This window comes from Meles meles, chromosome 5 (assembly GCF_922984935.1).
Source record: "Meles meles chromosome 5, mMelMel3.1 paternal haplotype, whole genome shotgun sequence".
Taxonomy (NCBI): domain Eukaryota; kingdom Metazoa; phylum Chordata; class Mammalia; order Carnivora; family Mustelidae; genus Meles; species Meles meles.
Window position 1 is genome coordinate 32,528,024 of NC_060070.1, and position 144,179 is coordinate 32,672,202.

At 43.8% G+C, this 144,179-nt stretch overlaps 1 protein-coding gene and 2 pseudogenes across 3 annotated transcripts; 1 reads left to right on the forward strand and 2 right to left on the reverse strand.

Moving 5' to 3' along the window:
* The first annotated feature begins 421 nt into the window (after positions 1–421).
* On the forward strand, positions 422–76,826 carry FAXC (failed axon connections homolog, metaxin like GST domain containing). 3 transcript variants are annotated; one of them, XM_046005451.1, is made up of 7 exons: positions 422–431; positions 1,230–1,351; positions 6,687–6,822; positions 17,940–18,136; positions 27,621–27,844; positions 59,622–59,738; positions 68,282–76,826. In XM_046005451.1, exons 2-7 carry the CDS (start codon positions 1,245–1,247, stop codon positions 68,569–68,571), a joined length of 1,071 nt encoding a protein of 356 aa, XP_045861407.1. In that variant the 5' UTR covers positions 422–431; positions 1,230–1,244; the 3' UTR covers positions 68,572–76,826. The 3 variants fall into 3 exon arrangements, with proteins under 3 accessions (XP_045861407.1, XP_045861406.1, XP_045861405.1); XM_046005450.1 differs by lacking the exon at positions 422–431 and adding an exon at positions 609–729; XM_046005449.1 differs by lacking the exon at positions 422–431 and having other exon boundaries at positions 1,072–1,351.
* A 3,659-nt stretch (positions 76,827–80,485) lies between these two features.
* Positions 80,486–80,583, reverse strand: LOC123942887 (annotated as a pseudogene).
* Positions 80,584–97,148: 16,565 nt separating this feature from the next.
* Positions 97,149–97,308, reverse strand: LOC123942821 (annotated as a pseudogene).
* Positions 97,309–144,179: the final 46,871 nt, after the last annotated feature.

A 144,179-nucleotide genomic window follows, 5' to 3' on the forward strand; every position in this document is an offset into this window, starting at 1 on the left:
AATGAAATTAACAAAATGAAGTTAAAGGGAAAAAATTGAACACACACAGGCGCGCGCGCGCACACACACAGACACACACACGTTTGCCAGATTTTTTGCATCGAAAAGAAAAGGAAAACAAACCCCAACACCCCATATCTACGAGTTCCCCGATAATGATTTCAAACGGGAAAGACTCGAGCTGGTCTGTCAGAGGGGAACTCTCTCTAGAGCACATTTTTGTTGTTATTCGTCAAACCAGACATCTCCCCGTGAGCACACGGCCAAGACCCAGGTAACTGTGTACTGTAACAAGAGTGTTTTTATAAATTATGCAAATCCACAGCGCTTTCCCGCTGGCCAGAACTATCTAATTGCCGACCTTAATCCGGGCTCTGGTTCCCAGCCCCCGCCGGGCGGCGTTTCCAGCCTGCCACTCGCCGCGGCCTCAGGTGAGCTCCGCGCGCTCCGCGCTCCCAGGCCTGCGGGAGGGGCTGGAGCGACAGCAGAGGGCGGGCCGGGGCTCGGGGCGGGGTGGCGGGGGAGAAGGAGATCCGGGCCCTGACTGCGGCTTCCTCCCGGTGGAGCCGCATTTCCAGGCACCTCCGCAGCCCTAGCCCTAGCGCGCCGAGCCGTTCCCGGCCGTGCCGCCTGGAGGCGCGGAGCCCGCGGGGCGCAAGCAGCCTCGCAGCTCCGGCCCGGGCGGAGGCCGCCGGACCGCGGAGATGCGGGGCGGGGGCAGGGCGCGGGGTAGGTGACTTTATCCCGCCTCTGTTTCCCTGCCCCGGGGAGCAATGACATCACGCGGCCTTCTCCAGGCGCCGACACAAAGAGCGGCGCGGAGAGGCCGCCGCGGGGGGAGACGGCGGCCGCCGCTGCCGCCGCCCCGGGCCCTGGGGCCCCGCCGGCCAGGCCCACCGCCCGCGGCCCGCGCCCTTCCTGCTCCTCCTCCGCTGCCGCCGCCGCCGCCACCGCCTCCTCGGTCGCCGCCACCCGCGCCGCCCGCGTTCGCGGCGCGCCGTTGAGCCCGCGCCGGGCCCCTCCGGCCCCCTTCCCATGCGGGCGGCGCGGGCCCTGGGAGGGGCGCCCGCAGCCAGCCGCGCAGCATGCACTGGGGGGTTGGCTTTGCCTCGTCCAGGCCGTGCGTGGTGGATCTGAGCTGGAACCAGAGCGTCTCCTTCTTCGGCTGGTGGGCCGGGTCCGAGGAGCCCTTCTCCTTTTATGGGGACATCATCGCTTTCCCTTTGCAGGATTACGGTGGGATCATGGCAGGGCTGGGCTCCGATCCCTGGTGGAAGAAAACACTTTACTTGACCGGGGGAGCTTTGCTGGCCGCAGCTGCGTATCTGCTCCACGAACTCCTGGTCATTAGGTGAGCCGGAGAGAGGGCCCCGAGCAGGGGCGCCGAGTGGGGCACCTGGCCAGGGCAGGGCTGGCGCGAGGGGGGACCCTGCCAGCCTCTCGGTCACGCCGCACAAATGCCCAAGAATCCTGTCCTTACCTTTCCCTAGAGGCAGTCCGTGGTCACCCGGCCTGAGGGGCAGTTTCGAGTTGACAGGAGAATTAAACTGGTTGTGGGAGGGGAAAACATTTATCTCGCAGTCCTTTGGTGCTAAAAAGCAAAAATTCTCTGGGATGTTGTGGAGCAAAATGGTCTATTAGGAAATGCCCTTAGTAAGATCCAAGTGCAATGTTTGCAACAATAGAATGAGGCCTGGTGGAGATACTAAGTTACACTTTTAGGGAATGCTTTATTTGTTTATAGGTAATAATGATGCTGGAATATTAACCACTAACCTTACCTTTTACTTAAAGGTTAGTTCTCCACTATCCCTCCCCAAATTTCAACATCATTAAAAAGCTGGAATTGCAAAAGCTCCAGAGCCCTTTGGGTCCCTGTTAAGGGGCATGGCCAAGTAGAGGGGTGTGCGTTTTGGTGCAGCCCTTAACCTGGTTATGGGCTGCTCAGGTATTTCAAGCTAAGCACCATCGCGGGGGATTTCGATGTCATTGTTGTGTGAGCAGTAGGAGATCCGAGGACAGGACTAGCACATGGGCGTGTTTGACAAGAACACGGGAGTCACCCAGTGCCGTAAACAGTTGCATAGCCTGCCTGCCGCAGAATGTTTACAGGACTGATTTGGAAATGCCAGAAAATGGAGGCCCCTACTGTTGGTACATCCAGAAGGACAGGAGATCTTTGTCTGAGTAGGACAATACCAAAGGCTCCTGGGGTGGTCCTTTGGCTCATTGACAACATCAATGTATGGTTAAAATCTCCATGCGTTGGAGTCCTCTGTCCCTGGGAGATGACCAGAAGCGGGCAGTTTTCAATAGCTCAGAATATCCCTGTTGACCAGTATTTTTAAAGTAGTGACAAATGTGTTCACACTGCCTTTTTCCAGGGGGAAATCTTACACAATAGCTTGTAAACAAAGACCCTGATCGGTGACCTTTAACAGGTCTACAGGGATTCCAGGAGATTGTGACAGGCTAACTTAGATATTTTGAATATTTCTAATCTCGGAGAGGGTGGGAAATCATTTAGGTCTGAGGAAATGTACTGGCTTTCACTATTATTTAGCCATAATTGAGAAGTTTTATTTTAACCTTATTATGTACTGTGAATTCTCTCACTTAGCAGGTGCCTTGAATCATCTAGTTGAACCAAGTAAAGATTTTTGAAGTGAGTTTCAGGTGCATTTCCCTAGATTATTTCCTGTTTTTGCTAGTTTTAGAACTCGATTTCGAGTTAGATTTCAAGCTGTATGAAAATACCCAAAACATTTGTGCAGTACGTTAAATGGTAACCCAGCTGTTTCTCAATTATATTCCAGTCCAGAACCTTTTCAGGATCCAGAACCTTGTGGCTTCTCACCGGTTTAACACTTTGTGGAGGGAGTGAAGGCACGCAGCTTCATAGGACCAACTCTAAACCTTGCTTAAATGACCTTGCAGAAATAGCAAGGAGCCCAGAGCTCATCCTGGGAACAGGCCACACCCTGGCAGGTGTGGTCTTTAGACACAGAAGAGCCTTCTGCTCACAGATGTGTCCTTCACTCTTAGCAGATTACTTGGATAAGTAATCTTGGATTACGTGGACTGAGACTTTTTAATCTTTGTTATATTCACTTTTCGTTTCTTGGCAGATGTCTAAAGCCTGGGTAGGAAATGTGTTATAGTGGAAATGTGTTATAGTGGAGGAGAAAGTCCTGTTATAATGCAAATAATAAAAATGGCCACCCATTTTTGATCCCTTAATAGGGACTTTACTTGGATTTATCCCTCTCAGCTGTGGCTGGATGCTTGGTTGCCAATTCATAGTTAAGGCAATTACAGCGGAGGGAGAGAGAGAGGTAAAACCACTTGCCCAAGATCACACAGCAGGAGTAGTAGGATCCAGACTTGGGAATGTGTGTGTGTGGAGTCTGCACTTTGTCCCGCCGCCTCCTAGAAAGTACCAAAGACGACATAAGCCCAGCTGGGGAGAGAAGAAGAAAAACGTAAAGAATTGAGGTATGGCCCAAGGAAGACATACCCAAAGAATTGGGGTATGGCCTGTGGTAGGGACTGGAGTTTTTGACAGCATCTAGGGGCACAGAAAGACAGGGGGGAAAGACTGAGCAAGGTCTGGGACTGCCAGTCAGAGGTGACATGACAGAATTCCACTTAGGGCAAAATCTCACTGTCAGTTGTCTCCATAGTTTAGGCAAGACAAAACAGTCCAGAATCTGCAGGTTGGAAGACACATCTTGAAATGAACACAGTGTCTGAGGTCACGGACAATGGTAAAGTCGTTACCACTCGACTTGGATTTTCTGCCGGAGAGACTTAACCTGAGTGTGTGGCCGTGTGTCTAGCGTGTAAAGTTGACTGGTGAGAAGTACTTAGGAAGTTGCATTAAGGAGTATAACCCAAGGAAGTATTTTGGATTCTATGCCTGCTTTTCCCACGGCAGTATTTTTAACCAAATACTGTCTCGGCCCTCTACTTTACCTCCCCTGAATGGCGACAGCGTAGCAGCTATCTTAAAGTCAATCCATTTGAGAATGTGTTGTTTGTAAACTGAACCACTAAATAATGATTGTGTTGTTGGTACCTCTTTTGCACTTTCGGCTGTAGGGCTCAGCCTGTCCTAGAGAACTTAGGGAATGAGAGCAGCCCCCAGGTCAACCAACATCTGACCTCCATAGACTAACAGCTCGTCAGTGGCACACAGAGGCACAGTTCCCCCAAGATATCCTTCAAGATGGGAGGAGGGGCCAGTCTTGCGGCTCCGTACATGTTCTCTTCTGTAACCCTCATTATAAAGCGACTTTGGGAGGTACAGCTGTCCAGGTATTTAAAAAAATAACCTGCTCCTCTGATCCTAAGTCAGGAAGTAGTTTCTGATGTGAACCCAGAGGGGGTTCACATTCACTTCACTTTTAACCAGGTAACCTTGGAGTTGAGAATAAACTTCTTGGCTCCTTGGTTTTCTCATCTGTAAAATGGGTTAATAATAGCAGCCTGCCTTACGGAGTTGATTGAGTTAGCACGTGTGAACTGCTTAGAACAATTTGACATGTAAGTGAGCATTTAATAGAAGTTGGCCATCATTGGCTATTAAAACTTCCGTAGGAAAGTTCCAGGCTTGAGTGACCCAAGTCAAACCGGCTGTTTTGATAGAATTAATTGGGAAATTGCCCATTTCAGTGTCATTGAAGGGCTTAAGAGCTTGGGATCTGGAGCTGCTCATGGCCAGATGTTAGAGTGATGTTCTTTGGACAGATTATTGAGCCTCTCTGAGCTTCAGTTTCCTTATCTGCTGTGTAATATAATATACACTAAATTTAAACTATAACAAATCCACTCTATGGTATTACTTCAGAGTGAAATAAGTTAGTATGCATCATGTATGCAAAGTCATTGGCCCATGCTTGTCACATCCGTTCTTATTATGATATGACGGCCAAGTTAACCATTAGAACGAGATGTTTCTGGCCAGTGGAGCAGAAGATTTTATATTTATCTCCTCACTTTCCAGTTCTTAAATTTTTGCCTAGCAGAAAATACCACTCTGTGACTTGAATTATTTGACTGGACAAATCAGTTAATTGTCAAATGTAGTTTGTGCTCTTTGGGAACAGTTTAAGAGGCTTCTTGATTTTAATATCTGACCTCCCCAACATTTCATCTAAATGAAAGTCTTCATTTTATATAGCACATTTTGCCAGAAAACAGCAAATATTTTATTCTTTTGACTTGAGCAGTGTTTTCCAAGTGAGTCATTCTGAGCTCTTTGAGTGGAATGGGCACTCTGGTCGTGAACTTCTCTGGAAAAGTTGGTTTTACTGAAGGCAGATGCTGCAGGGGGTGAGCTCTGGGGGCTGACAATGCAAAGAGCTTGCCCTTGCTTGGGGGGAAGTCGGTACGGGATTAAACTGGGAGTGATGTGAGGAGCCAGAGGCTCAGGAAAGGTGGGGAAGAGTGAGGTCTATGTGACCCAGAAGTGGTTGGGCCAAGCGAAAGGTGGGGAGTTGTAGATGGTTCCTGAGGGTGGGGTAGGAGCGAAGCTGTGGGGGATGGTGAGATAGTGTCTTTTAAGGGGATAAGACCGTATCTCTGTGCATGAGGATGGATTCTACCACTCTTACAGGATGCTTGGGAGCTCCACAGATGTTTACAGATTTTTAAAATTTAATCATGCTCCCTGATGCATAATTGGTAGTGCCCTCACTTTCTGTGGGTAAGAAGAAGAGAGGCCTACGGTAACATGGCCAGTAGGAAGCAGGGCTTGGATTTGACCCGTGTCCACACTTAGAATCTAGCATTTTTCTCTATTTTCTCTATTATACAGTGCCCATTGCAAAGCCGTACCAGGGAAATCCTCCCACCCAAAAATGTAGCCAAGGGAAAGCTAGGTGTGTGTCTGAGACAGAAGAAAGGGAAGAGGCAGGGATATGAAGTTATGTACTGTGTGCTGGGAAGCTAGAGAAGATGAGAGAGAGCCCAGAAACTGGCTTTCTTGGTATTACACAGGTGAAAGGCCAGGCGAGGGCACACATAGTTTGGAAGGGGGGCCAGATTCAGGGTCTCAGATTCCCCGCAGACTGGGTTCCTGGCAGAGTAAACTTGTGCTGCTATTCCTGGGTTTTAGGGACAGTTTCATGGTACAGTCCAGGGGTCAAGAACATAGACTCTGCTTGCCTCAATCAGTCCCCGGTCTGCCGTTTACTAGCAAAGGGACCTTGGGCAGGGTAATCCTCTGTGCCTCAGTTTCTTCATCTATCACACATGGATAACAGTCATGGCTCCCTCAAAGTTATTATGAAGATTCAATGAAATGATACCTGTGAATCCCTTAGAACAATGCCTGATGCCCAGGAGGCACACACTGTCATGTTTATCCCCTCAGTTTGTGCCCAGCGGCTAAGCATAGCCCACAGAGAAGAGGTGGGCACTCTTCCTGCCCCGTGGGCTGTAGTTAGCCGAAGGAGGTTGATACGCAACTACTCTCTAAGCCCTTGGGGTCGCCGTGATCGCTTGTAAGTTTCTCTCGTGTTTTGGCCAAGCTTCCACTCTGCTTCTTGGTGAGGTGAGCCCTGGTGACAAACAGATCTACGTGTTCATGGAGGAACCACAATCCACCGGGTGCCTCCAGGGAACTCAGGGCATTGAATGTACAACACGTGGTTTGTTCTTTATTTCTGTTTTGGTTTTGGCAGGAAACAGCAAGAGATTGACTCCAAAGATGCTATTATTTTGCATCAGTTTGCAAGACCTAACAATGGTGTCCCCAGTTTGTCTCCTTTCTGTTTGAAAATGGAAACTTACTTAAGGATGGCTGACTTACCCTACCAGGTACTTGTGTATGAACGGGTCTCACAGTCACGACAGGAACATCAGAGGGGTGGTCCTCATCTCACATGGTGGGAAGGGCTTGCTCTCGGTGCCGGAGGGGTGGGTATGAAATTAGCACTGCCTGCTTCTTAGCAGCTGCTTCCGAGAGACTGGGTTATAAGGTCTGTTGATGTTCACACCCGGGTTAATGGGGGATCCAAAGGGTTTGGATTTCTGTAGATTTCAGGGTCATGGTATTTTTTTTCCTGACGTGCAATAGGCCTTGGTTAAGCTTGGTAAGGCCTCCTGGGCAGTGGTTAATTAAGGTGGGTGTACCATTGCTGTACATGTTTTTTCCTTGAGATTTCTGTTTGACAGCATTATATTTTGTCTCTCGTGAGTCCTGGGGGGGCAGAGCACCTGGCAGGCCACCAGGGAGATAATGAGATAGCTGTAGATTTTGGGAGAGCATGTCCACAGTGCTCCACCTTCCGTTTGGGTGACTTTCAGGGAAACATTTGCTCATTTCAGCATCAGAGAATGAACATGGGAATGTATTTAATGGTATCCATTTCTCTGTGAGTTGTGTCTCACAAATTTGGCAAGTTGTGTTTTCATTGTTACTCAGTTCTAAGTATTTTTACAAAAAATTTTCCCATCTCTTTTTCTTTTTCATGTAATATCCAGCTATACGCATGTTTTTTAAGCTTTGAATTTTGTCATTTTTTTTAAAGATTTTATTTATTTATTTGACAGACAGAGATCACAAGCAGGCAGAGAGGCAGGCAGAGAGAGAGAGGAGAAAGCAGGCTTCCCTCGGAGCAGAGAGCCGGATGTGGGGCTCGATCCCAGGACCCTGGGATCATGACCTGAGCTGAAGGCAGAGGCTTTAACCCACTGAGTCACCCAGGTGCCCTGTCATTGTTTTTTAATTATGTGATCAGAACAGATAGTCTCTCTGATTCCTTGAAATTTACAGAGGCTTCGCCTAGTGTGGCTAGTTTTTATGAATGTGGAAGATCATCCCATGTTCTCCGTTTAGGCGAAGAGCTCTCTAGATTTACTTACTTGAGTATTTGTTCAGTGGATTATTTAGATCTTGGACATCTCTGCATATTTTCTGTTTGCCTGTTCTAGTATTTCTTAAAGGAGTGGATTAAAATATCTACCGGTATTTATTGATTTCTCTTTTCTTCCTGCCATCGTCTGGGTTCTTGCTTTGTGTAAGAGATCATATGGTTAGGTACAAGCAATGTGAAAGATCACATTAGTATGCTTTTGCTACTCTTCCCAGTATATGCGGAACCTGGCTATGTCTCCTGCTTCTTTTTTTACCTCTTGAATTTTATATCATCAAATATTGAGACTGGTTCTCCAGCTCTCTTCTGGTTCGTATTTGCTTGGGATGCCCTTCTCCATCCTCTTTCTCTATTTTTTTTTGAATTTGTCTTTCATAGACAGTGTATTACTTGTAGCCGATCTAAGAGTCCTTGATTGGTGCATTTTATTCATTTATACTTGTAGTTATTGTTTAACTATGAGATATCTCTAACATCTTTCTCCCTCCCTCCCTCTTTCCTTTCCCTCCCTCCCTCCCTCTTTCTTTGTTCCTTCCTTCCTTCCTTTCTGACGTCTTACTTAGTGTTTTTTTCCTTTTATACTTGGCTTTTTAAATTTTTTTCTTGTTTTTTGCATTCTAGTGGGTAGATAAGAAGAAACTTTCTTATCACTTAGAACAAATTCTATTTTTGTTCTCGTGGCAGTTGCGCCTAAGATCCAAATTTGAGTTTATTTATCCCTATTATCGTTTCTCAAGTGCAGGTTGGTCCTCTGATGATACAAGGATCGTACAGTTCATGTGAACTTTGTGTTTCTCTTTTCCAAGCCCTGATCCCAAGCGTGTTGTTGTTGTCTAATGTTTTAATTCTGGAATTTTGGAAATCCTTTCCTTTTTTCCTGGTTCTTTCCTAGGCAACAGGGCTTACTAAGTCTGACTAGCCTTATTTCCCATGTATCTTCTCCTCTGGGATTATTTATACTCTTATTTGAGCACTTGGTGCGTGTTTTCAGATTGAGCCTTTGTGCAGCAAACCGCCAGTGGCTTTGCACGCTTGATGATGCCTGTATTTCTCCCTCACGTTTGAAATGTCTACGTTCCAAGTTCTTTGCCTTCAGGGCTTTAAAAATATTGCTCCCTTGTCTTTCTGCATTGGTATTGCTACTGAAAGACCTGATGTTTTTCTCTCTTTCTCTCTGGAAGCTTTTAGAATTTGAACTTAATCTCAGTAACTTACATTTCACTAATATGTGCCTTGGTGTGGGTTTATATATATCTTGTTCGGTCCTTTCTAAACTTGTTGTATAAAGTCTCGAATCTTTTTTCAATTCTGGGGAATTATTGATTTTCTTCAAATACTTCCTTTTCTTTTTGATTTGTTTTAGCCTTCTTCTTTCTTGTCCCCTATTATCCGGATACCGAAATCTCTGCTTTTATTTTCTCTATCTCTGAATATATTCCTTTATCTTTTCTTCTTTCTTCTGGATGGCTTTCTCTTCCTGATATTCCATTGCCTCTCTCTGTTCTCTTCTTGCGTCTATCGTACTGCTTATCTGTTGTGCTCAACGTCTTATTTTTCTCCTTCATATTTCCCCTGGTTTGTATTACAGTTTCTTCTTTTATACTTTAGAGGATTTCTGTTATGCTAATTAAAATCGGTCTGATCCTGAGATCCTGCTTCACGGTGCAGAATGTCCGATGCTCTTCTGTGACAGCAGTTGTGTGTGTTCTTTGTCGGCTTTGGTTTGAGATTCCCTTTTTGCCAGAGATGTCCGCTCTCCTGCCTGGGGATTTGTGTGGGGCAAGGGCCAGAGCTCAGGCTACAGGTTGTGTGCCTCTGAGGGGATGTAAGAAAAGTAAGAGGTGAGCCCCAGGCACCCCCAAAGCACTTTGGTCCTGCTGGTTTTCTGCCTTTCCTACAGGGAAGGTGGCTCACCCGTAAGCTCCGACAAAGTGGCAGCACTGGGAGGAGGGGTCTCCGTTGCAGGTAACAGAGCAGCTGGGCCAAGCTCTTGGCTGCTGGGATAATGTTAGCTCGGCAGCTCCCAATGCCCCCACCGACGCCCCCAAACCTAAGCTTTCTGAGCCAGTTTCTCTGCAGAGGAGGGTCGGGGTGGCAGGGACCCTCTTAAGGCAGTGCTGGGATGAGATAAGTGGCAGCTCCTTGGCTCAGCAAGTGCCATTACGGAGGCCCCACTGGGGAAGCAATGGAGAGACACCTAACTGGACTGCTGGACTGTGCGTGCAGTGCTCTGGGAGGGCACAGTCTGTCAGGGGACTGGAAGGAGGTTGCTTAAGACTGGGACCTGGAAGGCAAGGGCTGAGTCTAGAGAGAGGAACAGAGATCATTCAGGACTTTGTAAGCCAGGAGTAGAGCAGAAATCAGCACTGAGGACAGACAAAACTTGAAGCCTCTAGATGCAGTGGGTCAGATTTGAAAGATTGCTGTTGAGCTTGGCATTGGCAGCCAGCACAGGAACACACGTGTCACAGAGGGGCTCTGGTTGAAGGAAGAGGCCGGCTGTGCTATCCTTTCCCCTCTTGCCTTCAAGCCTGCAAGTGCTGATGGTTGTAACCCTGCCTGGACCAGCAGCCGGACTGCCTCCACCCCTGTTGCAGAGCAGCTGCTTTTAGTGAGTGTGACGGGGGCAGCAGGACACACGTCTCACCAGGAAGCCTGAAGCTAGTGCCGAGGCCGTCGAGGAGGTGGCCACCTACCCCTTGCAAAATTATTATTTCTTGTTAAGTATATATGTGTGTACTTTAAAAGAAAGGTGTAGGCGTGTTTTTCCTTCTGCGAGGTCTCTGTGGAAAATAAATGGAGGGGCAGAAATTTAGGGCAGAGAGCTCAGGGCAGAGATTTAGGCAAGAGAAAATGGTTCTGTGGTTTAGAAGGCTGTTCTGTGCCTGCCGTGGGTGCCTTGGGACCTGTGTGCCCTCAGTGAGGGGCGGGGTTGATGCAGGCGGTGCCTGGGAAGTGCTTGGTGGGGGTGGGGGAGGTGGGGGTATTAGGGGGGTGGGGGGTTGGGGGGACATCCCCTGTGCTCATTGGTACAGAGGCATTTTGTCAGAGATCCAGGGAGCTCTACACTCTGCCCCTTCTTTGCTCTGTGCCTTGAAAAAGAAAAGATTAAAATGTCATATTCCTAAGAGCACGACTTTATATTTGAAGCTTTTTTTTTTAATGTTTTAACCACAGAGAGACTGAAATAAATATTTAATGACCATTAGTAGAAACTCAAATGCTTTTTTTTTTTTAAACCTTGATCAATTGGTCACAGTTACTTATCTTTCCATCTTTTAAAAATCAGATTACACATATTGCTAGGTCAATTTCAAAAACTTTTCATTGTATAATAATTATAGATTTGTAGGAAGATACAGAAAAGGTACAAGGAAGTCCTGCAGATATGGTTAATTTTTTTTTCCAAAATGAAAATAGCTTTACCTTTTTTTTCCCGATTACATAGAGATGACATATGGTCCTTATAAGAATTTCAAGCAGTACAAGAGTGTGAATGAAAATCACCTCTCATCTTACTAGCTGGAGATCACCATCACTAAAACTTTTGGCCACCCTTCCATACATTTCTACAGACACACACACAAAGATGCCTACAGTGTTTGCCGTGACTGATTGTATAAGAAGCCTGTATTTCACACAGTAACTTTTTCTAATACGAGAAAGAAAAAGAAAGAAACTGACTCCTTTGGAACTCTTTGCTCTGGCTTTCAGCCCTAACTTTTTTTTTTTTTTAAAGATTTTATTTATTTATTTATGAGAGCAAGAGCAAGTATGAATGGGGGGCAGAGGAAGAGGGAGAGGCAGGCTTTCTGGTGAGCAGGGATCCCGATGTAGGGCTCGATCCCAGGACCCCAGGATCATGACTTGGACTGAAGGCAGACGCCTAACACACTGAGCCACCCAGGCACCCCTAGCCTTAACTTTTGATTGTTCTATTTATTTGCTGATCTTGTCTGTACCCACCCTCCTTCTATCTTTTTTGCGTTGAAATTTTGTGTCTGTAAGCTACATACAAGTTAAAAGCCTAGCACTCTGAATACCTGTAAGCCTTTCACCTAGATTTACCAATTACTGCCTTTTTTGCTTTGTTTCTCTTTGTGTAAACCTTTGTGAACAACTTTTTATGAACCATTTGAAAGTAAGCTGCAGAAATCATGACACTTTACCCCTTAATACTTCAGTACGCATCTCCAAAAAATAAGGACATTTTTAAACTACAAAACTACAATACATAGTTGTAAAGGGAAGTACTCCGTTTTTTCCTTTCTATGAGGGAGAAAACCCAGTTTTCCTTACTGTGTGTTTCTTTCCTCTGAGTTTCCTTTCCTACTAACGTAAAGCACTTCACTGCTGACACTTCTGGTCACCAAATGTGTGGATGTCCCCCCCCCCCCCCCACACTGCCCCACACGCACACCAGGCAACTCTCTGTGACATGATCTGGGTGTCCTATAATTTAATTCAATTCTGACACTCTCTACCCAGAGACAGTGTCATAACCCACAGGTTAAGGGCTCAGTCCCACAGACTGTATCCTTCCCCCTCTACAGAATTCAGGGAAATACCCATGTTTACTAGTTTATTAAAAACATACGTTAAAAATACAAATGAGCAGCCAGATGCAGCAGTATGTAGGGTGAGGTCTGGGAGGCTCTGAGTGCGGAACTTCTGTTCTGTGGGGTTGGGGCCTGTCCCCCTCCCCATATGGATACATCTGCCCATCTGGAAGCTCTCTGAACCCCACACTTTTGGGATTTTATGGAGACTTCCTCACATCGGCGTGATCAAGTATTCAGTCCATTTCTAGCCCCTCTCCTCTCTCTGGAGGATGGGGTCGGGGGAAGGGCTGAACATTCCTGGCTGCTAATCCAGGTTTGATCTTTCTGGTGACCAGCCATCCAAGGAGCCCACCCAGAGTCACCTCATTAAGACAAAAGAAGCTCCCAGTGCTCTTATCACTTAGGAATTTTTATAAGGCTTTGAGGGGCTCTGTGTGGGGAACTGGAGGCAGAGACCAACATATGCATTTCTTCTTATTTCATAACAGGGGATGCCTGGATTTTTGGCTAATGTGTTATAATCCACAAAAGTTGCTCAAATGATCTCAAATGTAGTCATTGGAAGGTAGAACTTTCAAGATGGCTCCAGGGCCGCAGTGAATGTAACGGATGTATATTTAGTTGAAAAGTGAGGGACCATGAAGAGTGTAGCGAGTCAATGTCCCAAGACTTTGGGATTTCTTTTAAGGTCTCCATTTCAGAGTGATGATGACGATATTAATACTCATGATGAAGGCACTTGTCAGACATTCCATGTGCATTTTCTCACTTAATCCTACAACTATCGTTATCCCCATTCTGTAGACGAGGAAATTGAGGCCCAGGAAAGAGTAAGGGAGACCCAGGGAGGACCAGGATCACGCTGAATAAATGATGGAATAAGATTTTAAAACTCAAAGCCTATAGCTTTCTCGGCTACGCTGATAATATAGTGTAAGTGTAAATTATTCTCTCCTAGGGCAGACTTGCTGGGGGAAACTTCAGCTCAGAAAAAATAAAGAGGATTTTTCTTCTCACGAATTACTTCAGAAAACTACCCTCAGTGGGCCAGTCAGACTCGAACTGCTTAAATAAAACAGGCCAGGAGTTGTTGAATATATTTAAGGAAGTTAAGGAAAATTAAATATTATTTTTAAAAGATATGTTTTTATTTTAACAGTCATATAACCAGTTCTAAAAAATTGAAGTCATGGAAAGCTCATCTGCCCCTCATAGTCTTGCCAATTACTTTCAACATTTTTGTGCTTCTCTTTTAAATATTTTTTGAATTCATCTAATTTTTAATGATATATAATCATAGTTTCTCTAAAATGTTGTCTTCTACTTTTTTGTCCAGGAAGCAAAATACATTTTTTTCAGTTGATATTTTTTTATTTTTATTTTTATTGGAGTATAGTTGATAGACAATGTTATATTAGTTTCAGGTACACAACAATGATTTGACAGTTATATACATTACAAAGTATTCACCACAATAAGTGTAGCTATCATCTGTCCCCACACAAAATTACTACAACATTATTGACTGTATTCCCCATGCTGTACTTTTCATCCCTGTGATTCATTTATTTCATAACTGGAAGTTTGTACGTCTGAATCCCCTTCACCTATTTCGCCTAACCCCTACATCCCTTCCCTCTGGCAGGCACCAGTTTATTTTCTGTATTAATGAATCTGTTTCTGTTTCTTTGGTTGGTTTTTTAGATTCCACATATAATATTCCACATATAAATGATAAGGTATTTGTTGTTTCTGTCTATTTCACTTAGCATAATATACTCTAGCTCTCTCCATATTGTTGCAAATGGCAAAATTTCATGCTTTTTTATGGCTGAGTAATATTCCATTCTATCTATCCATCCTGTATCTTATTTATGCATTTGCCTATTGATGGACACTTGGGTTGCTTGCATAGCTTGGCTATTGTAAAGAATGCTGCAGTAAGCATAGGGGTGCATATATCTTTTCAAATTAGTGTTTTATTTTCTTTGAGTAAATACGTAGTAGTGGAATCACTGGATTGTATGGTGTTTCTGCTTTTAATTTTTTAAAAAGATTTATTTATTATTTATTTGAGAGAGGGTGCATGAACACATGGGGGGAGGACAGAGGGAGAGAAAAACTCAAGCAGACTCTGCACAGAGCGTGGAGCTTGATGTGGGGCTCGATCTCACAACTCTGAGATCACTACTGAGCTGAAACCAGGAGTCAGACATAACTGACCGTGCTGCCGGGTGCCCCTGTTTTTAATTTGTACTGTTTTAATTCATACTGTTTTCCATCATGGTTGCACCAATTAACATTCCCACCAACAGAACATGAGGGTTTCCTTTTTCCTACACTCTTGCCAACATTTGTTTCTTGACTTTTTGATACTATTCTGGCTGGTGTAAAGTAATATCTCATTGTGGTTTTGATTTGCATCTCCCTGATGATTAGTGATGTTGAGCATCTTTCCATGCATCTTTTGGCTATCTATATGTCTTTTTTGGAAAAATGCCTGTGCTCGTCCTCTGATCTTGTAAAAACCAGACGATGATGATGATTATTATTTTAGTGTTGAGTTGTAGGAGTTCTTTATATATTTTGGACATACTCCTTATTGGATATATCACTTGCAAATATTTTTTTCCATTTGGCAGGGAGCCCTTTTGTTTTATTGGTGGTTTCCTTTGTTGTGCAAAAGCCTTTCAGTTTGATGTAGTCCCAGTTGTGTTTTTTGTTTTGTTTTGTTTTGTTTTGCTTTTGTTTCCCTTGCCTGAGGAAACAGATCCAGAAAAATATTGTTAATGCCGATGTCTAAGAGACTACTGTGTATGTTTTCTTTTAGAAGTTTTATGGTCTCAGGTCTTACATTTAGGTACGTAATCTATTTTGAGTTTGTTTTTGTGTGTAGTATAAGTAAGTTGTCCAGTTTCATTCTTTTGCATGTAATTCTCTAGGTTTCCCAACACCATTTACTGAAGAGACTGTTTTTTTTTCCGTTGTATATTCTTGCCTCCTTTCTCGCAGATTAATTGACCATAAAAGCATGGGTTTATTTCTGGTCTCTATTCTGTTCCCTTGATCAATGTGTCTATTTTTATGCCGGTATCCATACCGTTTTGATTACTGTAACCAGGGAGAATGATACATCAGCTTCCTTCTTCTTTCTCAAGATGGCTTTGGCTATTCAGGGTCTTTTATAGTTCTTTACAAATTAGGATTATTCATTCTAGTTCTTTGAAAAATAATAGGATTTTGGTAGGGATTGAATTGAATCTGTAGATTGCTATGGGTAGTATTGACATTTAAATAATTTTAGTGCTTCCAATCCATGAGCATGGTATATTTTTCTATTGTGTTGTCTTCAGTTTCTTTCATCAGTGTGTTACAGTTTTTAGAGTTTCAGTCTTTAATCTCCTTGGTTACAGTTATTCCTAGGTATTTTTTTCTCTTCCAATGCAATTGTAAGTGGGATTATTTTCTTAAGATCTCTTTCTGCTAGTTCATTATTAATGTATAGAAATGCAACAGATTTCTGTATATTAATGTTTTATTCTGCAAATTTACTGAATTAATTTGTTCTAATAAACTTTTGGTGGAGACGTCAGGGTTTTCTATATATAGTAACATGTCATCTACTAATAACGAAAGTTACTTCTTTTTGCCAATTTGGAAGAATTTTATTCTTTTCCTTGTTTGATTGCTGTGGCTTGGACTTCTAGTACTATGTTGAATAAAAGTGGCAAGAGTGGATTTCCTTATCTTGTTCCTGATCTTAGAAGAAAAGCTTTCAGCTTTTCACCGTTGAGTATGAAGTTAGCTGTGGGTTTTTTTACTTAATGACCTTTAATCTCTTGAGGTATGTGCCCTCTCTACCCATTTTGTTGAGAGTTTTCATCATGAATGGATGTTGAATTTTGTCAAATACTTTTTCTGAATTTAAAAAATAAAATTTTTGTTGACAAAAACCTACTAGGACTTTCATTTCCATAAGAATCAATTATTAATTTTTGTTACTTCAGTTTTTAAAAGGGGTCTGGATAAAAATGTACCAAATACTCAGGGAGGGGGTGTTCTAGGGGAAAAGGCAGAGGTACACCAGTAATAAGAACAGGGGAATATACACTGTACAGTGGAAGCAGAGAGGAATGGAGGTTATGGTTGTACTTTGGGAAAATAGTTCACTGACCAGGTGAACTAAATATTTAAATTTTGATTAATTTGAACTAAATATTTTAGGATGGATATGACTTGGCAGAAGTTGGGGAAAAGGATTCTTATAAAAGGTAAAGTGTGTACAAAGTCAGAGAGGTGGCAAAGACCTTGATGTGTTTGGGTGTGGGCAATTGGAATTCAGAAGCCTGGAGGACTTGATAGCAAGGAGGCTGGGCAGGTGGGCAGCGGCTAGATGGTACAGGCCTAGACTGCTATGTGGAAGGGATTAGAATAGGCCCGTTAAAAACCACTGGATAATTTTGAGCAGCAGAGGTCTTGAATCTCATTTGCATTGCACACAGTTTCTTCTGATGTCAGTGTGCAGGGTAGAATCTGCCTGCAAATGACAGGAGTCCTGAAGGGGTTGTGTTAGAATGATATGGGCGGTATCAAGAATTCACCTGAAGCAGGTGCTATGGTCTATGGTAAATTTACATCCTTAGTGTACAAATTACAAGAATGTCTGATGTACCAGCAGCTTTTAGAGGTATGTGACATTTCTCTTGGTCAACATCAGGGGGAACATCTAGTGCCTGGCCAAGGAGAGGGGGCAGTCAATGCCACTCTAACTCCCAGTGTTCATAAAGTATGTGACTCCCTCACCCCTACTCCGCTCCATCTGGGACCATGTCTTCTGAGACGCTGTAAGATTCTAGTATGGTTGTGAGTCAAAGGGAAACTTATCACAGATACAGAGCTCTGGGCACCATTCCCAGGATTCTGATGCAGAGGTCTGGGCTGGGGCCCAGGAATCTACATTTTAACCGGCCCTGGAGTGGAGTCTGTTGGATGCACTTTCTTACTCTTAAGTGTTATAATTTCTGGGGCCACTCGTTTGCAGTGTAGTGGTATTAAGCATTATTCAGGCATAAGCTGCTGGGTTGCAGATGAGGTCTCTGGTTAGTAGCCTGGCCAGTGCAAGCCTTATTATGGTTTATTTTCACTGTTCTGTGTCTGTGGCTTGTTCTTACATTGTAACTAGACCAGCTGTTGCCAGGATCATTTCGACACTACCTCTCCTCTCTGGTCTTTTTTTTTTTTTTTTGTAACAATATACCAGAGCTCAAGATGAAATCTATGGGAATAAAGTAATGTCTTCATCTGAGGTAAATCCTTTTTTTTTTCTTTTCTTCCAAGAGTAGCTATTTGTTGTCTTAAAGAGTTTATGTGCTGAGTACATTCACTTGCACAGTACAGTCGCTATCAAATATAGGGTTGGAATGTTTGTTTCTTTTACCCATCCGGTGAAATTTAAATAAAACATTGCTTTTCTCTTTTTAAAATTTACTCTGCTTAGAATTATTTTGGTGGAAAACTTTCTGCTCAAGGGAAAATGCCTTGGATCGAATATAATCATGAAAAAGTTTCTGGCACCGAATTCATAATTGACTTTCTGGAAGAGAAACTTGGAGTGAATTTAAACAAAAACCTTGGCCCGCATGAAAGAGCCATTTCCAGAGCAGTGACCAAGATGGTGGAGGAGCACTTCTACTGGTGAGTCCCGCGGGCGCGCTGGGTGAGTGCCCAGGGCCTTTCCGGGCCTTTGGAATAAGCCCAAGTCCGGTTTCACTTCTCAGACTCTCCCCAACCTTTTTAAAGTTTTCTACGTTCTGACCGACCTCGGGATTGAAGTTATGACCGTGAATTTCCAGGTGTCTAGCTAGACCAAGGGTAGACAGACATTTTCTGTAGAGGCCCGGCTAGCACATATTTCAGGTTCTGTGGGCCATGGCTCTGTTGCCCCTCCTTAAACTTGGCCATGGTCGTGCCGAAGCAGCCATGGATGACCTGGGAATGATGAGCAGGACTCAGTTTCAATGAACCGATAAAAACACTGACATTTGAATTTCATTGCATACAAAATATCATTCTTCTGAGTTTTTCCCCCAACCACTTAAAAATGTATTTTTTTGTTAAAAATGTATTTTTAAAAGTTTTTTTACCTTTTTAATTTTTGATTGATTATTTATTTATTTTTGAGAAAGAGAGAGAGAGAGAGTGAGCGGGCATGAGAGCAAGGGGAGAGGCAGAGGGAGAGGGAGAGAGAGAGAGAATCCTGAGCAGACTCCACTCCAAGCTCAGAGCCCAACCTGAGGCTCTAACTCATGACCTTGAGATCATGACCTGAGCCGAAATCAAGAGTTGGACACTTAACTGACTGGACCACCCCGGTGCCCCCCCCCCCCCCCCCCCCCGCCAACCATTTAGCAATGTGGAAACTTCTTAGCCTTCGGGCTGTGTTTCGCTGACTCCTGATCTAGACTGTAGCTCACTGAGGTGAGGAAGGTATTTCAACTGACTCTACTCTTTACCAGTAGAAACTGCTGAAGTAAAATACTATTACATCAGACCCCCAGAGGAGGGAATGGAGACCAAATCAGGATAGAAGTCTCACGTGAAAGGAATTATTCAGGCTTTGTAAAATTATCGTCAGTTTTCCTTAGACAACAAGAGCTTCTCCGTGTTCCAGAAGTCAGGTGTCCTAATGCTCTCCGAGCGTCTTTGCCCCTGCCTGGCTGACTCCTGGGTTATGTCCCTTGTCTGAACCGTCACGCACTGTGTGGGAAGTTGCCTGAGGTCTGCGAGTGGCCTGGTACTGGCTAGGACCTCTGAGTTAACAGGCACATGTCTTCTTGGTTTACAAACTCATTGTCATGTGGGTTTTTTTCTTTGCCTTTCATCTGTTTTCTGGAGTTTTAGTGCCTTTCTGGACACCCCAGTAGATAAGAGAAATTTTCTCCCTGATGTCTCTAAACTTATCTTGTTCCAAAGCTTTAATTAAGAGTCATGAAACCACTGTTCTGGCATTCAGTGTCACTCCTGGGCCAAGTGCTCGCCGGTAGCTTTCACCTCCCCCACTGAGAGATGCCCACTTAGTGTAGACGGTTCTTCCCCGCCACCTTCCCATCTCATCAGTTCGGCTCTCTTTCTCCATGGAAACTTGCTTGTTCTTTCTAAGGAAAATTGCTGTTCCCTCTCTTGGGTCTTAAGGGACTCTCTATTTCTCTTTTCCTCTTTCTGCCTGCGGTTCTTGCCCAGTTTATTCCAGGGCAGACCTGAAGCGCTGTTTCCTCTTCCCCCTTCCACCGTAGGGGTTGAGGGGGTGGGAGCGAGGAGGAACCTGGCAGAGAGTGGCGGCAGGGGTGCAGATGAGCCCGGAAGTCATCATAGACTCCGTGTACCTGGAATGAACCCAGGTCTCTTCTTGAGGACACCCGCGGAGAACGGTCGTGACCCCCATCTTCTGGAGTGCAGGGCTTCGCTGTGGACGACTGCACATGATGTGCTGAGCCTCAGGGAAAAGCCCACGGGACAGAGCCCATCTCACCTCTTGCCACGTTCGGGTCCCCACTTTGCAGCAATTGAGCGAAATGCAGAACCAGCACAGGGCCACCCTGACCCTCTGTGCCTTCTTTGGATGCAGTCCTCCAAAGAGCTACCTTATTTGATGGGCCCATTAATGCCGAGAGCTCTTGCTTTGTGAGCTGCCTGAAAAGAAGCCGAAAGTCACCATACATTTCCCTTAGTACTTGTGTTCCAGCTTCTTGATTTTTGTAGTGGTTCATAAAATGTATATTCCAGTCAGGAAGACTTTGATCGACCAAGACTCCCAAGTACGACCTGTCCTTGCTTTTGGCTCTGCATGTGCAGACTTTCTATATGTTTACTTGCTTATAGAAGTTCATCTGCTCTTTCCCTCCCCTTCTCTCCCGGTACCAGCCCCAGCTAGTACTTGAAGGGAGGCAGCTCTTGGTGGGGGAGGGTGGGCGGGGGGTGAGTGGGAGAGGTTAGTTGGGAGGTGGTATTCTGGTGGGGAAGAATCTCGATTCTATGGACCATAAGAACCCCCGTGCTTGGGGGAGTTGCTTAGGTCACACATAGACTCTTCTAAGGATAATTTTGTTTCTCTAATCTTCTTATTGATTATAAAATACATTTCTGGGGGTGGAGGTTAGCTACTATTTCTCATGTGTGTCTCCTCAAAGGTTAATTTGAGAAAGAAATAGTGAAGGTGGGAGGTCAGGTCTTGATAGAGATACAAATATCCAGTGAACTTCCAAAGAAAAATTCCCCAATTCCTTCAATTGCCTTTGGTCCCTAGCAGCAGAAGGGAAAACAAGCCTTCCTCTGTTTCATAAGGCTCCCTAACCTTTAGTCATGTTGTTGCTTTGGGGAGACCTTGAACAGGTTTTCCCCAGAGCTCTAAATCCCAAAGGAGTAAAGAGCCCTGTCCCTCCAGTAAGAAAATGCCCAAGACAGAGAGTCTGTGGTCACTCTCCATCAGGTTCCTCTCCTGCTCCCCCCTTTCTTTTCTCAGAGGCCACACACAACATGTGCAAGCATGGAAACAGTGGCCAGCATGAGGAATGGACCACTGTCTGTAGGAAAATATTATAAGGATGAGCTTTTCATGAGAGCTTGTTAAATTCCGACAATGTGTGAGCTCCAAGGTTGGGTCTGTGTTCACAGCGGTGGAGGAGATGAAATCAGTTGTTTGGCTCAATGGAGTCGAATCATCTGGAGTTTTCAGATATGTTTATTTGATCTGAAACTGTAAAAACACTCCAGGTACATTTTCTAAAAAGCAAAGACAATGGAAAGTTGGCATTGTTATGTAAATACCATCCCATCATCCCAAGGCTCTGATTCTGGTTTGTTCAAATAACTACACTGAGTAGAAAGAGGTTTTTCTTGAACTTAAAATCCATACCAGCATGTCCCACTTGCATAACTATTATTAAACATGAAGAAGACAAGTTTTTATCCTTTTCGTTCCACTGAGTGCTTAAGTTAGATCCAATGCAGGCAAGTTGGTATGAAGGGCAGTATGAGAGACATGGGGTCATATTAGTGGAACGAAATTGCTTTGGGAACAGACACTACGATTTCTGTATGACTGGCTAGTGTAGTAAGAGTCCTGTAGCCCTTGGGGCACCTGGGTGGCTCAGTGGGTTAAAGCCTCTGCCTTTGGCTCAGGTCATGATCCCAGGGTCCTGGGATCGAGCCCCACATCACACTTCAGGTTCTCTGCTCAGCAGGGAGCCTGCTTCTCCCCTCTCTCTGCCAGCCTCTCTCCCTACTTGTGATCTCTAGCTCTCTGTCAAATAAATAAATAAAATCTTAAAAAAAAAAAAAAAGAGTCTTGTAGCCCCACAGGGAAGCGTGAGGGCACCATGGGTGAGCTGTCTGGTCATACCACTTTGACCCATTAAAATATAGGCATTAGAACAGGGAATTCAAACTTGCTTTTAGGTTGGCCATGATTTTTAAATTTTGAGTTGGGCTTTTGGTGTAGTTTCACTGAAAAGGGAGGTAGGATCCTTACTAAAATGACTTACCCAAGATCTTGTCTAAAAGCCAGCAGTCTCTCTCTCTCCTTGATTACAACTGGGTTAATGTGTGCCCCTCTTCCCTGCTGCCCCTGCCCCCAATTTCAGATGTAGTGAGAGGTTCTCTTTGGAGGGGCTGTTCCGGGGCCTGTGCAATTCGGGGAAATCACAGAAGCTTATCATACACTCTTGCATCGTTAGAAGACAAGCATACGATGACAAGGATGGAGCAGGACATGGAGAAAGGCGTCCATGGTCAGGAAGGTCTCATGCTAAGGCTCACTCATCAAACAGTGGATTGCCATGGTCTGCACTTTCCCACATGTTACTGTCATCTCTGCTGTGCACCAGGCCTCCCGTTAGGTTATAACGAGAGAGATCTTCATTGAAACATCAGGGGTCGGCTCTTTTTTCCTGTCCTCTTGATCTCCTTTAAAAATGTTGAACAGTATTTATGCTTCTGTTCTAAGGTAATCAATCTTGAAGAGAGGCCTTGACCCCATTTTGCAGAACAGATCAGAAACATCAGTTGTTTAAAGGAAATGAGTATCAACTTTCTGAAGGAGGTTCTCAGAATGATGACTGAATTGTTCAACCTCATCTAGCTTCCAGATTGGCCCTCCCGGCCCTTGCCAGATCATGATTCACAACTCCTTGCGCAGTGGGTCTGTTCCCAGTAGAGAGTGACGTGGATCTCAGAAGTGAATGGGCAGCCTCTTCTTCATTCTCCAGAGGCATTTGTCTTTCTCCTTCATTCTATTTGAATATTGTCAGCCTTCAGAAACACTATTTAGCCATAACTGGCTCAGAAGTGAAGCTTTTCTATGTTTCAATAAATAATTCATTCTTTCAGTAAACTTAATGCGTGACTGACGCCTAGTGGCCAGGCTCCATGCTGGATGGGGGGGGAAGCCAGGTGATAAGGTGCTGTCTCCGTCCTCTGGTGACTCACAGGCCGAGGGAGATGTCAAGCCATCATAATGGTGGGTGCTGGGGGAGATTTGAAGAACTGAGGAAACGCAGCCAGCACCTGCTGGAGTGATGAGGGAAAGGCGTTCCCAGAGGAGATGGTATCACACCCAAAGCGAGGGACTGTCAGTTGTGGGTGAAGGGGCACCTGGGGAAGATTAGGGTATCCAGGCAGAGGGAGCAGCATATGCAAGAGTTCTGAGGCAAGACAGAGGAGCCTGGGCAGGCACATGGAATTCTGCGGCAGGTGCACAGGAGGCAGTGTGGGGGATGGGGCTGGAGAATGGCCAGCCGTGTGTGGGTCAGATTGTAGGGAGCAGGGCCGCGCACTGAGCTCAGCAGCTGGGGGGCGGGGGGGGGGGCGGTTCGTGAATGACTCCGAGAAACAGGCTGATGGGACTAGATTTACGTTTTAGGAGCTCTTTGTAGCTGCCTTGGGACAACTGGATTTCTGAAGGGCCTTGAGGGGATGTCAGGAGACCTGCTAGCTTCCTACTGAGCTCAGGGTTGAGAAATGATGAAGGGCTGAGCTACCTGCTGATTGAATTGGAGAATTCAATCATTTTGATTTGATTGAATTGGAGAAAAGGGCAAATTCACAGGGTGACTGGCTGTCAGGAGTGAGGGGTAGAGAGCAGTGAAGAATGGGTCCCGAGATTCTTTCTGGCTTGGGTGGGGAGAAGCAGATCTGAATGGAAGGAAGATCATGAGTGCAAGTTTGGAAATACGGGTTTATAGTTCCTGAGGACCCCTCATATGGATCCCTGGGTGTCACGACAAAGTTCTGGGCTGGGTATGGGTTTAGGAGTCATCCGTTTGAAGTAGTGGGTGTGAATTAGATCACATCATAAGTGTGGAGTGAGAGGTAGGAAGAATAGCAATGAAAATCTTGGGAACCTGCTGGGGGGGGCGGGGCGGGGCGGGAAAAGCAGTAGAGATATAAGCTAAGGGAGACCTCTTCTACGAAAGACATGGACAGTGTCACATGTTGCAGACAGTTCAAGAAAGAGAAAAATATGCAAAGAATGTTTAGGGGTGCCTGGGTGGTTCATTCAGTTAAGCATCTGACTCTTGATCTCAGTTCAGGTCTTGATCTCGGGGTCGTGAGTTCAAGTCCCGTGTTGGGCTCCATGCCCAGCATAAAGCCTACTTTAAAAAAAAAAAAGAAGAAGAAAAGGAGAAGGAATGTTTATTGGATTTTGCAACAAGGAGGTATCGTTGATTTGGATGAGAGTAATTTCTGTCAAGTGTTAATAGTTTGCCGGAAGCTTGGTTATGGAAGGAGGTGGATTCTTGGTTGTAAGGATTTAGAAGCATGTGTAAATGAGGTTTGCTGCCTGTAGTGATTGAGTTAGGAGCCCATGAATTACCCATTTTCTTTGGTATTTAAAGTTTGTACCCACTTCATAGGGATTGACCCTTAACAGAGCCTAGCTGGCCCTCTTTTGCTTCTCTTCACTGACACTGGGCGGCAGTATTAGGCTCAGGGAGGGAAGGAGGAAAGAAATCAAGAGCAGGGTGGGAAAGAGAAGAGAGGAAGACCAGACAGTTTTACCCCTAGATGACTAAATTCCAGATCAACCCAGTATCCCTCCTTCTGTGCCCTCCGTTCAACCTGTTAATGGAGATGGAGAACCTGATGCCATTGCATTGGTGGGGTTTCCTCCAGCTTAGCTGTATGACCCAGAACAGCTGCCTCTTCCATTCCCATCTGCTACTTGATCCCATTAGCGCTCTGTCCGTCACTGCAACCTCATCCTGGGCACATGCCCCCACTTCCTGCTCTCCGGAGGAAACGGAAGTCACTAGGCAGGAGCTCTGAACCCCTCACCTCTTGCGACACTCTCCTCCTCTCTATCTCAGAGCAAGTGGTGTCTTTGCTTCTCTCTAAGCTGGCCCTTCCAGCCTGGCCTTCTCACCTTCTAACTGGCCCTTGACCTGTGGACTTCGTAATACCACTCCTTACCCTAGAAACTTCTTTAGGTGACCCTTCTCCTCTGACAGCTTTAGCATTCTTGCTGACATGCCCTCAGCTACAAGTCCTCTATCTTGAGTCTAAAAGTATCTCCGGAGTTCTCAGCCTTCTGCACATTCTCACTTGGGGGCTTCATGGGATCTTCAAATGCAACAGCTTGATGTGTCTTTCATTATCTAAACCTGTGGTACCTGGTGTGTGCCCACCCGTATTTGTTAATGGCACTATCATCCACTCAAGTCATTGGCCTGAGAGAGAAGACTTAATCTCTCCTTATACCTAATCCATCAGTCAATATTTCTCATACCCCAGAGTTTCTCCTCTGCGTTCCCTGTACACCCTCCCTCCCATTGCCCTAGCCCTTAGGTCTTGCCAGAGTCTTCTAGCCAACCTTCCTACTGGTGGTTTCTCCCTTTCCAACCCTTCCTTCACATTGCCACAAACCTGATTATGTCTCTTGTCTGCTTAAAACCTTTCAGTGGTTCAACTTTGCTTCCAAAATAGAGTTCAGCACCCTTCATCTCAGGCCCATCCAGATCTGGTCCTGGCCCACTCTTCGGGTCTCTGCGCAGGCATCCCATGCCTCCTAACTGGTATTCTTCACGCACACCCTTCCCCCTCTGCGCTGCCTGGTGAGCAGCTGAGGGGTGAGCTTCTGCCCATCCCTCAGGATTACTTATGCTTATGGTGAAACCTGTGTCATTTGTCTACAAAGAATGTCTCTTTTTTCACATCAACCTGTCAGTTTAGAGCCACCACATTCCTCATTTTTACTCTTTAGACACTTCCTGGATGCTCTTATGACCTGGTCATGCTTATTTGGGGAGAATTTAGTTTTATTCTCGGTTCATGGACTTGCAAAATAATCAAGGATGGTCTAGCTCTTCTACTGTGCCTTTCAATCCAGTACAATTCAAATCAAAGTCCTAAATTATTCTAATGGAATGTGAAAACGGATACCTTAATTAATGCAGGTATAAAAAGAAGAGCAAATAGGAAACTATTTCGTTTGCATGTTTATAAAGAATTTACTAGAGTAAATATGAGATCTTTTATGTCAAAGGATCGATTGACTTCTCTGACTGTATGTAGTAGTTACATTGCAATGTACTTTTCCCTATTTTCAGCAAAATCCATTTCTTGACTCAATATTTTGAGAGATTTAGAAAGAAGCACACAAAGCTTTCTAATGAGATTTGTAGGCATTATTTTAAAAAGGTTATAAAGAAGAGTTATGGGTATAGTGCAGAGAGTTGTGTTGAAATTGGTTGTAGGACTTTTCAGTAAAAGTCAGGAATGCCTAAAAAATTCAGAGAAATCTTTTGTTTCTTCTTTTCTTCTCCTCCTCCTCCTCCTCCTCCTTCTTCTTCTTCTTCTTCTTCTTCTTCTTCTTCTTCTTCTTCTTCTTCTTCTTCTTCTTCTTCTTCTTCTTCTTCTTTTCTTCTTTATAGAAGAAAGAACAGAGGAGAGAGTAGAACCATATAAAATGATCAACATTTCAGAGACTTTTTTTTCTTTAAAGAATTGAGGTGGAAAATAGCTATAATTTATTATAATTCCTTGTGTTTTCTCTGTAAAAATATTTTTCACTCTTCTGATTTTTTTTGAAGTGGCCATTTTGCTCTATGAACTAACACTAGGAGGCGAGACGACTGCCAGTACATCTTTTATTGCTCGTTATGGGGAAAAACTAAAATATCTTCTGTAGGCACTCCCACAGCTACATTTTTCTCAGCCTTCAGTAGGACACAGTTTTAATTTCTGTCCACCAACACTATCAGCCATAGAAACATAGGAACATTCCTGCAATTGCATAGATTCCAAGCCCCAAATTGGCCAAGGCCTGAGGGTAGTGGCTGGCAGCCCACATGTACCGGGTCACTGCTCAGCTTCTCTGCGAGTCCCATGGCAACGTCTGGACCAGAGGGGTGGCCACAAGCATCGCCCAGATGGGAAGAGTGACTCAATGGAGTTCCTTCCGTCTTTGTATTCACTTCAGAGTCCTGGAGCACAAACTGAAACCATTCTCCAGCCTTTCTGGAGAGCAAATCAAATATATTTGTAATTTATATGGTTTATACTAACCTTGGACAGGTATATCTACTCCATAATCCTCTGTCAAACAGGCAAATGTTTTCTTTTTTAAACAACTCTTTGATATGGTAAAATCTAAAATGCATACACAAATTGTACAACCCCCCCCCAAAAGGTACAGTTTAATTAATGAACACAGAGTGTATCCCTGTATAACCATTCCTCAGATCAAGCAAGATAATGAAGCCAGCCCTGCAGTCACTGTGCCTTCTTCCTGGTGTCCCCACAGACATGCACGGTCCTGCCTCAGAACCTCTGGAAGGTTTTCTGTGGGGTTGTTTTGTGTGGGGTTGCCTAAGAGGATCCAGAAGCCAGCCTTGGGAGGTGGGGGGCAGTGTGGATCTGAGGGCGGGGGCCAGGAGAGGTTTGGTTTGGTGGAATTGTGGCATGGCATCGGTATCTGGATTTGTTCTAGTTTCTCTTACAGACCCGGAGTCTAGGCATTGGCCAGAAGCTGTTGTGACATCTGCCATGCAGAGTCTGCTCTTTGTAAAAGCCGCTCTTGCTCATTTCCTCCCGTGTGCGCAGTTCGGTCGCACTCTCTGGAAATGGACTCAGGAGCTGATGTGTACCTAATGCCCAGTAGTAACCTGTTTCCACACAATTCCAGGACGTTAGCTTATTGCCAGTGGGTGGACAATCTCAATGAGACCCGGAAGATGCTCTCTCTTAGTGGTGGCGGTCCCTTCAGTAACCTGCTGAGGTGGGTCGTGTGCCACATAACGAAAGGAATTGTGAAGCGCGAGATGCACGGCCACGGCATTGGCCGCTTCTCAGAGGAGGAGATTTACATGCTGATGGAGAAGGACATGCGGTCCTTGGCAGGGCTTTTGGGTAACGTACCACACCTTCTATTCTCTATTTTCTGTCCGCACCTTTTTTTTGCATGATCCTTAAAGCGCTCTTAGTTGGCTGATTTGAAGTCTTACTTTGGTTGGTTTCTTTGCTTCCACGTGTAGGTGGCAGCCCCACCATTTAACCCGACCCCCTAACTTCCCGGAGCAAGCGTCTGTGTCCTCTGTCACTAGCGCCAGCCCGGCCCGTGTGGCGAGGCGGCGCGGAGAGGACGCGGGCGGGCTGCGGGCTCACCGCCTGCGGGCAGCGCTGCCGGCCGCTAGGGAGGCGGTGTGAGCCGCGGGTGGTTCTTAGCCGGGAAGCTCTTCTGATTTTGACAGGCCTGGGTGGAAGGGCTGCTTGCGAACACCTCTGCTGGAGGAGTCCTGGGGTCTCCGTTGCCATCAGGCTGCCGCGCCGCTTCTGACCCGCTCCGCGGGCACCTGCCGCGTGTCATTTCTCACGCCTGTTCCCGTTCGTGATCTCCGTGCTCTCCTTCCGAGCGTGTTGTGATGCTTCTGATTTTGCATTTACGGCACACGGTGGGTTTCGCTGTGCCTGGAAGCCCCTCGAGGTGGAGGAGGAGGAGCCCGGAGCGGCGTATGTGTGGCGGGTGAGCGGAGTTCGGTGTCCTTGCTCCCCTAGTTGGCTGGGCTGATGTGACTCTGTGCCGGGCAGAGCGCGAGTCTCAACTATGTCAGTTCATAAACACATCGTTTGAATTCAGGAGCTTCGGTGTGGGAAATGATGGTTTCTCCTGGGGACATCTAAGGTCTAGGGAGCCAAGCTGTGTGACCCGGTCCCTTGGGACCGCGTATTTTGGGGTTTCACTAACTTTCCTTTGGCATTCTCATCTCCATTCTAGGGCACATCACGTTCCTTACCTTCTCCAGGAGGGGGGTTTGGGGGTTTGTTTTGTTGAAACCCACGGGGCCTCCAGGAACTGTGGGCTTGCTAGGTAGACCTTGCCCCTTCTCCTCCAGGGTGACTTGCTCTGACTGGCTCTTTCCCTTTTCTGCACTCCAGGTGCTTCCTGGACCTGGAGTAACACCCCCCCCTCCACGCCACCCCCCACCCCCGCCCTGCCGGAGGAGAGCCCAACAGTGTATCCAGCTCTCTGCCGGCTTTGTTTGGGGGAGGGGGTTGATGCAGTCCAGACCGTCTGGTGCTTTCTAGGCCCTGCCTGACATAGATATGGAATTAGCCTTAAGTTCGCCTCATTCCCGTGGAAACAGCCCTGGACTTGCAGCCTCTTGGAGCAGGCCTGCCATGGGCCATTTTCTTCTTCGTAACTGCTCTACCTGCTCGCAGCTTCCTTTCCAGCTCATGCTGTGGGGAGTCACAGCAAGCCAGGCACTGAGCCCTCAAAGTTAAGCCAGAGATTATGCAGTAAAGTGCTGCCCTTCTCCAAAAAGTTCACAGTGTTGTTTCCTTAACCAGGAGTGGGTAAGCCTCACTTTTCTGGAGCACTTCCGGTCGGGAGAACCAGGGAGCACAGGGTAGCGATTCTCTGATACTTAATGACTTAGCGAAGTGCTTCTTCCCCAGTTGTGGGGAGATGGGAGGTAGAGCTATTGTTGGCAGCTGGGTTAGACACCTGGCAAGTATTCCAAATACCATCAAGTCTAGATCATTTCCTGAGATGAGAAATTGATTCGGCTATTTGAAAAGCGGGAGTCCACTGGAGTTCTCTTCCATGCGGGAGCTCAGGGAACAGTCTAGGCTCTCATGAGAAGCACTTTTGCTGCCTTTGGGGAGGGAGAGGCTCTTCAGCTAAACATCAGAGGTTTTCTTACTAAATGAGATAAAAGCATTACCTCCCCCCTCACCTGGAGATGTAGCTTAACTTTTAAGGCCCAGATGCCTGAGAGACTCAAAAGGCATAATGACTTTTTGTTAAGTATTTCAAGATTTGGGGAAATTGTCTAGGGACGTATTTGAGTCATCAGGGTAAATTAATCATTGCTGTTTCAGTTCAATTAACTTCAACGATTGAAGACCTTCTTTGGGGCCAGAGCTGGGGAATACAAAAGTGAATAAGAGATGATCCCCGCTCTCAGGCAGCTTCCTCTCCAGTGGGAGAGACAAATTTATAAACCAGGAACAGGCGAACTGTGGCCCATAGCCAGTGGCCTGTTTTTCTGTTTTTTTTTTTTGTTTTGTTGTTGTTGTTTTAATGGCCTATGAGCTAATCGTTTTTACATTATTAAAATGTAGGGAAAAAAGCAACAGAGATGAAATATGGCCCAGAAAGCCTAAAATATTTACTATCTGAAGCTCCATAGAACTTTGCAGACCTCTGTTCTAAACGAGTACCGATGTTCAAGTTGGGCTGTGATGGGTGTCATGACGGAGGTCTATGCTTGGTGCCCTGGAGACGGCAGGGTAGGGGTGAAATGGCAGGGAGAGCTTGGGAGGGCCAGAGAAGAGGCAGCAGGCATTTTGGCCCCAGAAAATAACCAGTTGTCCCAAGGAAGAAAATAGGGAAGAACCATCTGGGCAAGTCATGAGAAAAATGGTCACAAGTGAGGGACATTTTGGAATCACTGTTGAAATGAAGGTTAAAAGGTAGTTTGGGACCATATTATAAAAGGTAATAATAACGCTGAGATACTTCATCGTACAGAAAATATGGAGAAGATGCAGACTTTTGGTATTAGAAAGAGGCATGTTTGTGATTTAGAAAAGTGGCTCTGCTGGTGTCATAGTGGGTGACTTGGGCCTGAAGGGGTGGGTGGTAAAGAGAGACTGAAGATAGGCAGCCCATATCTTTGGATGTAGTTTAAAAACATTGTGATGAAATTCAAATCAAAAAACTAAATTTAAACAAAATAAAAATTAGTTGAGAAAGATGATACCTTCATGTTGGAAAGGAGGAGACAAAGTTATTATTTATAGAAATTAAGAGATTATGTAGCTAAAATAGGGACACCTTGGTGGCTCAGTCAGTTAAGCGTCTGCCTTTGGCACAGGTCATGATCCCAGGGTCCTGGGGTCGAGCCCCTGTGATGGGCTCAGCAGGGAGCCTGCTTCTCCCTCTCCCTCTGCCTGCTTCTTCCCGTGCTTGTGCTCTCTCTTTCTGTCAAATAAACAAATAAAATCTCAAAAAAAAAGAGATTATGTAGCTAAAATAATAGAGAATTAAAATTACGGTTAATGAGGGAGTTCAGTAATTTTACAAAGTTACAGACGTCCAGATGGCCAACAAACACATGAAAAGATGCTCAACATCACTCATCGTCAGGGAATGCAAATCAAAACCACGATGAGATATCATCTCACACCTGCCAGAAGGCTAAAATTAACAACACAGGAAACGGCAGATGTTGATGAGGATGTGGAGAAAGAGAAACCCTCTTGTACTGTTGGTGGGAATACAAATTGGTGTAGCAACTGTGGAAATCTGTATGGAGACTCCTCAAAAAATTAAAAATAGAACTTAAAAAAAAAGATTATTTATTTGAGAGAAAGAGAGAATGAGCGGTGGAGAGGGGCGGAGGAAGAGAAAGAGAGAGAAGCAGACTTCCTGCTAAGCAGGAAGACCGATGCGGGACTTGATCCTAGCACCCCAGGATCATGACCTGAGCCAAAGACAGACACTTAACCAACTGAGCCACCCACACACCCCAAAATAGAACTACCCTAGGATCTAGGAATTGCACTACTGGGTATTTACACAAAAAATACAAAAACACGAATTCGAGGGGATACATGGACCCTTATGTTTATTGTAGCATTATTATAATAGCCAAACTATGAAAGCAGCCCCAGGATGAATGGATAAAGAAGATAAATATATTATAATTAGTGGAATATTATTCAGCCATAAAGAATGAAATCTTGCCATTTGCAACCCATCAATAAGAGCTAGAGAGTATTATGGTAAGTGAAATAAGTTAGTCAGAGAAAGACAAATACCATAGGATCTCACTCACATGTGGAATTTAAGAAACAAAACAAACAAGCAAAGGAAATCAAAGAGAGAGAAAGACAAACCAAGAAACAGACTCTTAACTATAGGGAACAAACTCATGTTACCAGAGGGAAGGTGGCGGGGGGGTGGGGGGGGATAGAGATCATAGGGGATGGGGATTAAGGATAAATTCATCCTGATGAAATAAACCAAAATAAAATGGCAAGAAGTTTACAAAGTTACAAACATGTAAATCTTGATATCTCAAATAACTGATTAGGAAATATTAAAAATTTCCATTTATAATAATAAAAAATCAAAATATTAGAAATATGTATGAGAAATATTCAGGTCTTACAGAAGTAAAAGTGGATAGTTCTAATAAGAGATAGAAGGTTTTTTAGAAAATGGGGCGTATACCCTTGTTTACCCATTGGAGAGTGATTCGAAAGAATACCCTTGTTTATTCATTCGAGAACAAGAGGTCAAACCTAGCTCCATCACTTCCTAGCTCTGCGATCTTGGGCAAGTTTCTGAACTTCTCTAGGCCTTAGTTTCCTTATGTGTAAATGGAGACAATAATGGTGAACAGAAAAGTAGCACATGTAAAATGCTCAGAATAGTGCCCGGCAGGTAGTAAGCAATCAAGTAACAGGCAAGTGTAAAACACAGCGGTGATGAGGGCAGGAGGCAGAGGTTCATGGTGCTGTGGGGCTGATAACGCAGGGAGGTTTGCCCAGTGGTCAGTGTTAGCCTCTCTTCGGTTCAGCATGTTTCCTCGTCCCATTGGGGTATGTGTATATGTTGGAAGCAGAAGTAACGAGCTGTAGTGGATGCCTGACTTTCACCTCGTGCAAGAAGTGTGTGGACTATTTCTATCCCCTCCCAACAAGGTGAGAATCAGAAAAGCATGGAAAAAAGAAAAAAGAAAAAAAGAAAAGCATGATGTAAAAATTCAGTACAGAAAGGCCAGGTTTTGGGGAGGCAGTGTGGCTGGAGAGGCCGTGTGAGGGAAGGATTTCACATCTTGGGCTCCACTGTTTAAGTTATCCCAACTTATGTTGTTAGGATAACCACAGTTGCCCTTTTGGTACACATCTTTCTAATATTTTTATGTGTAATTTTAAATCATGTAGATGTATTTGTATAAATATACACATACACATAATTTCCAACCTGTCTTTTCCTTACTTAATAGATTGCAAATTTTTTTTTCTATACCATATGTTGCCCTGTGCCTGGTCTCACACTTGAGGCCATAAAAACTGACATAAAACTCATCAGCCTTCTGCCTCTTTTGTATTTCTGTGCTACCATTAATCCTGAGTCTACAGGTTTGTACTTGAAGGGAAGGGAAATAAGACAGAATGAATATAAGAAGATAAGAATGTTGCTGTGTCCCGCCTTAGCACAGAGATTCCCTGCTGTGACCGTGTGATGGGAGATTAAAGTAAGAAAGAAGATGGAATCTGGTACCCGGTCAGAGTAACACCACCCATTTGGCAGATGAGGAAACTGAGGCACAGAAAGGTTGAGTGACTTGCCCACAGTTACACAAACAGTAGAAAGAGATGTTGGTAAGCAAGTAGGGCATAGGCCTGAGCTGCTTTGGCTGCCGCCTGATGGAGATACTGTTGCAAACGTTTATAAAATGGCAAGACTTGTGAGAATTACCACCCAGAGAAGTACTAGGTGCAATGAGGGCCCTTTTGCGCCAGAGACTAATGTGGTCACAGGGGTTATGCAGGACTTCTTTGAGGACATGACACTTCCGGACTCTGAAAGATAAGTGGAGTTGGGCAGACGTGTGTGTGAGGAGGAAGTGGGGGGAGTGAGACCAGCATGGAACATAGAAGGGACATCACATGTGAGGCTCTGACATGAAAGGCAGCTGGAAGCCTTCAAGGAATGAAATGACGGCTAGTGTGTGAGTAACTTTGTGCGAACCGAAGTGCGGCATGAGGTAGAGGTAGGCAGGGGCTAGATCACACAAGTCTTCTGTATCACTTAAATAATCTTGGCCTTTCTTCTAACAACAACGGAATCTGTCAGTTTGAAGTTAGGGAAGCGACATGACTTTATTTATATATAATGCGCTCGAGGGGCCGCGGGTGGGTTTGGGGGCCCTGTGAGGAGGCTGTTGAAAGGTAAGATGGCGTTGTGGATTACAGTCCTGGTGATAGAGTTGGACCTACCATGATGGTTTAGAGCTGTATTCTAGAGACAGAATTGCCTGCTGTTTGGTGACTTGGTATGTGTGCGGGGTGGGGGGGAGAGGCAGTGATGGAGAAGGCAGGGGTAAAGAATAACCAAGTTCTTGACATGAACAATGAATAAACAAAGTAGCCATTCATAGTTGGAGAATGCTGGAGTAGAGGGGAACATCATGAATTTCAGGTGTGCGTCTGCTGAGTCTCAGATCCCTATGAGACAGACACGAGTGGAGACAAAGTGTATGATAAGGGCACCCTTTTTTTTCTTAACTCATTACATTTTTTTGGAAAGATTTTATTTGAGAGAGAGAGAGAGCGCAAGAGCATGTGCGGAGGGAGGAGCAGAAGGAGGAGGAGAAGCAGGCTTTCTGCTTAGCAGGGAGCCCAGGTGCAGGGCTCAATCCCAGGACACGGGTATCAGGACCTGAGCCAAAGGCAGATGCTTAATTGACGGAGCCACCCAGGTGCACCATTAAACAAAAAATTTTTTGAAGATTTTATTTATTTGAGAGAGAGAGAGAGCATGAGTGAGGGGAGGAAAGGTGCTCTTTTGAACCGGTATAGAAAAGGCAAATTAATTTAGTAAATGGTGTTGGGACACTTGACTAACCATTTGGAACAAAATATGTACAGCCCTCCTGACTATGTCATACATCTGAATAAATTCCAAGTGGATTAAGCATTTAAATGTAAAATATAAAACCATAAAGGTGTCAGGATAAAATATAGGAAAACTTTTTTATATAATCTTGAACTTGGTAAAGTTTTTCTAACTATGGTACCAAAGGGAGAAGTGACAAAAGAAAAGTTGAATTGCTAGATTTCTTGAGACAAAACCACCTGGATGTCAATGATCACCATAAATAAGGTTACAATTGAAATGGAAAGCTGGAAAAATGTTTGCAATCTGTGACAAAAGAATTAATGTTACTATTTGAAGAATTATAAAAATCTAACAAAGCGAATGCTTGGAAAAAACTGGACAAAAGACATAAAAAAGGGAATTTGCAAAAATGACACACATTGTGAGTAAATATATGAAAAATGTTCAACCTCTTTAGTAATCAGAGCAGTGCAAGTTAACAAATGAGGCACTACTCTGTCAATCAGATGGGCAAAGTTTTTTTTGTTGTTGTTTGTTTTTTTGTTGTTTTTAATGTGATGTATTGGTGGGGTTATGGAGGAGGCATTGGCATTCTCTACTGATGGGAATAAAAACTAGGACATACTTTCTGGATTTGAGTCCCACAGTTCTAAAAGTTATAACATTTTACATATTTACTTATTAAATAATTTAAAAAATCAGGAATCAAAGCTTTGAACCTTAACAAGAAGAAGTAGGGAGAAATGTCAAGGTCTATACTTAGGTTCCCCCAACTGAATTGCACAAATACAGGGAGGGGGAGGGGCATGTGAAAAAGAGACTTCAGGATTTTAGTGGTTTTCAGTCTCTGAATGTCACCAAGTGTGATAAGCTGTCAAAGAAGCTAATCAAAACCTAACCTGTTTAACGCAGCGTCCTATCTATAGATTTATCTGTAAGAAGGATTATAATACTGAAACATTGCAATCTTAGCTATTATGAATAGTATGGGTTTTCTAACTGGAGTCGCTCGTTTTTGTTTACGATGATAATGGAAAACCAGAGTTATTTTAGGCACTTGCTGCTCTCTTTCCCACCCTTTTCTCTCCACTTCTGTTGTTAACTTTCACTTCTTTCATCTTTCATCACTTCTTTCCCACCCTTTTCTCTCCACTTCTGTTGTTAACTTTCACTTCTTTCATCTGGTGGGGGCGGTCTGAAGGTTTAACCAAGGCAGAATACATATAAATTAGTATATTTTTAGGTGCCCACTTGCGGATTGTCTGTGAGTAATTTGCATTCTCTAGAATGGTATTTCATCAGTTCTCTTTGGTACAGACATACCTAAAGAAATTATTATTACTTCAAAGGATGTTCTAAAGGGCTAAGCTGTGAGCTCTGGTGTCAAGAGTCGATAGTCCAGTGGACTAAGATTCCCAGTTTGTACAAAGCTTGGGACAAAGAAAGGGCTTTAAAAGGCAAAAGTTAAATGACAGCAAGGAGAAGGTCAAAACACTCGACTCAGAGTTTGCTTCTAAATAGGTAAGAATTGAAATCTAAACGAGATGAGAAGGTCTCAAGAGAGCACTACAGTATTTTCAGACAACTAAAAGACTAACAAGCAAACTAATTATTTGAGCGCGATTTTTGTATTAGTTACACACAAAGTGTAATGTTAGGGTCTTGGGAACCAAAGATGAGTAAGAATGGTGTCTACCTTGAAGAACCTTATAAACCAGTAGCACTCAGGTCTCTAGGTCCAAACAGTGTTCTAGGACATGAGAAATTTTCCATGTGATCTTGGAATTCTGAGTGTAATCCTTCAGAAAGGGGAAGAATGGGAATGTGTCAGAAGATAGAGATAGGAAATTGTCCCTATTTCCAAAAGGGGAGGGAATGGTAGTTTCCAATAATGAAATAAAAGACTAGAATGAATTATTAAATAGATGGTTACTTTCACCAAGAATTATCTTTGTTTATTGTGAATAAATCATACCAAAAAGTGACTACTTTGTCTTCTTGAGTTGTTGGACTTACTAATTGGATAGACCATGTCTTAATTTATTCAAACCATTGGATACCATCTCTCAGGATATTTTTGTGGGCAAGATGGCAGGTTTTCAGAGGGGGCTTCCACGGGAGCATATGGTGGCACCAGGGTTAGTTGAGTGCTCTGTTGGGGAGGAGAGGAAGCCTTAGCAGGTTGGACTCTCTTCACCCCTGTTTTACCTAGAACAGCTCCCTTGTTATCTGTTTATATATTGGAAACCCGTTACATTTTAGTTCGATAGAGAACTTTCCCTACCGAAGAAAAAAAATTAAAAGCCCCCAGATTAGCTAGTGGATTTGTAGCTGATTGAGTGACTCTATCTTTACAGTGCTGATCGAGGTCACTTAAAGAGAGTTCTCCAGGGACTCTGCTCTTGACTTTTCTCAATGACCAGTTGACAGCTTCAAAGACATGCTTAATGGTTTTTGAATGACTCTAGGTGGAAGGATAACTAAACACCTGGTTGGGAAAATCAGGAATCAAAGCTCTGAACCTTAACAGGAAGAAACCTAATAGGGAGAAATGTCAAATTCTGCACCTAGCCTGTTTAATGCAGTATAGCATTTCAGTTGAAAAGTTGGTTCCTTAAGGAAACCTTTCTGGACCTTTCTCCCGGTGCGTCAGTCAAACCTGTTCCTTGCCCCCAGGCACTTGGTGCTTTCTTCTCCCCCCCCTCCCCCCACCCCAGCACTTCTTGCGCCTTCTTTTAATGGTTTGGTTTGACTGTCTCCTTAGCAGGACTGTGCCAGGCCTGGTGCATTCATTTCCATCTCTAGGGCGTGATAGAGTGCCCGGCACACCTTAGGCACCCAGCAAGTGTTTGTGGAACAAAGGAGTTCAATGTTAAGTTCTGGGATCCATTTTCTCAAGGAACTTGATCAAACTAGGGTGTATCCAGAGAGCAGTGGTTAGGAAGGTGGTTCGTCTCAAAATAGTTTCATGCAAGGAAGCTGAGGATCCCGGGGTAGGGTAGTCTGCAGAAGTGAATCTGTATGGGTCATATACCCGTGTTTTTCAAATACTGTGTGGGTACTGACTTAGGTGTGGAGGCAGCTGATGGACATATTTGGGGAAGGGGGAGGGGAACAGAGGAGAGGGTGGGGTGTATATGTGGAGGAATGACAATGGGTTACAACTCAGGGTAATGCAGCACTTTAAAACAGACCAGTCCTAAATGGGAAGGACTTGTCTTGTGATGTGGTAGGAATAGCTGTTCTTTGGAATTACTCCAAGGTGAGGTTCATGACCACCACCAGCCATCATCAACCATCATCACAGGTGGTGAGATCTTTAGCTAGAGATGGTCAGTCTCTGGGGAGGGGAGGTTCTTCCATTTCTGATGGTTTCATGATTTTATATTCATTCTCTAGAGAGGAGAGCAGAGATGTTTCCAAGTTACGAAACAAGGCAGAGGCCAAAGTAGAGATCATTCGAGTTCTGGTTGGTCTCTTGGATTGTGGTTTGTATTTGGCTGCCGCTCCTGCCTTCTGCAGCCCCCGTGCTTTAAATGATCTCTGTTTACATCTCCTGTTATCGAATCTACTTTCTGAACAATGGTTGGTTCCCAATAAACCTCTCTTTGAATTTCCACTTTTTTTTTTTTTTTGAAGTTGTTTTGACTCAAAGGCTCTTGGACAGGAGATTTGTTTTGTTTTGTTTTGAAGCAAGCTTGGGAATAGGCTATTTTTAATAGCTGTTCTTCCTACCCTGTTTAATTATGTTCTGCAAACAGCCCGGCAGCACCGTAGGTGTTGAGGCCTAGGCTGGGAGCCCACTGGGCCAGACACAGCAGCCACACACCTCGCTTCCCAGTGAAAGGGACAGGGTGGGGCAGGCAAGTCTTCAGGACTAGATGCTGGAAAACAGTGGGAAGCGTCAGGTTTTATCTACCACGGAAGAGCAAGTTCAGCATATGTTGAGCAACTGAACAGAGGGCAGAGGAATAAAGACAGAGAAGTAATTTTGCCTGTCAATCTAGCTAGAAAGATAAACGCGCAGATAAAAGATGAAAATAACAGACACTGAAAAGGGAATGTTTTTGGAACCTCAAAGCAGTGTTTCCTAATGGGGGTTCTACGCCCTTTCCAAATGACTGGCACTGCCTAGCATGATGGTGGTTCTCAGCCCTGATTGCTCATTAGAGCGCCTCAGGGGCCGATAAAACACCGCTGCACAGGCCCTATGCCAGGCCAAATAATTCACATCTTTGGGAGAGGGATCTGGGGAAAGATGTTTTTAAAACTGAACAGGTGATTCAATTGTGTCTGTAATCTGATATATAGGGCAGCTGGGGAGGTGAGAAGGGCTGGCCTGGGTGCTGGAGGTGCTGGGAAGAGGACTGGGGAGAGGGGAAGACTATGGAAGGGCCTCAAGAGGGCACTGGGCCTTGGTCTGGGCAAGTATCAAAAGGGAGAAAATCCAGAGCAAGTCAAGCCTACTGGATTTTTTTCTCGAAGGTAACCCTGATTGGGTCCGTGGGCATAGACTTTCCTTCTCTCCATGCCAAAAACCTAGTAGGTTGATTTTTCGTAGGGATACATACATTTCAGACATTTAGATACATTTAAAATGTTTAACAGCATCCTTGAGACATTGTATTTGCAACACCCCTGAGGTGTAGTTATTTCACAGCTGAGAAAGCCCTGCCAGGGTCAGAGAGGTGAGGGGGTGGATCTCGGGTCTCTCAGCTAACGGGACACTCTTCTTTGGCTCTAGTACGACTTCTGTATGTTTGCATTGGTGACTTGTTAAGATCATACGTAGGGAGAGTAATAATTTGACTTGGAAACCATAAATTCGATTTTTACCTGCACTGATTAGATTCCAAGGAGTGTCTAAGCTTTTTACACATTCCTCCTGGAGTCCTATACTGACCTCCTGAAGGGAAAGTGATTTCCTCTATACGTATTATCCAATAACTCTTGGATAACTTGCAGCCCACTATTGGGCATCGACTCTTCTTTTCAGGCATCTCTCCAGTCTAGATTTCCAGGATGAGGGCGGAGGAGTGGCTAGCCAGAGGCTGGTGGGGCCAGACCCTGCTCATATGGGTTGCGCCCTCACAGATCTAGGCAGTTGGGATCCAGATTGTGGCTTATTCCTTTTCCATTCTCATCGTGGCTATCTCAGTGGGTATAAATATGTTGGTTATTCATGAAAACAACAAAAAAAGGACTTTTAGCACAATACAATTAAATGCTAATGAGTACCAAGTGTTTAGAAATCTTTGTGACTTATTTCGCAGCACAGATTGGTTGGTATAAATCTGACGGAAGCAACCTGATCTCTATCCTGGGGGGATTCTGTCTGTTTCTTCCTCTGAGAGAGGTCTTTGACTTTGTGTTTAAAATGTCAGGGTTCCAGTTCCTGAATGATTAGAATAAAAGAATGAAAAATTCGCAAGATAGCACCCTATGGATAACAGGCTTTTAAAATCTTCACCAGTACACGTCCTTTCCTCGTGTTGCCAGATACGGAAGACTTTCCGTGTTGTGTTCTGTTTGGGCTGATTTTTGCCTGGATAAAATTCACTGAGTAGACTGCCTAACTCAGGGAGGAATTATAGAACAATGACGGCCTGATGTATTGTAAAAACTAAGTCCTTGGTGAATCCAACCACAATTTTATTTAAAATTTTCAATTACTATGAAAAAGGCTAATCAGCATTTAAAACATTAGGAAAAAATGTAGATATCTTTCATCATTCTGTCATCTAACTCAGTAACGGTTTTCTATTTCCCTGTACCTTCTATATGCATATTTTTAGAAAATATCATTTCTGATGGATACATATCTTTGTATTTTTCTCATTCTTTTAAAGCAAATGCTAAAATGGGCTTTACTTTTGAGGAATTATTTACTTTAAATAGACTCACAGGAGTGAAATTACTGGGTGAAAGATTATGAACATGGTTAGGTTTGTTTCTAGGCATTGCCATGGTGTTTTCCAAAAGAGAAGCACAGGGTTACAAAGTGACCAGTAAAAGTCTGAGCTACCAGTTTCACTGAAGGCTTACCAGTAACCATTCTGATTCCTAAAGAAAAAAAAAAATCATTTACCACTTCATTCATTATAAACTGTTATCTTCAGTTTAGTCTGTATTCTGATTCTTTAATCACCTGTAAGAAATATTTTTTTCTTTTTCCTAATTGTTTCTTATGTGAATTAGCTGTTCCAATTTTTGTCCATTTTTCTACTGAATTTGAGGTTTCCCTTAAAATTAATTGATCTATTTATATCTCACTGAGTTCTACTCTCAGTGATGTCTGAGGCAAATATTTTCTCAATCTCACTTGGAATCTTAAAGATGTATGCATGTGGACAGTCTGACTCATGGTTACCCTCGGCCATCCTGACCCCACTGTAGGCATCCGTGGTGCTTGTGTGGGTGCTTGTCCAACTCCTCCCAGTCCCAAACCCAACCCTGCAGGGACCTCTGCTCCTTCCACTGAGCTGCCTGCCTTCTCCTCAAGGCCGGCTCCAGACCTGGGGCTGTTGATTCCGACCAGGACCCCAGAGTCTGCCGGAGCACTCTGCGTAGCCCACCTCCCTCCCACACTTGATTACTGCCTGCCTCTCAACCTCAGGCTCCTTTCTTCTTCACCTTCTCCTCACCTCGCCATTTTGTTAGCCCCCACTTCCCCATTTACTTCCCTTCCACTCAGCCTAACCTGTGATCCGTCATGGAAGCTACTCTCAACCCTAGTGTCCCTCATTGGCTCACCTTCCCCAGCTAGCAGTGCTCCAGGTGGCCTGGTCATCCTCGCTCCGTGTAGTCCTGCCCCCTCCCTTCCTCCTTCAGGAGTTTGAGTTCAAATTATTTCTTTCCTCTCTTCAACCTTTATTTCTTTACAGATTCCTCCTACTTACCATGTAAGTCTCTCCCTCCCTTAAAAACACCACTCCAGTTCTGTCCTGTCTCTTGCCTTCCCTTCCCAATTTATCTGAAAAGCCACAAGTCACACATACTCCCCATTCATTCCTAGCCCCTGCCCCACAGGTGCTCTTGAAAGAGTCAAGAACAACCTGCCTGTTCACCAGATCTGCTTAAGAGCCTTATTTTTATGTCCATTTTTATTTTGACCTTTTGGAAGTGGGAAATGTCAGCATGAGGGAGAGACTGAGAAGGCTCTCTCCCCTGCTATAGGCTAAGGGAAAGAAGTTTTTTAGGTGTGTTGAAGAACAGAGGATTGGGGCGTCTGGGTGCTGCAGTTGGTTAGGCAACCCACTCCTGGTCTTGGCTTAGGTCATGATCTCCGGGTCCTGGGATCCAGCCCCCGCCTTGGGCTCCCCTCAGCCTGCTGGGGTTTCTCTCTTCCTCATCCTCTCCCTCCCCCTTTACTCTTCCCCGTGAGTGCATTTGTGCACACCTGAACTCCCGCTCTGGCTCAAGTAAGTAAGTAAATAAATAAATAAAATCTTTTAAAGGGGCGCCTGGGTGGCTCAGTGGATTAAGCCGCTGCCTTCGGCTCAGGTCATGATCTCAGGGTCCTGGGATCGAGCCCCGCATCGGGCTCTCTGCTCCGCGGGGAGCCTGCTTCCTCCTCTCTCTGCCTGCCTCTCTGCCTACTTGTGATCTCTCTCTCTGTCAAATAAATAAATAAAAATCTTTAAAAAAAAATCTTTTAAAAAAGAACAAAGGATTCAGGCTTTTTCTTTCTCTGGAGGTTTCATCCTCCATTTTCATATCCTCAGATTCCCAGGCACCCCTGAGGAGGCATTAGTCTCCTGCTGTTTCAGCTGGTACTCCTGTTCTTGGCTGTTCTTGGCTGTAACCTGCCAACACTTGCGGGCACTTCATTTTTATTAACTCATTAGTGCTCACGGTGACCTTTTTTCCATGGAGAAATTTAGGCACAAGGAGGCAACTTCCCAAGGAACAGCCAGCTAGCAAATGGTGGAGCTTAGATTGGACCTGAGTGGTCTGGGAGAAGCCCGAAGTCCTTGCTGAACACTTTTTTTTTTTTTTAAGATTTTATTTATTTATTTGACAGAGAGAGAGAGAGATCACAAGTAGGCAGAGAGGCAGGCAGAGAGAGAGGGGGAAGTAGGCTCCCTGCTGAGCAGAGAGCCCCATGCGGGGCTCGATCCCAGGACCCTGAGATCATGACCTGAGCTGAAGGCAGAGGCTTAACCCACTGAGCCACCCAGGTGCCCCTGCTGAACACTTTTTTAGCCTTTATCTTACTTATCCGATCTGTCTGACCCTTTTTTCCTGCCTTTCCTTTGCAGGTTCCTTAAATACCGATGGTGGAGGGAATGAGAAATTCTTTTCTATTCTTTAAGGGTCCTCTAGCTGGACTAAAAATTAAATTTACTAAGAAAGAGTAACACGAGGAAATAAAAGTTTTATTACATGTGCAGAGAGGCCCAATAATGAAATTAAAAGTGAAAGAAATGACCAAGACAGGCAGTTTTTTAATTTTTTAGACAAAGAGATAATAAATCTGTGAGGAACTGAGAGGAAAAAAAACCCTTTGGGAGCTTCAGTTAGGAAGGAATTCTGACCAGAATTTAGGCTGGGATAGTAAATTAGTAAAAAGTAACACGGGTTGTTTACATAGCCTTCTTGGCTCTAAATTTCCCATCTCCAGTGGTAAGATTGTCTCTTTAGCTCCTGGAAGACAGGGACGACATCTTCCACGTGGGAGATTTATTTCCTGTTTTCAGGGGGATGGGAGGGGCCGAGTGCACTTGCACCAGCTGTCTCTAGGTCACTTTTATACAAAATAATCAATACGTCAAAGTGGCATGTTTTGGGGCAGCTTGCCCTTAGCCCCTGCAAGCGTTCCTAGGATTCCATCCCCCGCCCTCCTGCGTCCAGCTCTTTCCTCATCTTCACTTAGAGGTCCCACCGCCGCCTAAATTCAGCACATCCTGAAAGAACTCACCCTCCCACCAGCCCAAAACGTCTTTCCGTGACCTCTCTGTGAATGGCATTGTCATCCATTCAGTTATTCAGGTTGGATGCTAAAAAGCCATTCTAGATTTCTCCTTTTCCAGGAGATCCTCAACCTGGCTTCCAAAGTCCTATACTGCTGGGGCCCTGCCTTCTTTCCAACGTCTTTTCTTTCCTTTTTTTTTTTTTTTTTTAAAGACGAGAGAGAGAAAGGGTGGGGAGGGGCAGAGGGAGAGAGAGAATCTTCTTTATTTTATTTTATTATTTTTTAGAGATGCGGGGGAGAGGGAGAGAATCTTAAGCAGGCTCCATGCCCAGCACAGAGCCAGAGCCCTATGTAGGGCTCAATCTCATGACCCTGAGATTGACCTGAGTCGAAATCCAGAGTGAGACGCTTAACTGACTGAGCCAGCCAGGTACCCATCCAGTCTCATTTCTTAAGCTTCACCCCTTGCCCATTAAATGCCAGCCACACCAGTCTTCCTTCTGCTTCGCAAACCCACTGAACTTATTCTGACTTTAGGGCATTTGTCTTAGCCATTCCTTGTGCCTAACATTCTCATCCTCAAGATCTTTGCATTGCTAGATCTCCCTGACATTTGTATCGCTGGATAAAAAATCACCTCCACAGAGAGGCCTTCCCTGACTGACATAGCTATTTAACGTAGCTGCCAGGCACCCGCTAGCATGGCACTTGACTTTAATTCTCTGCACGGCGCTTATCACTTATTGATTGATTGGTTTATCATCGCTCCATGTGATGTAAACTCCACGAGAGCAGTGACCTTGTCTGTTCTGTTAGTCCCTGTATTCCAAGCATCCAGAGCTGTCTTGCACATCATCAAAATAATATTGACAAGAGCTGGACATATATGGAGCACTGCCAATGTGCTTAAGCAAATAGTATATATTATATATTATATTATATATTATACCCTCATATGGTAATCCTTACTTTCATAATATGCATAATATATAGTCCACATTGATTATATAATTTAACATTACACATATATGATATAGAATATCTAAGATATATATGATATGTACATATATGTGTATGTGTATGTGTGTGTGTCCCAACAGTAATGTAATAACAATACCTATGCTTTGATGATTTGATGGGAATTAAATGAGGCAGGAACTATTCTCATTAATTCTCACCAAATGTAGATGAGGATAGGTATATTGTGATTAACTTCAGTAGTAGTATGTCTGGTTTGTCAGTGAGGAAACTGAGAGGCGTAGTGGTTAACTAACTGACCTAAGGCCGCAGAGCTAACAAGCAGTGGGGTCAGGCTTGGACCTCGGTGTCGGGCTCTAGAGCTGAAGGGTTGGGTATACCTCATCACCGGGGTGCTCCCCAAGCCCCGTCATCCCCTGTTCTTTCTGCCCCACAGCTGGAGGAGGGGCACCCCATGTCTCTCACCTAGATTTTGCCACAGCTTCTTAGCTGGTGTCCCAACCTCTGGGTTTGCTTTTTTAATTTTACTAGTGTTTAATCTAAAATGCAAATCAGAACTGGAGGCTCCCGGTCTTGTAGACTAAAATCCAAACTCCTTTTCTTTACAACCTGAATTCTGCTCATGTGTCTGCCCTCATTTCCCGCGTCTCCCTCTCACACGCATTTATTTCCCCCCAGGATTGCTGAAGCACACGCTGCTATTTTGCAGTTTTGTGCCTTCGCGTAGCCTTTTCCCTTGCCTTGCTTCATCCCACAGTCTCAAGTTTTCTTTCTACTTAGAAACTTCCCTAATGTTCTCAACCTCCTCCAGCCCCATGAGGCTACTTACATTGAGTGTTTCTCTTCTCTCCTGTTTCATTTTGTGCAGACTTCCATCATGGAAATATTATATTGAACTTATCTAGGCTCCTCCTGGGCTCCCTCCCCCCATCCTGACCTGAGCTTTCCCCCATTCTTGCCTAGGAACATTATTATTTTGAAGGAATTGGCTGACTGACTTCCCTCTGACTGTGGTACCTAACAGAAGGCCTGGTAAAATAGTAGGCATTCCATAACTGTTTGCTGAATGAATACTAACTTCCAAAAGGCAGTTGAAGCAATCCACAGATCAGAGAGGGCATATTCAACCATAATATAAAACTTTCAGAAACCAATGGAAAAAATCACTTTCTTGGAATGAGTTTATTCCTGGAGTTGGGCACAATTGACTGCTGAGATAGAAAGGGAAACTTGAACTCAGGACCCTGAGATCAAGCATTGCATGCTCTACAGACTGAGCCTGCCAGGTGTCCCTTTATAGACAGTGTTTTCGAATGTAAACATTTGTAAGTTTTCCTTGATAAAAGTTCAAGATTTAGTACTGAATTGCTGTTCCGAAGGCATTTTTCTGGGGACTACTTTAATGTAGTTCCTCTATATATTTTTTCCTGATATAAATTATTATAGGGGTTGAGCTTGGAGCGCCTAGAGGTTTTGATAACTTAACCAACAACCATAGCACAGGCACCTCATAGACCCACCTTTCAGTGTAGGTTAGTTCTAGGGGGAGAAGTTGAGGGCAAACTTCAGCTAGTTCTGAGTCAGCTGTTTTACATTGAACTCTGGGGTGACGTAGCTCTTCCATATTGGTTAAAGAGGGTTCTCCCTGCATTAGGAACCCGGTGGTCTAGCCTTGGATGATCTTTTATGAGAACTTATGGATCTGACTTGTTGGGCTGTTATGAGGCCCTCTTGCTTCCATGGAGCAGTGAGATGTAGCTGTCTGGGACAGGGCCAAAATAGCTTAAATACCTATATAATACCTTGGTTGAGCCCCAGAGTTCTATATCCTAGAGTTCTATGCCATCAAATATGGAAGGGGTGACTCTGGTCCAAAAGATTTAAGGGCAAAGTATTATAAAATAGTTGCCATTCACTGAAAAATATATTTACTGTGTACCTACTGTATACAGGGCAAGGGGCTGGGTATTGGGGGTACTGTGTTAACATTTGAGTAGGGCTCATTGTCTAATATGATTTTGTTCTTCACTGAGTTCACAATCTAGACAAAGTCACAAGGAACCATTCCAATGATACTGGCAGGACCCCTATGTATCAAATAACCCCCAAGTAGCTGAGTTCAATTAGCTGTTAGATTGGGGTGGGGGAGTGATTAGTGTTGTGCATTTAAACATTGAGGGACATCTGCCAAATGTTATAATTTACCATAATATAGGATTTTGCCTTGTTGATGCAGTTTTTCCCCTTGATCCTTTGTTAATGCAAAAGATCAGGTAATTTTGATTTTTTTATTAGGAAAATTTTCAAACACACAGAAAAGTACAATAGTAGTACAATGAATAACTTTTTATAATCATCACCTTGATTTCATAGTTGTTAATATTTTGTCATATTGCTTCAGCTGTTTCTTTCTTTCTTTTTTTTTTTGTGTGCATTTTAGAATAAATGACAGTTATCATGACATTTAACCTCCAGACACTGGACCTTAGATCCGATAATTCCTTCTGTAGTAGGCAGCCTCCAAGATGGCCCCCGGTGTTTCCTGCCTTCTGTTGTTCATCTTCTTGTGTAATCCCCTTCCCCTGAGTATAAGCTGGATTTATTGATTTGTCCCAACAAATAGAATATGGCAAAAACAATGGACTATCCTTTCCAAGATGAGGTCATAAAAAGACTGTACTTCTATCTTGGGCATCTTCTCTCTCCTGCTGTTGATCTCACTCACACTGTTGTGAGCTGCTCTATAGAGAGGTCCATGTGTCAGGGAATGAATATCTCTGGCCAAGAGTCAGTGAGCACCTGAGGCCTGTTGACAGCCATGGGAGTGAGTTTGGAAACACTCTCCCTGAGTCAAGCCTTGAGGTAACTGCAACCCTGGATAACTTCTTGATTAAATCAGTGAGAGACCCTGCGCTAGGGGTACCCAGCTGAGGCTGCCTGGATTTTTGACCCATGGAAATTGTGAGGTAATAAATGTTGTTTTAAGCTGCTACATTTTGGGGAACTTTGGTATTCAGCAACAGTAAGTACATGGACGTAACTCCGATTCTATTAATCCCAGTAGGAGACTCTTCCAGCTGCTGCTGAGTTGTGAGGAGTGAAGCAAGGTTGTCAGCAGAGGAAAGAGCACTTACCCTGTGATGGTGGGTGGCACACATCAGATCTCAGTTGCCTCAAGTTGTTTAAATAAAAGGTTTTACATCTTTTAGAAGTAGAATCTAATCTTTCTGTCTCTCAAGATACTATTATTATTGCCCATTCTGATTTTTAAAGGATTATTTTCATCTTGGCTCTGAAGAAATCTGTATCTATGCCAAAGTAATAGAGCTTGGCGTGTGGGAGGCTTCTGTCTCGGGATTCAGCGATCTTTGAGAAAGTCTGCTCTGAGGAGAGAGCTATGGGGCACCTTTTAACCCATTTAATGGTTAGGATACCTGGAGGAAAGCATTCAGTATAGGAATAAGAGGTCTCCTATAAAGTAGGGTAAAGACTCAGTCCGGCATTGAGCATCACAGAATTTTGATAGGATGTTTAGCATAGTCATGGGTATGTCATTTGAGAATATATGGGATTCCTTGATTGATTGATTGATTGAGGGGTAGTGGAGGGGCTCAGGGAAATGCAGAAGACACCCCCAAGCAGGCTTCATGCCTTGGGGCGCAGTGTGCGACTCAGTCTCACGACCCTGAGATCATGACCTGAGCCAAAATCAGAGTCGGACGCTTAACCGACTGAGCCACCCAGGTGCCTCACAATTCCCATTCTGTGGTAATTTTATTTCACCTCAAGGGATCTGTGCCTGTTGAGTGAATCTGAGTAAGATCCATCACTCTGGGCAGGCCTTAAACAGTCGTGGTGGTTAAAGATCTTTACCCATTTTTGGTGCTTGCTCTGATGTTTGAAAATGGTTGAGGATCCTGGGTCCCAACTAAGGTGAAACCTGAGATCCACAAAATGAATAAAAGTTCTTTATGATTGTGGAGTCTGCCCCCGTGGCCCTGACACCAAACACAAAACCTCCCATGAGAATCTATGACTAGGCAGCTATCTCAAAATGGTAAGAAGGATTTGAACTTAAATTTTGATGTGACATTAAGTTCTGCCTGATATATTGTTTCATTAGCCAAACCAGAATGTGGGAGCTACCAGATAGTCTTTATTGAATAAAGAGATGGAACAACTGATTCCTTTGTCCAAATACAAGGCAGCCAAGGCTGAAATGAAATTAAGGGGAAAGCCTTTCCTGGGATGTAGTTTGAGTGATCTCTGTTCTGTACCCTCAGAAGGTATACTAGGGAAGGGGAGACTGGGGAGACCCAGTGACTTTCATACCCCTCAGATTTCAGACCAATGTGTAGTCAGACTCAGAAGCAACAATATGGCAGCGACTTCAAGGAGAGAGAAATAAGGTGGATCATTGGTGAGTCAGTAACCTTACGTCACCATTAGAGATATAGTTGTAGTTCGTTCCAATTTCCAGGAGCTGCTGTTTATTGATATTAAATTAGGATGTGAGCCTGATCAGGCATTTGCCTCCTCCTGAGGAATACTTTCTTAATCTAGATTTCCCATGTGTGAAGTTTTTCCACAACTGGTGCCAATCCTTCATCCCAGTTTTCTAAAGTTATAGCATATGCCCATGGAGGCTTTGGGTATGTGGAGGTCAGAAGGTGCTCAGACATCTCAAGAGTGCTGACATACAGAAGAGCAGGTGCAGCTCTTTCCTTGCCGTGGGGAGGAGATGTACTTCCTGCCTCATCCTAGGGAGTCTGAAGAGGTGAGGTGATTGGTTTTGGTCAGTGGAGACAGGGTCAAGATCATACAAGCTGAGAAAAATTCTTTTTGTGGGTTCTTTCAGAGAATCCTACGGAAAATTACAGGAGTATCTGGTTGCTTTCCAAAAATTAAATCTGAGGAGGGATTAAATGTAGGTGCTGCTTCTGGTGTTTCCCAATGGTTTATAACCTCACATATAAGATAGCAACCCCTTTCTCCCCATAACGGAAAGAATCACGTGCACAGCAATTTTAGAATATGCTGGGAGTATGAGCAAGAGCTCTTTTTTTTTTAAATTTTTTTAATTTATTTCTTATTTTTTTATAAACATATAATGTATTTTTATCCCCAGGGGTACAGGTCTGTGAATCGCCAGGTTTACTCAATTCACAGCACTCTCCATAGCATATACCCTCCCCAATGTCCATAACCCCCCTCCCTCTATTCCAACCCCCCCTCCCCCCAGCAACCCTCAGTTTGTTTTGTGAGATTAAGAGTCACTTATGGTTTGTCTCCCTCCCAATCCCATCTTGTTTCATTTATTCTTCTCCTATGCCCCTAACCCCACATGTTGCATCTCCTCGTCCTCATATCAGGGAGATCATATGATAGTTGTCTTTCTCCGATTGACTTATTTCACTAAGCATGAAACCCTCTAGTTCCATCCACGTTGTCACAAATGCCAAGATTTCATTTCTTTTGATGGCTGCATAGTATTCCATTGTGTATATATACCACATCTTTATCCATTCATCTGTTGATGGACATCTAGGTTCTTTCCATAGTTTGGCTATTGTGGACATTGCTGCTATAAACATTCGGGTGCATGTGCCCCTTCGGATCACTACATTTGTATCTTTAGGGTAAATACCCAGTAGTGCAATTGCTGGGTCAGAGGGTAGTTCTATTTTCAACACTTTGAGGAACCTCCATGTGAGCAAGAGCTCTTTAAAGGAAGTCGCCCAACAAAGGGAGTCTGATCAGGAGTGTAACAGAATAGAAAGTAGATTTTATTTTTCCCTGTAGCTTTGCTCTTTTGGAGATTCACTTGCAGAAAAAGAGGTTAATGTGCGTTCTTCAAAGGTTGGATGTTAACCTGTACTATCTTTGGGGAAAGTGCTAAAAAATCTTTTTTCCCCCAATTTTCCTCAAATTCGCAGTTAACTAAAGGTGAGAAAAGGACAACAAGAAATATGGGTGATGTCCTCATTGACGTCACTGGACTTCTCTGCTTATAAGCCATATCAGTGCTCAAGTATAAGGAATCCTATAGTTGAAATATACAATTACTCTTTATTTCTTAGACTAATAGAAAAATAAGTGCTTGAAAATTTTTTGACTCTTTTCTTTCATTTCTCTCTTGAACTTATATTTTCTAGCAAAGCCCTTTCTCTGCCACTTATAAGAAATTTACCTAAATGACAGAAGCAGAATTGACAGTGATCAGTGGAAAACAGGAACAAAAGTAGTGAGGGAGGGAACAGATGTGAGTCAGAGGTTCATTTCTACAGTGATTTCCAAAACCTTGAAGTAAACTTTCTACCCACAATTCCATAGTGATATATGTGCCCGTGGTCAGCTTTTGCTTAGAAGTATGTTACTGGAGATTTACTTTCCTAGGAATGGGTAGAGTAAATATGGCCATAAATTCTTTGTGTGATCCCAGAGGAAAGAACTGGGATCAGTGATGGAAGTTCTAGGGAGTCATATTTTGTTTCAGGGTAAGTAACTGTCTAATCATAGACTAGTCTGTCCTGCCCAAGAAGGGATAGAGATGTCTCTAGCAGGGTGAGGGCTGGGACATATGGGATGGGGACGTGGGAGAAGGGATTTCTACCCTGGGAGAGATATTGGACTGGTTCTGTCCATGGTCAGTACTCGTGTTCTGATTACTGGTGATGAGTAGAAGATCATTTCTAATGTTAAAATAACACTGCAAAGTACTTTCACATTATTCTATCCTGTAATACTTATAATAAATAGCTCCATTTTAAGAAAGGACAAAGATCACACATAATTAAGGCTATGATCACCTAATTGACAATTTCTACTGTGATAGATACCCAATGGACAGAAAAGTAAAACTGAGGGCTATTTGCCCTCAAAGAGCTGAAAAACTACTTGAGGAGATAGTGCACACACACAGGTCAAACTATGAGATAGCATGTGGGAATTACCTGTTGGTGCGCTAGATCCGTGGTTCTCAAAGGGTGTTCCCTGGGCCAATAGCATCAGCATTATCTGGGATCTGTTAGAAATACAGTTTTGTTTTGTTTTGTTTTAAAGTTGGCTCCATTGTGGAGCCTAGTGCAGGGCTTGAACTCACGATCCTGAGATCAGGACCTGAATTGAGATCAAGAAGAGTTGGATGCTTAACTGATTGAGCCATGCAGGTACCCTGTAGAAATGCATTCTTGAGTCGCACTCCATACCTGCTGAATCAGAAATTCCAGGTGGGGGGTGGCAGCGTCTTTCCGTGTTTTTAAAAAGGCCTCTGGGTGATTATGATGCATACTCGAGTTTAAGACTGCTGATCTAGTCCAGACCAGTACTTCTCAAACTCTGGCATGATAAGAATCACTTGGAACAGTGCTATTTTTCAAAAAAATTTTTTTTCAAGTTTTTATTTAAATTCTAGTTAGTTAACATAGATGGTAAAATTGCACCTGAAACTGCTGCCTGAAATATGGCCCAAGAGCTGCAGGCTCTCCAAGGTGGTTTCTACTGACCTGAAAGCTTGTTAAAGCCCAGGTTTTCCAGTCCCACTCCCAGACATTCTCGTTCAGTAGATGGGACCTGAGAGTTCGTGATGCTGAGGGGCTCAGACTGTTCTCTGAGCCGCCATGCTCTGAGCGGTCGTGCCTCTGGGGTTCAGCAGAGGAGTGCCCAGTGGGAGGGACTTGTGCGACAGGACCATGCTCGAGGTCTTCGCAGAGCGGAGGACGGACGACCTGAACTGAGTCTGATGGGAAGGTTTAGGTCAGCTAAGAGGATGTTATTTGATGCAGGGGTGAAGGGGAGGATGGGATGAGCACCCAGCATGCGTGGCTGAAGTAGAGCATTCACGCTAGTCAGACCTCGGCTCGTTCTGCCTGGGACTGGGGGGAGTTAACAGCTGTCAGCTCTCACGCATCCTCCCTGAGGAGAGGGAGCAGGAAACAGCCTAGGACCAGGAGCACTTTCTTAGTTGCGTTGTTACATGGTCCCGCCCTCGAAGTGGGACCTGTAAGACGCATTACTGCTCTCTTCTTTTCTCCTCTTCCTTGGTTCCCCTGCTCACCGAGCCTGGCTTGCTTCAACTCTACAGCTCGTTCTCTCAGTTTGGCCTGAATCTTTAGGCTTGGATTCTCTGACCATTCTTCTCAGACTCCATGTTGATTTAGTTCTCCCTGGGCAACTGTGTGCTCTGCTCTCGTATTCACCCTTCCCTGTCATGTCCCACCCATCCCCTCAGGCAGTCCTTGGTGAGGGGAAGGAAGCTGGCCAACAGTGCTCTGTCCTCTTCCATATACTCTCATCTTTGTTGTGTCCTGGTGTCTCCTGGTGGGCCCTGTGTTGCTGTTCATGACAGGAGAAATGGAAGATAGCGGAGAAGGGGAAGATATCAAGATATCAAGCCGGCTAAGGCTTGGAGGTCAGGATAAGCAACCTTGGATTAATGGGGTCACTTAAGATTTTGACCAGAATCTTATAAAATCCAATCACAGCTCAAGTCTGAGGTACAAAGAGCAAATATCCTTTAGGGCTCCAGAACGTTTTTGTTATTCTTGACTTCGCACTCCCCACTCACTTTGTGGTCATCCTTGGGGGCCCCAATGGTTACTGCATCTGTATCATGGCTTTTGCCATGGAGAAGAACTGCCCAGACCACCCAAGAGAGGTAGGATCAGATTCTAGAAATACGGAGGACTAGCTAGTATCCCCCACCCTCAGTGCGGCCAACTCTTATTGCCCCTGCCGTGGGCTCGTCTGCATGGCCCCTCTCTCCTGACTGTTTGGTCACTGTCCTTGCATGTCCTCACTGGTCTCTGCTCCCTAATGGCCACTTGAAGATCCAGGTGTGGAGTCCTGTGAAATCATCCTGGGCACCTGAAGGCACCTGAAGTCACCTTGCCTTCATTGGCTGGATGTACTCCACACTCTCCTGTGATGTGGGCTTGCCCTCAGTCAGGAGGGCTCTGCACCCTCATGGAGGTTTTCTAGGCACTTGGAGACTGGCCTCTGGTGGAGAATCCCTCAGGGAGCCTGATATCCCTCACCTCCTAGGGTTTCTGGTATTTTCAACCTTCATTTCTGCTCACCAGTGTTCTGGTCCTCACTCCCAACCTGGAGGCTGGCAAGGAGTCACAGGTACTCAGGTTTCTCTCAGCTGTTTCTGTCCCTTCCTATAGAAGCCAGCAGGGATAGTTTACTTACTGAAAAGGAAGCTTGAGTTGCCTTGTCCCCAAAGCCTGTGCCCTTCAGAAATGCCCTTAGTGTTTTGTTTTTGCTACGTCTGGCTGCAAGATCTGGAACCACTTGGTGAAAGCTGGGAGTGTTGCAGTCTTGAGAGACCTTAGCTCGGCCTCTTTGTCTCTAAGCAGAGTCAAATCTAAATTCAATTTCCCTCTTAAAATTACTTCCTGCCAGTGTCCAAAAGGCCAAAGCTAGAACAATTTGAGCGATAAAATATATAATGAAAGTACTGGATTATAAGCCAGAGAATAAAATAAGTATTGATGAATACATACTTACATAAATAAATAATTGAATACATCAGCAAATGAGGGATGCAGGGAATAGTAGAGTTTTAATCAATAAATGTAGAAGAGTGAGAAAAATAGAAAATCCTGACGAGGCAAACATAATAATAATTGTTTCAGAAAACATCCACCAGTGGATGCTGAAATCAGCGGCCCAGACTTTGCAGGGAAACATGGTATTCATACAGTTTCAAAAGATTTCACCCAGGATTATTAGTTGCAAAGGAAAAGTAGTACCGTTACAGTGAAGAAACCCACAGGTACCACCTTCACCACATACTCAAGGTTAACATCACCGTGATAAGACACATGGACATTATGGTCCCTCTGATAGGCCCTAAGGAGGTATATTAGTCAGGTTTCTTCAGAGAAACAGACCAGTAGGATGTATGTAAATAAATATATATATATATATTTGGGATATATATATATTTAGTATAAAAATTTGTAAGGAGGTTATATAAGCTGACCTGTCTTCAGGGTGACTCCATGCTGGAGACCCAGGAGAGTTGAGGGTGTGTTTCCAATCCAAAGGCCTGCAGGCTCAGCACCCAGGAAGAGCCCATGTTTCCATATGAGTCTAAAGGCAGGAAAAACCCTATGTTCCCTTTTGAAGACAGAAGGAATTATCCCTTAGGAGAATTCTTAGGAATTCTTCCTGGGGAGAGTCAGCACCCCCCCCCCCCCTTTTTAGAGGCCTTCAACTGATTGGATGAGGCCCACACACACCAAAGAGGGTAATCTGCGATTTTCAGTCTGCCACTTAAATGTTAACCTCATCCAAAACATCCTCACAAAAACACCCAGAATTATGTTTGGTCAAATAAGCACTCCGTGACCCAGTTACATGGACACATAAAAGTAGCCATCACAGAAGGTGACATTAGGACTTCCATGGGATTCTTGGCAAAAATATGTGACCTGGGGGCGCCTGGGTGGCTCAGTGGATTAAGCCGCTGCCTTCGGCTCAGGTCATGATCTCAGGGTCCTGAGATCGAGCCCCGCATCGGGCTCTCTGCTCCGCGGGGAGCCTGTTTCCTCCTCTCTCTCTGCCTGCCTCTCTGCCTACTTGTGATTTCTCTCTCTATCAAATAAATAAATAATTAAAAAAAATCTTTAAAAAAAAAAAAAGAAAAAAAAATATGTGACCTGATCTAATCGTGAAAAACCATAGGCAAACTCAAATTGATGAATATTGTACAAAATAACTGACCAGTATTCTTTATGTCTCAGGGTTATGCAAGACGAGGAGAGACTGGGGCATTTGCAGATTGGAGGAGAGAGTAAGGATACATGACACCTACAAGCAGTGTGGGATCCTAGATTGGCTCTTGCAACACAAAAGGGTATTAGCTGAAAAACGAATAAAATGTGAATGGAGTCTATGGTGCAGTTAATAGTGTGTTAATGTTAATTTCTTAGTTTTGATACTTGGACCATGGTAGTCTAAGATGTTGATATTGGCCGAAGCTGGTTGAGGGGTACACAGGAGCTCTGTTGTTTTTGCAGCTTTTGTGTAAGTCTAAAATCCTTTCAAGATAAAGTTTTTAAAAATCTTCCTGCCATTTGGTACTTGAGCACTTTTCAGTAACAGTACATTTTTACAGTCACAGTAAATTTTTTAAATTTAATAAATTTAAAAACTATTTTGATATTTTAAAAATTTATTACTGTTTTGTGTGTGATTTTGATTCTACCATTCCACATTTTCCACAAATGCTAAATTCTATCAGTTTTTTGGGAAGCACCTTTAAAAAGCCCTAGACTTCTTTTCTTTCTTTTTTCCTGTATTCCATACTTCCTCCTCTCTAAAGCAGTGTTTTTGGTAAATGATTACAGCTCAATCCTCCAGGGGGTGTTAACCTCTGAGATTATGACCTGCGGGGCCCATTACACAGAGCAAGGAGCCTGCGGCTAGAGGTCTGAAAACCTGGGAGCCAGCCTTCTTAGTCCAGTTCTGTTACTAACTAAATCCATGACTTTTCGGTGTTAGTGTTCTGATGTCAAACGGGAAATTCAGGTTAGATACTGTATGCATAGTTGATGTATGTATTCAAATGATTACTTTTTTTTTTTTTAAGATTTTATTCATTTAATTGTCAGAGAGGGGGGAGAGAGAGAGCACAAGCAGGGAGAAGGGCAGAGGGAGAAGCAGACTCCCCTTTTTTTTTTTTTTTAACATTTTATTTATTTATCTGACAGAGAGCGAGAGATCACAAGTAGGCAGAGAGAGAGAGAAGCAGGCTCCCTGCCAAGCAGAGATCCCGATGTGGGGCTCAATCCCAGGACCCTGAGATCATGACCTGAGCCAAAGACAGAGGCTTAAGGGAGCCCAATGCAGAACTCATCCCAGGACCCTGGGATCACGACCTGAACTGAAGACAAATGCTTAATCCAATGAGCTACCCAGGCGTCTCCAAATGATTACATTTTTTAATTAATACTTTTTCTTTTTATCAAGGTCCCAGGTGCTCTATTTTTAGGTTTCCAAGTTTTTGTTTTGTCCTGTTTTATTCATATTTTTTTTTCCTCTTGCCTCCAAAGTCTTTGGTTTCTACAACAGCTCTCAATTTACACACTTCATTCTGGCATTTCCCTTAGACAATCCGTCTTTCTTTCTCTCTTTTTTAAATCAAATTAAGGAGATCAACATTTTCTTTTTTTTTTCTTCTTTTGAGCAGGAAGCCCCTGCAGCTGTCCTCTGTCTTGTTTTTCTTCTCTCTGAACAGTGTGTGGTCCTTTCCACAGCTGTGCCTCCAACTGTCTCATGGCTTCTGCGTTGTGGGCTTCAGAACATTTGGGCCTTGACTGGGCTGAGTCCTGGCACCATCCTATAGGGATCACTGGTGGGCACGCCCCTCCTGCCCATGCAGAGTGGCATGAGAGCTCAGGATCAAGGTCCCTTGGCCAACCTGCATCACTAATACCAGCACTAAGGCCAAGGCATGGAGCCAGCACGGTGCATTAAGGAATAACTCATACTTTTTTTTTTTTAATTTAGGATTTTATTTTTTTAGAGAGAAAGAGTAGAGAGTGGTGGGGAGGAGCAGACAGGGAGGGAGACAAGGGAGAGGAAAAAAATTTTTTTTTAAAGATTTTATTTATTAGAGAGAGTGAGCATGTGTGCAGGTGCACGAGTCGGGGGAGGGGCTGAGGGAGAGGGAGAAGCAGACTCCCTGACGAGCAGGGGGCCTGACTCGGGGCTCAATCCAAGGACCTTTGGATTGTGACCTGAGCCAAAGGCAGATGCTTAATGGACTGAGCCACCAGGTGCCCCAGAGAGAGAATCTTGAACAGATTCTGCTCACAGAGCCCAAGGTGGGGCTCAGTCTCATGACCTTGAGACTATGACCTCACCTGAAACCAAGAGGCGGACACAACTGACTGAGCCACCCAGGTGCCCCAAGAAAATAACTGACACTCTTGAGAACAGATGATTTACCCAGGTTTGCTTTGTTATTTTTGTCAAGGGATGGACCATTTTCTTCTCCTCACCGGAATAGACAGTTTGGTTAGGTTCGGGATATTGTGGGGTATTCCTTGGTCCCTGTGGAATCCAGAGTAGAAGTGATCTTTTTAAAGATAGTCTCCAGCTCCATTTGTTTTTTTTTTGTTGTTGTTTGCAACTTATTTTTAAAATTGAGATATAATTGACATAAAACATTATGTAAGTTTAAGGGGTACAAATGTTGATCTGATACATTTCCGTATGTTTGTATCGTGCTGTGTTGGTCTGTTAACTCTCATTCCCAACTCCAGCCATTTATCCTTCTAGCTCATTTATATGCAGGCATCAGATACTTAATTTTATCAGCATGCCCCTCAACAACAGTGAAATGGGTACAGCATTTAGAACCATGCCTGGTATGTAGTAAACATTGCATTAGCGTTTGTTTAATTAAAAATAAGAAATTATTCTCACTTTCAAAGAACTTACCATTTAGTTGGAAAGATAAAATGCACAAACAAACAAGCAAAAACCAACCAGCACGTAGCACAGTATAAAGACTCAAGAGAGTGGGCGAGAAGAGGCAAGATCTCTCTGCTGTTCGCTCTCCTCGAGTCATCTCACTTATTTGCCTAAACAACCAGCAGTTCCTCCCATTTTATGGCTCAAGAAATTAAGCTTAGTAGGTATAAAAGGCCTTACAGGTTTATGTGTAACAGCAGCATTTGAACACAGGGCTATCTGAACTGAAGACTCCCGTTAGCACCGGATAAAATAGAGGAAGTTTCGGAAGGAGGCTCGTGCTGGACCTTGAAGCATGGATAGAATTTACCAGATGGAGAGCAGTGGGGAGCGCATACAGGCTGTGGAGGACAGGGAAAGGGGCGGGCACAGCTTGGGCAAAGATGTGTCCTTAGGAAGCATGAAGTGTGCCGGGGAATGGGCAGCGTTGCCCAGGTTGGCTAGAGTGAGGGAGGAGCGACAGAGAAAGCTGGAACCTGGGTCAGAGACAGAGCCTGATGAGCCTTGAATTCTGAGTTTGGACTTTCTTTCATAATCCATTTCATAGCCCATTGACGGTTATGGGCTATGACCCATAACCCATATGGGTGAAGGGGAGTAACGTGGTGAAAAGAGGACTTTATGCGATTTAAGTCAGGTGGGGTATGGAATGGGCTGGAGAAACAGAGGGGCTGCGCTCATGAAAGCTAATGCTTGAGGTACTGACATATGGTGCTAAGTGCTCCTCGTGCATGATGCCATTCATCCTGACAATAGCCCTAGAAAATGAGCGTTAATATCATCCCCATTTTCCATTTGCCATTTAGGCAAACTGAGGCTCTTGAGAGGCTCAGTACCGAGCAGGCTCCCACAGTGAATCACAGTGCTGCCAGGATATGAATGAGGTGGATCCAGTTCCGCCTGTGTTGCCTCTATTTGCTACAGCACCTGTCAGTGGCTTGGCAGACGACCTGGGACCGTTGTAACAGGTTGGAGGAGATGGTCCAGGTGATGAAGACTGAGCTAGTTCAGCAGTGATGGAAAAGGAGAGATGGGAGCAGTGGTGTGACGCATCGTTGTATGTGAGCCTGATCTCAGGGCTGGGTCTGTAATTCCAGAATTTCTCTTTCTGTAGTCCTGCCTGTGGGAGCTGGTGCTCCGTGCTGAGAACATTGCCAAGACCATGGTACGGCATGGAAAACCTTGCCGTGCAGCCCAGGCTTCTTGAGTTCTTCTGAGGACATGTATTAATTTAATAAAATAAGTGCTGATGTTGGTGTGCTGGGTGTGGGTTACCTTTGAGATGGGTTACGCATATTTCCAGGCGTTCTCAAGCATCTCAAGTTTTAATTCCTAGAGTCGGAGACAAGGAGGTGCCTCCAGATGTCTGTGGGTGATCAGATCTCCCTTTCCCCATGAACCTTCCTCCCTTATGTGCTTTTCTTGATATGTTCCCAGTTACTTCCCTGTTTTGCTACTCTATGGGTTTGTCCATCACAGAATTAATTTGTTTCATTTTTGCTTCTATTTTTTTTTTTTTTTTAAGAAAAAGGGGATACATACATTTGACTCTGCAAAGCTTTTGACAAGAGTTAAATAAACCTAGAATTCCAGTGTGCTGAATGCCACGGTGACTACGTGGGGCGGTGCAGGCTAACTCAGTGACCTCTCTGCTCTGTCTGCTGCAGGTGACAAGAAGTACATCATGGGGCCCAAGCTTTCTACTCTGGACGCCACTGTCTTTGGACACTTGGCACAGGCAATGTGGACCTTACCTGGGACAAGACCTGAGCGGCTGATCAAAGGCAAGCCCTGCAAACCTCTTCAGGCTTTAGGAATTGCTGTGGGGTGAAGGGTATGGGTAACACAATGGAGAATTCTAGGTCTATGCCTGTGAACTTGACCGTGCTTTTTGGAGACGCCAGGATCTGGTGTCCAGGGCTGGGGTCAGTTTATTTTATTTTTTATTATTATTGTTATTTTAAAAGATTTTATTTATTGACAGAGAGAGAGAGCGAGAGAGGGAATACAAGCAGGGGGAGTGGGAGAGGGAGAAGCAGGCTTCCTGCTGAGCAGGGAACCTGATACGGGGCTTGATCCCAGGACCCTGGGATCATGACCCGAGCTGAAGGCAGACACTTAGTGACTGAGCCACCCAGGTGCCCTGGGTCAATTTATTATGCTCAGGATGTGTAGGGGTTGAGGAAGACCAGACTTCTCATCTGCCATCTTGCCTAGACCATGTTCTCAACAAAGTTGACGCAAATTGTACTGTGTATTACACCAGCTCCTTACATAGTGGACTTTATACTTGCTGATAACAGGGCTGGGATTCCACCTAGTGCCCTTATTTTGTTGGTCTTCCTTAATTTCCGTGGGACATTGGTGCTGAGCCTCACCACTTTCCATTCTACGTAATGGCGGGCTTGGGCCGATGGACTCACTGCCCACCTCGTTGCTGTTTTTGAGTCTGAACTGGTGTTACATATTTCACATGTAGGTATAGGTACATATGTTTCTACATTTGAGTTCAAACATTCTTTTCTCCTATTCCGGTGGGTATCTGTAGATCATACATTGAGAGTAGTAGAGCTAGGAAGTTCAAGATTGTGAAAAGTAGGGGAAATGTCCGCAAATGTTTTTTAATGTTTTTAGCGTGATACTATATAAAATGTTGTTATTTTTAGTAGTAGTAGTTGTTGTATATTTTGGCCAAAGAAACCCAATCTTGTATCTTTGTTACAGTTACGTTATGGACTGGGGGGCGGGGGGTAGAAGTGGGGATGAATGGGGCCAGACCTAGGGGATGAATGAATATATGTATGGGGGTGGGGAGGCTAAGCCAAGAGTTGAGTTCATGTTGGTGAGGGGCCAAGGACAGTAAGCTCAACGTGGGTTGGTGTCAAGGGACCAGATCTTGGTGTATGTGTATGTCGGGGGGCAGACTGAACAGGTGGGATGCACATGAAAGCTGGACCTCTGGGAGAGGCTTCCCCTGTGTTGGTGAATGGGAACTGTTTGGAGTCCTCTCCAATTTTTTTTTTTTTTTTAAAGATTTTACCTATTTGAGAGAGAGAGAGAGTGAGAGAGCAGGAGCAGGGGTGGGGAGGAATGGCAGAGGGAGAGGGAGAAGCAGACTCCCCGCTGAGCAGGGAACCCGATGCGGGGCTCCATCCCAGGACTCTGGGATCATGACCTGAGCTGAAGGCAGACACTTAACCAAATAAGCCACCCAGGTGCCCTGAGTCATCTCCAATTTGAAGAAGTATCTAAGCAGCTGATATAGGGATCAAAGTTCAATATTTGGGTTTGAGAAGGGGAGTGACAGAGTTGACTAAATGTCTCGAGTCCTTCCAGGAAGTAAAAGTGAAAAGGGACAAGTCATAAATAATTTAACAAAAGATGTTTCATTCCTGCAAGAATTAAGCATTAAGAATTAAGCCATTCTTAAAATATACTTAGTATGTGTTTGTGTATTACAGATGTAGATAAATGAAATATTTTCTTGCTGGAGAAAATTTAGAAAAGATAGAAAAATTAATTTACGCCCCAGCTGAGAAGGCCGGGGGTGTAGATGAGATCACCAGTGAATAGTGTATACAATGTTTTTAGTGTTGCTGGATAGATGGTCAGAACCAAGCAAGGCAGAATCATACAAGAAACGGAGGGAGGTGAACACTCACGTATGGTGGCCACAGGTGGGTATATAGCAAGGTTGGGGAAGGCTGTAGCTCTGTGTGTGCGCATGTGTGTGTGTGATTCATGTGCATGCCCAGAAGCTCAGACCAGGTAAAGGACAGGAGAAGTCATTCTCCAGATCCTCCCATTGGTGAGGATGAGTCTTCTGATATATTACCGGACTTGGTTGGAATAGAGCAGGCATAGACTGAAGGTCTTCCAGAACTTCGGTTGGGTAAGGCTAGGGATAGTATGGAGTGATATTTAATTTCCTGTGTGATCACAGAGATGTTCCTTGTCTTGCAATGTGTTGGAAGTTACCTAAATCAAATATGTTACCTTATTGGTGATGTTTGTAGCATTTAAAATAGTTTCTCTTCATTTTAATCATCTAAGATACATCGGTTCCCTTTAGTTCATGTTGTATATCTACACTCTTTTCCTGTTACTTCCTATTCCCTGCCACAACTCTTACTCACCAACAAGTAAACACACTGCCACATCTACTCACATACTTCTATACACACATACCCATACACACTCAGTTGTACACATACACTCACATTTGTACCCAAGCCCACGCGCATGAACACACCCAGCTGACGTCATCTGTTATTAGTCAGAAGCATTTGGGTATTATCCATTATGAGCAGAACTATCAAATTCTATAGAATCCCTTCTTGCAGGAATGAAACCTCTTTTGTTAAATTATTTATGACTTGTCCCTTTTCACTTTTACTTCCTGGAAGGACTCGAGACATTTAGTGTCCTTTTTAAAGAAATGGGTCGGCCTTTTTGGAGGATCAATTTTGAGTTTCACCCAAGATCCACACACGTGGGAGAATCTGACACCATCGTGTGCGAGGGACTTTGGCACGTAGCTGTGTGTACTTTGGTTCTTAAACAAGTTAGAAGCTTCCAGCTCTCCCTGGGAACTGGGGTAGCACGAGTGGTTAAAGTCCACAGAGGGTCTCTAAACCCCATTTTGGTCATTGGTTGCATGGCCTTCCAAACCTTCTGATGGCAGCTGCTAATAGACAGGCAAACCACTACTTTGGTTTCTACTTCTTTCTTCACCTTTGTGCTTTCTATGGTAGAGACTTGCCCAAGAAGTAACAAGAGGAAGGGGAAGCAGGAACAGCTAAGCACCTGTATGCTTTCGAATTGGCGCAAATCTAGGAGCGTCGATGCTCGGATCAGGCAGTTTTCTGCCTTAGCTTTGGAACATCCAAAGCGCTGTTGGCCTTGCCACATGTGTGAGTGTGGGTGTGTGTGTGCATAATATTCGCTTGTGGTCCTAGATATTCGTTACAGTATCTAGCCACATAGTGTAGCAGAACCATTGAAATTATTGAGAAATTTTCCTTAATTTAAGCGAGTAAGATGACAGACTTTGAATATTAAGCCGTTCTTAAAATATACTTAGTATGTGTTTGTGTATTATAGATGTAGATACATGATATATTTCCTTGCTGGAGAAAATTTAGAGAAGGTAGAAAAATTAAAAAATAGAACTTGTGCCCCCTGTCACCCACAGAGAACTACTGCTAATATTATGGTTGGTGTCCTCATCTTTCATCAAGTGCATGTATGTGTATATTTTTTAAAAAATTGGGATCTTGGTGTTGATACAGTTATAAACCTGTAGTTTTACTTAACTATGTATCATGGCCATTTCCCTTGTCATTAAATATGCCTTAAAGCAATGTATGTAGTAGTTGGATAATATCCTATGCCCTGGTTACATTGTAATCGATGTGATTAATCTTCTCTTTCTGGACTTGTTTTTGTTTCACATAATTTTTTTTAACTAATATTCTCTAGTGAAGATTGTATAAAAATATATTCTTGCTTATCTCTGGTTATTTCCTTAAGCCAAATTTCTAGTTGAGGAATTTCTATCCCCAAAGGTCTAAGCTCTTGGTCTGCATAGCTAAATTGCTTTCTATTTTTTTAAAAAGATTTTATTTATTTATTTGACAGAAAGAGAGAGAAAACACAAGTAAGGGGAGCAGCAGGAAGAGGGAGAGGGAGAAGCAGGCTCACCGACCTGGGAGCCCAGTGTAGGGCTGGATCCCAGGACCCCGGGATCATGAGCCAAGCCAAAGGATGGTGCTTAACCGTGAAGCCACCCAGGTGACCCTCCCCTTTAGCTTCAAGGAGATGAGGGGAAGGTGATGTCTTCACACCATTCAAATTTATTTCAAACTTTCCTGAAGAGGATATGCTCTGTGCCCTCCCCGCCCTGTGACAGAATGCCAAAGAGAGCAAGCAGGGGCTCTCCATGGGGTCAGCACCTCACACACGTCTGCAGTAGGGAGGGTCCTGAGGAAATGGCTATAATGAGTGTGTGGGAGTGCGGGCCCCACATTTTCCAAATACTTGCTGGTTAATGCCCAAAGGCTGGACAGGTGCTGCTGGGACAAGCTGGCCTTCTCCCCCCCGCCAACCCCACACTCTCATTCCTGCTGTGCACAATTGGCAGCTGGGAGAAATAGAGTCCTGGGTTCTGGGGCTGGTTGACAATGTTTTCAGTGTCAAATTGTACAAAATATATTTTTTAAGATTTTATTTATTTATTTGGCAGAGATCACAAGTAGGCAGAGAGAGAGGAGGAAGCAGGCTCCCCATTGAGCAGAGAGCCCAATGTGGGGCTTGATCCCAGGACCCTGAGATCATGACCTGAGCCCAAGGCAGAGGCTTTAACCCACTGAGCCACCCAGGTGCCCCAAAATGTTTTTGAACATTAGAGAAATTGCAGTGATGCCAAAAAAAAAAAAAAAAAAAAAAAATAGTCACTTTTTTTCAAAGAGCATTGGGGAATATTTCCATTTGGAGGACCTCTAAGAGAAAAGCTCTTCATTCTTTTTGGGAGTGACCTCTGGGTCGAGGACCATTTAGCTTTCTGATAAATGGCCTCTCAAGCCACCCGAGCATATCACCAGTCACTCATTAGTACTGTACTAATGTACTTTATTGGAACTTTAGATTTAAAAATACAATGATTGTCAAAATAAGTTGGGTTATATAGGAATATTTTAAAAGATTTATGACTTCCCCTTATCCATGTCTAATATCATCCCATGGAATAACCAATATTAAGAATTTGGAATGAATCTTTCTCTGCTTTTCTTTTTCATGTGCAGGTTTACATACATGTATATAATAGTTGGGTTTTTTTTTTTTACTATTTTTAAACAATGGAATTGTATTCTACACATTACTTTTATAACTTGCTCTTTTCATTTAATAGAATGTCATGTCTTTTTAACAACTACAAAATATATAGAATTGATGCACCATAGTTTATTCTATCAATCCCTATTGATGGACATTCCGGTCATTTTCATCTTTTTTTCTTCCTTTATTTTTTATTGACACAATGCTGTTGACATGCATATACATATATCTTTACATACTGGAGCTTTTACCTTAGTAGAATAGGGAAATAAAGTGGAGTTCTGGGCCAACAGATAGGTACAGTTAAAATTTCAACAGACGATATTGGCTTACTTTCCAAAAAAAGGTTATAGCAATTATAATTCCACCAGACATGTAGTTACAATGTCTCAACCTCCATGTTGGAGGTTATCAGACTTTAATTTTTACCAGTTTTATGTGTGACATTGTTATCTGATTATTGAATACACTTTGAAAAAAACGCAGTTTTTCTGTTATTTCACAAGGTTCACACCTTCAGTATAGGCACTTAGGTTAACACAGGCATCTCTCTCTCTCTTTCACACACACACACACACACACACACACACTTTCTACTGCCAACCTTTTTCTTTTCTTTTGTCTGGTAGCATGGTGAGTGGGTCAGCTGCCGGAGAGTCTAGGGACAGAAGGGATTGGCGATGTCAGACGGGGGTAGAACTCAGCCATAACATTTCATTCTTCATCCCACTGTTTTTATCAGTGGTGGGATTTGAGGATGGGTATGTGGGTTCCCAGTTTTTTCTTATCAAAAGCAATCCCTTTCTGGACTCCATGATGGAATGATCACTTCTTGACAACTCATCATCTTTGAAGGGCAGGACCTGTCCCCTCATAATTCTTGAGACCCCAGAAAGAATTACAGAAAAATCTTCTGGGACAGGGAGTGTGAAACTATTAATTCCCAAGCCAGGCTGGAAGAGAGAGAGAGAGAAAATAGGTTCGTGGTGAAGGGCACGGAGTCTGGAGACTGGGTGTTGGAATCCTGGCTCTGCCGTTTTCTAGCTATGTGACCTTAGGCAAGTTAATTAACCTCTTTGTTGCTTCCATGTTCCCATGACAGATGGGGATAATAATAGTTTCTGCTTCATAGGACTATTGCAAGGACTAATTCAGCAGATGAATAAAGCCTTTCGAACAGTGCCTGGTACACAGTAGGAACTATATGCATGTTTGCTGTTATTATTTTGTTAACTTTTATTATTGCACGCTGAAGGGGAATTCGTGTCACACAGGACAAAGGCAGGGCAGCGCTCCTGGAAGAAAAGTGAAGTAACAGGCTGTAGAAAAAACAGCCACAGCAGAAGCGCCTAGAACCATATATGGTGTAGATCCTGTGAATAGATTCTGACTTTCTAGCTGCTTGCTAAACAGCTCGGAGCAAATGGTCTTGATTGAGGCAAACACAGCTATCTCCAGACCCCACTGTGAAGTGACCATAGTCCATCTTTGATCACTTCCTCCCACTCCAAGCCCTGCCCCCCCCATCCCCTGGCCAAACCTTGCTGGGGCCCCCGCAGCTTTGTCCAAGTCTTGGTTACCTGGGACTGGCAGCAGTGCCCAGGGAGGTGTTTCCTGACTGCTACCCTGAGGGAGAATCTAAGTGGAGGGTTTGTCTGCATCTTTTTAGGAAGCACTGATGGCGGCTCCTTGGCTACTGGCTCCCGGGCGTGTACGTAAAATCCTTGAGTAGGGGGCAGTCAGAACGGACTCTTAGTATGGGGGGAACTGTTATGAGCTGAGGCAACTGAAAATAGTGCCCTGGAAGCGATATCTGCCCACCAGTTTATAGGGTTCATGGAGTGGGGGACTCGCTTCTTCATGTTTTATAGGGAGCGTGCTTATTAAAGCAGAGCTGCCATCAAGTTTTGAAAAATTTCCGTTGGAAAATGTGTATAATAATGTTACGCAAAGTAACAGGAAGTGGTAATAATGACAAATAAATAGAAAAGATGCTGAAATAAATTCCACCAAAACGTTCATTGTGATGACCTCGGAGTGATGAGATTATAGGAGCCTTATGTTTTCTCCCTTATCTATTTATCTATTTTCTCCCTTATCTATTTCTCCCTTATCTCATTCTGGAAAGTGAGAACCCTGTATACAAAAATGGTATTTATACATTTTTTATACAGGGTTCTCACTTTCCAGAATGAGAATGTATTATCTTCTTTGATAGAAAATAGAGTAAAGACTATAATCAATAGACCCATTAATACAGAAACAACTTATATGGCCATAACGGGGGTATGGTAAAAACAAAATAAACAATGGTACAGCTGAATAATGAGCTACTGTGCGTCGTCAGGTAATAGTGTGAAATTGAAAGCTTTTTACTACAGGTTGTTAAGGAGTAAAAGTAGCATAAGAAACAGAATATATAGTAAATGTTTAAATAGCAAGTATAAATATATGTAAGCATATATAAGTCTATACATTTCTGAAAGAACATAAACAAAAATGTTATTACAGTAGTGATTATTGGTGATTCTTTTATTTTTGGTGTATCCATTATTTTCTAATTTTAGCAGTGAAACATTGGATTACCTGTATAATTAGATGTTTATATAACTTTTAAAAAACAAACATCCGAAGAATATTCTTAGGGCTAGGAAATCCAGGAAGGGATAGTGACAAATTATGCTTTTGTAAGCAATGCTGCCATCTAGTGGATCAAAGGCAAAAACTCACCCTCGCCATTTTTCATCGGGAATTAGGAAATGAATGTCAGATTCTGTGTGTTTCAGACGAATGCCTGGACAATTTTAGTGACTTAACAAAAGTGTTACTTTGATTCACATGAAAAGAAGTAGCCCAGTGACTGAGTGGGAACTTAATTATGGGTGTAGCTGTTCCATTTTATTGAAAAAATATTTAAAAACCTGTTTTACTAAATGTGCCTGTGGGTACACTCATCCATAGAGAATTCTGAGTTATCCATTTTATTTAGGATTATTTACATCTTAACATAACTTTTTCCAACTATGTGGCATAGTACCCAGTCCTTAATAACACTACAAATATTTGTGGAATGAATGATTATTTCTGGCTGACTTAATCCACCTAACAGTTGGTGTATTTTCATGGGCTATATTTTAATTTAAATATGAACCAGTCAAAGCACCAATTCCCTTGATAACCAAACGTAAAATAATAAAATGCTTGACACAGCCAAATGATGGTAGTTTAGCTGCCACTTTGGATAAACTACCCACCATAGGATTCTCTCCTTAATCTCACTCAGCCCACTCACGAATTTGACTTTTCCTGCTTACCTTTCTTCTTACATGCATGAAAACCTAAATATTTGATGGTCCCTCTGTGGAAAAACATTGTGAACGTCTCCCCCACCATATTCTTCCCAATCAATTCCCCAGGCCCAGTGGCTAACTGGTAGACTTCTGCCTTTGAGAATTAACCCTGACTTTCCTTACCCCCTTCCCCCCAACAGGTGAACTGATCAACCTTGCCATGTACTGTGAGAGGATAAGGAGGAAATTCTGGCCCGAGTGGCACCATGATGATGACAACACCATCTATGAGTCTGAGGAGAGCAGCGAAGGCAGCAAAACCCACACGCCCCTGCTGGATTTCAGCTTTTACTCAAGGACAGAGACCTTTGAAGATGAGGGAGCAGAGAACAGTTTTTCCAGAACCCCAGATACAGATTTCACTGGACACTCGCTCTTTGATTCCGATGTGGACATGGATGACTACACAGACCACGAACAGTGCAAGTGATGTTCAGCCTCACTGACCGTCTTCTGCCCGAGCTGCCACTCCCTGGTGGGTCCAGTTTCCCAGGTGGAAGTCCAGCTCAGCTGGGAGGAGATCTTTGTGCTTGGCACACTTCTCACAAGCTAACTGGACTATAGCAGCCTTATTTCTTTTTGTACAAACAAAACACAGAACCATTAAGATGGCTCCATTTAAAACAGGCAAAAAAAAAAAAAAAAGTCAGCATGGTTCCTGAAATCCATTTTTGTTTTCATTAGAAAACTGACATCCTGTGGCAGAGCAGGGGCAAGAACAGGTCGTCTGTGGGTCCCGATTGTGTAGATCCTCTTCAGCCAGGGGGCTTCGCTGTGAGATGGACTCTTGAGTGCCCTTCATTCATTCATGTGAGTTCCAGTAACTCGAGAAGTCATCAGGAGACATGTAGGAGACAAGGGTTCTATGGCGGCTGCTTGTATTTTATGTGTGTATATTGTATGTTGAGATAATTCAAATAAAATCCCTAGATATTCAGTGAACACCTACTACGTGCAAAGCACTGTGCTAGGTGCTAATCAGTTTAAGTTTTCTTCTCAGTCCTGCCAGTGACTAGCTGTGTGATTTCGGGCAAGTCCCTTAATTCTCGTGTGCCTCATTTCCCCCACCTGTAAGGTGGGGATAACACTACTCTCCACCTACCTACCTCACAGGGGTGTTGTGAGGATTCATGTGGTAACATTCGGCGCTTTAAACCTCTTGGAAGAGCTGCAACGTAAACACCTTCTATTCTCTATTGTGCTTCCGATGTGTGGAGATTCAAGGGCAAAGGAATTCCACGTCCGGCCAGCAGCGGCCACAGTCACTTGCCAGAGCCGAGCAGACGAGACACGCACAGAGGCACAGCTAGGACTCGGTCCTCGTTCTTCCCTGTGATCTTGCTTGAATCGAACTCTTTTGCAGAGAGAACCTTGAACATGCTCTCACAGCTCATCAACAGCTGCAAACAGTCTTCAGTTCTGTGTGTCTGCAGAAGTCTTTCTTTCGTTGCCTGAACGCACACTGGAATGTTGTCCTTTGTCGACTCCCGAGCGTTAAGTTGCCCGTGCTTGGTTTATCTGAAGGGAGTAAAGCTCAGGAATATGCTGGGTTTCACAGAAGTGAAGGGGAAAGCATTTGACTGATTTTTCAAAGCAGACGCTTGCCAGCTTGTGATGTGTTTTTGAAAACAGACCTTGCGAGATGTGCTGAAAAGAAGTGTGAAGAGGATCGCGGCGCTGGCATCAAAGCACTTTGCGCAGTGTACACTCTATGCAGTTTTCCTAATGCAACTTCTCCGGTGTTCTCAGCCATTGCCCTGTGAGAGGAAGGCAATGGCTTCCTCTCGCAGGGCAAACGTTAATGTTTCTTAAGGATTTCCCATAGCCTCCCTGTGCTCCCTCTCCTTCCCCGTAGAGCACATGGACCGTTGGGATTACTGTATTTACTAAGGCCCTCTGTCTCTGAAGACACCATTTTTGGTGACTTACAACATTTTCCAGTGAAATATGGGGTGAAGATGCTGGGGTGATGGCCGTGGATTTGGGCTGGGAGAGTCAGTGTTCAGATTCACACCTGCAACCAGAACTGCTTTGCTTCTGATCACAGCGGGCTCACTGGGCGATGGTTATGCATTGTGGGGCTCAAGAGACACTGCTTTAAAGACAGCAACATGTGCTGGGAAGTTCATGTTCTTTGCTTGACAAAGACTCTTTGAATATGGCTTTTGCAAAAAAAAAAAAAAAATCCTAAAATGCTGTGGATTCCACTGAGAGGTAAAGGGGGAGAGTTGCTGAGGCTGTTTACCATTGAAGCAACCATGCAGGAGATGCCCTGAGTTGGCCATTCTTACTGCACAGGAAACCCGGTTGTTAGTATCTTATTAAAACCATTCATCTTGGAGAGGACTGTTTGGTGCCTAATGAAAATGTGGTGCAGAAGACATGAATGGAGGAGCGTGTTTCATCTCCAGTGTCACTTGGGAGGACTGTCCGCTTCTGTCTCTAACAAGTGTGTTCCAAGGTCAGCTGGTGGTAGTTCCGTGTGACTAGGGAAACTTTGGGCTTGAAAATGCGTATGCGACAAAGAGATGGACTGTAGACCTATCCGCACAAAGACCAAGTTGCCCTGTCCCCACTCTTAGCTGGAGAGAGTTGTGTTTGGAATTTTGCCTACGATTTATTCTTACTATATAGCACCAGGCGTGTTGTATCTTTACTTCAAGAATGATTAAGTTATGACTGTGTGAGTCGCATTTTTTTTTTTTTTTTAATCGTGCATTGCTTGGAGAGCAAGTACATGGAGAGACAATGTTCATTGTCATTCTATCCGGGTGCCTCTCAGGGGCTTGAATGGACGTTACCACTTGCAGTCTTGGGTACTAGTCTGACGGCTCATGACTGGGTAGCCAAACATTTAGTAGGTGTAACTCGATTTAGAACCCTGGAATAATATCCCCAGGTTTTAACTTTCCGGTGTGGGTTGTGGAAACAAAATGACCAAGACAGACTCGGTGTGGTTTGAATGACCTGGGTAGGCTTTATTGGGAGGGCTTTAATTTTATCTTTTTAATTTAAATTTTATCTTTCATTCCTAAGCTCTCCAGATCTGAAGTGTTCTCCAATATGGTGAACAGGTGCTACTTACAAGAAAAAAATAACAAGAAATTCGGGGACATTTTGGTTATCTGGATTACTTGTTCAAGTTGTGTTTCTTTTTTTTAATGGAAAGTAACATAAGGAAAGTGTGATCTTCAATGGTAACAGATGTTCTAGGTTGGGCAGAAGACCCGCTAGCCACCTGTTCTTTTTTTACCCCAATAAATTCCTCCCCTCTCTCCCTCTCCCTTTGCCCCTCATCCCCACTCATCAGGATTGAGGAGCAGCAACAGTATGATTTAATCTGCATATGTCAGAGTAGACATAGATATACATAACTTTATGCAAAGGTAAACCATATCTTCAGAGTTTACTATTTTGTTGTTGTAACATAACAAATTGTGAACAGTGATTCTCCTGAGGCCATGGGCTACCCAGGTGACTGAGCATAGACTTAGAGCAACTTGGACTTGAATCACGACTACACTACACGTCTGGCGCTCCAGTGAACCCTGCCTGTGTGTACTGTGGTATTAGGTATTAGGATAGGATTCCTGAAGTAGCGTCCAAGGAAAGGAAGAGCTAGGGATTTTAGCTTCATGGGTCTTGTCTAGATGATTTGAGAGAAAGTGTAGAATCAAGCAGTGTACGGCTGGGCCATGGGTTGGTTGTAGGAAGCCCCTTACAAGAGAGCCTTTGAGGTTGTCATTGGCCCCGCGTCACACATGCATTCATTTGCAGGGCAGGACCCGAACCGAAGTCTTTCGCCTGGCCTTAGATGGTTCTTGCCATGACACCATTTTGACTTGGTTTCCTTTGAAAACCCACGTCCCCTGAGATATTGCTCCGTGCCCATGGAACCAGCACGTCCCCGGTCTCTCTCGAAGAGTGCTTAGAGTCTTCTGCTCTTGTCCTCCATGTCCATTCAGTCTGGTCCAGGCCAACCCAGGAGATCTCTCATTAGGGTTTACTCTGCAAGGTACTGCTAGGCTGTGCGAATGATAGCAAGTCGCCAAGACTCCTTATTCTTTGTTATTTATCCTTTAAGAATGCATGCTCACATGCTCACTCACTGTGTGATCACTGAGCACCTACCCTGGGTCTGGCCCTGGGATCCACCCTGGCTATGGAGTGGGGAACAGAACAGACATGGCACCCTAATGTTAGGTCATCCTCTTTTCCTTAGACTTCTGTGGTAGCCTCTTTTAAATGCTTGGTCACCTCCCTGATCCATTCTACCCATGGCCACTAATTTTTTTAAAAAGCTCTGGCCCGAGGGCGTGTCATATTGCCTCAGGGTGAGGGCCGCTCCCTGGGGCCTGGTATCCTCACCTCTTCCCTCTTCTCCTTTCCTGGGGTGTCTCCCAGGGCTCCTCCATGTGAGCCATCCAGTGAATCCAGGTTGGTTTGCTTGCCATTGCCTAGACATACCTCATTTCCCCCCTCTGCCCCTGTTTATGCTAGCCTCTCTCCTGAAACGCCTACCCTGCCTGTCCGCTGGCCCAACTCATGCCCACCTCTTAAGGCCCAGCTTCCTCAGTTCTGCAAGAAGACTTCCCAGCTCATTATAATCTCCCCTTCCTCTAGAAACAGAGCAGTCATCATCTCCTTCCCTGATGGCTGCATGGGAAATGTACACCCAAAAGCAGGCCACGTGCTAAAAAGCAGTGGTTTTAAATTGACCTCAGAGACGCCACTAAGAATCCTATGAAAGCCCTCTGCCTTATTACCAGAAAATACATATATGAAAATATACAAAATTTTATGCAGAAGTTCAGATTTAGAGACCTGAAATCATCCATGGACTCCTTAGGCGCTCATGGACCCCAGTTGAAGAAACCTTCTGTATAAAGAGTGTTTAAAAGTTCCCATTATTACTGTTCATTCTTTTCTTGCCTTTGACCTATTCAGAGAGGAGAAAAATTGGTATGGGACATGCATGCAAGAGAGAATCTCTTACTATCCATGCTGAGTGTGTTGAGTGACAGGGAAGGAAGGAAGAAGAGGTGTCTCACATTAATTGAGAAAATAGCTTTGTTTGGACAGATTTGGCATTCTGAAACTGACAAGGTTTTATTGTTATTGTTTTTGTCAGTTAACCTTAAACCATCCAGAAAGTTGGTTTATCTGAATTAATTCAGGGCCCTGTGAGCTTCATCTCAGCTCTCGAACCCACCACTTCTGCATGGGTAGGCTGACCAGCAGGGGGCGTCAGGTAGGAGAGAAGAGGCTGGATTGTTCCTTATAGGAAAAGGTCTGCACAATCACATTTTCCTGTATTCATCCATCCATCCATCCATCCATTCATAGGATAATTGTTGAGTGTATTTTCAATAAAAGGATGGTGCCTTTGTTGATAGGTAACTACTCAGGTTCTTCTGTGTCGCTGTCGCCGTCTTTTTCTTTTTTTACAGGGTGAAGTGATTTTTATTGCTCCTATCATCCAAGATTTGTTGCTCCTCTGTATGGGCAGGGCTGTGTAAGTTGAACAAGAACCGATGAAAGTACATTTGATGACAAATACTTCCAAGTCTGAATGCTGAACTCCGGCAACCCATCCTTAATAAGTTCAGCCATCCATTATGTATGATTGCGGGGTGCTTGATCTTTATTTGGTTGCTTCCAGTGGTCTGGATGAAGCTTGGCAAAGTTTGAGAGGATCCCCTTGGTGGGTGGGGCGGGAGGTCCCGCTTGCCTGGAGCGCTCTCGCCAGCGCGGGGAGAAAATGCAAACACATCATGAATGTTTTCTTCATTTGAATTCCTTAGCAGAATCTTGGGTTTTTAGTCCCTGACTTTACAGAATATCTGAAAGATATTTAAAGTTCCTTAACCTTTAGGATAAGATTACTGGAATGAGTAACGTATCAGCCTTGGTCTTAAGCAACGGTTACAGAGGAAACTGAAAAATCGCTGAAAGGAAAGTGACTCAGCTCTCTTGGAGTTGACAATGTGACCCCCTCAAGCATTCTGGCTCTTGCTAAGGCAGGGGACTTGTCCCCAGAACAAGGCTTTCTGAAACTTCTGTTGCTGGCTAGATTATGACGAGGAGGGATGCTCAAATTTCAAGAAGATTATCGCTCCAAATGGTAAAACTTGTAGATAGTTGGAGGGGCCCATTGCAATAATGAACTAACTTATGAATGTGGTCTAGCCAGCACCAACACTCGTGATCATTTTAGTGGGAGAAACAAGTTACCTAGAATAAGAGATTGGTAGAGACTTTAGTGTTCTTACGTAATTAAATAATGTCAGCAATGAACTTGATGGCCTTCTTGGATTTTTAAAAATAGTTGTTGTCCCTGACTGCAGCTTTAAATATTTTGAAGCAATCCACTAACAGCAGAGCAATATATATTTATGATAATGGCTAATTTTATAAAAAGTAGTATTGCTTTTTATTTATGACTAATTCCCCTCTCCCCGGCCCCTACCCCTGCAAGCACATTTTTTTTTTTAACTTTGTAGTTGAAATAGAGCAACTAACTCATTTATCAATGATAGTTAAACCTTTTCCTTTCTTTAGTATTTTTAAAGAATTACCTATGGCTTTAAAAACAATAGGGTTCAGCTCCTGAATTGCCATGTTAATTAGCTGTGGCTAAACAGATAGCAGAGAGAATGCGATTGTTCAGTGGAGGGCTAGGAAAGAGAAGTGCTTTGGATATTTACCGTCTCCCTCCTCTTAGAACAGAAGAGCAATGTGGACTCTTCCCTCTAACAGTTGTTCAGAACTGGAAGCGTTGTGCCCTATTTGCTTCTCTCTCGATAAGAGATCCCATTTGGCTTATTCGAACACAACCCACGTCCAAATGATTGTATTTTTACTTTAAGCCAATCGTATCTGAATTCTCGTGCAGCAATAAGATTAAAAACAGTGCTCAAATTTTTGAGGAATCTCTGCTTCCGCCGGGGCGACATGTTTTGTTCCTCCTGTCAAAACGATTACCTCAAGTAATCCGTCTCACGGGATCATGCTTCTGGTAAGCATGTGTTTTCCCCAGAGCGTGCATCCCGCGGGAGTGTCCGACGACTCACACGGCGGTGATGGTGGTCATGGTCGGGAAGGTAAGGGTCCGAATTCTGCACTTGGTGGTATTAGGATTTCGCGGAGTGGGAGGAGAGGAGGAAAGGGCGACAGATGCGACGGCTTCAGGCAACCATGTGGCTTGGCTGTGTTAGAATGTGTCAGGAGCCTCAAAAGTTGTCTCAGTGGTGGCGTTAGTGCCGCAATACAAAATCCAGTCTCATAAATCAAAAACACAAGCAATTTGTAGGGAAGGATTGTTTGTGGGTATACAAAAGACCACAAAAGACTGGTGCAGGGAGCACTGAAGTAGCATTGATCTTTGCATTGATCTTTGTCTTAAATTTATATGCTCAAGCTCCGGGATTGTCCCACCTGAAGCCAAGCCTGGGAAGTCGGGGGGCAGCTGAGAGCAGAGCACTGGCCCCCACCCCATTCCTTTGACTCTGGAACTTCCTTCTAGTTTCTCAAAAGGGTTTGTGGCATATGGTTTCCATTTTATAAATAAAAAATGTACACAGTAATGTATATTTGTTTTATAGATGTATTTTAGAGGGAGACACCCCAAATCATCCGCATTGAGGTAGCGGTCTTGAAACCTTTGTGCTCATTCACCCCACAGTAAAACTTTCTGAGCTTGCCCTTTGGTATATTTATTTGTAAACACACACACACTGCTCACACTGCTGTACTGATACATACATTAAAAACCATGGAAAACATAGAACGTTTCAAAGACGAACCTGTACCCAATAGAGTTTAGGGAGCAGGGCAAGGTGTATTTAAGGCTAGCGCCTAGAAGGCTGCAATTGATTAAGGAATGTGTGTGTAACATTTGTGGCAAAGCGTATGTAAAATAGGCATGATCGTAGGTCAAGGAATGGATGTATGTGTGTATTTATTTTTACCGAAAATGGGCATTTTTGGTTGGGGGAGAGAATAGCAAAGAGATGTCCCCCTTACATGAGCTATTTTTAATTCTGGTTTTGGGACCACTTGATCTAGAATGTTTCAAAAATTTCTGGAAGATTTCACAGTCCATGGATTTAAGCAAAATAAGAAAAGAAAGGAGGGGAAGAAAAACAAATTATGCAAATGAGGGATGTATTGCTTGAGAATTTCGGTACCCATCTGAGAAGCATGTTCCGATAATTCCTGGTAATCATCGTCTCACTGACTATATATCTCTCTTCCATTTGTTTATAACTCCACGTCTCCAAATGTGTAGAAGATGCACGGATTTATTTCCAGATATCTGAGGTAGGAAGGACTGAGGTTGGTCTCATTCAAACCCACATTTCAGCTGCTTGGGGGCTGATGGGTGGACGCGGCCTAGAAGCATTTAACCTGCACCATCTGTTTTGCAAACACAGAAATGGCATCTTGCTGAACAAGGACCTCAGTGTGGAGGTGGCGTTCCAGTGTTTCTGGACCTATGAGTTACGTTAGCACAGTTATTGTTAGTAGTTTATAAAGCCATATTTAAACTTGTACACTTGATTGTAAGATAGATTTGAATTGTGCACTATGTTGATTACTGTATATAAATGTGGAAATTCTGTACATTTTGTCTCAATGCTGTATGTATTTGATGTGTAAATGAGAACTCGTGGTTATGAAATAGCTTGCTGTGAATGTCTTTATTCTCATTTGCTTCTCTTTTGCAAATTTGAACGTTTAAACTTTACACTCATGAGGAAAATCTGAAACTTTTGCAGCCAACACTGTTAAGTGGTGGCCTTTTAGATGCTTGGGAAGATCTTTTCCTTGTAAGGCTCTTGTATGGTTAAAACAGAGGTAATGAATTTTTTAGGCATATAACTTTTGGATCAGAATTTCAAACAAATGTTTTTTAAGTCAAAAAACAGGTCTTTGAATGTGCTCTCCTACCCTCTCCTGTCTTTAGTTCTTTGTGGGGAGTGATGTCCACTAGTAGAGAGAAGAAAAGGAGAACGTGGGAAAAGGACACATATTAAGACCTTTACCCTGGCAGTAGGCCTGGAGAGATCAATTTTACCTTCTATTAATAGTGTCTAAATGAGTGTTTGTACCACTTTGATGAAGTCGTTATGATTCCCATTTTGTAGATGAGGAAGGAGATTGGGGAGGTAGACTGGGGTAAAGTGGCTAAGTTGTGCTCAAGTCATAGATTGGCAGTGAGGTTTTTAGAAATACAAATATTACTAAGTGCTCCACCCAGACGTGCCTGGTAATGAACCGCGAAAGACAGCTGGGCCTCAGGGCATGTCAGGATTGAGTGAGACATTTAGGATGTTTGGAATCCTACGTAGAAATTTCACCAACTATTATTCTTATCTTAGCATTTAGAGCAAATTGTAATACAGTAACATCCAAATCCCAAACGTCCCAAACCATGGGAGTATCTATTAAGTAGAAATGGAGAGAATACTGTAAACCCACATTCTAGAGATAACAGTTTGGCTTTTAGACCTCCTTTCTCTCTTGACTTATGAATCCCAACTCATCAACCCTGCCTACTAACATAGAGCCTTATTAACATAGGCCCATAATTGAAAATGCTTTGGGACAAATCTATATCTGCTTCAACTTAAGTTAGCCCCAGACCCTTCTAGAACTTGTGTGGAGGCCTTGGACTCAAGCCTGGTGTCTCTCCCCTTAGGGAAGCTTGCTCTCCTTGATTTCAGAGGCGTCAGAAGGAAGTTTGCCTTCTCAGCACACTGTGCTCTCAGAAGTATAAGAGAATTGTGTTGCTGCTAGGTGTACTGAATATCCCAAGACTTGATTCTTCATAGTTTTGTCCTTCCTTCCTTTTAGAGGAGAGGCAGAGCCGTTGCTGTCCCCGCTCTCCTAGGGGCTGTCTATTTTGTTTGTACACTATTTTGTTTGCCACTGTCAGCACCCATGAAACACTTCTCAGCTGGGCTGGTTCCCATTAGCCACAGGCTTTTCTTTCAAAACCTACCAAGGTTAAAGTAGCTGATCCCATGGATGAAAGAAAACTCTGGAACACAAGGGAAAGCGGACCAGCTTCCTCCCTCACGGTAAAGACTGTGTTGCTGCCCTGTGTGTCCACGAGTTACCTGGTCTATTTTCATGGTGGTGCGCTTATCGTGAAGACTTAGGAGGTCATCCCCAGTTGAGATTGGAGGGTCACCTACCCGGGCGTTGTGTTTGGCCCCGGCAAGCACTCTGGGTAACCCATGTTCAACATGGAAACATCCAGGTAAACCCTGACTGAAACAATGTCACAGGCAACCTTGAAAGGGAGGAGGAGAGTTGAGGGAAGGGCGGTAGGTGGCAGGGAGCAGCTCGGGCCCCTCCTGCAGCCCTCCTGTGTCCCGAGTTTATTGTGTGGAAGCCTTGCTCCTTCCTTCTCCACCCTTACGGACCTCCCTCCAGCGAGCTGGCACATTCCAGGGCCAATCGTGGGCATTTTAGGACTGCTCGGGGACAGGAAATCCAGACTCACTGGTGGCCCAAGCGTAAGCAGGGGGAAAGTGGGGAGGAAAACTGGACCAGGCAGTTTGGAATCATCCCTCTGAAGGTAAGGAGGGCTTCTGAGCTGGGGAGGAACACAAGGAAAGAGTATTTAAAAAAGATGTGTCTGCGGACAGCCTGGCTGAGGGACCAGTCAGACAGGGGTGGCAGGAAAGCAGCTGGGACTGATCCCGGTGGCTTGGAACAGGTTAGAGGTGAGAAGCGGGGCAGGGGTGCAGGGGGAACTGAGAGGGGGAGCCGCCCGCCTCCGAGTGCGAGGAAGAGCTGACTCCTGGATGTGGGGAAGGAGAGCACCTAGCACTAGGAGGTAGTGCGGGGAGACTGCGGACGCCCGCGGCCAGGTGCAGGCAATGGGGAGAAGGGGCACAGGTGTGGGGGAATGTGGTGTTTGGGGTTAGCCACACCGAACACGAGGAACCAGTAGGAGACGCGGGACTGGAACTTGTGAAGGGGAGAAAAGGGAAGCTGCAGCCCCCAGGGGGTTGTGAAAGCAAATGGGCTGGAGAGAGATGAAAAGTCTTCAGCAGCCTGCAATTCTGTGACATTTCGCTCAGTGTCTTCAGGATACTGTCTCGGTAACTCCCTGGCCAGGCCACCTGGTGTCCTCATATACAAAGCAAGGGGTTTTGCAGGCTGACCCGTCCAAACCTCCTCTCATGGTTCCCGATGGTCGAATTCCACTTCTCTGTCCGCTCTGATTCTACTTCCTGCTCTATGGAGTCTCCTCATGTCAGAAGGAGGAATTTCATGACTAATCAGGTACTAACAGCTAACATTTACATATCACTTACTACCAGCCAAATGCCTTGGTCTTGGCCACCTACATACCTGAACTCATTTACCCTTCACAGTGACCGAGCGAGACAGGTGCCATCACTGTCCCCACCGCTATCACCATCATCATCACCACCTTCCTCAGCATCAGCACCGTCAGCACCGTGTCTAGTTTATAGATGAGGAAACTGAGGCGAAGAGAGGTTGACTGTCTTGTCCTGGATCGCCACCGAGGGAACGGCAGAGCTGGGGTTCAGGAGCCTAGCTTTGACCCTGCTGTGTGCTGCTAGTTCTACACCATTCTAGCAAGTTCACCACCAGACCACACAACCTCTTGAGGAGAAGGCTATGAGGCTGGAGAGTGCTTGTGCTGAAGCAGAAATGACCTAATTAACTTCTTCTGCCGAGTCATTCTCAGCCAACTGTGTGGGCTTTGCCTTCTCATAGAACACACACGTATTCCGTCACCAGGTCCTTAATCCATGTTCACACAGACCCTGGCTCTCTTTTGGAGGCTATCTGTGATGCGGGTGATGCTGGGTTCATGGACTTCACTTCTGGTGGTCATGGCCATTGGTCCCACACACTTCATTCCCCTTGACTCCTTAGAGAGGGAATTCCTGGGGGAATGACTGAAAAAGGAGAAAACACTCCTAAGTGGCAGGGTTCTTAGGGTTCCTACTGCCCGCTGCCCAGAGGAGCTCTCCACACACTCTGCTGGCCCCTGTCTCTAAGCGAGAGTCTGCACACTTTCCATCTCCAACCCCAGACCCGCCCTTGGGATGCTGCCTGTGGATGTCTCCACCTGTCCAGATGGGAACTGATAATCCTCTTTCCCTCATGTTTCTGAGCCTCTTGGTGTCTAATCAAGACCCGGGGAGTCACCCAGGCCTGTGGATTCTGCTTCCTGCTGCCAGTCTGAATTCATCTCCTCCTCAGCTCAGCCTCAACGTCTGGGGCTGCTGCCTTCTCCCCAAGTTCCTTCCTTCTGGTCTGCCTCCCTCAAACCCATTCTCCTCCTTGCTGCCAAGCTATTTGCGAATTTGCATGTCATCCTTGCGAAGGGGCCATGCTAATCTTCTCCGTATCTTTCCAGTTTTAGTGTCTGTACTGCCGAGGCGAGCACTGCCAAGTTACTCCAGCAGGGAAAGTGGCCACGTGGCTTCCATCATATTCAGGATAGAGTACAGGCATGAAAGACTTTCCGTGACCTGAAACCTGCCTCCCTCACTTGCCATATTTCCCACTACTGCCCTTCCCGTCCTCCCACACCAAACTCCAGAGCTACCGAACTATGAACTGGCCACTTTGTTTTACCTGTCATTCCACCACTGAAGGAATGATGCTGTTGTAAAAAAAAAAAAAAAAAAAAGGAAAAAAATTATTGGCATTTTTTTTTCCTCTTCTGTTCACATAGTTAACAAATGGATGACTGTAGTTGATTTTTTTCTGTCTTCTCTGCTGAATGCTTTCTTTTCACCAGACTTCCCCCAAGGAGAGACAGCCAAAGAAAAAGGTGTTCTCTTTCATTTCTTTGACATGGTGGGGAATAGAAAGATAAATCAGACACTGACTCTACCTTCACTGGCAGGTAAGACATAAAACTCCGGTAAAAGATAGATGCTGATAAATACCACAAGAGAGGGACAAATAAGATGGCTTGGACCGCATGGTGGGGAGTCCTTCCAACGCAGGAATGTGTGAGAGAGGGAACCTTCTGAGCCTCTCTCTACTGTTCTCCTGCTTTTGCCATGCTGAATGTGACTTAACCTTTCCAACTTGTCACATTTCCAGGTGTGCCCTCTTCCCGGCACAGAAAGGAGGAAATGTATCTTTCTTTGGTTAAAAAGACTTCCAGAAGTCTGGATGTTTAAAAATGGCGGTCTCGGGGTGCCTGGGTGGCTCAGTGGGTTAAGCCTCTGCCTTCGGCTCAGGTCATGATCCCAGGTTCCTGGGATCGAGTCCCGCATCGGGTTCTCTGCTTAGCAGGGAGCCTGCTTCTTCCCCCTCTCTCTCTGTCTCTCTGCCTACTTGTGATCTCTCTCTCTGTCAAATAAATAAATAAAATCTTAAAAAAAATGGCGGTCTCGTAATCTGAGCTGTGATAAGTGTGAGGTAGTGCTGACGCCTCATCTTTCTGAGGTGACCCCCGCTGTCAAGGACCCCGTCTCCACCATGAGCATCTTAGCTTCATTCCATTAGCACTGAAAGGATAAAGGAGGCAAAGAGGTGTCTTGAAAGGGTTAAAATGGACACGGAGCACATCTGTGACAGGGAAGGTCAAGGCTTTCCAGCAGCTGCTTGGCTGCAGGTGGTGTGGTCTGACTGGGGGCCTGTACCTTACGTCTTAGCATCCCCTAGATCAACCCCTTTCTCCTTAAAAGCAGCTTCTGCAAGTCACTGTGCAGCGGCTTTTCCTCTGAGTGCGTAAGAGCTTCAGCTCTTAGACGGGATGGAACAGGATGGGAACCCCACACACAAACGCACATGGTTGCGTCCTTATCAGACATTTGCTCCACTTGTTGTGGGGTGTTTGTCCCCCAGGCAGGGCTCTCTAGCTGGCTCTAGGATGTCTGATTTCTTGTGTTGGATAACTTTAAGGGTTTAGGGTTTGCAAGTAGGTAGAGATCCGAAAGGAACGGCTTTATTCCAAAGCACAGTACTTGTAGCAAATGCTCAATAAAGATTGGTTACAGGAATGGACAGATTCTAAGATAAAAGATCAGATTGCAAAGAAATTCTCCAAAGTCTGACGTTTGACATGACAGACTGTGCAGAGGCAGCCAGTAAATAACTCATAGAACAAACCACAGGTGACTGAAATATGGGAAGTCATTTTTGTAGGCTCAAGTGGTTTATGCAGTCCTCAGGCTCTCTCGATGGAGTTATGGCCCGTAATTCAAACAGCTCCTATTTCCTTGACACACACAGACCATGGATCTGAATCCCTAATCCCACTCACGGTTGGACTGTGCTTTTCTCCACCCCCGAAGTCTCATGCCGCCCCACAAAACCCTGTGCTGCAGCCTCCAGTGTGAGGTACATTCGCCTATGCTTGGTTTTAGGCTGTTTCTATGTGTTACAGTGTATTTAACTTATGAATGAGACTATAGCCACTAAAGTTGTGCATGGCTTTCTTTGGGAGCCTCGGAGGTTTATTCCTCTCAGCTCTCAGTTTTTGCATCCTATAGAAAGCAGAGCGATGACACTTTCTTGGCTTGAGTGTTGGCACGTATGGACTTAGCCCGATCTCTGCACAAAAATAGAGGGAGAAATCCCTCGTAGGAGGAGATTAGACTTCCTTTTTTACTTTTTCCTCCTCCTACTTCAACTCTTCCCCAATAGGAGGAAATCGAACTCGTGCTATTACTGTTAGCTTTCTTTCCTACACGGTCTTACATACAGAACCAGTACTTTAACATTTGTGTGTGTGTGTGTATAGTATTTTTTATATAAAGTATTTTATATAAATATATAAAATATAAATATATAATATGTAAATATATACATATACATTATATAAACATTTATATAAATATATAGAAAATATTTATATTTTCTATATATTTTTATATCTATTTTAAAGATTTATTTATTTATTTGAGAGAGAGAGCAAGAGAGAGCACAAGCAGGGAGGAGGGAGTGGGAGAAGCAGACCTGCTGAGTAGAGAACCCAATATGGGATTTGATCCCAGGACTCCGGGATCATGACCTGAGCCAAGTCATGGCTTAACTAAGGCAGACAGTTAACCCACTGAGCCACCAAGGGGCCCTGCAACCAGTCTTTAAAAGCAGATATGTCAGATATGATTATATTCCCAAGACACAGGCAAATGCATCTCCCCTGGCTGATCCTTTATGCCATTTCTGCTGGGTTGGAATTCTACCACTTTCCCAAATGTCCTCTTGGGCAAAGTGCCTTTAAGATTGTGCCATTACCTCTGTCTCTTTTGATGCTAAAATGCAGACCTTGCCACTAAAATGCTGAGCTCTCTACCAAACTCCATTCACTAAGCTTGGCCTGATTGGAAACTCCCCTCACCCTTCCCCAACCACTGCTACACCTGCTTCAGTGGTTAGAGACCCCACTGCAGAGTGGGGTTAGTTGGAGCGCATTGTCCTGGGGACTCGGTAGAAAGTGAGAGTGCGCTCCTAATTTTACCACCTGTAAAATGTAGCATATGCATGTGAAAGAGAACCAAATAATTTTTATGTGGGTTTGATGGTCACAAGTCTCTGGAGAGCCACTGATGTCCTCGCCTAAATGGGCAGGAATTTGGTGTCTTTTCTCAGGCTGGGTGTGGGAGGCCCTTACCACAGTGGCTCTGCTTCAAGCAACTGAAGGTGCAACTGCACCTTTCCTGTTCCCTCTCATGGGCTTCTATTTCTTCTTTTATCGCTGCAAAATAAGAGAATGAAATATTCTGTTAGTCCAATGAACTCGTTGATCTTGCCCTCGGATCCCGAGGTACTCTGAAGCAGTCCCCTTGGCATGAGGAATATTTCCAAATGTCCTTCTCTTTCAGTAACCTAGAATGAAATGAACATCCATATATGAAAATCAATCATATAATCAATCAGTTAATGGATCATCATGGCTCACCTTGTGCTCTGTTCTGTGCTAGTGATTTGGAGAGGCTCCTAAGATAATTTTTTACATGGGGAATATAAAATGTGTAGATATGACAAGATACCTGGCAGGTGGGCAAGGGGACTGCCAAGGGGCTTGGTTTGGAGATTGACTAGTAGGAGACCTTGGCCTTATGGAAAGTCGATGTAGTTTGATGGGACAGGTTAGTGGTTTTATTTATTTTTATTTTTGTTTTTGTTTTTGTTAGAGGGAGAGAGAAGGTGGGGAGGGGCAGAGGGAGAGAGAGAATCTTAAGCAGGTTCCACGCCCAGCAGGGAACCTGACATGGGGCTCTGTCTCACGTCCTTGAGATCATGACCTGAGCTGAAATCAAGAGTTGGATGGTTAACTGACTGAGTCACTCAGGTGCCCAGGGAAAGATTAGTTACTAAAATTTTTCATCTAAAGAAAAAAATGCAGCGTAAATTGTTCATAGAGGTTTACTCCTGAATTGTGATTCAGGGAAGTTATAATGATTTGTGTTTTCATTCTGCCCAGGTATAAGATTAGGTTCATCTAAGACTTAGAACAATAGTAGAAATCTATGCTTTGACAGTCTGGCTGGTGTGTGCTGGGTGCATAGCTGTGCCCCCGACTGCTTGGATGCAGTGGAGGGGTTCTGTTCTGAGTGACAAGGTGAGTCTGCAGCCAGGTCTGTGCAAGATACTGGAAGAGCATGGTGGAGGCCAAAAGGAGTTCAGATTTTGTGTGCGGTGCAGTGAGGACTTTTAAGGGGAAGACCAGCAAGATGATAAAGAAGATGAACCCAGCGGCAGTGGCCTTTAGAAGGGAAGAGGAGAGTGTCTTCTACATTTGTTCCTTCCTTTTCATTCACATCATTGCTCTCAGCTTGGGTCCTTATTGCTTCTTGTCAGAACTTCTGGCTTTGGTGGTTCCTCTCCCCTGCAGAGTAGTCTCACCTCCTCCACCTGCTGGTCACGGCTTCTGATATCTGGTTCCCAAATTCTTATCTTTCTTATCTTTTCGCTCGCCTCAAGCATCTTCATGTGAACTCTGTTTTCCACCCAGAAAGCTGAGTCATTCAAAATGGTGTCGTACCCTTGGCTACCTTCACGTGTTGGTTCATAGAGTTTCCATCCTGATGGCTTATCCGTTCCCGGCATTATGGCCATACCAAATTCACCCATCTGCAGAAAGTGTTCTTGCTCTGAGAAATGGTATCTCCTTAATTTCTGCAGTACTCACTGTTCATCTGTTCATGGAGCACCTAGCCTGTGCCTACATGCTTTCTTGTTCATCTCTTGTTGTATACCATATCCCACATTCTAGATTGTACACTTCCAGAAATAACACCTGAGCTTCTCTATTTTTAAAAAATTTCCTCTGAGGGGCACCTGGGTGGCTCAGTGGGTTAAAGCCTCTGCCTTCAGCTAGGTCATGATCCCAGGGTCCTGGGATCGAGCCCCGCATGGGTCTCTCTGCTCAGCGGGGAGCCTGCTTCTCCCTCTCTCTCTGCCTGCCTCTCTGACTGCTTGTGATCTCTGTTTGTCAAATAAATAAATAAAATCTTTAAAAAAAACTTCCTCGGAAGCTTCAGTAAATGTATGTTGCCCTGGGTAAAGACAGTGGAAAAGAGAGGACAAGACAGATACATGAATGACTTTGGAGGAAGAGTCACAGAACTTTGTAATTACTGACTTACCGAGATGCTTCTTGGGGACTTATTTTTATTGGTATTCTGTTTAAACTCTTGAGATAATGGGTTCCATATACATCCATACTCCTGTGCAAAGATTCTTCCTTTTATTTGTCCTAAATTGCCCTTTATACTGATGATCCTATTTAAAGCATAAGGTCTATATGCCTTTTAAAGGTTAGGGCACTGTTTAGCCAGACGCCCAAATATTTATATACTGAGACCTACACGAGTGTTGTCTGATTAATACCTGTCTTCTTGGGAAAGCTGTGAATAATGTCAACATGAACTACATTATTCCTGCTAAAAATTCATCCATTTAGTTTCACTTGCATGTAATGACACCTGAAAGTCAGGAGCTGTTTGCTGAGCGCTGTTGCAATACTGTTGTAGCTCATTCATAACGAATGGCAATGAAGTACCTTCAGCATACCAAATGGGAGTATCAGCATAAATGGGAAATTTAGGGGCTCCTGGAAGCCTTTAATATGTGATGAATATAAAAGGAAAATGCAATGGGTCTCAGAGAAGCCTTGTTTGGGGGGGGAAAAAAAGACACCTTCAGTAATAAAATTGAATTGGAAGTTAAAACTATGGTATTAAGCACATGCTCTAGGTTAATGCCAGCTGAAATTTATCAGAATAGCTGAACAATAAAGAAGGTGGAGACAGAGCTATTAAGTAGGCCTGGGAGGAGCTGGGGAAGAGCACAACCCTCCTTTTTCTTTCCATCTTTCTCTTTTCTCCTTTTGATTCCTTCTCTTTCTCCTACTGCCAACATCAGCCTCCCCTCTTTCCTCCTTTCTCTCTCCCTCCTCTTTCCTACCTGTGAGCCTACTCTACTTCCTCTGCTGTCCTCTTCCCTCTCCGTTGTGAGTTGTAGGGTTCTGCAATTTGAGGGACCTTGAGACCATCTAATTTAGTCTCCAGCTTCTTATGGATGAGGCTGAAAAGCCCAGGAGGAATTAACATACTCAAATCACTCAGATGGTGAGTGAGAGGACCTGCCCAGAAAGCACCATATCTTTGTCCTGAAAGTGACTGGGATGTCCTCTGTGCCACTCATCCATTCCAACGCGGAAGCACTTTCTAAAATAGCTGAGAACGGTTAGCTTCTTTGAGAATATTTCCAGGGAGGGTAGCCTACTTCTTGGTTGGGCGTCTTATTATATTGTTGGTTAGGTACCTTATTGTATAAAATTGTGATAGCAACCTATTCTTTAGGTTAAATTCTACCTCCCTCCGGTTTTCTTCTACTGTTCCCACTTCCATCTCCTGAATTTCAATGAAGGTTTTCTTTCATGTGCTTTTTCTTTAAATATGTGACGAAGCAACTGGACCTTCTCCAGCCTTTCCTTCTGTAAACCAAACATCGTGATTCTGTGAGCGGTTCCTCATGTCACATGGTTTACCCATCTCTTACCCCTTTGCAGCCCTCTCCTTGGTGACACTCTAATCAGTGTCATCCTTACAGAATGACAACAGATGTAGACACCATACTTCAAATAATATTTAATCCACACAAGCTGCAGTGGCATTATTACCTATCAAGGTCTGGAAATTTGATCGGTTTATTAGTGCTCATCATGTTAGCTTATAGAGAGATTAGACTCAGCGGAAACCCTCACATCTCCTCCATTTACACTGCCAGCAAGCCAGATTTTCCCAGCTCCTCGTATCTGATCATGTAGATGATGATAACATTATGTCTTAATCGCTATTGCCATAAAATTTGATTGTTTTGGTTTTGTGTCATTTCCCCAGCAACCTGGGTTCTGTCCGGGTTGGTAGCTCTCGTCCACGTCCCTGCATTTTAGGGTGCACCAGCAGCTTCCTACGGGTGAGCAGCTAAATGCCTATACTGTCACAGTGATATCTGCCAGATAGGATGTTGTGAGAGAGTCACTTGCTATGGAGCGGAATAGAGTACTCCTTTGTTTGTATCAGCTAAGGTTCATTTGATAACAAGCAATAGAAATCAATTAGAAAAACACCGGGAGTACCTGGGTGACTCAGTCAGTTGAGCGTCCGACTCTTGGTTTCTGTGTGGGTCATGACCTCAGGGTCGTGAGATCAAGCCCCATGTCGGGCTCCACATTCAGCAGGGAGTCTGCTTGAAATTCTTTCTCCCTTCCCCTCTCCCCTCCTCTAAACTAAATACATACATCTTTGGGAAAACCCTTATGTCTCACAGAGCTGAACGAAGAATGGAGAGAGCAAATCTCAGAATGCGCAATTCTATAGGTAAAGTATTCCACGTCGTCTAGAGATTGGTAAGCCCTAGTGTCTGGGATTTTCATTGTACTTTCAAGACCCTTGGTGAAAAAAAAATCTGATTGATCCCATTTAGGTGCCACTGAGTTCCGCGGAGCTATCTTGGTTCCTGTTCCCCTACTCCTGGTTGTCTCACTTGGCTCCGAGTCATGTAGTTGGAGGTACAAAGTATTGCTGCATATATGCAGCCACTGGGTCCCACTCCTGGGCCCCTGATTTCCTAGCGAAGAAGAAATAGTATAAGCTGGTAAAGCCCACGGCTGCCTACCAAGGGCATAGCAAAGTATAAAGTATAAAGCATGCCAAAGGAAGAGAGTGTGTTCATTGGGACATAGGAGAATGGAGCCTCATTAATATATCACACGCCAAGGTCGGGGCAGTAAAAAGATTTTCACACGCAGCTATGCAATCCTGAAGGGCAAACCTGGGAATAGTGGCAGGTTTAAAGACACTACCAAATGTAATTTTACCATAGGGGTGAGTCTGCCGTCATTCTGCTGACCTCATCTGGCCAGCAAATAGTCTTCAAATACTTCTTCTGTGTTTACCAGGCGTGAGTCATTAACATAGGGGTTAGGGCAACCATGGTGAATAAGGCAGATACAGTCTTGCTCTGGTGGGACTTATAATTCAGTGTGTGTCTGGACACGTAATAGATAAGGAAACGGGAGAGAGAGAGTTTCAGATAACAGTGTTATAAAGAACACAAAACAGGGGAGTGTGAAGGGGAACGACCGGCCTGATGCGTGGGCAGGGAAAGCCATTCTGAGAAGATGACGATTCAGTGGATGCCTGGACATCTCAGGAGACTGCCATGTATTGATTTGGGGGGCTAATGACATCTGCCTTGTTTAGTGTCATTTTGAGTCCGTTAGGACCTTTCCATATCCTCAATAATTCTGGTATTTGTTAATGAATCCCAAACACAGCAAGTCTGAGCCCTAGGTGGATGGTGGTCAGGCTCTGAGAATCTGGTGGCTCTTGGCGGAGAGGATGAGGCTGTGGTCCTTGGAGTTATTTAGTGTGGTATGGACGTGTGCAGAACACTCAGAAATTTAGATTTCATTTCTAAAAGCTTCGAGTGGGAGGTTCTGACCTCCCAGTTTCACTGCCCTGTGTTGTCTGCCGTTTCCCATTGGCTCCCTCCTTAGACGCAAGTCCTGGAAGGACTTCGAGTTCTCAGAGATCAGCAGGCCCAAATCTGCATTTGGAAACATGAGAAAACTGAGCGGTCAGGTGCCTTGTCTCAGATCACACAGGTAGTTAGGGCTTCTCCTGAGGTTCTGACCCAGGTTTCTTGTTTCTTGGTTCGATCCTCATTCTTCCAGATCACCCTGGCCCTAAAGGCGGAAGAGATGTTTTCTGAGAACTGTATTTCAAACTAGGGTGGGATCAAAGTTCACAATTAGTGTTAAAATAATTATTTTATAAAACTTCTAAAGATAAAATTATCAGTAGATAAGAAAATATTTTATAATTACATATAGTATATATCAGTAAAATATATTAAGAACAATTAACAAGGGGCAAATATTTTATAAAAATAAACAGTTATTGGATTACTCGCACAGGCCAATTCACTGTGTAGTTGTGGGGAGGGGGAAAGTGGGTCATGGGAAGCTGCAGGGAGGAGCTGACATTGAACCTGAGTCTTAAAGGGTGAGCAGTAATTCACTAGGGAGTGGAGGTGGGAAGTACAGGGGAGACATCCCAGGGAGATTAGCATAGGAGGTGGGTTAGGGGATCATGTATTAAGGCAGAGGCCAGAGAGGAGAGAAGAAGGCAGACAGGACCAGGGTGCTAAGAGCCTTGCTTGCTTTGTGGAAGGTATTTAGCCATCCTATAGAAAAACTCCATTCAAGAGCGCTTTCTGTGGTCTTGGACATCTTTGATATTTGTGCTGTTCTATATGGTAGCCATAGGTAGCCGCTGAGCACTTAAAATGGGACTAGTGCAATGGAGGGTCTTTAATTTTAAGGAACTAAAGTATAAATTTAAATAGATGCTCACAGCTAGTGGCAACCGTATCGGACAGCTTTAGAGCCTCAGAACACTGTGGGACCATGAGAGGTTCTAGAGAGGTGAGTGATGCCATTAGGTCTATGTTTTCTGATTCCTCAAGTGGAGGAGTCATTAATGTGAAGCTGTGTTTATGCAATTCTAGGACAGTCAACCACATGAGAAAAAAATAAATTTCATTGATTTCTGCATGGACTAGCCTTAGAACGAAAACAATGGTGATTTGGGGGGATGGAGGAGCCTCATAAAACAGTCTTTTCTAACGTGCATACCCCTGGGATCAGAAGGATTGCTTCAGTCCTAGCTAGTGTTAGGAGCCAACTGTATTGTGACACAGCAATAAAAAGATAGTAAATAAAATACTGTTTTAGGGACGCCTGGGTGGCTCAGTTGGTTAAGTGGCTGCCTTTGGCTCAGGTCATGATCCCAGTGTCTTGGGATCGAGTCCCACATCGGGCTGCTTGCTGCACGGGGCGCCTGCTTCTGCCTCTGCCTGCCACTCCGCCTGCTTGTGCTCTCTCTCACACTCTAACAAATAAATAAATAAAATCTTAAAAAAAAAATACTGTTTTATTAAGACTCCCCTCTTTTCCTTAGATTGCTAGAATATGCTGTTGCATTTCTGTAAGATTTCTGAAATTTTCTGTATATATTAAGTCTGTAATAATTAAAAAAATCTATTCTGGTTCATTTATCTGTCACTAGTTGAGTTGCAAATTACGTGGTAGCTAACAGGGAAATCTTAAATCTTTCATTAGCACGGGGTAGTCTCCAGAGAGACTGTGACTTCCACACACATTTTGGATATATTCCAAGCCAGGGAGGGTATCTTTCAACATTCCTAAAAAAAAAAAGAAAAACCAAAACAAAAATCCTTTTCGATCCTGAAGGGCTGAAGTCCGATTTGGCCTGCTGGGGATGGGGCTCGGGCTGCAGTGGGGGGCAGAGCATCTGCTTCCTGCCTAGGTTACTCTGCGTCAATTCAGCTCCCCTCCTGCTCCCCAGGGCCTGGTTTGCTTGATGTGGTTTAGGATTTGATGACAGGCCTAAGCCCCTGATTTCAGCTACCCTAGAGGAGATGTAACTCTCAGAATCGGTCCTGGAATACTTTATCCGGCTATCTATCCCTACCACCATCCCCCTTAGTTGATCCAGGTTTAGACCAAGAGCCCGGATCCAGATTTGGACCATAGGAAAACGACAAACCATAACAAGTCAGATCTTTTACTGTTTCTCCTCCTTCCCCTTCCCACTAAGGATATACCCAGACTTCCTTTGAGTCCTCCGGGCTGTGGCCGGAACTAGACGGATTTTCTGGCACACGGGTTGGTTGAGACCAGGCAGACGTGCAGTTTTTCCAGATCCTTCACAGAGGCGAGCAGGGCTTCTGGACATCATGTGTATCCCCCCCACCTCCCCGTTTTCACAGGTCTCTAAGTCCAGCAGACCAGAGGGGAAGGATACGGAGTTCTCCACAAGAGGGCAGCAAATGATTTCCATTCTAGTTTGGTTTCTGTTCTGCAGAGCTTCTATTTAGTCAAGAAATAAAAATTTGATGCTGATGGGAGGAATGGGGCCCAGGCTTCATTTCCCTGCACAGCTTTTGCACATTTCTCGTGTAGCCTTGCTAGTACAGCTTGTCGGTGGAGTGTGGCGAGTCCTGAAGGGTGGTCTCCTACCCCAGGCTGGCAGGACGGGGAGGCCCGTGGGGACCAGGCCTTCCTCTCTGCTCAGCTTTGAAGCTCGGGATTTATTCCCAAGGAAAGGATCACCACAGACCTGCATTCAGGATTTATTTTCTTGTTTCACCCTCCTTGCTCTGGAGGATTCCTGTCTGAGCCTCTGCCCAAATTACCAGATGCTGCTTAGTTGCCAGTTTGCCCACACGGAGACAGAACAGGTGGAGATGTCTCCTGGGCAGAGGACGTTCCCTCAATGGCCGTGATGGGGCGTGCTGCCCTGTTGGAGAATAGCGCCCACAATTCAAGGTTCAGACAGGCTTAGGCTCAGCTGGGGGATGGCCCTCCCCTGGCAACCTTTGATTACCTCCTCCTCTCTGCCCTTCTTTTCCATGAGAGGGGCTTTCTGTGGTCTCCAAATTCGAAGCAGCAAATATTTATTAAGCATCCCCCTGGACAGACGGTTAAATGACACTAATAACAGCAGCTGATTTATTAAATGTGTGTGCTCTGCTGTTACCATGATATTTAATAACTCTCCTAACCAACCCCATCGATGAGGCAGGTAGCCTCCCGATTCCTAGATGAAGAGATTGAGGCTGTGAGAAGTTAAGTAGTTTGTCACTTAGCCAGCTAAGGGGAGGAGCAGGAATTTGGACCCACATATGGCTGACTCCAGGACCCTAACTCTGGCGTTCCATTTGTCTTCTTCCTAGAAAGGCTATTAGTCTCAAAGACCTTGTAATTCAATGCAGTGGTTTTCCATTTGGGTGCACATCAGAATTACCTAAAGAGCTTTTAAAAACCCCAGTACCAGGCAGGGTCTTATCCCAGGCCAGAGATAGGTGTGTGTGTGTGTGTGTGTGTGTGTGTGTGTGTGTGTCTGTCTGTCTGTCTGTGCGTAGGGGGGTGATGTCAGAGGCATTGGCATTTTAAAAAGCTCCCCAGGGGGTGCCTAGATGGTTCAGTCGGTTAGGCATCCAGTTCTTGGTTTGGGCTCAGGTCATGATCTCAGGGCCGTGAGGTCAAGCCTTGCATCAGGCTCGGTGCTCAGCTGTGGAGTCTGATTGAGAGTCTGTCTCTCCCTCTGCCCCCCTCTCCCCCATTTGTGCTCTCTCTCTGTCTCTAAAATAAATAAAATCTTAAAAAAAAAAAAAAAGCTCCCAGGCGATTCCTCTGTGCAAGCAGAGTTGAGGAGCCCTGCCCTTGTGGAGGGGGTGGGACGGGTGTGAAGTCCAGGCAGCAAAATGAAGAGGGGAGCAGACTTGCTTTGGTTGGGATCACGTGCCCGTGTTGCTCGCCCCCTCCAGCAGCAGCTGACTGTTCCTGTCGAGGTGGGAACTTACCTGCAAAAAAGCTGCCACTCGGTGACCGTTAGGATAACTCACATTTTTTCCAGCACTTGGCCCGGTAAGGCAGTTTTACATTTTGGCCAGTATTTGTTCTTTTAATCCTCTCGACAACCAAATGCCATAGGTCCTGCCTCTTCATCAAGTCTAAGATGCTGCGAGTTCTAAATTCACCACCATTTTATGTACACTGAGAAAGAAAGAGAAAACTCTACCAACAAATTGTAAGTCACTGTAAATGATGATTTTTTTTTTTTCTGGAGATGTAAAAATGTGAGAAAACATGCCTCTTACAACTAATGAAACATGGCGGTGGTGGTGTCTCGCTTAGCAGACGAGGAAGCAGAGGTGAGGGGGAGAAGTAAGGCATCCAGGACCGCCCAGCTGGGCAGGCACGTGAGCATTTACCAGCCCCTCAGTATTCGCCTCCATGGAATTTGTAATGGCAACATTACGTTTCATGCAAATATGACCTAATTACTTTAATTACTCCCCTAATTTTAGTTGATTATATCTCGATGTAGGTTTTCCTATGTGTCTCTTCCCAGGGCATTGCCAACCATACATTAGGCGCTGACTGTTCTATAACCAATAATTCGGTGAAACCATCCCCCCCGATTCTCCATGTGTCTCGTTTGAGAGCGATGCTGGGACATCCCAGGCCTCTTGTAGAATTTTCTCTTTCACCACTTGCTTTTTCACCACTGCTGAACTCTGGATGGTGTGATGTCCACGCGCCGCCCTTGGCTGATTTCTTTATGTAGCACCTCGAGACTGTCAGCCCCCCATCGCCGTCCGCTCTGCACTCACCCCCGGCTCTCCGAGACCTCCTGGCCAGCGCTTGTGCAGTGAGTCACGTCTTGGAGCACTGCTTCCTGCCAGCATCGATGACGACCAGAGGGGCTGAGCCCCACATCGGGCTTTTTGATTCTGGGAGATGCAATCCTTTTCCCTGCAGGCATCTGTAGACGTTCCTCATGCGTGATCCCTGATAAGATATTGGCATTTCTACACGAAGTCTGGCCAGTTCGTAGCGGAAGTCTCTTTCTCTTCATCAGCGGGATGCCGTTGGGAGTTTAGACATCAAGGAAAGCGACAAAGTTTATAGTTTGTGGGGGAAGGTGGAAGGTTATCTCAGCTGCTCTAGAGTTTGGTTGGTCATACCTGAAAACCATCCTCGCCTCACTTTGAAGAAAGGATAGCTGGACCCTGACTTCCCTGCCTTTATGAATCCTCTTCTTTTAGGTGGATATTCATGTTTTTCCACATGCAGTGGGACCACCGCTGGAATGTCAGTTGATGGCTGGCCTGTCACACGAGGCAGATTTCTAACAGGTAGCATCTTGGGGTTCCAAGACCGTCCCTGATTTACCGGAAGTACATTGTTTCAGTTATTTATTGTTGCATAACAACCTTCTCCCCAAATTTAGTAGCTCAAAACAGAAGCCAATTTATTAGCGCTTCTTTGGTTCTACATGTAGGTTGACGGGACTCAGCGGAACAGTTCCACTTGTGTCACTTGGAGTCTCTCATGTGACTGCACTCAGATGGCAAATGGATCTGGGATCATCCGAGGCTAGACTGGGACTTTGGGAGGGCCGAGCCTGCCTCCTTCTCCGTAGTTTCAGAACCTCACCAGTTCATGGAGTTTCGCCACCAGGATGGTCAGATTACCTACACAGTGACTCTGGGATCCCAAAAGAGCAACGATGGAGGTTCCCAGACTTTCTCCAGGCTCAGAGATGGAACTGGCATAGTGTCATGTCTCTTCATTAGGAAGGCACAGGGCCACAGGCTGAAGGCAGTGGAAGGTTAATAAATGACACCTTTGTGGAGGGAATGACAAAGAATTTGCAGTTATCTTTAGTCTCCCACATATGTTCACATTTGGGTGGTCATATCAGTGAAAGGAGGCCAAGAGATAGATCTGATCTCAAGGACTTTAGGGTGTGCAATTTCTTCCCTACTGTTGTTTTGATAGAGATGTCAGATGAGTCTGTGTGCACTGGCAAATGTTTTATTAGGAAGAAACAGGAGGGATGTGTGGATGGCTCTGTTGGTTAAGCGTCAGGGTCCTGGGATTGAGCCCTGCACTGGGCTTGCTCAGTGGGGAGCTTGCCTCTCCCTCTGCCCCTCCCCCCTACTCATGTTCTCTCTCTCTGACAAATAAATAAGTAAAATCTTTCTTTCTTTCTTTCTTTCTTTCTTTCTTTCTTTCTTTCTTTCTTAAGGAAGAAACAGGAAGTGTAGTGGATGGAAAAGGGTGTTTGGTGTCTTTGTGCTTTGGGCATTGACTGTCTAATCCAAGTACAGAAAGGGAGATAGGTTCCTAATTAACAATGAGATTTGATTTACCTCTAAAGGCTATAATTTATTTATTGTCATCTTTGCTCCATTTGGGCTGGTGAAGCCCTTTTCTCAAGTGTTCGTGCTCTTGGAAAGCTTACAGCAGAGCCCACTGTTGGGGCGAATGAGAAGAGAGAGTCCAGCTCTCCTCATTTAGACTGCATCTCGTGGAGGACAGGGCCTGTCTCTCACCTACCTTTGATGATTGTAGCCACAGGCCACCGGCCACAGGAGCCAGCACAGAGAAGACAAGCAGTTAATTGGTTTTTGTCAAGCTACAAATGTAAGGAACAAGACAGGGCAAACCTAGGTAGGCTTGGATAATGAAAAGCACAAAGAGCCCAAAGAAGAAAGTAATGTCTTCCTACACACCACTTCATATACCATGAGAGGGCAGAAAGGGAACTCCTTGAGACTGTAATCAGAACAGGATCACCAAGGAAACCTTCACTGATGCTAGTAGAAAGAGAGAGAACTCAAGAAGGCCAAGTGGGTTTAGGAAGAGGGAGAATGTAACGTAGCACAGGCTTCTCAAACTCTTATGTGCAGGAAAATCATGCGGAAGTCCTGATCTTATTTAGGTTGGGGTGGTTCGGAGAGTCTGCATTTCTAACAAGCTCCCAGTTGTTGCTGAGGCTGCCTGTCCAAGACGCATCCAGTGGAAAGAAGAAACATGAGAAGAGTTTTCAGGATGGAGAGAAGTAGGCAAAGCTTAGAGGTGGTGCTAGAAAATACTGCTAACAGAACCTGAGTTTTCTCTGATACCTCTTACCATAGGAACATTTCTGTAGCAGGACTATGAAAGATCAGGAGGCAATGCTTTCTAGAAGAAAGCTGTGTGGGAACGGATGGGAGAGAACTGTCTCAGGTTTTTGTCTATTTATTCTGTAGAACAGTAGCAGGTCTATTTCAGGTATTTTCTTAAACAAGTCTCCACTCAACACTCCCCTCTCCCCAGTATATTGGGATTTGGTTTTTCTAGCATCACCTGTAAAATAGTCTCAGAAATTCACTCCCAGGGGAAAATAGGGAATTTGCTCATTTTGAATTGCTGGGAGATTATGGACAGATGCTGTGATGGCCCCAAATTCCTTTGAAGATGAAAATGCTGTATAAAGTCCTCGGGTGACAAAAAAAGATGAGGAATGCTTGAAAAACTGGTCAAGGGGCGCCTGGGTGTCTCAGTGGGTTAAGGCTCTGCCTTCGGCTCAGGTCATGATCCCAGGGTCCTGGGATGGAGCCCTGCATCGGGCTCTCTGCTCGGCAGGGTGCCTGCTTCCCTTCCTCTCTCTCTGCCTGCCTCTCTGCCTACTTGTGTCTGTCAAATAAATAAATAAAATCTTAAAAAAAAAAAAAAGAAAAACTGGTCAAAATTCTGTTTCCTACTTAAGTTTATTATTTATTTTTGTTTTACCTACATGGCAAGACTTTAACTTTTCCAATTCAATATGGTAACCATTTGAAGTAATGTGGGGTTACTTCTACTTCTAAGAATATGCTTCTAGGCTCCCAATAAAATCCTGCTGACCCTAGGGCCACTAGACACTGATGGACTAAAAGGGATATTATACTTGAGAAACCACTGGCCTCCACCATAGCACACGGAGTTCTGTGTCTCCATTGTAACTGAGATGGATGGGTGCATGGGCGCCATTACTTCCATGGTGAGGGCTGTTCTAGACTGTAATGGGAGGTTAACTCCTGTGCAGATTTATGACCCCCTAACCACCCCAAATGACTGTTCAGATAGACAATAGCTCCTCTTATCACATCTCTTCTGTCATAATATTGGAGATAGTGACCAAGGTCCAGATAAATAATACCACTTGAGTTCAATTAGCAATAATCGCGCCTCGGATAAACCTCATTGGCTACGATACTGCCACTGCGCAAAGCTTATACCACTTGAGTTCAATTACTGATTTTTCTATCATAGTAGTTATTTCGGGTGGATTCTCCCAAACTCTGTGAAATGTGGTCTTGTGTCTTTCATGTATAGAAACTACTGATTTGTAACACTCGTTTTCCAGATAATTATTTTCCTTGGTCTTGGATTGCTGCAAACCACGCCCTGGAAAGCTGATACTGTATCTTCTTCTTTTAAAGTGGTCCAGTTTAGATAAGGAAACATGATTTCAGATTCTTATCCAAAGCCTATGCAAACCACTTCTGTTGAGAAAATTGGTCCATAAATCTTACAGATCCAGGATCTTCTCAGGCACTTACATGGGTTCAGGTGCATCAGAAATACTGACACAGTCTGTCCTTCCAATTACAGCATTGCTCCTTGAAGTCAGCTTCTAATTGCAAATACTGGGCAGCAGTATGAAATAGAAAGGAGAGATCCCTGGGGGTTTCAAACTCTAAAAGTTCAATTTCCATTTCAGCTCAAAGGTTAGTCTTCTCCAAAGGCAAAGCTTAGTTTGTCCTCTGGGGCTCACCTGGCCTTGATAAGAAAGAGGGCCACAGCTCCAGGGGCCACAGCAGAAGGCAGTTTGGTTGAAGTTATGGTCCATCTGCCTTGTCTGGCGAAGTTGAACCACATGGGCTGTTTGCGGGTGGCCAGTTACATGGACAGTGACAATGGTGTACAGGTGGCTGATGTGCGTGACTTGTCAGGGGAGGACACAGTGATAACTGCTCCCATTTATCGGATACCTCCTACACACTGGGCTGTATGTACTCATCGTATCACTTAATTCCTTCAGTAGCCCTGCAAGATGGGCAGTGTCTTTCCCACTTCCTGGTGGAGGAAGCCACAGACTGGGGAAGAGAGATCTTCAGATTTCTGCCAGGATGACAGTGAAATGTCCTGGTAATACAGCTAGCTTTAACAGGGGTGAAACAGTAATTGGGTTGGTCTTTACCTCCAACCTCATCTATCACTTTGGCTTCTTTGTCCTGCCCACACCTCCCCCACCCCCAGCACTGCTTTTCCCCTTTGGGAATCCAAAGAGGGCGAGAGGGGGGAAATGGGAAAGGAGCAGAACAAGGGGATGATATCGGTGTTTCCAATTAAGAAAAGAACCGCACAGACTGAGAGCGGAGGTGAATGGAATAAAATTGCCCCATCTGGGTCCTCTAGGCACGGACACATGTGAATTTTTCACAGGAAAGAGGCAGGAATCTCCTTCTTTGACTTCTTTGCATTCTTCTTTGGCTTGTTGAATAGTAAGGAGAGCAGGAATGGAGGAGAGGCTCCCTGAGGCCAGCTCACTTTGGCATTGTTGCCAGTGCTGAGGATGCTGTGGTGTGGAAGATACAGGAATCTTCCATTAGCGCAGGGGGTGCACTCCTACTCTCTAACTCTGAGCCAGTGGCTTCTATCTTACTAACATTCAGAATTCAGATTTTTTTTTTCACTCCCCTACCCCCCAATAGAGGGAACCAGACTTTGGGGGAAGTACTTCCTTTCCTTTGTCAGATCTCCAGTCTGCCCCAGGGGCAAGGATGCTGCTGTGTGGGGCTTCACGGAGCCGTGGGATAAGGCATCACAGACCCTGGTTCTGAAAAATCGTGTCTTCCTTCTGGAATTCTCCATAGCAGCTCTGGGCTTGCCAGGCAGCTTTTCTCCCTTCTTTGAAACTGGGATTATTTGCTAAGCAAAGGCAGCCCCATCACATCTTGCTGACGCTCCGAGCAAACATCAGTAGCAAATGATCCTCTTAAGCAAGTGCAAGTGGCTGGAGGCAATGCTGGGGGCTAGAAATACGGAATGGACTCAAACCAAAACAACCCTCCGTCTCAATGCCACCGCATCAGAGGACCTCTTCAGAATACTGATGTGGGCAAGGTGCCTTGAAACTGCAGGCTGGTGGAATGGGAGAGGGGGCTTCTTTCCCCAGGAGCAAAACAGCTCGCATCCTGGGGCCTGGAGTCAGCGACTTTCAGCTCCTTTGCTTTGTCTTTCTGACTGGAGAGAGGCCCGGGCTCCGAGACCAACTTGGATGAGGTTTTAAGAGGACTATCGAGTGGAAAGACAAATGCCTTCTGTACATTCTGGCTTCTTGATTTCAGGAAGCAGAATTCCTGCAAGCCCCGTGGACTGTTTCCCGTCTCTTTCAGTGGATGGCAGAAATCCCTGCTACTTGAGTGGATGGTCTGTGTCTCAATTTTGGAAAAGAAAACCTTTGGGTATTTTTCACATAATCCTTGCTCCATTGTAGCATTCCTGTCGGCGGTTTCTAAATCACAGGAATTCTCTTTTCTGACAAAGGCCTGGGACCAACCACTTTGCACGGAAGGGAGTCAAGGAATGTTGATGGCTGATGGCACGTCTCTTATTAGGCTACTGGTGCCAATACTGGATTATTGACGTAAGGGGAGCACATAGAAGTGGGATCACACGAGGGCTCGAGATTCTCAACCGTAGAGCTGTTTGTCTATGGGGTGGATATGTTTTCAGATGCTTGTTGGAATTGCCCATGATATTTGATGTTTGCATTTTTCTGGAACTCCATCTTGGTTCTCCTTTACTGGCATCATTAGGGTCCTGTTTGCTCCTCAGGTGGTTTGATTTCCAGCCTCTGTTGTCTCCTCTCCCAAGCCTGGCTCTTCCTGAACACATCTAGCACTCATCCCATCTCCACAGAGGAGAGGTTTAGTGAGTTTTCAGGTTTCAGCATCAGTGGTCTTCCGTACCAGTATAGCCTTGACCTCATGCCCCAATTCTGATAAGGTGAAGTTGTGTGCTGTTTCTGAGACAACATCTCGGCCTGTGCCTTAGGTCTGAGAATTGAGCTTTTGTCTGGTGCTCAAAACCCAATTGTTGTTGTTATTTTTCATCGGAGACTTTATTTTTTGTGCTACTTGCCTCTTAAAAATTATTATGTGGATGCTCTTCCATTTATTTTGGTTTCTCCAGAATGGAGTTTCTGCTCTTATTTGCTGCCTCCCTGTTCTTTCTCCCTGAATACCTTCCACCTGCAGAGCTCTGTGTCGCCTGCCTGTCGGGGCTGCAGAGTTTCTTTTGTGTCCCTCATGTCTCCTCCTTGGCAGTCTATTGCCTTAACCACTCGACCACCTCTCACTCATGTCCCCTAGTTGAGTAGCTTTAAAGGTAACATACGATCTCTTTATGGACTCTTGACTAAATGTCCATCCATCCTTCCAGCCACCTACCCAATCACCTGTGCATCCACTCTTCCATCCAACCACCCATCCCTTCCTCCAACCCCCCCGTAGGAGCTATCGAGTGCCCACTGGATGCCAGGCATCACCTTCTGTGATGATATTCTTTAAAGACCATGCTGCACCTGGCAGGCCCGGTGTCCTTCCAGTGCATATAACCAGATTTATCTTTCAACTGCATTGATCGGATCCAGTCATAGGACATTCTTCCCCGATGTCAGGCCCTTCCAACTGCTCTGTCTAGTTCTACTTTACTGAGTTTTCTTTCTTGCCCATATACGCCAGTTGTCAATTCAGCTTTTTCTGTCTTTCTTTTGATTCTGATTGCCATATAAAAACACAGCTGGTAATTCAGCTAGCTTTAACAAGTTTAGTTAGTTAAACCTTTAACAGGTTTAGTTTAACATTTCAAATTCAACGATGATAAATTCCATGGTATTTTCGGGAAGTTTGTTTATTAAGACTCAGGATCTGGTCATGTAAACATGCCACTCTTGTTCTGGATAAGTTCCAGTTCCTTCTAAGTTGTCCAATTAGTTCATATTAATTCCACTCCTGCTTTCATCTTGATAAATTTTAATGTGTCCTTCTGAGGAATTTTGTACTGTTTTGTCAAAATCACTCATATTTTAAAGACCCTTCTGGAACAGTTGTGGAAAACACTTACAGGAAAAAACAAGGTGAAAAGGAGTAAGTGTATTGTCCCACTCAGGCAACCTCAGAGAGCGACGAGATCAGAGAAAGTCACTCAGTGCTCTCTCTTCAGACTCCTCAAAGGTAATTATTGTTCAGCTTTGCAAATCAATCGTTTAAAATTATTTCCTTTGAAGTGGTAGATTTGTTCTGCAAAACAGCAAAATGGTAGAAAAGAGTTAAGAAATTAGGAAGACATAATAAAATTACTTGGTTTGAAGGAGTATGAAAAGACACTTAATGATCTGAAAATACGGTGCAAGGATTTTTTTTTTAAACTTAAAAATTAGTGGCATGTATAACAAATTAGTCCGATCGCAAGTGTTAAAATGCAAATTAAGTGCTAAAGTCACTGAAGTGGTAGAATCCATAAATCTCTCGGAGGGAGGAGATTAGTCCTTTCGCAGGAAGACAGTTGGACTATGGGTGACATTCTCCGGAAGGTCAGAGGTCCTGGCGGTGAGGGCGGAGACATTTAAAATGAGCAGACCCCACTGGAATCCTGGGCACTTTCATTTAAGCTTCCAGACTGTGTGTTCTGAACAAGCACTTGAATAGCTCCTCTGGGCAAAGTTCTTAGATGTGGTGGCTGAAAGCCAGTTCTATTATCTCCACAGTCCTCCTTCTCTCTGTTAACTTGATAACAATTCACTTGATTCCCCAATGAAATGTTTCTCACCCGTCGGAGTCTTTGATCTGGCACGTCCGCGTCACATCAGAATCGGTCACCTGCTCTCTTCTCTCCTTGCTGTATCATCTGACTCTGTTTCTTCTCAACTGCATGTCCCTTCACATTTGGATGATTATGTTTGAAAACACTGCCTTGACATTTTCCCTGTTGTATCATGTGTCTCGTGCTCCCGTTCTCTGCTGGAAATGAGAACGCACAGTTAAAAGAAACCCAAACATTTTAGTTAATAAGGTAGGACAGAAACGTCCCTATTTGTGCCAGGCACTGGAACATATCCAAAGAGACACCCTTAAAAACAAGCCTCTTCTCTAAAGCATTGCATCTAATTCATTTAAAGTAGCTAAATTTCAAGTCTAGAGAACTCTGAAGTCTGCAGAGACTCTGATTGGTTTATCTTCTTTGGGTCTTTTGCCAATTACTTAGCTAAGACCCACCTGCTAAGTTATATGGTTGTCTCTGCTCTTCCTTACAGCATCAAATACATTATTTGTTATAGAACAGTGGTACAGGCTGTCATATCTGATCACAAGCATCTAGAGCCTCATCAGACTTGTCATTATCATAGGCCCTACTTACTAAGCACATACTACGTGAAATAGTGGTTTTCAAATTTGGGTGCACCTCAGAATCACCAAGGAAGTTTACAAAATCCCAGTGCCCGGGCCACACCCCAGGTCAAAGAAGTGAAAATCTCTGGGAGTGGGACCCAGTCCTTAGTATTTTTTTTAAAGGTTTTATTTATTTGATACAGAGATACAAGAGTATCTCTTGTACAAGTACAAGTAAGCAGAACAGCAGGCAGAGGGAGAGGGAGAAGCAGGCTCTCCGCTGAGCAGGGAGCCCTTTGTGGGGCTGGATCTCAGGACCCTGGGATCATGACCTGAGCCAAAGACAGCCGCTTAACTGACTGAGCCACCCAGGTGCCCTAGTCCTTAGTATTTTGAAGAGTATCTTGGCAAGCTTCCGAAGTCAGGTGTGAGAACCAGTGGTGTAAAATCTACTCCAGTTGTGCGGTGTACAAGCTGTGTGGGCGTCACCTGGGAGCCAGGGGAAGCTCTTCAGGCTTACTGAATCACAATCTGCATTTTATCAAGATCCCAAGATGCTTCACATGCACGTTAAAATTTGGGAAGCACTGATGGGAATGGAAGGGCTCTCTACTAAGCATTTTTTTAAATAAAGATTTTATTTATTTATTTGGCGGACAGAGATCACAAGTAGACAGAAAGGCAGGCAGAGAGAGAGGAGGAAGCAGGCTCCCCACTGAGCAGAGAGCCCCATGCTGGGCTTGATCCCAGGACCCTGGGATCATGACCCAAGCTGAAGGCAGAGGCATTAACCCACTTTAACCCACTGAGCCACCCAGGCACCCCTCTACTAAACATTTATTTATTTGAGAGAGAGAGAGAGAGAGAGAGCAAGCAGGGCGAGGGAGAAGGACAAGCAGACTCTGAGCTGAGTGTGGAACCCAATGTGGGGCTCTATCTCATGACCCTGAGATTGTGACCTGAGCTGAAATCAAGAGTGCAATGCTTAACAGACTGAGCCACCCTGGTGCTCCGTTTACTAAGCATTTTCAGGTTGTTCATTTACAAATAATATATTAGGTTTCCACAGTGCGCCAGGCACTGCACAGGGCTCAAATTCATCATTACCCAGCCAAAGGGTATTTGAGCATTATTTTAGGAGGAAATTGAGGTGTGATCAGGCTAAATATGTCAAAAGAGGCTCAGCCAGGATCTGAACTCTGGTTTCTGTTACTCCAAAATACAAGATTTTGCCGCAATACTAAGCTGTTTCTAAGTTTAACTCTTGGATATTTCCTATGGTAAGCCTAGTACACAGTATTTCCTAAATCTTTACCTTATTAATGACATCTTTAATCTATTTATCGAGAACAGAATTCGAGGTAAGATTGTCTGGTGAAACATGGAGCTCTTGGCAGAGAAACATAGGAAGGTGATGAGTCGTACGTCGGTCACTGATGCAGAAAGCAGGAAGCAGGATGAAATATTTCCCTTTGGTAACAAGTGAGTCCTGGGGCACCCACTGAATATTCATTTTAAAGAGGAAATATTCTCAGTGAGTTCTTTGGGGGCTCTTAGTGTGCCCGAATTTGGGTAACTGGTCTGGGAGAGCCAAAATTGCTCTAAGTTAGCTTCATGTTATTCGACATACGTTCTTGCCATCTCCCTCACTTGTTTGCCTCAAGGGCATCATTCTGGGGTTACTTGTTCCAAGAGTTTGTGTAAACAATTCACGGGGACTCTAATAGCTAGGCTGTGAGGGATATTTGATATGACTGAAAATGTGTTCAATGATGTATATTGCACGTACTCATATTATTTCAACTAAATAATAAGAATGATCTGCCACAGTAGTTGTCTTCCACAAATCTAACTCTTGGCTGTCTCATGTCAGTTTCCTTCCCAAATTAGAGAGGGTTTCACTGGAATGCTTCTAAGATAGATTAGATGGAATAACATGGAATAGGTAAAATAAACCGTACCTTTTCACTTAGTCTTAAGTATTTTTCCCTGTCATTAAAAACCATAAACATGTGACAGATTTTCAAAAATACTGCTCAATATTCCTCATAAATACTAATCTAGGGTAAGAGACGTGAAGTCCTCTTCCCCCCAATCCATGCCAATTCCTGAAAATGATTCTAATTGACTGTTTGTGTCATATTTCCATCTCTGAGCCAAGCCCTATGTCCTGGGGGATGTATAATCTGATTGGCCAGTCGGAACCATGTACCCATTTCTGGGTTTGAACATTCCATCAGCTAGAAGGGAAGCTATGCAAAGAAAAAGTTGGACAGATGAGAAAGTAAATGGGGAAGACAGAAATCATTCATTGTTTGACAATCTGGGCTCCCGATTTTTTTTTTTCAGTAATAAGTTTATAAGTAATAAGTAACAAGTAATTCAGTTTTTTCAGTAATAAGATATAGAAATTGGATGAGATAAATATCTAAATGAAAAAAAAAACACTTCATTGACTTACCTGATTCTCAAAATAATATATGGTGGTGTAAAAATTGGAGCATACAAATTTATAATGTAAAAGAGGAAAACCACCTCATCTTCAATTTGGTAGATATTTTCTAGGCTTTCTCCCCCAGTGTTTATTTATTTTTTAAATATTTTGTTTGTTTGTTTGAGATAGAGTGAGAGCATGAGAGAGTGAGAGAGAGCACGCGCGCTGGGGCGGCAGGGGTGGGTAGAGGGAGAGGGAGAAGCAGGCTCTTCACTGAGCAGGAGAGCCTGATGCAGGGCTCGATCGCAGGACCCTGGGATCACGACCTGAGCCGAAGGCAGAGGCTTAACAGATTGAGCCACTTAAGCACCCCTCCCCCAATATTTATTTTATAAAATTTCATCTACTATTGAGCTGCTATAGTGAAATACTGCAGAATGGGTGGCATAAAAAGAGCAGAAATTTATTGTTTATAGTTCTGGAAGCTGGAAGTCCAAGATCAGGGAGCCAGCATGGTCTGAAGAGGGACCTCTTTTGGGTTGCATATTTTTTGTTGTATCCTCGGATGATGGAAGGGATCTAGGGATCTTTCTGGAAACTCTTTCATATAGAAAGCAGTAATCCCATTCATAAAGGCTGCATCCTTATGACCTAATCAGATCACCCAAAAGCCCCACCTCCTAATATCATCACATTGGGGGGTTAGGATTTCAGAAATGACTTCTGGGAGAACACAAGCATCCAGTCCATCACAAAGAGTATGTACATTTGGAATATAAATAAATGACATCAAGTGACTCACCAAGAAGCTGTATGGATTTATGTTCCCTCTGGCTGTGATTGAGAGGGTTTGCTTCCCTGTAGCTTCATCAACATGAAGCACTGTCTGTTTTCTTAATCTCTGCCAATTCAATCAATAAAATACATCTTCATGTTCTAATCATAATTACCATTGACCTAGTTCTTCAATTTATCTTCAAGGCTTGCCATAAGGTGGTCCTGGTTTATATAGCCAATGATCACTTCTATAATTTCATGTAAATTTGGGTGAAAATGGTAAATTTGTAAGGACTTTGAAGGGTTGCACATGGGTCACAACAGAACAGTTCAAGACTGTAGCAGACGTTTCTGCATTTATGAATTCATTCACCAACAATTCATTGAGCACCTACCATGTGCAAGGCACTGTGTTTGGGAGTGAATATGTAGAAGTGATGAAGATAGATATGATTCCTGTCCTTTTCCTCTATGAGGGGCAATGGATTTTGACAGTTGATTACCAAAAAGCAAATAAGATGCATTGGGATTTAAAATAGGGGGACCAGGCCTTGTTTGGAGAATTACTCAAGCTTGTTCGAGAAAGTGTCATTGAAATCCAAAGGGTAAGTTGACTATAGCACTGAGGGCAGAAAGTATTCCAGGCAGAGGAGATAGCTTGTGGGAAACCTGGGGAGGACTGGAACTAAGAAAGATGGTAGCCCATTTAAAGAAATCCAATTTGGCTGAGACAGAGAAAACAAGAGTGGTACAGGCTGTGGCTGGATGGGTGGGCAGGGGGCCAGATCCTGTGGGTCTGGTAGGCTGCTGTAGAGTCTGGGTCTTTTTCTGAAGGCAGGGGGAGTTACCTTAAGGTTTTAAGCAGCAAATGATAGGATTATATTTACATTTGAAAAGACCTCTCCAGCCAAGTGTAGCTACTGGGTAGGGAGTGAGCAAGATTAAGAATGTAGAGTTCCAGAGGGTTGCTGCAGTGATCCAGCAGGGCGGGGTGATGTCTGGACCCAAGGAGAACACTGGAGGTGGAGAAATGGTGAGAGATAAAGGAGAGGGGTGGGAGAGAGAATCAACAGCACTTGGATGCGGGGGTGGAAGAAGAGTAATGCGTGCATTTGAAAGAGGGTTGACCTAGATGGCATTCGGAGTCCTTTGTTCCTCTGAAGGGATAACATCCAATGAGGCATGGGCATATAGGAGATCACACAAACTTGAAAATCTTTTGTTCAGAAATGTGCTTGGCCTGCCAGAGAAGAGGACAATCCTTAAACCCTGGAGGAGTCTTCAAAGCCAGCATAAAAATAAGCATAACAATAATAATAGTAACACTGGTATATTACTTTTTCAGTATTTAAAGCTTATTTATTTCTACGCAGCTTTATTAATATATGAGTGGCATTCAAGGGTGCCTGGGTGGCTCAGGTGATGAAGTGTCCAATTCTTGATTTTGGTTCAGGCCATATCTCAGGGTCATGAGATGGCATGTCCCCCCTCCCCCGCCAGGCTTCCCCTCTCAGTGGGAAGTCTACTTGAGGTTCTCTCTCCCTCTGCCCCTCCCCTCTGCTGGCACTCTCTCTTTCTCTCTCTAAAAAAAGTAATAATGAAACAAAAAGAAAAAAATAATAAATGACACTTAATAAATTGCATATATTTAAAGACTACATTTCATAAGTTTGGACACACACATATGCAACCAAAATACCACAACAAGCAAGCTACTGAACATATCCATCACCCCGGAATTTCTCCTCCTCTTGGTAGATCCTCCCGGCCACCCCATCCCAGGGCAAGCACTCATCTCTTTTTGGTGCTATGGATTAGTTTGCATTTTTTTAGAGTTTTATGTCAGTGGAATCATATAGTAGTGTACTCTTTTTGAGGGGAAAATTCTGGCTTCCTTCATTCATGAAGCTCTTTTATATACGATATCTTATCTGGTTACTGTATCAATAATCCTATTCTCATGAAACGGATATTCAGAGAGGACAAGTCTCAAGGGGACCCAGCTAAACAGCAGCAGCATTGGTCTTGGAGCCCAGGCTCTCTCAGCTGGCGCGCACAGCCTGCTGGGACACTCCCACCCCCCACCCCAGTGTGTGCAGAGTGTTTGAAGTGCTACCTCGCCATGGCGTGAGGCTAAGAGGAGAGACCCAGCCCATGTCTCATGGGCTTGGAGGTTGGGATCATGACCTAAAGAGCTGAAGATGAGCCCCATACCTCCCACAACAGTGTACATGGGAAGGGTTCTAGTAGCAGAGCAAACAGACACGGGTGGCCCGAAGTTTTGTGAGATCTTCATTTGTGAAGGCCACTGGAAACTGGGCTGCTAGAGACAGAAGGGATCAGAGGTTGCGGCAGAGGAAACTCTCATGGCCTTGAAACAGAAGCCAGGGTAAACCTGAGTTCAGAAGAAGGTGGGAGGGGGCTCTGGCCGCCCACCTCTGTGTCGACCCTACCACCTCTGTTCTTACCTATTTTAGTTACTGTGCTTTGGGGTAAGCGTTCCCTTGACAGAAGACCTTTGTCCTTAAACAAGTTTGGAAATCATTAACCTGGCTTAATGTTCCATTTAGAGGGGGAAACTGAGGCCTTGGTAGGGTTACCAGCTAAAATGCAGGCTAACCCATCAAATTTGAATTTCAAATGAACAAAGAATGCTTTTTTTTAGTATATCTCAAATATTGCATGGCCCTTGTGTGGTTAATAATTAAAAATTACTGGTTTTTCCTGGAGCCGACAAACCTGGGCCTCAGGAGTATGACTGTCCTGCCCAAGAGGAGGTCAGAACCACTGAGGCATAGCAGGAGGTGTGTGACTGACTCCATGAGTAGCCTCCTGCCCAGAAGTGGCCCTTGGCCGACTATGTTTTATAGAAGTACAAAGCCTCCCTTTGCTGGAGGCGTAAATGTTTTTGGCAGAGCCACACCTGTGTAGGTGCTGGAAGCGAGAGAGGCTAGTGGAGGCAGGCCTGGGTGAGGCCAGTGGCCCCGGGGCCATCCACGGTGCCTGCCCCTTCTCTGTGCGTCATCCCGTCCTCCCTTCCCAGCAGTGCCCCGGGGGGTGGGGGCCCAGCCGCCCAGGACACTTGGGGCCCTGAGCCTTATTACGGATGAGAGTCAGTGCCTCGTGAAGGGGGCCACTGAGCCCTCATCCTGAAAGCTTCCAGCATTCTCTCTGGAGCACAGGAGAGAGGACAGGCCTGAAAGTTAACAAGCAAAATCACTCAAATGATCTCCCGTCTTACTCTTCCTCGACTCGGCCTCATTAACACAAGGAGGCTAATATTTGGCTCTGGAGTGGAGGCAGGACTGAAGCTCTCTCCAGGGGCTCTGTTAAATGTCATAAATTGCGGGAGTACAGCTTGAGGGGTTTGTGAATGGCATCTGAGCCTGAGGCCATCTAGTAATATTTATACTGTGGAAGTTCAGCCTTTTTCCCCCTTTAAAAAAAGTTTCTGATTTGTTTCAGAGGACGTCCATCTTAATCACTGTTTCTGGAGCTCTAATGGGCAAGATTCTCAGTTCCTGGGTGCCAGGGGAAGGCCATGGAAGAAAAAAGGCTTTGTACTGGGGGAGGTGCTCACTGGAGCCCGGATTCTGGACCTTTTATTCCACCCAGTGCCTTCTTTCTGTTTGGGGTACAATTAGGAAACAGGTCTCTTGCTGTCCTGAGCAAAGAGAGTCATTCTTATTCTTAGTATATAAAATCCAAAGAATGAATTAAATATGCCTGTTTAGCCATATCCAAAGGGCATGAAACTCCTCGGCACGAATGATGGAATATTTCCAAAAATAAGAAAATAATAATGTACACATACCTAGAATCTATTATTTACCAGGTTCCCTGTTTTATGAATATTTATTGCATATACATATATGAGATATATATATCACATATAAATGAGATGTGTGTTTGTGTGTGTATATATATATGAGATAATATACATGTCAGAGAGAGCTTATGTGTATAACCATACACACACACACACACGTATATATTCATTTCATTCTTGGAACAATACTGTGAGGTAGGTACTGTTGTTATCCCCATTTTAAAGACTAAGAAACCAAGGCTGAGGTCTTGGCCACTAATTTCTGTGGCTGATCCAAGCAGAGGATCGTACTAGCTGCTCATACCTAGATTGGCTCCTGAACCCCATAGTCTAGTATTCCCGGCCCCTCATAATTTGCCCCCACCCTGCCTTTTCAATCCTATCTTGCATGACTCATCTTTGGGCACAATTCAGGTATGGCAGGTCTCACTGTCCCTGAGCTCATCAGACACATCCCTCCTTGGAGACTCTGGGTCTATCGAGTATATTGTGAATGTTGTCTGCCCATCGATTCATTAACAAAGAAAGAAATCCACCCACCCCTGGATCATGTTCTACCTTCCACTCATGCCTCTTCAGGACCATTCCAGGCCATCAAGATTTCTCTCTTGTTCTGAATTATTCAAGAGCTTCTCCTCAGTTGGCTAAGCCTCTACAGCTTGAAGTTGCTTTGCATTCCTACTCAAGGCTGGAGTTCTGTCTTAATGACTCATCTCTCTGTCTTGTTCCCTAACTGGATTGTAAGTTTCAGGAGAAGGAGGGTTTATATGATCATAATAGCCCCTCTGTCAGAGATACTAAAGGATAAAGGGGCTGAGAGACGATTTTGCACTTGCTGACTTTTAAAAGAATCACGGAAGAGGCAAGTGGTTCTTTCCACATGCGATTGGGTTGCTCATGGTGTCTCTTGGAATAGACAAGGTCTGAGACTTAAGACTAGGAATAAGAGGACACTTACGTAATACTGGTCTTAACGCAAATTCTGTTTTCCTAAAATTATTCCATAAAACTCGTCACGAGACTTCAGAATTGCAGAACGTTTGTGGTGTACAGAAACAAAGAGTCAACTGTTGCAAGCAGCAGCCCCTGTGAGCAGCCCCCTTTGTTTCTGACATGATTTTGGGGACCAGTGGACTCTCGGTGTGTGGTACGACTCACACGGCCTGTGGTACATCTCTGTTCTTCTGTCATTCTCCCGTTAGAGGCTGGGAGATCCCACTCATTGCCTTCTCGTTAACTGCAGAGCAGAGACTCCAGAGAGGCTGGAAGTCTGACTGAAGATGAAAGGGTAAAGTCCAGAGATGCTGACTTGGACTCTGTATCCAGCCATGGATGGCTCAGTAGATTGAACTCATGCTTATTTTCATGAGGTAAAAATGGGCTCTGACAGGGATTGAAAAGAAGAGAAAAAGATGCTGAGGTGATTTTGACTTTTGCAAAATTTGAGTCTTGCAAGACCTTTTTAGATGAACAAACAGGTGGGTGTCTCAGAACACTTGTCCCTTGTGAATCCAGAGGAGGCAAACCAAAGGTGAAATATTTCTGGACATGTGTAAGCATTTTGTGTCTTTACCCTTTGTGAGATCTCCCAGCTCATGCCTGTGGTACCTCTGGCCTCCAGGCCTGTCCCCAGCTTTCCTCTTTGCCCAGGGTAAGCTGTTTGTCCTCCTGGCAAGAGGGAGGAGACCCTGTGGGGACAGAGATTCATTTATATTCATCATAAAGATTGATGCTCCACGTACAATCTCCACATTGGGCCATAAGTGTGAGTAATTATGGAATAATTACATGGGCTAAGGGTGGCCAGGATGTGAAAAGAGCAATTATGTAGCTAACTCCTCTGGGCGGACTTCACTCTGAGTTGAAATGAAATACTTTGAAGTATAACATCAAGTTTCAGAAGGAAGATTTCAAAGTCCTCTTCTGTTACACACCATTTACCTGTAACACAACTTCTTTTTTCCTTCTCAAAATTTAGTCAGCAGATACCAGTTTTTTGGACCCAAAACAAGGGCAGAGACAAAATGAATTCAAGACGGTGCTAAGGGAGGGCTTCCCTCCCTGCCTATAAGCATGTTTCCACTAGCAGCTTGCTGATCGTTCAATGTCTAGTTCAAATGTTACTTTTTCTTCAAGAAATTCTGTGTGACCTGAGTTACCTTGGATCCCTCCCTAACTCTATAGCAGAATCCCTTCTACTTCTATAGTAGATCTCTGTAAAATCTGTCTTATTTTATGGCTTTTTGAGGATACAAGTAATAAAAACCTTTCCATGGTGCTTTGTGATTTATAGAGCGTTTTCCACATATCTTCTCTCACAACAACCTGCTAGTGTGAACAGTACTGCAAATGTATAGACAAAGAAACGAAAGCTCAAATAACTTAAAACAGACTTCTAAACTAAATGCCCGCAGGGGCCAAACAAATACAAGTACAAAGTAATGTGTTCAGGTATGTATCAGTCAGCACAAACTCAAGTATTTGCAGTAATAAAGCAATCCCCAAACCTTGGTGGCTTGTATCAACAAAGGATTGTTTTGCAATCAAGTTTCATGTTCATTGCAGGTCAACTGTGTCCTGTTCCACAGATTTCCCCCCTGGGATCCAGGCTCACTGGCAGGCACATTGCTAGGAGTGAGACAAAAGAGAATATGGTGCAATCATGTGATAGCTTCTAAAGATCCTACTTGGAAGTGGTGTGCATCTCTTCTGCTCCCAAATCAAAACATATCCTTTTCCTCAGGCCTCTCTAGAAGATCTGTACGAACCAGACCTCCATCCTGCGTTAGGGGTTGGCAAACTCACACTCATGGGCCACGCCTTGTTTTTGCATTGCTTGTGAGGTAAGACTGGTATTTAGATTTGCAAAAGGTGGAAAAACTTGAAAGAAAAATATTTTGTGATGCATGTAAGTTAGATTGTAGTGTTTTTGTAAATGAAGTTTCACGTGGGCAAAGCCACTCATTTGTTTGTGTATTATCTACGGCTGCTTTCATGCTAGGATGACAGAAATGAATGGTGGTGACAGAGACCGTATGGCCTGCGAAGCCTCAAATATTTACTGTCTGGCCCTTTATGGGAAAGGTTGGCTGCACCCTGTCCTGTACCTGTGGTCAGAAGTCAACTCGGTCAGGTAAGAGCTCAGGCTAAGTCTCAGCTGCTTTTCATTGTTTGCTTGCAAATCCTTATGGACACTGTGTTTGGGATCCAGGACCCCTGCACACCCCCGTGCATCCCAGGGGTGCTGTTCACGTAGGTTCCAGCATAGCTGAAGCCCCTGAACTTGGGTGGATGTTAGTTCTTACTTCTTTCTTAGAACACTTTCAAAATGGCATATAAATAGTAACTAATGCAAAACAAACAAACAAACAAACACAAAACAACAACAAAAAATCCCAAGTGATATTAAAAAGCAAATGATAACTATAGGAAATATTGGCAACAATATGGTGGACCAAAAATGGATATTTGTAATGTGTAAAGAGCTCTTCCAAAAAAAGATAAATGCTACAATATAAACAAATAGATAAAAGTTATATTTAAGTAGATGTCCAAAAATATATGATAAAATATTCAATCTCACTAGTAAAGAAATGTCAGTTAAAACAGTGGGCTCTCAATTTCATCGATTAAATTGGCAAAAAAAAAAAAAAAGGAAATGCCCACTATTGGCAAAGGTATAAAGAATAGAGCATATTGGAAAAAAAAGGAAGAGGGCAAATATTCTACAAATATGTATAATTTTGTGTTCGCAACTTACTAATATACATCTAATGTTTAAAAACATTCATATTGGGGTGCCTGGGTGACTCAGTTGTTAAGTGTCTGCCTTTGTCTCAGGTCATGACCTAGGATTCTGGTATCAAGCCCTGCATCCGACTCCCTGATTGGTAGAGAGCCTGCTTCTCCCTCTCCCACTCCCCCTGCCTGTGTTCTATCTCTTGCTGTGTTTCTCTCTGTCAAATAAATAAATAAAATCTTTAAAAAAATTAAAAAAAAATCATATTTCCTGAATTTGTCTACTACAAGGAATTTACCTTAAGGGAATTAATAAGTAGAGATGAACAAAGAGAATTATGCACAAGAACTTTTACTTCTGATGTTATTTCTAATAGAGAAAATTAGAAACAACAAATATATAACAGTAAATACTGTATGACCCTTAAAATTATTTTATAGAAGAAAAATTAAGGGACCCCTGGGTGTTGCTGTCAGTTAAGCAGCTGACTCTTGGGTCAGTGGGGAGTCTGCTTTAGGATGCGTGCTCTCTCTTTCAAATCAATAAATCTTTAAAAAAAAAAATCTTTAAAAAAATCTTTAAAAAAATTGATGTTATAGGAAAATGTTTAAGATATCTCATTAAGGGAAATAAACTGGATACAAATAGTATACGCAATATGTTCCCAGTTTTGTAAAGAATAAAACCAGAAAAAAAAAAGAATAAAACCAGAAGGGACAAATGTATATGCCTGGATAAAAAACTGGAATGTAGGGGTGCCTGGGTGGCTCAATGGGTTAAGCCTCTGTCTTTGGCTCAGGTCATGATCTCAGGGTCCTGGGATCAAGCCCCGCATCAGGCTCTCTGCTCAGCAGGGAGCCTGCTTCCCTATCTCTCTCTATCTGCCTCTCTGCCTGCTTGTGATCTCTGTCTGTCAAATGAATAAATAAAATCTTAAAAAAAAAAGATTGGAATGTATTCACTAAAATGCTAATAGCAGTTATCTCCGAGTTACTGGCTAATGATTGATTTCAAGTTTTACCTTTGTGCTTTTCTGTACTTTTCTAATTTTCTCCCATAAATATATATTACTCTGGTCATCAGAAAAGAAAACGAAACCTATTTGGACTGAGGACATGTACTTACAGGATGCTCCTGAGTAACAGTAGGGACTATATCGTTGTCTTCATTATTTTCTTCAACTTGGAGAAACTCATTTTGAACAACTTTTTGCATGAATCATGGGCTCTGTTTTCCTCGCTATACTAGAAAATGTGTGATTCCTACTTATGCTGGAGAAGGAACACCCTGCTTTGGTCTTTCGTCCCTGGGTATTAAAGAGAATATTGTGGGATGCTCTGAGGTGTTTGGAGAATTGCCTCAGTTCAACAGACCGCTTGATTACTCCAGCAATGGCTTAAGACAATCAGGGGCCCAAGTGCTTTCTGAGACGAAATGAGCCAGCTCAGAACAGAAACGTCTTCTAAATTGGGGTAGGGCCCTGCAGCATGTGGTTTTCATTAGGAGTCAGCACGCTCCTCCAACCCCTGAGAGGAGCTGATGCATCTTCTTCCCGGCGCACGCGCGCCTGGGCATCAGTGGGGAGCAGCCCGGTGTGGGGCCTCCCTTGGCAAGGTTGCCGACTGCTACTCAAGGAAATTGCTTTCATTCTCTAGTTCTCGCTACTGCTCGTCTGGCTCTGGCTGTCTGTTTAAATGAAATTCTAAGGAAAGTTGGAGGGAAGTTGAATACTTTTCTTGAGTCTGAGGCTAGAGATCTAGAAAGTTCTGGGCAAAAGCCTCTTCATTGTTTTTGGAACTCGGCTTTTGCCTGGCCTCTTGGACATGGTGCTATCACACAGACGCTGTTACCTGACATCTCTGGTGTCCTGATGTTTACTGCCTTTTTTTTTTTTGGAGACTCAAACTGTCCAGGAGTGTGGTCAGGAGCTCAAGTGCAGATGGGGGCCAACTGAGGGGAACTGGAAGAGGCCAGGAATGGCCCCTGGTCAGCTGCAGGGGCTGAGACGGAATTGGTCTGGCCAGAGCAGCAGAGATTCCAAGGGGTAGGGAAGCAGCCTGGCACAGCCCAGTCATGCCGTCCTTAGTGGGGATCTGAGACAAAGTGGGGGGGGGGGGAGCGGGGAGGGGGGTGGGCAACAGAGAGGTGGGCCCCCAGCAGGGAGGCAGATCCCAGCAGGAGGAGTTATTCAGTGTTCTGAATACTCGGGTAGCAGGGGGCTAGCCCCCAGGTGAGGGTCCAGAGATGCTGGATGCTTAGCAGATCCAGCATTAGAGCATGGACAGGGTCTAGCCCTGCCTGTGTGGTACAACTGAAGGGCCATGGGCTTTGGAGCAGGACAGACCTTAGCTCCATCCTGGCTTCTCCACTGACTAGGCGTGTGCTGTTGGTAAATGCCTCTGTTCTACCTGCCAGTTGAGCTCACATCACCGAGCTCTGGGGGGGGGTGGGGGGGTGGGAGAATTCCAGGAGTTGAGACAAACTGTATAATGCCTTCAGAAGAGAGCAGACACACAAAGGGGCCTTCTTAGCTCTCTTTTGCCCCAGTTTGGAATTAGAACCAGGAATGGGGCTGGGCTTGTGAGTGGAGAACCAGTGGCCCAGTCAGGGTGGATGGTGGTGCTGAGGCTGAGAGCCAGCCTGGGGCTTAGGTTGTTGAGGGACTTCAGCAAAGTGTTCCTGCTGGGTTTACTACCTTCTTTTTAAAATGATTTTTAAAAAAGATTTTATTTGAGAGAGAGAGAGAGCACACAAGCGAAGGAGGGGACAGAGGCAGATGGAGAAGCAGGCTCTCCACTGAGCAGGGAGCCGGACTTGGGGGTCGATCCCAGGACCCTGAGATCATAACCGGAGCCCAAGGCAGAGGCTTCACTGACTGAGTCACCCAGGTGTCCCCCGTCCCCCCACTTTCTTTTCCAGTGGCTTCCCTTTGGAAGGTCAAGGACTTTGATCTGATTGATTACATCTGAGATGATTAGACAAGAATGAGGCGGGAGGAGGGATCCCTGAAGAGGGATGGAAGCTGGACTTGTGCTCAGAATTCCAAGATGCAGCAGTTCTTGCAAAGAAATAAAGTTACAAATGTCTGTGGAGAGAGACAGTAAAAATGTGAAGAAATTATTGTTCATCTGACACATTGTCTTTTAATTTCAGTTAAGGAAAATGAGTGGGACCTCTTCTTATGGTTTTAGATCGTTTGGAAAAGATCTATTGAGGTCAATATTTTCTTCCTTAGTTTGTAGTCACCCTTTCAGCACCGCACTAAGAGATTCCAGCTTTCCTATTGTCACGATGTAATGCCCACTGCATCACTCGATGAAAATAAAATAATGATGCCAACACCTTGCGGCCCATGGGAACTGTGTCACATGGGCATCTGCTCTCTGCCTCAGCCCGGGGCTTGTCTCGTCCCTGCGGGCCTGCAGCGAAGGGGTGTGGAGCTGAACTGAATGACAAACAGCGTCGTTTTCTTCTATTCTACTTTAATTAATTAACTCATTAATTACATTTCACTTATTTGTATTTATATTGTTTTACAGCTGTATTGAGTTATACACAAACAAAAAAATTTATGTTGATATATATACAAAAACAAAAATTACATTGATATACAAAAACTTGCACATATTTATTGTCTACAATTTGATGAGTTTGGACATATATGCCTGTGATGCCATCACCACAATCAAGGTAATAAACATATCCCTCACCTTCAAAAGTTCCTTGATAAATAACACTTTAATTGAATGTGCTCCACTTTAATAAAACCCAAAGACCATCAAGATTTATGAAATAGACACATAAGATGGTGGGAGTGGTTTGGATGTGACAGAAGTTAAAATTTAGACTACAAATGGTTTCTTACTTACGTGGTAAAAATATCTTTTTTTTTTTGGAAGTAGGCTCCACACCCAGTGTGCAGCCCAGCACAGGACTTGAACTCATGACCCTGAGATTAAGACCCGAACTGAGATCGAGAATCTGATTATTAACTGACTAAACCACCCGGGTGCCCCATAAAGATGTCTTTAAAGAGAAAATTCCCATGTTAAATTAAAAATAACATCTAACTTTGGGAAATTCATTCTTATGTCTCTTTTTTGGGGGGACATGTTAGTTTCGTGAACTAAGGAACTTAGATACTTTTGTTTCTATTAAAGTCATTTTAGAAAGTTTGATTTTCCTTGAGGTGTCAGAAAATGTGTGGTTCTCTGACCCCGAAGGAGAAGAGCCTCCCTAATTTTGTTATGGACCTAAAACCTAAATTCCTGTGACCGAAGTTTTAAGCAGTTTTCCAACTCACCCACTCATATCTGTGTTCAGGGTCATGTGATAGAACAACAATCATGGGGACAGGAAGTCCCCGGATGGTAGGTGTTGCTGTGTCTGAGTCCTTGGCCTTCCAGCTCTGGTCATTCTTGGCGTGAGTGTTCTTTGCAGAGAGCTGAATGTCCCTTGTGCATGCTTGGGCTGTTGGGACAGGCTCTGCTTCCAGAGTAGCCAAGGGCAGAGGCAAGTCATCAGGAGAAAGGGGATACTCCCGGAGAAGACAGTTTCTAAAATAGGAGTGCGTTGTTTACTGTTTGGCTATAAAATTCAACCTTTGTTTCATTGCTTTGAAGTACTAATTTACCAATACTGAGAGCCACGTCACTGAGATATTTGAAACATCTTTTGTGAATCATGAAGGTAACTGTCATTGACAAGGAACATTTCACAGTCAACACGGGAAGTCATTCACAGACACAAAAGCAAAGTAGGTTCCGCTTGAGCTCGTCTCTTCGGTCAGGTCAAGTAGTTTGTCCCTGAGATAAAATAAGGTTCTTTATGCAAGGATTGAGTTTTTGTTTTTGGTTTTTTTTTTTTCCCATTTTATTTATTTTTTTCAGCGTAACAGTATTCATTGTTTTTGCACAAATGTCATTCATATTTTATTTTATTTGAGATTTTTATTTATTTGAGAGAAAGAGAGAGAGAGAAAGAACAAGTTGGGGGCAGAGAAGGACAGAGGCAGAGGGAGAAACAGGCTCCCTGTTGAGCAGGGAGCCCGATGTGGGGCTCAATCCCAGGACCCTGGGATCATGACCTGAGCCAAAGGCAGACACTTCACCGACTCAGCCTCCCAAGTACCCCAAAATGTCATCCATATTTTAAAAATATTTCCAACTATCCATACTATATGTGATCTTATAGTAATTTGGTGTATAATCCAGCTCTCTCCAGATGCATTTCTCCCACTATGTGGAACCCGAGGTCCAGCTTTGCTGAATTACTCACTCATCCCTCTACATTGCCTATGGTTATTTGCCTCTGTTGCCTTTGTTCAGACTGTTCCTTCACCTGAAATCCCTACCCTCCACAAGATGAATCCTATCTCTCTTTTAAGACCCTGCTATGGACCGAGTATTTGTGCCATCCCCAATTTCATATGTGGAAACATCATGCCCAACGTGACAGTATTGTGAGGTGGGACCTTTGGGAGATGAGCAGGTCAAGGGCGGAGCCCTCATGAATGGCAACAGTGCCCTCATTAAAGAGGTCTGACAGAACCCCCAGTCCTTCCCAGTGAGGACGCAGCAAGAAGATGGCTGCCTAGGAGCCAGGAAGTGGGCCCTCACCACACATCAAATCTGCAGACTCCTTGATCTTGGACTTCTCTGCCTTCAAAACTGTGAGAAATAAATGTGTGTTGTTTAGAAGCCAGTCACTTTGTGGTTTTATTGTTATCACACCCCAAATGGACTAAGACAGACCCTCCCTGTTCCAGGACTGATTCTCCATAAAGACTTCCGTAGCATATGTGGGGTTCACCACCCGCATTCTCTTACCCCACCTGGGGGACCCACAGGCAGGCTCTGTACACACTGGAACTTCCTGTTCACCCCCCCTCCCCCCCGACTCTGGAGATCCCTCTCTGGCCACATACCAGGGTCTGGGCTGCCAGGCAAAAGGAATTCATGTCTTAGGAGCAAGCCCTGCCACAGAGATGGGAGTTGGGGGATGAACACTCCAGCCCCCTCACCCCTCACCACGATGATTGTGAGGCATGTTCAGCGCTCCCCAGGCCCCCTCTCCCCCCGCCATGGGGGTGAGACCCAGCTGCGGATAGCATTAACCTACTCACTGAAGTACTCTCTTGGTTTTCCTCCCTTCGCTGCCTTGTGCTTCCGGAGATCCTCTTCCTACCGAACATGCTACTAGTACTCAGATCCTTGTCTCAGGACCTGCTTTTGGGGAAACAAACTCCAGACAACTTGCCTGATAGTCCAAATGCCAGTGATTTCTTCCCATTCCTGAGACACACGGCACTCTATTGTACTTTTTACATTGCATCTATCACATTTTACCTCATCTTTGAGAATTCCAGGACTTAATCTCCTCTGTTAAAGTACTACCTTTTTGAGCGCAGGGTACCCGGGGGGTGCCTCTTCCCGTCCCCACGTGGCCTCACACGGCACTTTTCACAGAGCATCCATCCACTGAATAAGCGAGTCAGCGAATGGTGAATGACAGGACGGACAAACGGCAAGGCTCCTCCTCATGTTACGCTTGATTAGTGCAGGGGTGGGCAGAGCACCTTCCAGATGCCCTGCACCCCCAATCTTTGCACACGGGAGGAGCTCAAAAGATATGACTGGAACAGAAAGAAAGCATATTTGGCGGAAACAAAGCACTCTGCGGTAAGGGCCAGATCTTTCACCAGACTCGTGTCGGTTTCATGGTGACCTGATCCAGTGGCATTGGAGAAACACGCGTGCTCTGCTGTTGGCAGCCAAACCCAGTTTGCTGGGGCTGCACTGAGACAGCCAAAATGGTCTGTCAGTCTGGGCTCTGTCCCTGTCTCAGTGAATGAGCCTCAGGACTGGCCAGCGGCAAGAGGGAGACCTGCCTCCCTGACAGCTGTCAGCTGCCCATGGATGGTAGGAAACCAACTCAGGTGGCAGCCTATCAAATTCAGACTGCTCTGAACCACTGAGGGGAAGTCTTCAAACCTTCAGATAGTGCCCTAGGGCCTGATCTCAGCCTGGAGGAACCCCCGGGGGGTCTGGGGCTTGGCTGGACTCCACTGGGATAGATGGGAGGGGGAGCCCAGAAAATTCTTTGGGTTGTGGAGGTGTTGAGGAGACGACGAGGCCCCGATTTGGACTGTCTGCTGCATGAAATGTTTTTGTGCTGGTGGACTGTGGGGAAACCCAGGGTCTGGGTGATGGAAGCGGGGATACCTACTCCCCATGTCAAGAGAATTGCTTAGTGCGTTAGCACGATGTCTCACCAAAGAGGAGGGGTGAGGGCAAGGACACTCACACGCGTCAAGTCCCTACCTAGTGTCACCACTTGCCAGGAGTGGTCATGGGAGCTGAAATCGCAGAGGGACAGTAGGAAAAGACAGACCTCGCTCTGATGCTTATTTGTCCTGGGCCATGTGCAAGTCATAGAAACACGCTCAGCCACAGTCGCCTTCCCTGCTCTCAGGAACGATAGCGACGACCGAGGACAAGTAGAAGGATTGTGAGAGACGAGATGTGGAAAGCACCTGCTTCACAGTAGATACATAAGCCCCGTCCTCACCATTCCTGCCCTCCTCTCCTCTCTCTTCCTTTCCATTTCTTTCTCATGTCCCTGACACCTTGAGAGGATAATAAACTAGAAAATATTCCTAAAGTATCTAGTATTTTATCCTTATGTCTAACAGATGGAATTGGCAGGCCTGTTTTTTGAACGCTGCAGAGGCACACGTGGGGACACGCAGGTTCCGGTCACTTGTCGTGAGCGGCCCCAGGCAGGGATCCCTTCCTGGGAGTCTTCTCCTGGCCTGTCCAGGTGCCAGTCTTTGGGCGCAGCCCCCTCCTGTCAGCCCCGTGCCTGGACTGGGGCTCTCCGAGGAAGCTGATGCTCCCACGTCCATCTCCATCACCCGAGGCAGGCCCTTTGCTGGAACCTGGGAGACTCCCAAAGTGGAAAAACTCAGAAGTAATCCCTTTGACAGAGAAGGTCTTGTATGTTCCTGCCTCCTGAAAGGAAGCAGAGAGAAATCCTTTGTTAAAAAAAAATAAGAAGTCTCCGGGGGCATCCCAGACAACTTAGAAAAGACATTAAAATGAAAAACTTTGTAATTTTTAGTGTTACAAAGCCTGTAATTTAAATGTGGTCTACTTGATAACAAACAGGACTGGTGCATAGATGGTGACCTTCAACACTTTCGTGGGGAAACAATGAGGGGAAGGAAACATTTGAAGGCCAGATCTGTTTTGTGAAGGAGAGAAAACAAATTTTTGCAATCTCCTATTACAGATAAGGGAGAACTCTTTCCTGTCACAGTTTTGTTTATAACGTTGGCTGCTATACTCTCTATGACTTTATTAATTAATTTACCTAGATATCCTTTTTAAAGGAGTCATGTTTCAACAAAGCCACAAAGGGCTAGGTTGTGTTTCTATCATCTCTATCATGCTGGAGGGAAAATACATTTTGGTGTAAAGATAGTGTTATAATTCTATCTTGGTATACACAACTACCAATCAAGCATTATGGGTTATATTTGTATATTTTACCGGCACAAAGTTCCAATGAAAATAATGATGCTGACACTCCAAATATGCTTATGTATATATATAAAAAAAAACAAAACCGAGGTGTCCAGAAAAAATATTCCATCTCTTCTCGGCTTCTGCATGTAAATTTAGTTGTTGCTTAAAGCTATTGACCGCCTTGAGCGGGAGGTGGATGTGTGTGCCGGAGGTTGCGGTGGGGCTGTGGTTGCTGTTGGCATGAGAAATTGAGGTGGACACGCAGATGGCAAGGGGCAGGGGAGCCACTTCCTCTGGAAGGTGGTTAGACCTCAAGCTATGATGAGGGAAACTTATGTCTCCGCTGATGTATAGAACCAAAGATCAGTGCAGCCTTATGTAGGAGGGCGCATGGGAGACTGGGTGGGTCAAATCTAAGCGCGTAAGTTCTTATGAGTGAGGGATCTTTCCAGATCATCCTCAGAGGGTGCTGTGACTACAGAAAAATGATGAGGGAGATGCAACATTGCTGCCCAGAAGAGGGAGGAAGGGAGCCACAAGTTAAAGAATGCAGGAGGCCTCTGGGAGCTGGAAAAGGCAAGGAGATGGCTTCACCCCTAGAGCTTCCAGAAAGGAAGGCAGTGAGGTAGATACCTTGGTTTTAACCCATGGAGACCCACCTCCGACTTCTCACCTCCAGCGCTGTAAGAGTATGTTGTTTTAAGACACCCAGTCTGCCAGTTTGTTAGGGCAGCAGCAGGAAATTAGTTCAAGAGTAGAGAATGCGCTAATGACTACAGACCTCTTAGCGTGCCGCCGGTCCTGGACTCCTTGGTCCAAAGGGCACCCCCTCCCCCTACATGAAAGTCAGCACCCCCCTCCTATGTGAGTACTTTCCCCGCAGCCTCCCGTATCTCTGGACAATGTGACAGCATCCAATATTTAAGTCAAGACTTGTGTTGGCTTATCTTGACTTTTATAATCATTTTCTCACTGATTAAAGACAGTCTTTCTTTTTTCTTTTCTTTTCTTTTTTTTTTTTTTAATTCCGTTCCCTCAGAACAGTCCATTTCAAACACGCTTCTTTTGAAAGCCGTTCGCATGTGTATCTCCTGCACCCTGTCAGGGTTTTGTGCTCTGGGACCTTAGGAAATTAACTTTCACGTGTTACCATTTAGCTGTCATTAGCTGCCAAGAAGAGGAACTGACACCTTAACAGACAAGATTTAATTCAAGCTTAAAAGAAAAGGTACCAGGATACCACCGGAGCAAACCAGTCCTGGTGGAAGAGGGTTCAGAACTTCACGATTGTGAGTCAGGTTGTGAGGTTGTGAGAGGTAAGAACTCAGGGGTCGCAGAGCCGGCCGCCAGGCTCACTCAGCTCTCCCTGTGCCATAAACTCCACGGGAAAGCTCTGGGAAGGGATGGCCCCTTAAAGGCAGTCGTTAGGCAGACGTCCTAAACGATTGTTTTTAAGGATTAAAATGAATATTTATACTCACAAGAATAAAGATTTTGAAAAGATCATTGGATCTGTCTTATTTTTTCCCAGAGTGTCCTTGCTTGCCCTGTTTTGAGCTCAGAAAGAAAGAGAAAGTGCAGAGATGGAGAGGCAGTCACTTTTCAAAGATAAAAATGAATTAAATTTCCACTTTTCAGTGGGTGAGAGGGTCACAGCCACTGAATCACAATTTTTTTTTTTTTTGAACCACTATTCCCTAGACCCCTTTTTTTTTTTTTTTTTTAAACTCTTTTTTTTTTTTTTAAATATTTTATTTATTTGATAGAAATCACAACTAGGCAGAGGCAGGCAGAGAGAGAGGAGGAAGCAGGCTCCCTGCGGAGCAGAGAGCCCGATGTGGGGCTCGATCCCAGGACCCTGGGATCATGACCTGAGCTGAAGGCAGAGGCTTTAACCCACTGAGCCACCCAGGCGCCCCTCCCTAGACCCCTTTTTATCTTAAGGGTTTCTGAAATCTATGGACAAGAAGATAAATCTAAGGCATATCATTGCACTCTGTTCTTTTTTTTTTTCCCCCATTCCACTGAATTTAATCATGTTTATGAAGCACCTATTATCAGTCTGGCATTGTATCAAGAGTTGAGAAAACAAATGAATAAGATATAATTTTTGCCCTCAGAGGATTCACTGTTGAACAGGGAAAACACGCAAATAAATATCAGCTGAGGGGTTAATCCTACAAGAGGGGTAAATTTATAATGTAGAAGGAGTAGAGAAGGAAGGGAGTAATCAAGGAGGCAGGATATCCAGGAAGGCTTCCTGGAGGAAGCAGTGTCTTTATTGTTAGTTGAAGCATCTGCAGGTACATTCTCTCCTACTGGTGAATGGCTGATTGGAGCCCTTCAGAGTAGACTGGGGCCTGAGAGGTAGTAAGTATATTGACTATGGACTTTGTTTTCAGATCTGTGTTTGAATTATGCCACCAGCTTCCTGTGCAATCTTTAAACAGCTACTTAATCTTTTAAAACCTCAGATTCCTCTTCAATAAAATGGATCTATGAATAATTGCCTATATTATATGGCTTTTTGAGGATTAAATAAGCTAATGGTTTGCATATTTCTCAACATTTAGTAGAAAATAGTACTTTTTATTTTTGTTGCTGCCTAAATATGGTCCTCCGAGAACCCATGGGCAGCTGTTTCTATTACTATAATTCTGTCTAGGTCACTAATGTGTCACAAATATTAACCACATCTCCTCTCTTTAGCCAAAAATATTGGAGTCAGAACTGATCAGAAATGAACAGTAGTACAACCAGATGGCGTTTGTGGGTGAAGCAGAGAAGGTGGCAAGCAGGGCTGGCTTCATGGGCGTGTGGCCTGTGTAGTTGCACAGGGCCCTACACTTGGTTTCTGCTGTCAATGTCTTGAAATTCATAATAATTTTTGAACAAGTGCATTTTCACTTTGCACAGACTCTGAGAGTTATGTAGTGCTCTTAGTGATGGGGTTGTCTCAGAGGAAGCCTGTCCCTTCTATGCCATACTCCCCTCTTGCTCAGGGACTGTGGATCACACCCCTTCTTGAGGTTCTTCTTCAGGGAAGGACTGGAATCTCTTTCTATGGATCCCCTGAGGTTCCTGGTATAGTGTCAAGCCTGCACAAAACCCCCTCTGCCATTAGCTCCTCTGGTCCCATTCTGAAGGCATTCACAAAGGTGAATTCCACACAGCCTTTGCCTCAGAGAAGCTCACATTCTAGAAGGTGGAGGTCACTGTACATAGAAGCAACTATGGATTGATATGGCTGGAGCTAGAAGTCAGAAGATGTGCTGGGAGTTGGAGGAAGGGTGTGTGGGAGTTACATTTATTGAACATTTATGATCTTTGTGTGTGGTCTTGGCAGGAAGAGTCATTTTTCTCATGATTTCATTTCTTAGAATGAGGGTTCCAGGAAGGGAGGGGATAGTGCAATTCTTGAAACTTGAAAAGCCACCAAACCTGGATGAGTTTGTGTAAAGACGTTCTGCTGCTGAGATCTTACAGCGGATTCTGGAAACCCTACCTCATGGAAAAGTATGAATAGTTGCAGCTAACTCTACAGCCTGACAAACAGGCACCTAAAGCCAATGGGGCCTTTGTCAAAAGATCTTTTAACATATTTTCTAATAAATTTCCCTGGTTAATCTTATCCTTTTCATAATAAGTTTATCTCCCTCCTCACTTGCAAATACCTCGAATGTTGCCTTTGCTAGAGGTGAAAGGACTCTTAAAAAAAAATGCCCTCAATTATAAAATATATTTATTGGTCATCCAAAAAGATGATTTGAGGGAAATTTAGGTTTTTGTTATCCCCCTCTGACAAAAGAATTACACACAAATGTCTTGACTGGGAAGGTGACCCCCAATAGTAATGGTAATAGTGTTCTGTCTTCATACTGAGCTCCGTGGAGGCAGGACGTGTGCCCTAGTGACCATTGTCTCTGCCGTGCTCAGCACAGTGCCTGACACCTGCAAGGGCTCAAATGAGAGTTATTGAACTCCTATTAGGAGCTGTAGTGAATACCTTTGGAACATGAGGACCAAAAAGCAATTTTGAAAGGTATAATGGACCTTCTACATCTTCCCTTGCTGCTGAAAAGTAGCAAATGGTGGCAAACTCCCAGTCAGTTCAGAGCCCTGGAGTGCATCTACCTTCAAACATCCCCGTTATGCCTCCTTGATGCCAAGCAATTGGATCAACTGATTTTGGCTTTCCCTGAATTGGCCGATTGAGCGCTGCTCATGAGGACAGAATCAGCGGAGTGCTCCAGGTTCTCTTCAGTTACACAAACTGAGGTCTGAACACCTTTCCAGAATATTTCCCAGCTGAGCTGATTCATTGTGTTGCATTATCCTATTTAACCAAAGTGGTTACAAGTGGAAACAGCAGACTGGGGTTCACTCACAGCCAAGGCACGAATATGCGCATCTTTAACAGAACACACTGCTCTTTCAGAGCCAAATCCCACCTTAGGAGGTCGACTTTGCCCCTTTGGAAATCACAGGGAGCTGAGAGCCCATCTCCACAGACGTTGGTCTGGGCTTCTGATTCCAGTCATGTTCTCCAGCAGTGGAGGAAAGAGCATTTAAGGTGAGCAGGACCTCTCGGGAGCTGAACTTCTGCTCCTTATTTCCTTATGAGAAGATATAACGCTTCTCATAAAATAATACCTAGCATTTGTTTTACTTGATGGGGACAGAGAAAGAAAGAAACACCAAGTAAAACAGAATATCTTAAAAATGCAGTATCTTTGTAGTTGAAGATCTGAGCTTGGTCCCCTGCCCTGGGTGTCTTTCTCCTCATTTGTGTAAGGAAGATAAACTTGCTGTTGATCAGATCACCCCCATTGCCATCATCATTATATAGCAGACACAGAGCACTAGCTGCGTGCAACGTGACTTACAATCATGCTTTATGATTTATTAAAGAGAAAATAATTCTTTGAAGTGAATTGACTTTTCATCTGGGGAGTATTTGTCTTCTGATTTCGGGTTCACTTAGCTCAGGGAGCAAAAGTAAATGGCTCATTTTCACTCCTGAATTTAAGCACATTTGTACACAACCTCCAAGTTTTAGAATTCAACACTTTGGTGAAAAGTAAAAGCCAGTTTTTAGACTTTCGTAAAAACATCTCTTCTGCAGTACTTGTAATATTCGTGGTTGTAGTGAATTTAAATTAGACCAAGAAAAAAGAGGTTAGAAGACTTGGGTTGGAAGCAAATGGCACCTCCCCCGCCACTATCCTACCCCTGCCTCTCATCGTTTCTCAGTGTAGACAGTCAGGATGACTTGTCCCATCTCCCCTTCCATAGTCACCATCCACAGTTAGAGGTTGACGGAGGGGATCATGTCACCCCTTGCTTGAACTGACAGATGGCTTTTCCATTGCTACCTAGCATCTGACATAGTAGATGTAAAGTAAACTTCAGTTGGATTTGTTTGTTGAAATTCTCATCTATGATGCCCTTGGGCCATAAGGACAGTCAAAGAGAAAGGCTTTTGATTGATTACTAATGAGGTGGAATTTTCCCCCCTATGTTTACTGAACTTGTGTGTGTGTGTGTGTGTGTGTGTGTGTGAATTTCCTGTTTTTGTTCCTTATCTATTTTTCTGATGTGGTAGGTATACTTTTCTTTCTTGGTCTCAACACATACTATTTAAACACTATCTTATAAAATGTGATGGGCCAGTTCTTAGCACTCTTGGCCATAAATGTGTATGTATGCACACGCACAAACACACACACACAGCTATTCTGTGAGCTCTGCTTTGTGTCACAATTTGGTACATTTTGTGTAAGCTACTTCAATAAAGAAGTCTTAGTCTCATATTCTTTCCTTTAAAATCTTGTTTTTCTCTTCATCCAGATATAAAGTGCACATTGGTAACACTGACACTGTTTAGGTAGGTAAGTCCTTCCAATGTAGTCTCAAATATGGGGCTAAGTGAATTCCTGCACTAAGGAGGTCCAAGCATTATGCTCTGGGGTGAGCCTTCTCCACTCTGCTGCGAATCCTCTCCTAGATCCTCATGCTGCCCGGTGCCCCTCTCTGCAGTCTGCTCTGTTTTCCCCTCTGCCGTGCACGAAGCTGGTAATGAGGGACTGGAACAGGAATTGATGTCCACAAATATTAAAGAGCACCTCCTGCACTCTTATCACTGGGCAACTTGTGGAGAAGACCTGGTCCAACCCCCAAGGACTGTGGCCTGTGGCCTCGTTGGGTGGTTGAGCTGTAGAGACTCCATATGTTTCAGTTATGACACAACGAGGCTGTAAGTGGTTAAGAGTTTGAAGGAATAATTTAGATAACAACTGCTATTGGAATCAGAGAAAGGAGAGATCTATGGAAACCGAAATGGTGGGGAAGTACTGTTAGAGAAAATGGGGACTTGACATGGGATTGAAGAGGGGCTATTTTGGATTATAAAGATACATTGGGTGAGAAAATAGAGCAAGTGGGGTTTCCACTGCAGAGAATGGGGAGGTAAGGTAGGTTCATTTCATATGGTCTCAGAGCCAGGGGAAGCCTGGGCTCTGGGCTTTTTTAGAGAAAGAGAGCGAGCAAGCGTGTATGTGTGTGTCTGTGTGTTACACATGTGCATGTGTGTGAGGCAGGGGAGGAGTTGGGGGAAATGGAGAGAGAGAACCCAAGCAGGCTCCACACCTAGTGCGACCACCCACGTGGGCTCCGTCTCACAACCTTGAGATCATGCCCTGAGCCAAAATCAAGAGTTGGATGCTTAACTGACTGAGCCACCCAGGTGCTTCTAAAACATGATTTTTAATGAGCATATCATTTATATAATTTATATAATTATCATTTTCTTGTTGCGATTTATTGTGTCTTAGCCTATTAGGGATGCTCTAGTAAAATACCACACAACGGGTGGCTTATAAGCAGCAGAAATGAATTCCCACAGCCCTGGAGGCTGGGGTCTGAGATCAGGGTGCCTGTGTGGGCGAGGGAGGGCCCTCTCTTTGGCTGCAGACTTTTTGCTGCAGCTTCACCTGGTAGAAGGTGGTTAGGGATCTCTCTGAAGCCTTTTGGATGGCACCAATCCCATTACCTCCCAAAGGCCCCATCATCATTGGGGATTAGGATTTCAATGTATAAATTTTGGGTAGACACAAAAACTCAAATCATAGCACATCATTTCCAAGATCTTTTTTTCAATTTCAACTAATTTGGTGATAAAAAACATTGTACATAAGTCTTTGACTACGTTTCTTTTTTATTTCCTTAACATGGATTCCCAAAGAGGAAATACTGAGTCAAAGCACATGAACAGTTAAAGGACTCTTCATAATTGTGTCCAAATTGCCCTCCAGCTAAGTTGTTCCAAACACTCTAAACCGCGTGCCTGCTTACTCATGCTCTCAGCAGCCTGATTATACTGAGTGCCATCAGTTGCAGAATCTTTTTATTTTGAGACTCCACCTTCCTGTGTAGTTTTAAGTTGAATGTCTTTATTTGTAATGAGGTTGGATATTCTGAAAGCATTTTGGGGGCTCTCTGGAGGAGTGGGACTGGTGTGGGTTTATAAGGGAAGAGGGGAAGGGATGTGGTAGACTTGGAAAGGGATTACTTACTGTCTGTGTGTCCAGGAAGGTGGGTGGGAATGTGGGACGAGGAAGGAGAAAGGAGGCTTGGGCAAGGATGGTGGTGGTGGTGGTGGGGGTCTTCCTGGGAGGAGGGGATGGAGTCAGGACATCCAGGAGCTACCTAAACCTTCAACTACTTAAGAATCTCAGGGTAGTCACACTCATTTTTATTTTGCAGGGAAAGCATATTCATAAAGAATACCATTCTTTTTTTTTTTTCCCTAAGTAAACTAGAAGACAGGAAAATTGTAAGGTTGACATACAGCACATTCCAAGTGGGACCCATTTGCTGGCTAAGCAGTAGATCAGCACAAATTATGAGCATTTAGACATGTGTTAACCTACTAATTGAGGGTAGGGGGACACTAGATGATGCGTTCTCCCTGGATGCCCTTGATCTTCCCCTCCTGATTCCTGAAACACCAATTAACACTCTCAGTCAATATTAGAAAACATATGGTGAGGATAAACACTACCCTATAAAAAATCTCACCCCTGCTCATCTCAGGACATTAACCGACCCATGCAGGCGCCCCTAAGGGGGTGGCAGCAGCAAATTATAATGGAAAAGTTACTCTTTTGCTACTTAACTTTCAATTTGAGAAAAAGATCCTTTGGATGTCTAAGAACAATAGAAGATAATTTGAGTGTGTGTGTGTGCATGCGCACAAGCATGTACACACATGTGTGTTGGGTCTTACGGTCTGTCTTACTCTCATCCTCACATGCGATATCTATTGTTCCTTTAATATAAGGTCAGCCTAATTGCAAAGGTCCCTGGAGGAGTGAGTATATGATATGATGTGTTTTGAGAGATCATCCAAATACCTTCCCAACTGAAGTCTGAAGTTTTACCATGTGTCAAGTGTTTCCCCTTCCCCAGTGAGTTCCTATGCCATGGAAGATGTGGGAGTCCCTTTGCCTGGATTAGTCCATTACCTCCCACTCTTGAAAGGAGAAATGAGGCCATGTTAGAGGCAGGGTGCTCTGGTGGGCCCCATGGGATGGACATGGAGAATGGCATTGGGCCTCTGACTAAGGGTTCTGTAGGGACTGTTCTCTAGCCTGTGGTCCTTTTCAGCTCCATTCTGGGCCAGGGTCTCTCAGAACTTTGGGGCTTGGCTTTTCCTGATCTGCAGGCCTGTGGTGGGCAGGATAATGGCCCACAAAGGTGTCCAAGTCCTAATGCCTGGAACTTGAGTGTTAGGTTACATGGCCAAGGAAATTAATACTGAAGGTGGAGGTAAGGTTGCTGATTACCTGACTTTGAGATCGGGAGAGTATACTGACTTATTCAGGAGTAGTCAATATAAGCATGAGAGCCCTCATAAGTGGGAGAAAGAGGCAGAAGGGAGAGAACCAGAGAGAAGAATGTGAGAAGGAGAGGGCCTGATGTTATTGGCTTTGAAGATGAAGAAATGAGGCCATGGGTCAAGGACTGGGGGTGGCCTCTAGAAGTTAGGAAAAACAAAGAAGTGAATTTTCCCTTGGAATCTCCAGAAAAAAACATACCCCTGCTGAACCTTGATTTTACCCTAATGAGACCCTCTTTAAACCTCTGAAATTCAGAACTGTAAGATGATAAATTTGTGTAGCCTTAGACCACTAAAATTTGTGGCAACAGGAAACTAATACAATGCCCAAGCAAGATGTCTGTCCATTAGCCTGGAAATCCAGTAGGAACATTGACAGAGCTCCCACCAAGCTCAACATTGTGTTTAGTCTCTTGGCTGGTATATTCTGATTATTTAGTAGAAACCTATCATTGCCAGGCATCGGGCACTGGCAAAGGGCATGCAGAGTATATCTGAACCTGGCCAGCTGGGTTGGTGAGGAGATAAGGAAGACACAGGGATGATACTTGGAGGCTTGAAGCAATTTTCAACTTATCGGGAGTTCTTTGTGGTCCCTCTTTAAATCCTTTAAGCTCTACTCTCCACTAGGAGTGTTCTTTGTGCTCCTGTTCATTCAATGCTGTTGCTTTAGGACATTCATGCCATTCAGGACATGAAGTACCTGAAAAGAGGATTTTGTCTTCAAAGCACTGGACTGATGAGAAACATGTATTCATTCATTCATCTCATGCACATTAACTTCAGGTTATAGAAATGGGCATGAGGATATGTATCTCCTGCTCAGGAAAGGCAAACCTGTGGGAAGGTTGAGAGAAGGACATGGGGTCCGCCCTTGAAGTATATACCCTCTTGCCTAGGAACTGAGATGGCTAAGAGGCTGACTTGATTACAAGGGAGACTGTGCCTGTTCCCTAAGAGAGGTATTAGTAGGGGGCGATGAGAGTTCAGAGGGTTAAAAATAAAATGAGTATGTTGGGACATTGGAGCCAGTCTTTCAAATGAGACAGATCATCTATTGCACGAGTTCATCCTACTTTGAAAGGAATCTAGTATTCAGGGCAAGTTTAGTTTGAGAGACAAAAACTCTCAGCATAGCCACAGGTGCAAACCAGCATTTAGTCCTAGGGCCAGAAAATCTAAATACATTTTTAAAAATGGGATCACTTTTTCAGATTTCATGATAATGATGCAAGTGTACAGTAGAGGCATATTGTCCTCAAACAAAGGCACGGGGCTATAAATATAAATGGTCAGAGTGTAACAATGTCCTAAGGATGTGGACCATAGGAGGGCAACTCCAGAGTGCTTAAAATTGAGTTGCTTTGTTGTCTAAGCTCAAGTAATGAGCCAAGCAAGTATCTGTGAGTCATCCTACTTCTGTTTCCAAAACAGACTCGCTGACCTGATTTAAGAGGCATTAAAAGGGACGAAGTTGACATTTGCAAATATATTTAACTTATTTGTCTCACAGGCAGAGAACATGTTGGGACAACTTTCAACTGCATTATGTGTGGTCCAGGAGCTTTGATCTCTTTATGTTTTCTTTATATTGAAAAAAAAAGCTTTGAAGTTTCCTGCAATAATGAATACAGTAGACTCCTATTGTAATGGGTTGGTATGAAATTGATTTGACTCTACTAAGGGTCAACTCTTGCCTCCTGAGGATACCCTTATGTGCTGTAAAAGTCTTTTGCCTCTCAGTAACCAAAGGGAAGAGTGTTAGTCATACTTTCTATTTTTAGTCCAGGGAGGGGTATTTATACGATTTAAGTTTCTCCTTCAAGTCATTGATTAGATAGGGGAGCTGTGCCAAAATGGCGGTCACATTGGCCAATACCTTGATTTCTAACTCGGGCTGTTTTGTTTTTAGTTGTAAATGAGTTTTTTGAGTGATGCTGGTGATTTTGACATGATGCTTTTTCTTATGACTATTCCATTGATTAGGAAAACTAATGTAAAACCTAAAAATAACAGTCTCTTGGATTTATATTATCCATGGATCACAGACAGGTTTAGTTTGATTTTATCTGACACTTTTGAGTATATAAAAAACAAATCTTGTGTTTGATCAGCTGAGTATCCCTTTCTGAGTTCTTTGCTGAGGCTCTCCAAATTAGACCAAGGAATTGGGAGCTTTATATCCCCCAAGATCCTCCCTTGGCTGGGCTGTGGGACTCTGAGCCAAGACTTTCTGAAGGAGGATGGCATGTACCTGGACTAGCCATTCTTCAGGGGATAGAACAAAGTTGTAGATATTATATTTGTGCTTCCACTAAGCAGAGATGGTTCTCCTTTTCCTCCTAATTCCTTCCCTACCTACTACCATGTCTGGTCCTTTTATATGTCCAGGCTTCTGATCTTGCGGTATTCCAAGCTCAGAAGTGGAGGTGGATAACCAGGAACAGAGTACTCTCTTCTCTATGCTCACGCCCCCTTTCTGCTCTGAGATGGCCCTGTGTGAGTTACGAGACTTTGCCAAACCCTTGTGAACTCTTTTGTGAAACCCTTACCCAACGGGATAGGTCATGAGTACCCACTAGGTCTTACACTTCCTGAGTGAGGCTAATCCTTATAGCTGGGTGCAGTGCTGACAAAAGGGTGGGGAACTGGGGCCCGGGTAGCAAGTATCGATGTCTCCCGCAGTGGACAGGCCGTGTTTTTACGACTCAGGGAGTGTGGCTGTTGACTGAAACAACGAGTACTGCAATTCCAACAGTGAGAGACTGGTCTTCACTAAACTCCAGGTAATTTTCTCTCACTGGATTGACTTTCACTTCAGGAAGATCCGTTTGTGGCCTGAAATCATTCACAGGGCTCTTTTAATGAGAAAAATAGTGACCTGGGATGAGAGCACACATAGCTGTTTCGAGCACACATAGCCATTATTATAATTTTAGATAACCCAGTCTAACAGAAGGCCATGTGATTGAAAGGACAGACGATAAAAATCTAAATACGAGTACAGCCCGAGAATGCACTCTTTCTTCTAGTGCTGACTGTCTAGTTGTGTTTGTTATCTAACCCTGTAATTAGGATGGCATTCAGAAAATATGAGGAAAGTTGGTATTCTTTTCATAACCCCCAAATCTTTGCATTGCTGCATGAAACTTTTGGCTTCAGCTTTTCCCTGTTCATTAACCATGCCAAAATTTTTAATCTAACACCACTGTTAAAGAGTGGCAGGCTTCCAGGGAAATATATCAGCCAGGCTTATTAATTTCATGCCAAGTGCTGGAGGCGTGAATGTAGAGAACGCTGTTTGACTTTGGATAATAGGAATCAGGCAGCTTAAAGGCAAGGGATAAAGATCAGGAGCCCCGTGTCTCAGGAGGAGGAGCAGGTGCAGGCTTCAAGCAAGGCCTTCAGGCCCAAAGGGGCAGCCCATGCTTAAAACAATCTGCAGTGCATTTTTTTTTTTTAATTTGGCGTGTGCCTCTCACAGCTTAACAGACCGCTGCTCCACAAAGAGGGGTAAACAGAGAAAGGGAAATTAAAAAGGGAAGTCCCAAGGTAGACAAAAACAAATTAGGGCAAACAAATTACACAGAGTCAACAAATAAACAAGGGAACATCTGTGAATATATTTCTTGGATTTTCTGATTCTGAATGCAACCTGAGAAATGGTAGAGGGAGGTGAGCAGTTTCATCTAGAGCGAAGTCCTTTTTGGAGGGAATGAGCAGGCTGAAGACAAAAAAGAGTGAGCTGTACCTAGAAGGCTAAGTCTCCACAGGGTACTGTGGGAGGAGGTCAGAAGCATTTCTGGAGGGTCTGAACAGCCTGAGGCAGGAGATGGAGTGAGCTGGTCTTTCTTTCCTTCCCAGCAAAACGCCCCCTCCCCCCAGTTCCCCTTGGATGGCTGTTGCCGCTGTGTTTTCTGACACTCTTCAGACTGGAAAGGGCTGTGGAGACAGAAAGAGGTGGTAGCCTGTTCACATCAGCAAACCGAAGTACAGCAAGAAGCATTCAGACAGTGGATATGTGTTCCTACCCATTTTCCACATCTCTTCCTGGTGGGCACACTTAACTCTTCCAACCAGCAGTCGCTTGCCAGGTGTTGACTGGATATTGGGAAACATTTGAGCTGCTCCTTCTGGCAGTTTGGTTGCTGCTGACACAGTTTCCTTTTTACCCCAAGGCTGGTGAATAGGTCTCAAGGTTTTAAAAGGAAGTTCAGCATATTGCATGCAGTTAACCGAAGGCAGAAACAGAGCTAATGAATTTTGAGGCTTATCTGTCTTTATCTAAAAAGTAGGCGTTTGTTTGCAACATCTTCCATAGATCTTCTCGTGGTGGACAGTGGGCAATTATAAGATGGGAGGGGTCAGTGAGGAAATGATCAATATTTGACTGGTTCATTGTGTAAACTCAAATGATAGTTATATTATTTCTAAAACTTCTCCTTTCAGTTTTTTTTAAAAGAGATTTTCATTTTTTTTAAAGGATTTTATTTATTTATTTGGCAGACAAAGATCACAGGTAGGCAGAGAGGCAGGCAGAGATAGAGGGGGAAGCAGGCTCCCTGTCAAGCAGAGAGCCCGATGCAGGACTTGATCTCCGGACCCTGAGATTATGACCTGAGCTAAAGGCAGAGGCTTTAACCATTGAGCCACCCAGGCACCCCTCCTTTCAGTTTTTTTTAAAGCTTCATGAAGTATGTGGTTGTTTAGGGTCTAGACTACTATTTTTCTAATCTTATTATTGTGCTAAATGCCCTATTTACCTATTTCACTGTGCCTTCATCATGTAGGGAAAATAACCTGCTGAAAACATTCGGCAAGGTGGGAACTTTTCTTTGTAAATGTGAGAATGAAATGAGACTCCAATTCTCCTCCTATTCCTCGCGTACAGAATTTTTCTTTATTGCTTATCCCTAAATGGGACAGAGCAGGTGAGCTGTGTTGGGAGCGTTATACTAGATGTGTCTGGGAAGTTCAAGATGGTGTTGCAGGAAGATCCTGAACTCACCTCCTCTCATGGGCTCACTGAACCTGCAGCTACATATGAATTATTTCCCTCTGAAAAAGATCTGAGAGCTAGATGAGCTGCTCTCCACAACAAAGGATAAAAGGACAATGTGGAGATGGGTTGAAGAGACAAACACTGTAGTCTTGCAAAATTTCCCCACCCCCAGCACAATGACACACGATAGAGAGGCATCTTACCAGGCAGGTGCTTCTCCCAGAGGGGCAAGGGATTGTTGTTCCACACGAAGCACCTCAGGCCCAGGGATCTGCACTGGAAAAGCATGCCCCCAGAACACTTGGCTTGGAAAGCCAATGGGGTTGACATCCGTGTGTCCCCATGTGCTATGGGAAACAGAGTCCCCTCTTGAAGGGCTCATGTTGTTCCTGCTTGCCCCAAGACCCAGTGAAGAAACAGCAGTTTGAGAAGTTGCATATGTTATATGTGCCAGAGATTCATTTGCTAATCTGGGGGCATTGGCGAGGGCAGCGAGGGAGGGCGGACAGAGACAGGCAGACACCACGTAACCTGCTAGCACAGGCAGGTGGGCTCAGACGTGACATCCTCCCACCACCTTGGAGGGATGGGGGTGGGGTGATTGAGCTGCTGTGGCACTGGCTGAGACCAGAGAACATAGGCTGATGCAGTGCTCTCCCACTCCCTGGCTGGGGCTGGTGACTGTAGCTGTCACAGCATTCTCCTGCTCCTAGCCTAAAGCTGGGGCACATGCACAGACAAGGCACTCTCTTGCTGTGTCGCTGAAGCCTGTGGGCATGCACAACATAAGATATTTTCCCCCTGCTTTTCTGAAGTTGGCAGGTGTGCCCTGCCCCCTTCACTTTAACTAGCTGCCTAGTTAAAACCAGTGGATACATGTGATCCACAAGGGATACCTCTTGAGCTCCTGGCCCCAGTGACCAAGAAGACTGCTTTTCCAGAGTTCCATGAGACTTCAACAATCAGAAAGAAGCTCTTGGCAGGCCACCAGCCTAGAGCACTGCACAGACAGTAGACTAAAATACAACCCCAGTCTTCCTGCTAAAAAGCCTGTTTATTTAGCCTGGAACTTCAGCCTAAGGGACAGACTTCAGGTTTCCTATATATCTAGAGACTAGAAGCGCATTCCCAGGGAAAGTAAGCAGGTAGAAATCATTTTTGTGCACTCCTTTGGCCTTGCTACAGCTGGACAAGATTTCCCTGAAAGGAGCTTACACTCATCTGGAGCCCCAGTTTTTACTACTTGCCTAAGAGACACCTCCAGATCTCCTGGTCTGGATGCCAGCAGGGATTACAATTGTGATCCCACAGGTCTGTGTATATTTGCATATTTTAAAAGCTGTTGCCTGTGGGTCTGGCTCCCAGATAGCCTGAAACTATGTGCTAAATGAGATTCCTCCTCTTGGATCACTGATAGGTCTTGGCACACCTTCAACAATGGGGGCATATCAAGAATAAATCAGGCAGTTTAAGCAATCACAAAGGTTTGAAAGACAACCAAGAGCTAGGATCAGGTTGAATGAGAAGGATCACCACATACACATGGCTACTTTTTCAAGATGGAAAGAGGTAGCTATTTTGCCTAATATGTAAAAATAAACACCGAGAGTCAGGCAAAATGAGAAAACAGAGAAATATGTCCTAAATGAAAACAAACCCTAGAAAAAGACCTGAATGATACAGAGATAAGTAATCTAACTAATAAAGAATTCAAAGTAATGGTCATAGAGATGCTCACTGACTTTGGGAGAAGAATGGATGAACACAGTGAGAACTTAAAAAAAAATAGAAAACATAAGAAAGTGCAAACAACAGTCACAGAACTAAAGGATATAATAACTGAACTGAAAAATACATTAGAACGATTCAACAGCAAACTAAATGAAGTAGAAATATAGATTTGTAAGCTGGAGGATAAAGCAATTAAATTTACCAAGACAGAGCAGCAAAAAGGAAAAAAAAAACTTAAAAAAAAAAAAAAAAGAATAACTTAAGGGACCTTTGGGACATCAAGTGGAATAACATTCACATTATAGGGGATCCCAGAAAGAGAAGTGAGAGAAAAAGGGTCAGAAAACATATCTGAATAATGGCTGAAAACTTCCCTAACCTGGGGAAGAAAACAAACATCTTGGTCCAGGAAACACAGAGTTCCAAATCAAATGAACCAAAAGAGACCTACACCGAGGCACATTATTATTAAAATGTCAAAATTAAAGATAAAATCTTTAAAAGGAATTGAGGAAAACAAATTTTTACATACAAGAGAAATCCCATAAGTCTATCAGGAGATTTCTCAGCAGAAATTTTGCAAGTCATAAGAGTAATCACAGAGCAATAACTTACATTAAATACACAAAAGAAAATGAGGAAGATATCTAAACATAACACTAAAGAAAATCATCAGGGGCACTTAGGCAGCTCAGTTGGTTAAGTGCCTGACTCTTGGTGTGGACTCAGGTCATGACCTCATGGGTCATGGAATTGAGGCCACATCAGGCTCCATGCTCAGCAGGGAGTCTGTTTGAAGATTCCCTCTGCTCCTCTCCCCACTCATGTGTGTACCTGCATGCATACTTTCTGTAAAATTAGTAAATAATCTTAGTATATGGGCTGCTGAAACAAGCACTAAATAAATAAATAATCTTTAAAAAAATCGTCAAACCCCAGGGGAAGAAAAAAAAAGAAGAAAAAAACAGAGAGGAATTACAAAAACATCCAGAAAATAATTACCAAAATGACAGTAAATACACACCTATTAATAATTACTTTAAGTGTATGTGGACTAAATTTTCCAATCAAAGACAAAGAGTAGCCAAGTGGATAAAAAAACATCTGTATACAGCCCATAAGAGACTCACCTCAGAAGTAGGCACACACATGAAGTGAAAGTGAAGGGATGGAAAAAGGTATTCCATGTAAATGGAAACAAAAAGAAACCTGGTTTAGCTGGACTTATATCAGAGAAAATGGACTTTAAAACAAACATTGTAAGAAAAGATAGACATTGTGCACTATACAATGATAGAAGAATGAATCCAGCAAGAATATATCACATTTATAAATATATATGCCTCCAACATGGAGACACCAGAATATATAAAGTAAATATTAGCAGACCTAAAGGGAGAAATTGACAGCAATATAGTAATGGTAAGGAATCTTAACAATCCACTTACATCAATAAATATATTTCCTGACAAAATAAATCAGTAAGGAAACATTGGCCTTAATGATACATTAGACCAGATGAACTTAGTAGATAGACATATACAGAACATTTCATCCAGAGTGATAGAATACACATTCTTCTCAAATGTACGTGGAACATTCTCCAGAATAGATCACATGTTAGGCCATAAAACAAGTTTAAATAATTTAAAGAAAATTAAAATCACATCAAATATCTTTTTCTGATCACAATAGTTTAAAAGTAGAAATTAATTACAAGAAAAAAATTGGTACAAATATGTGGAGATTAAACAGCACATTACCGAATGACTACTAGGTCATAGAATAATTCAAAAGGGGGAGAAAAACCCCAGAGACAAATGAAAACAGAAATATGACACCAAAATTTGTGGGATGCTGCAAAATCAGTTCTAAGAGGGAGGTTCTGAATAATACAACGTATCTCAAGAAATAAGAGAAATTGCAAATAAACAATTTAACTTTACACTTAAAGGAATTAGAAAAAGAAGAAAAAATGAAACCTAAGTTTGGTAGAGTGGAAATAAATGAAGTAGAGACCAAAAAGACAATGAAACTAAGAACTGGTTCTTTGAAAAGATAAAATTGGCAAATCTTTAGCTAGACTCATCAGAAAAAAGAGAGAGAGAGCTCAAATAAATAAAATAAGAAATGAAAGAGAAATTCCATCTGATTCCAAAGAGATACAAAAGGTCATAAGAGATACTATGAACAAATATAAAACAACAAATTGGACAACCTAGAAGATACGGATAAATTTCTGGAAATTTAGAATCTTCCAAAATGGATCAAAGACTGAAAAAAGATAGAAAATTTGAATAGACTGAATGAATCAGTTGTCATAAACCTTCAACAATCAAAAGTCTGGGACTAAACAGCTTTGTTGGTTAATTCTACCAAACACTCAAGGAGGAGCTAATATCTATCTTTCTCAAACTAGTCCAAAATATTGAACTTACCACTTGTTTTACCAGGCCAGAGTTACCTTGATAAGAAAGCCAGAAAAGGACACCATACACACACAAAATTGCCAGCCAATATCTCTGATGAACATACATGCAAAAGTCCTCAACAAAATATTAGCAAACCAAATTCAACAATAACGTTAAAAGGATCATACTCCATGAGCATCCAGGGATGCAAGGCTGGTTCAACATCAGCAAATCAATCATTATGATATGCCACATTAACAAAATGAAAGGCAAAAATCATATGATTATCTCAATTGATGTAGAAAAAGCATCTGACAAAATTCAACATCCATTCACAGATGCAGCCAGCATAGAAAACAGTATGGAAATTAAAAAAATTAAAATTAAAAAAATTAAAAATTAAAAATAGAGGTATCATATGATCCAGCAATGCCACCACTGGGTAGTGGGTATCTAGTCGAAGAAAATGAAAACACTAATTTGAAAGGATGTACACAACCCTATGTCCACTGCTGTATTTTTTACAATATCCAAGATATGAAAACCACCTAAATGTCCATGGATGGTTGAATGAATACAGATGTGGAATACTATTCAACCACAAAAAAAGAGTGAAATCTTGCCATTTGCAACAACATAGATGGAAGCTGAGGATTATGCTAAGGGAAATAAGTCAGAGAAAGACAAAATACCACATGATTTCATTTACAGGTGCAATCCAAAAGAAAATACAAAAAAACCCCTAAAACCCAGATTCACAGAGAACAAACTGGTGGTTGCCAGAGGGGACAGAGGTTGGGGGGAGGAAATGGGTGAAGAGGATTAAGAAATAGAATCTTATAGTTATAAATAATTCATGGGGATATAATGTCCAGCATTAGGATCATAGTCAAAACCACTGTATTAACTTTGTAAGGTGACAGATAGTAATTAGATTTATTGTGATGACCGTTTTGTAATGTACACAAGTGTCAAATCAATGTGTTGTACACCTGAAACTGATATAATATTTTATGTCAGTTATACCTCAATAAACTTAAAAAACTTTGTGCTAGATGTGGTCATTTTGCAAACCTAAGAATGGTACCATTACTAGAAAGTCTAGTAGTTAAGATCTGGTCTATGAAGTAAATAGTGTAGGGAGTAATAGTGAGCAGAAAGTCAGTACTAACCAAAACTTCATTAGATCGGTAATGAGGACACCAAGGCATTTTTCCTAGCAGGGTGGGCATGTTATGTGACCTTTGTCATTATGTGACTTCTTTGTGCTTGCTGATTTGTAAAATAGGCACAGCCCTATTTGTTTGTTTCTTTCTTTTTTTAAAGATTTTATTTATTTATTTGATAGAGAGAGAGACAGTGAGAAGAAACACAAGCAAGGGGAGTGAGAGAAGGAGAAGCAGGCTTCCTGCTGAGCAGGGAGCCTGATGTGGGGCTCAATCCCAGGACCTCGGGATCATGACCTGAGCCACCCAGGCGCCCATATTTGTTTCTTTCTAGCATTTCAAGAAGAGGTAGAAAGTCCAACCATTCTATAAGAGGTACTTTTAATTCCAGGCAGAAATTGGCTATAAAAATACCAGGCTCCATTTCTTACTAAGTCTCAAGTCACAGGGCTTCAAGGGGCCTTGTGAGGTCAACCTATTCTCACCCAGCTTGTGCTTGTAATTTGGAATCTTGGAGAAGCACAATGATGGATTTTCCCAAACTCCTTTGTGTCAAGGTATTAAGATGAGGTACCCAATTACTATCAAAGCCCCACTAAAAACTCATTGTAGGATGCAAGAAATCAATATCATCAAATATTTATTGGGTGTCTTTTGGGTGCTTCATGTTTCATTTGTAACCATTTACTATGATTTAGAGTTTAGGTCTACAGGCTCTTATTTGCCAGTTTAGTAACTTGTCTCCTCATTCAGTTCTTCCCCCTAATCTTTGGATTTCTTTTATAAGCCGAATATGTTTCTCTGGGAAGAATATGTAAGAAATCCAGTTTTAATATCAACTCTGGAGAGAAGACATGGAAAAAACGCCAACTGCAGAGAACAAAATACCACTTCAAAGTTACTGCTATAGTAAACCTGGAAGAAAAAACCGAACATGGTTTGTAATATTGTTATGGTTCTGCTGACATGAGAAACCAAATACGGAATTAAACTTTAGTATTTGTTGTTCTATACAGCTTATAGAAAATTATTTTACTGTAAATATGTTTTTGAAACATAATTTGAGTAGTCTTGATACCAATTTATTTACTCAGTTTGATGAAGTATTTGAACCAGCTCTTAGCACGTGCTGCATATTTTCCATTTCCCTTTAGGGCACAGGTTATGGGGAGTGATATTCTTCATATGAATTTTGTTGTACTTGTGGGGAGTCTACTTCCTGGGATTTAAAACCACTGCAATGATTCTGGCAATCAGCATGTTTAGTACCTGTTTTTATCTAATTTCTCTGGATACCTACATACCTAGGAACTTACTTTATTCTATTACTTTAATTTTAAATTTATAAATCAGAGCTGGAGGAAACTAGTAATAGTCCATTCTTAATGTGTAGAAATGCCTTGAAATCCTTGGAAGAATGGTGCTATGGAAATTCAAGGTAGTTATTAGTCTAATTAACCAAATAATTTAATGAATCCAATTAGTTCTTTGTATTCCTTGTAGTCTATTAAAAAGTAATTACCACTCCTGCTTTCTATTAAGATGAGTAGCTAGTATCAGACTAACCTTGGTAAGGGCTACTATAAAACACTTGTTTGAAGGCAACAAAGGGAAATCAAGGCAGTCAGGACCTGGCAGGTCAAAGAGAAGGAATATGCATTGAAGTGAGACTTGTATTTACTACCAACTTTCCGACATGGGGCCTTTGCCAGTTGTAGGGCAGGGTGTGGAGTCTAAACAGAAATCTTGTAGCAAGTATATTCATTGGGCTGGGCTGAGTCAAATATTGTGGGTTAATTAATACTATATTGTTTAATTTCTAAACAGTTGGTGACTTTGTAATTATTTTTTTGTTACTGGTTTCCAGACAAATTTAGTAAGCATACAGAAAATGTGAATAGTATGATCAACAAAATTTCCCTAACTGCATTTAAAGAACCATAGTATTGAACCCTGAAAATACAAACTTTTTTTTCAAGTGAATGCGGAATATTTACCAAAATAGTGTATATGCTGAGCTATAAATCATGCCTCAATAAATTTCAAAAAAAAAACTACCAGCATACAGAGTATGTTCTCTGATCATAGAAGAATTAAGTAGAAATTTTACAGAGTGAGGAGAAAAAAAATATATGATCAATTCAATAAAGAAACTGCATTTGATAAAATTTAATACTAACTTATGAAAACATCCTTAGCAAACTGGGAATAAAAAGTAACTTTCTTAAGTATAAAGAGATATTTAAGAAAAAAGACCCAAACCACAAACCAACAGCAAGCTCTACTCTTAATAGTTAAATAACGAAAATATTTCCCCTGATATCAGGAATGAAGCAAGGATGTCAGAATTCTATCATCACTTTATTCATTGTTGTATTGGAATGCCTAGCCAGTGCAATGAGACAAGAAAATGAAACAAAAGACATAAATATTATGCATGAAGAAATAAAGCTGTTTTTGTTTACAAATGACAGGATTGTGTATGTAGAAGTTCCAAAAGAATCTACAAATAAGGGGCACCTGGGTGGCTCAATCAGTTAAGTATCAGACTCTTGGTTTTAGCTCAGGTCATGACCTTAGGGCCATGGGATTGGACCCCGGGTCTGGTTCTGTGCTCAGTGCGTAGTCTGCTTAAGATTCTCTTTCCCTCTCTCTCTGCCCCTCCCACTTATGCACACACACACTCTCTTGTTTTCTCTAGAATAAATAAATGTATCTTAAAAAAATCTATAAATCACTATTAGAATTAACAATAGTTAATTTAATGAGGCCACTGTAGACAGCAAAGTCTATGTCTATAAATCAATTGGAGTTATATATATCAACTCCACTAATCCTAAAATAAATTTTCAAGAAAATCCCACTTGTACTAGCATCAAAAGTATTAAGTAGTCAGAAAAAAGATCTCTATACAGAAAAATATAAAATATTACTGAGAGAAATTAAAAGCCTAAACAAATGGAGGACTGCAACATGTTCAGGAACTGAAAGGCTCAATATTGAAAAGATGCCAAACTGATCTATAGATGTAATGCCATCTTTTTTTTTTTTATGTAATGCCATCTTAATAAAAATTCCTGCAGTTCTTAATGGAAATTGACAGATTCTAAAATTTATATGTAAATACAAAGAGTTAGGAATAGAGAAGATAATGTTGAGGAAAAAGTTGAAGGATGTAGACTTTAGATAT

Coding starts and splice junctions, on each gene's coding strand:
- FAXC (XM_046005449.1), top strand. CDS start 1,086: ATGCACTGGGGGGTTGGCTTTGCCTCGTCCAGGCCGTGCGTGGTGGAT. Junction 18,137..27,620: donor GTGGAGGAGCACTTCTACTG/GTGAGTCCCGCG, acceptor ACACAATTCCAG/GACGTTAGCTTATTGCCAGT. Junction 59,739..68,281: donor ACCTGAGCGGCTGATCAAAG/GCAAGCCCTGCA, acceptor TCCCCCCAACAG/GTGAACTGATCAACCTTGCC.